We start from the raw sequence: 144,179 nt of genomic DNA, 5'->3' as shown, positions 1-144,179 counted from the left end.
AGAATACCCTGGTAGATCTACTGACATTTCGGAAGACCATGTCCAGGTGGATTGAAAGCTGCTGGATGGAAAGGTACAACATAAAGCACTTAATGAGAGGACAACATGATAACATTTCACCACACCACCACCTTTTACGACATCTACATTCTGTCACTGGAGAGAGGCTTCTATGATCATGGTGGCCTTTTTCTTGCTCTCCCTTAGTACACAATTCATTTTTGCCTGTAGAGGTTAATGCACATTTTTCCCTTTGCACTTTTGATTCAGTTTTTCTCAGGTGCTTCTCTTAATGAAAACTAAGAATTATATTGGGAGGAATCAAGATCGATGAAGTCTCTGCTTGTCATCATTGGCCCTTGATTCATCAAAACTGTAATTTTGTATTATAGCCTTGATCAAGGGGGCGTGGGAGTAAGATGCTCCAAATTCATTCATAGACTTGCACCTCCTAAAAATTTTTGAGCATCTCCCAGTTGTATCCCAACAGTTCCATGGCTTTTGTACATTCTTGCTACGATTTTTGACACTTTTGGGGCTTAAAATACAATCATCACTTCAGCCGTGCTTGACTTTCTCTCTTTCCCACTAACGTCCATCGATTTAAAGAAAAACACTGTCAGGACTAGCGTAATTTGCCACATTTTAAAAAGATTTACTCTGGAATTCTAATAAAATCTGTCTCTTTTATAAAAAGCCATCTATTTATTTGATACCGTTTGATTAGTTTTATGTGAGATCTAATGATAACACTCAGCTTTCAGTGCACTCTGGCAAAATGTGGTCACCAGACAACCGGTAACATCAACCACTGAAAGCTTAATATTTCACATTATTTTACTTTTAAAAAAAATCACCAAGGTTCATTTAGATAAAAAAAATAGTTTATACTGCTTGTACTGATACAGGTCAAGTTCCAAAGCCCATAAAACAATTGCTAGTAATGTAGAGTATCCCAAAACATTAACAATATTACAAAACTAGAAAAACAATACAAAAAAAATGTAAACATAATATAAAAAGAAGATAATTTGTAGTTAAGATAAAATATAACATGCCACTTGAAATAGGATAAAGTGTCAAAAAGATCACATTGCAAAACAGCCATGATCGAAAAAATGTACACATACACCCACCTATGGGAACACATCCGATGCACGTTTCGCTGATGTTTCATCTGGAGTCACGTACAAGTCAAATACAGACAATGGTAAAGGATAAAAGAGCTCCCTTAGCCTAGTTGAGTATTTATAAAAAAGTAAATAAACGTATAAAAAAAAATTAAATATGTTGTATTCACTGTTTAGTCATTTTGATCAGTGGAGGGTCTTTGTCTTTGCACTTAATGATTGCTCAAAGGAAATGTCAGAAGAATTCAGATGATCATTGTAGCAGAGTGCTATAGAGATCTATAGACTTCTATTTAACCGTACATATCTATGATCGCACTCAAGAAGCTGAGCTCTTCGAAACAGTGGCTAAAACATAACAAAAATTTTAAAAAAAGGAAATAACAAGACACATTTATTAATATTTCAACATGCACTCCTCAACATTGAAATTATAAGAAGGAAAAGTTGTGGAATTATGGAAATCACAGGATTGAAAGACATGTTAATAATATACAAATTATGAAAAAATGGAAAAACAATTCAAAAAATCTCATTTATTCAGTGTGGAAAGAGCTGAAATCCACACACTTGCAGCCTTGGCTACTATCATTGAGGTTATTAATGGCCGTCTAATGTTCTGCCATGCCAAATGCACTCTGGCAAATCATCAAGAACCTTGAGCACATCTGGGACATCATTGGTTAGGAATTGCAAAGGTAGCTGCCAGCAGCGGATCTTGATGATTTTCCTAAGTGCATTCAGTGCAGTAGAATATTCCTAAAATGACCATTAATGACCTCACCAGCCAAGGCTGTAAGTGCCGTGATTTTTGCATGATTTATCCAAGTGGTTATAAATTTGGTAAATCTTTAGACTGTCTATTCTAAATTAACACCTATTTATTGCTTCACTATATGCCAGAAATTTGTCAAAATTTTGGAAAAAATGTTTTGGTGCACAGTATCACATTTACGTCATTCTACCTTTCTGCTAGACCATGCTGTCTTTTAAGTGATGCCACGTACCTTATTGGATAAGTCATGGAAGTTAATTTTTCATGCAAATTGCTCCAGAATTCTGGCACATTAAGTGTAATAATTGTCTTCCAGTGTTTTTTTATTTGGGCACAACCGTTCAGCAATACAAACAATACTTGTACAGTACCCACTACAGTCCTTGTTTTCAAGTTACACATGTACAGTGATACTCTCTGAATCTTCCCAACTGGTTGATCTCTTCTAAAGCAAACCATTTGTTATAAGTTCCTTCTAGATTGATCAGGCAGGTTGTTTAGACTCAATAACTAATGCGCTATCTTTTGGTAATTAGGGATGAAAAAGGTACAAGTGAACATGAAATTTTTATAAAAGATTTACAGTCTACTGGTAAGTAAAATTGCAGAGAAAATGTATTTAATTTCTGATTTTTTCATTACTAAATAGCAAAAACTTTACATTTAGAAACCTTAAAGTCTTTAGGTTCCTTGTAAAGACTAAGCATTAGTGATGAGCGAATATACTCGTTACTCGAGATTTCTCGAGCACGCTAGGGTGTCCTCCAAGTATTTTTTAGTGCTCGGAGATTTAGTTTTCATCGCCTCAGCTGAATGATTTACAGCTTTCGGCAAGCATAAGTACATGTGGGGGTTGCCTGGTGGCTAGGGAATCCCCACATGTAATCAAGCTGGCTAGTAGCTGTAAATCATCCAGCTGCAGCGAAAAAAAACGAAATCTCCGAGCACTAAAAAATACTCGGAGGACACCCAACCGTGTTCGGGAAATCTCGAGTAACGAGTATATTCGCTCATCATTACTAAGCATGGTATTGAAAAACTTTAATGCCTTCTCTACCACCCAAAAAAAAGGACTAATTGTTTGATTACATAGTAATTGTATTGGTGTATTGGAACAGGGGAAGACATGGACAGCAAAGGGCCCTAGGACAAGTGTTTGCCCCTCTTCCCCATTCCTTATACCCCACCTATGTATGCAGCTGTAGACAGGGCTGTTAGCAGATATGCAAGATGCAAGTGCTCTGTGATTCTATGCTCATCCTCCCCCTAGAAAGTGTATGCAAAATTCATTCACACCCCATAATCAATTCTAATTAATTCCAAACATCTCTTCACTTCAAGCACCACATCAGCATCAGATTGTTTGGTGAACTTAAAGGGGGTTGTCTGGTCAAAACTGTATTATGCCATTTTCATTAGTAAGTTTATGTGATAAAAATCTCTGACTTATTTTTCTTTGACTGATAATGTACTCATATTTTAAAACATGTCTCTATATACTAGTGCATCATTCCTATGTCAAAGAAGATTGCTACTTAGGTTTTTAGATAGAGTAAATTAGGAAGCCTAAGGCTTCTTTCGCACTTGCGTCGGTACGCGGCCGTCGCTAAGCGTCGGCGCGACGTACCGACGTACGTTGTGAAAATTCGGCACAACGTGGGCAGCTGATGCAGTTTTTCAATGCATCCGCTGCCCATTCTAAAGTGCCGGGGAGGAGGGGGCGGAGTTTCGGCCGCGCATGCGTGGTAGGAAATGGCGGATGCGACGTACGGAAAAAACGTTCCTTTGAACGTTTTTTCTTGATGACGGTCTGCCAAAACACAACGCATCCAGTGCACGATGGACGTGATGTATGGCCATACATCGCGATCTGTCGGAAATAAAAGTCTATGGGCAAAAAAAGCATCCTGCGGGCAACTTTGCAGGATGCGGTTTTTGCACAGAACGACGCATTGCGACAGAGGCCAAACGACGCAAGTGTGAAAGAGGCCTAAGATAGAGGCCTTTAGATAGAAGCCTTTAGATAGAGTAAATTAGGAAGTTCACTGTTAGAGTTTCTGCCTTCCATACCAGAGGTCCTTAATTTATAAAGTCATCCATTGATTACAGTCAGATGCCAGTGGTGACCCTCTTCCCCAGTGTTCTGATGACTATTTTGGGGGGCTTTTCCAGCAGGGTTGATATTATACTTCTCTTTCTGAAAATTGAAAAATTGTATTTTCTAAGAACTGTCTATTTTTCCCTCTGCAAGAAACCCAAGGAACATCACTGCTCAATGAATACGGAGGTGAATGCAATCGAAACACGTAAGTGCACTGGAAATAATTTAATGTTTCAGCTGGTGCATCTAGATGGGATATGCCCCAGATCAATTCTAACTGGCTAATCTCACCACCTGTGGAAACAATATCATTTTTAGACCCTTCAAAGCCTCAGCAGTCTCTCTTTTTCCTGACCATGTGCCTTCCACACTCTGTTCCTACTTTGCAACTCGATTGTCTCCAGGTCGAAAAAAAGAAACAAGGGATTCTAGAAGCTACAATACAACACATCCCAGTAAAAGTAGTAATGCCTACTGTTGTAAGTCCCTGGCGTAACGTGAATTAATAGTGACAGTATTTCCTGTTGTCAATTTTGCTGAGCTCCGATCGCTGCTGTTAACCATTTAGATGCTGCTGTAAATCTCTCTCACTTGCACCCATAACGAGCCCTCAACTTGACCGTGGAGTACCGCTTGGTTACCATAATCATTAGCTTGGCTAAGCTTCATAAGAGAGTATGAATTTCTCTAAATACTGTAATATTGTGGTATTATAGTATATAGTAAAATCAATTAGATGATTCCAGGTTCCAGTAAATGCAAAGTAAGTATTTAAAAATCCAAAAAATTGTTTTACATCTATAAAAATTTGAATCTCACCTTTTTCACCGTTAAAAAATAAAGAACTTATAAAACAAAAAATTATACGCGTATACGACATCCTAACAGTATCCGTAAAAGTGAGGTCTATTAAAATATAAATTAATTTAACCTGTAGCGAAAGCGACATAAAGATAAAAAAAAAATAAAAAAGCCAACATTGCGGGTTTTTGGGGCGTCACCACATCTCCCTAAGAAATAAAAACATTGTAAGAACACAAACATGGTATCACTGTAAACTATAGCTTGCCATGCAAGAAAAAAATGTCCTCTGACAACTCAATCTATCGAGAAAAAAAAACATTATGGGTCTCAGAAAATGGCAACATACACCCCAATTACTTAATTAATTAATTAATTAATTAAATTATTTTAATTCATGCATTTTCTTTCCACCACCTACATAAAAATAACTCTAGGTAAGTCTGTACTGCCAAAATCATACTGACCTGGAGAATCATGTTTTCAGATCATTTTTACCATAGAATGAATACCATAAAAACAAAACCCCAAATGACAATTGCGGAATTGCATTTCTTTTTCAGCATTTTACCGCATTTGGAATTTCTTTCCCCTTTTTTGGTACATTGTAAGGTAAAGTGAATGATGTAATTCAATGTTACTACTCATCCCTCCAAAAACAAGCCCTCATACAGCTATGTCTATAGAAAAATAAGAAAAAGTTCTTGGAATGAGGGGAGGAAAAGACGGAAGCACAAAAAATGTGAAATCATTCAGTCATGAGATGGTTAAAGAGGACCTTTCACCAAATGTTTCTTGCTGATCTGTACACACGATAGAATAGTGCCTGCAGGGCAGATTTTTTTGAAAAAAATTTTATTTTTATTTTCACCTCTCCATTGCGGAGATATTCACAGTAAAAGTAATTTGTATCTAATGAGTTAAGTCCAAAGGGCGTTATCAGAGTGTTTTCACTGGGGGCATGTAATTCCTCCCCCTGCATGACATTGGCAAATCATATGCAGGCAGCATCAAACAGGAGAAAAAGAAAGCACCCCACAATATCTTAGAGCAAGTTTCTCAGATTGTGTAATGTAATGACAGACAACTCTAATTTCCTGGACTAACTTTGTGGATGACTAGAAAGTGCTGTGATTAGAGCAAAGATAATTTACTCCTTTTAGATAAGGCCCAGCAGTCAGTGATGGGGAGGGGCAGCACAGCTGAGTTTAGCTGTGTCACATTACAAACCCATCGAGTAGCTCCCCTTCTCTTATAGACTGTTACCTCTGCTGTACTTCCCCCTCCCTCACACTGCCTGTCCAAAGATGCTACCTCCAACAGGAGTAGCGTGCTCTAAGTTCTGGTGGGGGCATGTTTTTTTCCCGTTTCTGCCTTATTATGATTTTGTAAGGCAGGGATTTGGCCAATTTCACTTTCCTTCTCCCAAAACACCTTGCTACGGTAGCCCTATGTGGGCATGTGCTTTTTGGGGACTTGTGGCTTACCCTTTTCTTGTCCACAAGTGGTATGATGGTATGGATACTTTATGCTTATGCGACTATTCAAGAGAGCAAGAGTCCATTGTAAAAAGTTAAAACATTTTTACTGTGAAGCTTTGAACATAGCAACACCTCTTGTTAGAAAACATGGTAAATCGTCAACATTTCTTTTGCTTTAGGAAGAGGCTCATACTCAGTTGCAGTCACAGGTGGCATATCTTGATGTTATAATATGTGACAGCTGTCCAGCTCTATATAACGTATATCGTGGCACAGCTTGTGTCGACACTCAAATAGGTTCCCGCACCAGAGTAATAATAATGAATACAATTTGGCACTCAACTTCTGAACGTGTGATGATTTGAAATGTATTTATTTGCAGTCAAAGTAAACGTTTCGGTCGTAAATCGACTTTCGTCAATACACAAACTGCTCCTGTATTGTCTGTATTAAGGTTGGAACTGCAGAGAATTGTTCCTGGATTAATATGGGAAAGGTCCTGTGTGTTGTCAGGTCGCCAAGTATATGGGGGTTGCGTCACACTGTTTCAATTGCTCTCATTGGTCGGTGTAAGGTAATGGGTATGAGATCTGTGTCCACAGGTAGGTATATCTTCTGACCAAGAGCCAGAGTATTGGAGTTATTTGTAGTGGCCTGCTAGTACTGTGAGACCATGTTTTTCATACCAGCACATCCCACTATCATCCACCACCGGTGACCATTTTACAGGACCCGGTCTCACAGTACTAGCAGGTCACTACAAATTAAAGATAACTCCAAAACTCTGGCTCTTGGTCAGAAGATATACCTACCTGTGGCTCCAAAACTCTAGCTCTTGGTCAGAAGATATACCTACCTGTGGCTCCAAAACTCTGGCTCTTGGTCAGAAGATATACCTACCTGTGGCTCCAAAACTCTGGCTCTTGGTCAGAAGATATACCTACCTGTGGACACAGGTCTCTTGCCCATAACCTTACACCGACCAATGAAAGCAATTGAAACAGTGTGACGCAACCCCCATATACTTGGCGACCTGACAACACACAGGACCTTACCCATATTAATCCAGGAACAATTCTCAGCTGTCCAGTTCTGACTTTCCACTCTCAGTATCCTCCACTATGGTGCAGTAGCCCGTGCTCCTCTCTGGCCAGAACAAGTTTCCATCTCTTAACCTCCAGAGCTGGTTTCACACATCTGTAGCTCACTCGTTACTAGCTGCCTACAGGAACACACCTCTGTCAGCTCTATTTATTGCCACTACAAGTACTCACTGCCAATGAAGAATTTCCTCTCTATTAGTCACATGGCTCAATGTGATTTCCTTACTTGTCTCTGTGCTCCGGCCATAAAGATGGTAGCAGTTTTCTTTGGCGTTGGTCAGAACGCTGTTCTTGACTCCTACTCCCTGCATACTCCTCACTTGTCATCAGCTGTCCTATAGTAGCTCTTATTTCCTACAAAATCTCTCCATAAACTCACTCACAGGAACTAACGTTCTGTATAAAATGTCCCAGCATCTTCTCCCCACCTGGGCTGACATTGGCTGTTAACCCTGTCACAGCCTACCAATTGTGGCAGAGTACAGTACACATAACAGGGTGTTTGGACGACTCCTCCACCTTTACAATTGGACAACATCATACAGGGTGAAAAAGAACACGCCCCCATTGAAAAATCTGATAATGTCCACTTGGACTTAACTCACTGGGTGACAAATACTTAGACTGCTAATACAAAAAAGCAAACATTTTATTCCGCTGTTCAGCCAATATCACATCATGTGTCCAGTTGGATATGAAAAGTTTAGTAAAAGGTTCTCTTTAATGCTAACACATCAATAACAGATAAATGGGGTATAACTCCCGCACCAGTCACTGGTCTGTGCGTTTGTTAGTGGTGGTGCCTGGTTTGGCAGCTCAGTCCCATTTCAGTCAGTTGTTCGGTTGCAGTGTCACAAATTGGATATGTGGTTAATATAACAGTCCCAGATAACTCCGTTAACATGGTAACCTCGGTACCTTCTTGTTCTAAAGGGGAGAAATTACAGATCTAAGCATCAAAATGGCTGAGCTCTGCTGTTCTAACAAAAAGTTGACTGACCAGAAAACAAAACTACAAAGGAGTCTTGATTTAGCAGAGGAAACCAACACTCTTCTGGCTGAAGAGATATCTGACCTAAAAGGCAAGTTAAAAAGGTGAGTATTCATTTTTGTTGTGACCAGTTATTATATAGTCAGATTTTCATGTGTACGTAAAGAACCAAAACAATTAAAGAAAGGAGGTATTGTTAACTCCTTAAATTGAGCCTGTCAGCACAAAATGACTTTTCAAACTAAGCACAGATGTTCAGTTCACCCTTGGCGTGACCAAACCGTGCAGTGCAGCTTGTGACTTACTCGCGTTACATGAATTTCTGCCCCAAACTTCCTTGATTGACAACTTTGACTTTGCAAGATCCAGAGAAAGGCAGAGAATTGATGGAAAAAAAAGTAGTTGGGTAGGTGCCCTAGACTGTATGGCCACTCGAATGGTGTACCATGCGCCTTTGCTCGGGTTGAAAAGTCACTTTGTGCTTTCAAAGCATCATGTAATGCCTTTAGTCAAGGCACCAAGATCTACTATATAACTGTGATCTCATTGGTTCAGAAGACTGATGGCGATTGGCAGCTGTCTATTTAACCATTTTGATGCCGCATCACTTAGGTAGTTAGGCTGAGGTACGGTGCCTCCCTCCAACACTGCATTAGGCCCATGGTATGTTCACGTGTTGCTATTGCATCCTAAGCCTAACAATGGCCTCCCAACTAACAATGGTGTGCCAGCTATGGAAACCTACTAGGTTCTGCCATTTTTTCCCAAGAAATGAAATTTATAAAATTATCGAATTTATATGTACCAATAAATAGAATTTTTCAAAAATCAAGCCCTCACACAGATCTGTTAATCACAAAAACATTATGGATCTAAGAATATGGTGACACAAAAACATAGTTTTTTTTTTTAAAGTGGAATCATCTAGAGATTGCATAAACTACAAATTAGATCTCTTACACCTGATGAGGCTGTTATATTTACTTTTATCTACGTTAAAACCTCTGTGAAACACCTGGGGGTTCAAGGTGCTCAATACACATCTAGATACATTCCTTGAGGGACCTAGTTTCCAAAATGGCATTACTTTTCGGGTTCCCACTGTTAACACACACCAACAGCTTGGCATCTGCTCACAATTCCAGCGAATTTGCGTTTAACCCCTTAAGCCCCGAGGGTGGTTTGCACGTTAATCACCAGGCCAATTTTTACAATTCTGTCCCTTTATGAGGTTATAACTCCTGATCGCTTCAACAGATCCCGGTGATTCCGGCATTGTTTTCTTGAGAAATATTGTACTTCATGATAGTGGTAACATTTCTTTGATATTACCTGCATTTATTTGTGAATAAAACTGAAATTTGGCGAAAATTTTGAAAATATCACAATTTTCCAACATTGAATTTTTATGCCCTTAAATCACAGAGATATGTCACACAAAATACTTAATAAGTAACATTTCCCACATGTCTACTTTACATCAGCACAATTTTGGAACGAATTTTTTTGTTTTGTTAGGGAGTTATAAGGGTTAAAAGTTGACCAGCAATTTCTCATTTTTACAACACCATTTTTTTTAGGGACCACATCTCATTTGAAGTCATTTTGAGGGGTCTATATGATAGAAAATAACCACGTGTGACACCATTCTAAACCTGCACCCCTCAAGGTGCTCAAAACCACATTCAAGAGGTTTATTAACCCTTCTGGTGCTTCACAGGAATTTTTGGAATGTTTAAAAAAAATGAACATTTAATTTTTTTTCACAAAAAATTTACTTCAGCTCCAATTTGTTCTATTTTACCAAGGGTAACAGGAGAAAATAGACCCCAAAAGTTGTTGTACAATTGGTCTTGAGTACCCCGATACCCCATATGTGGGGGTAAACCACTGTTTGGGCGCATGGCAGAGCTCGGAAGGGAAGGAGCGCCGTTTGACTTTTCAATGCAAAATTGGCTGGAATTGAGATGGGACACCATGTTACGTTTGGAGAGCCACTGATGTGCCTAAACATTGAAACCCCCCACAAGTGACACCATTTTGGAAAGTAGACCCCCTAAGGAACTTATCTAGAGGTGTGGTGAGCACTTTGACCCACCAAGTGCTTCACAGAAGTTTATAATGTAGAGCCGTAAAAATAAAAAATAATATTTTTTCACAAAAATGAACATTTCGCCCCCAATTTATTATTTTCCCAAGGTTACCAGAAGAAATTGTACCCCAAAAGTTGTTGTGCAATATGTTCTGAGTACGCTGATACCCCATATGTGGGGGTAAACCACTGTTTGAGTGCATGGCAGAGCTCAGAAGGGAAGGAACGCCATTTGACTTTTCAATGCAAAATTGGCTGGAATTGAGATGGGACGCCATATTGCGTTGGGGAGCCCCTGATGTGCCTAAACATTGAAACCCCCCAAAAGTGACACAATTTTGGAAAGTAGACTCTCTAAGGAACTTATCTAGATGTGTTGTGAGAGCTTTGAACCCCCAAGTGTTTCACTACAGTTTATAAAGCAGAGCCGTGAAAATAAAAAATAATTTTTTTTTCCACAAAAATGATTTTTTTAGCCCCCAGTTTTGTATTTTCCCAAGGGTAACAGGAGAAATTGGACCCCAAAAGTTTTTTTCCAATTTGTCCTGAGCACGCTGATACCCCACATGTGGGGGGAACCACCGTTTGGGTGCATGGCAGAGCTCGGAAGGGAAGGAGCGCCATTTGAAATGCAGACTTAGATGGATTGGTCTGCAGGCGTCACGTTGCATTTGCAGAGCCTCTGATGTAACTAAACAGTAGAAACCCCCCACAAGTGACCCCATATTGGAAACTAGACCCCCCCAAGGAACGTATCTAGATGTGTTGTGAGAACTTTGAACCCCCAAGTGTTTCACTACAGTTTATAACGCAGAGGCGTGAAAATAAAAATTCATTTTTTTCCCACAAAAATGTTTTTTTAGCCCCCCCCAATTTTTGTTTTCCCAAGGGTAACAAGAGAAGTTGGACTCCAAAAGTTTTACTTTTTCAACGAAGAATTGGCTGGAATTGAGATCGGACGCCATGTCGCGTTTGGAGAGCCCCTGATGTGCCTAACCAGTGGAAACCCCCAATTCAACTGAAACCCTAACCCTAGCCTCAACCATAACCCTAGCCCTAACCCTGGCCCCAACCCTAACCCTAGCCTTAACCCTACCCCTAACCCTAGCCCTAACCCTAGCCCTAACCCTAAACCTAGCCCTAACCCTAGCCTTAACCCTAGCCCTAACCCTAATGGGAAAATGGAAATAAATACATTTTTTTAATTTTATTATTTTTCCCTAACTAAGGGGGTGATGAAGGGGGGTTTGATTTACTTTTACAGCGTTTTTTAGTGGATTTTTATGATTGGCAGCCGTCACACACTGAAAGACGCTTTTTATTGCAAAAAATAGTTTTTGCGTCTCCACATTTTGAGAGCTATAATTTTTCCATATTTTGGTCCAGAGAGTCATGTGAGGTCTTGTTTTTTGCGGGACGAGTTGACGTTTTTATTGGTAATATTTTCGGGCATGTGACATTTTTTGATCGCTTTTTATTCCGATTTTTGTGAGGCAGTATGACCAAAAAACAGCTATTCATGAATTTCTTTTTTTTTGGGGGGGGGGGGCGTTTATACCGTTCCACGTTTGGTAAAATTGATAAAGCAGTTTTATTCTTCAGGTCAGTACGATTACAGTGATACCTCATTTATATCATTTTTCTATGTTTTGGCGCTTTTAAAAACTATTTTATAGAAAAAATAATGATTTTTGCATCGCTTTATTCTGAGGACTATAACTTTTATTTTTTTGCTGATGATGCTGTATGGTGGATCATTGTTTGCGGGACAAGATGACGTTTTCAGCGGTACCATGGTTATTTATATCCATCCTTTTGATCGCGTGTTATTCCACTTTTTGTTCGGCGGTATGATAATAAAGCGTTGTTTTTTGACTCTTTTTTTTTTAACCGCGTTCACTGAAGGGGTTAACTAGCTGGACAGTTTTATAGGTTGAGTCGTTACGGACGCGGCGATACTAAATATGTGTACTTTTATGTTTTTTTTATTATTTAGATAAAGAAATGTATTTATGGGAACAATATTTTTTTTCTTCTTTATTTTGGATTTTTTTTTTAACACGTGAATATTTTATTTTTTACTTTATAATGCTACGTTCACATTTGCGTTGGGCGCAGCGTCGTCGACACAACCTACAACGCATATACACATCGCAGCGTTTTTTGACGCATACGTTGTCATAATATAGGGTAGTACAGGAAATTTGGCACAGGGAAAACGCAACAAGTAGCGTCATTCGCGCCCTGTCTGGTGCGTCAAAATGACGCATGCGTCGTAAAATGCAATACAACGCATAGCGGCGCATGTCCATGTGCCCCCATGTTAAAGATAGGGGCGCATGATGCATGCGTCGGTATCCGTCGACGACACTGCGCCCAACAACGCAAATGTGAACGTACCATAACATTGCCCAAGGGGGGAACATCATGTTATAGGGTCAGATCGCTAATCTGACACTTTGCAGAGCCGTGACTGCTCCTGGCGCATAGTGCCGGATTTCAGCTGTGATAGTCAGCTGACACCCGGCCGCGATCATCCACGCTCCCCACGTGAGCGTGCCCGATCGCATATGACATACTATCCCCTCACTGGAAATTAAGTCCCAGGTCACCTCGACGGGATAGTACGGTATGTCATATGGGATTAAGGGGTTAATTCCTGTGAAGAACCTGAAGGGTTAATAAACTTCTTGAATGTGGTTTTGAGCACCTTTTTAGGGTTGGTTCTTGAATGGTGTCACATTTGGGTATTTTCTGTCATATAGACCTCTTAAAATCACTTCAAATGTGATGTGGTTCCTAAAACAAAATGGTTTTGTGAATTTTGCTGCAAAAAATGAGAAATCGCTGGTCAACTTTTAACCCTTATTACTTCCTAACAAAAAAAAATGATGTTTTAAAAATTGTGCTGATGCAAAGTAGACATGTGGGTAATATTATTTATTAACTATTTTGTGTGACATAACTCTCTGGTTTAGGGGCACAATAATTCTGAGTTTGAAAATTGCAAAATTTTACAAATTTTTCCCAAATTTCTGATTTTTTCACAAATAAACACAAGTCATATTGAACAAAATTAACAACCAATATGAAGTACTATATGTCATGAAAAAAAAGAGTCTCAGAATCAGTGGGATCCGTTGAAGCGTTCCAGAGTTATTACCACATAAAGTGACAGTGGTCAGAATTGTTAAATTTGGCCTGGTCATTAAGGTGAAAACAGGTTGGGTGGTGAAGGAGTGAAAGGAGTTGTCCAGGCTTGAGGTGCTCAAATCTGCAGCTACTCCATGTGAATGCAGACTTGTGAATCCGTACAGCGTCCACTGTCAGGATTCGCCAGTGCTGGTCCAAGCTTGGACAACCCCTTTAACCCCTTAATGACAGCCAATACGTCTTTTAACTGACCTGAGATATAAGAGAATAGCCTCCCCATCCAGGTAACAATCCAGCAGCTGTACACTATAGCTGACAACTTGCTGCATCAGCCACGATCAGTGTTTGCACCGTCCAACTCTGTTTAACCCCTTATGTGCTGCTGTCAATAGTGACTACATCATTATAAATGGTTAACAGAGTGTGGGGGCTTCCTATTTAACCAAATTGGTGCCCTCAGATCTTGATTTTGTGGTCCTGTTGTTTGCCATGGCAATTCATGACCAAATAGCAGCACGGTGGCGCAGTGGTTAGCACTACAGCCTTGCAGCGCTGGGGTCCTGGGTTCTAATCCCACCCAGGACAACATCTGCAAAGAGTTTGTATGTTCTCTCCGTGTTTGCGTGGGTTTCCTCCGGGCGCTCCGGTTTCCTCCCACATTCCAAAGACATACTGATAGGAATTCTAGATTGTGAGCCCAATCGGGGACAGTGATGGTAATGTGTTCAAACTGTAAAGCGCTGCGGAATTTGTTAGCGCTATATAAAAATATAGATTATTATTATTAAATAGCAGCCCTAGAGTCAGACGGCTGTAGTAATCTGTTCAGAAGTTAGAGGCATTTAGGTGGTAATAATACACATTTTCATTCCTATCATGCCACTTTGCATTAATTCCTGAAAAGCACCCGAAGAGTTAATAAACTACCTGACTGCAGTTTTCAATATGTCAGGGGGTGCTGTTTTTAAAATGGTATCACGTTTGGGGGTTTCCCAATATATGAGACCCCTAAAGTCACTTCAAACATGGATAAGTCCCTAAAAAAATAAATTTAGTAAATTTTCTGGAAAAAATGAAAAATTGCTGCTACAATTTAATCCTCCTAAAATGCTAACAAAATAAAATAACATTTTACAAATGGTGCTGATGTAAAGCCGACATGTGAGAAAAGTTATTTATTAATGGTTTGCTGTGGCATGACTATCTGGAGGAAAGGGATAATCATTCAAAGTTTGAAAATTGCTAATTTTTTAACATTTTTCTCAAATTTTTGATGTTTTTTTATAAATAAACTCAATACATATTGACCTAAATTTACCATTATCATAAAGTATAATGTGTCACGAAAAAACAATCTCAAAATCACTGGGATTTGTTGAAGCGTAACAGAGTTATTACCACATAAAGTGACACTGGTCAGATTTCAAAAATGTGGCTCCGACACTAAGGGGTTAAGTTAATTTTGAGGCTGGAAAACGAGTTTTAAGGGGTTAATGTATATAGGATGAAGTATGAAGCAATTAGGATATGATAACCCATACCAGCACTGTTGTACTGTTGTACTACTCGCATGTTTGATGGTGTGTTGTATGTTTAGTTCCCAGCAGGCCGTGCAGCTCGCCCGCTCTGTTTGCAATGAACTTGAAGATACGAAGATATTTGTGACAAATCTAGAAGACAAAATGAGTGTTGTGATTTCTCAGAAAAAGCAGCTGGTTAGTAAACCTCAGTAGCAAATCACATACTTTCATACTGTATTGTTTGTACATACTCTCCTGCTAGGCCTTCATTCTTTAACCTCTTCCCCAATTTTCGTTTTTGCGCTTTTGGCTGTCCTTCAGGAACCATACCTCTTGTATCTCAGTGTCAGCATAGCCATACGAGGGCTTTGTTTTTGGGGAACGAGTCGTAGTTTTGAACGTCACCGTTCATTTTACTGTGTATTGGAAATGGGAAAAATTGAGAGAACCGAGAAATAAAGAAAAAAATTCTGCCTTCCTTTTCAGGGCTTTGTCTTTACTGAGTTCATTGTGCGGTAAAAATGACGTGGCAGCCTGATTACCCCGTTCAGTACAATTACAGCAATATCAAACATACATCATTATTTTTTATTTTAGTGGTGAAAAAAAAAAATTGTTTCTGAGATGCATAACTTCTTAAAAATGTTGCATTGATGGAACTACGGATCTGTGTGAGGGCTTGTATTCTGCGTGGTGAACTGATTTTTATTGATACCATATTAGGGTGCACACAATGTTGTGATTGCTTTTTATTGCTTTTTTGTGAGAGCTGCAGCAAGTGAAAAATTGAAGTCTGGAGTTTCGATTTTGTTTTGTATTACAGCATTTATCAACGGGTTAAATAATTAATCATATTTTACAGGCATGGCGATAATGAATATAATCTTTTTTTTGTAATTTTCTAATATCTTTATTTTTAATGGGAGAAAAATAGGGTTATTCAAATTTTAATGAACATATTTTTGTACAATTTTTTTTTAACAATTTAGTCCACTGAGGGGACTTGATCCTACAATTATCCAATCGCTTGTTGTATATTCTTCAATAAAATGTATTGCAGTGTGTAGGTACAGTCAGGGTCTCCTGTGAAGCCCTGTGTCATGATCCAGTTGTGAGGTTGTGTTCAGCTGTCTTATCTCTCTACTGGTCATGTGGGAGTTAATCCCCTCTGCCTCACTTTGAAGCTGGCTGCGCTATTTAAGTCCTCTGCAGCCATTGGGCCAGTGTCAGCTATAGTTCATGCTGCACGGTTTGAGCACCTGACCTGGATACTTGTACTAGTGTTCCTTTTTGCCTCTGACTGCCTGCACCCGTTTATGACTTGTTCTGACCTCTGGCTTGTACCCCGACTCCGTCTTACGTCTCACGATTTGGTTATCACGTTCTCGGTAGGCTCTGACTTCTTGCTTGTCCCCGACTATTCTCTGCTCGCCCCTTCTGTACAGCGCTGCTATCTCCGTGTATGACCTTGGCTTGTCTCACGTCTCTCTCATATCCTGTGACACCTGTGTTGTTGTTCAGTGTTGCTACGCTGTGTATACAACCTCTTTTCCTTAACCAGGTGGAGGTTGCTCTTTACTGCACTGCAGCAGCACATTACACCCTGTCTATGCCTTGGGGCTTGGCTTCACAGGACTATCAACATTGCAGACATGGGGGCCTTCAGCAGATGCTTGGCTGCTATGGCAAATCATCGGCACCCTAAAATAATGTCTCTGAGGGGGCCACGGGCAACTTTTATTGAACAAAAGGATCGGCCTTCTGATATCTGACTCATCAGATCCTTATCTCCCTCAACATACACATTAGACTGTAGGCCGAATCCATCAATATTGGAGTGGATCAGATGGCACTACTCTAGAATGAATTGGTGCCTGTAGTGTTATGGATCACTTGGTGAGGTGGATTCACTAAGCCGTAGGTCAGGTTGAGCGGCACGGACCAGAAGCCTTGATGCAGTTGACCTGGGTAGGCCGGATGGCACCCGTGGAACAGTGAGGATCAGTACAGCGAGACTGTCTGCCTATATGGCTGCATAGCTCTTCCTTAGACTGTCATTAACAAAGATGTATGGTTTTTTACATATAACTGTCTAAGAAGCCACATGGACATTTGCCCATTACAGTATATGGACATATAAGACTATTTCGATTTCCTGGCCTACCGTATATCAATCATATATTACAAACAGTGTGAATTGATCCTACGTCTGGTGGGCTCACATCACATCTGTGTCGCCATTCATGAGTCCATCTGGGGCTTGCATCAATCCAACCCATCTATCTGCGAGAAATAAGATTCACACATACCCCCAACAAAAGGCAAACAGGGTCCAAAATATGGAACGCCCTTCTGGCAGTGTCAGTCTTTTTAAGCCAACATAATAGACAAGGTCACCTTCTTATCAGAATTAAAATTTATTATATTCTTTTACATACATCTACAGGAAAAAGATGAATTTTTGCTAAATAACCAGAAGAAGAAATTACAGGAGGAGGTAATGTAAAAGAGCATGGAAAGAAACAATTCCAAAATGTTCTGTATAGATGTTAAAAATCTAATCTCCCTCAATGAAAATCCACAGGTGAAAATTGTCTCTTGGTGTTGATTTTAAATAAAGGGGTGAAAACTGAAGAAACTCCAGAGCATTTTCTTGAAAAATTTGGTACCAAAAGCTGCTATTTGGTGCAGATTTTGACAGTATGTCACAACTGATTATTTGCTTTATCTTAGGAGGATACTTAGCGCATAAATTTGATGTGTGTCCAACAGTCATGATAATGTGATTGTCGTTGGCTGCTCGGTAATCATAAATTGTCCAATTTATGCGCTAAGTATCTTTGTATTTTTGTATTTTATAGATCAGTAATGCAATAAAAATGTTCTATATCAACTGTTTGCATGCTATAGCGTTTCAGAGTGCTACTTTATTTGTTAGTTACATATGGAGGTGGCTAATCTTAGTACACACCTGTTCTCTGTTTGGAAGTGACGGTCAGTGTTGTGAAAGGTAATTCAGTACCACAATGGACATAGAGGTCAGCGCACATACAGTGACCTGGCAATAACCCAAAAAACAAGAACGAGCTCTGAGACGTGGGAACTCTGTTGACCGCAATCCCTAATCCTCTCCAACCACACTAAAGGCAGCCGTGGATTACGCCTAACGCTCCCTATGCAACTCGGCACGGCCTGAGAAACTAGCTAGCCTGAAGATAGAAAATAAGCCTACCTTGCCTCAGAGAAATACCCCAAAGGAAAAGGCAGCCCCCACATATAATGACTGTGAGTTAAGATGAAAAGACAAACGTAGAGATGAAATAGATTTAGCAAAGGGAGGCCCAACTTTCTGAACAGAGCGAGGATAGGAAAGGTAACTTTGCGGTCAACACAAAACTCTACAAAAACCACGCAAAGGGGGCAAAAAGACCCTCCGTACCGAACTAACGGCACGGAGGTACACCCTCTGCGTCCCAGAGCTTCCAGCAAGCAGAAAAAAACAAATTGACAAGCTGGACAGAAAAAAACAGCAAACAAATAGCAAAGAGGAACTTAGCTATGCAGAGCAGCAGGCCACAGGAACGATCCAGGAGGAAACAGGTCCAATACTAGAACATTGACTGGAGGCCAGGATCAAAGCACTAGGTGGAGTTAAATAGAGCAGCACCTAACGACTTCACCACATCACCTGAGGAAGGAAACTCAGAAGCCGCAGTACCACTTTCCTCCACCAACGGAAGCTCACAGAGAGAACCAGCCGAAGTACCACTTGTGACCACAGGAGGGAGCTCTGCCACAGAATTCACAACAGTACCCCCCCCCCTTGAGGAGGGGTCACCGAACCCTCACCAGAGCTCCCAGGACGACCAGGATGAGCCATATGAAAGGCACGAACAAGATCGGGAGCATGGACATCGGAGGCAAAGACCCAGGAATTATCTTCCTGAGCATAACCCTTCCACTTAACCAGATACTGGAGTTTCCGCCTTGAAACACGAGAATCCAAAATCTTCTCCACAATATACTCCAACTCCCCCTCCACCAAAACCGGGGCAGGAGGATCAACAGATGGAACCATAGGTGCCACGTATCTCCGCAACAATGACCTATGGAATACGTTATGTATGGAAAAAGAATCTGGAAGGGTCAGACGAAAAGACACAGGATTAAGAACCTCAGAAATCCTATACGGACCAATAAAACGAGGTTTAAACTTAGGAGAGGAAACCTTCATAGGAATATGACGAGAAGATAACCAAACCAAGTCCCCAACCCGAAGTCGGGGACCCACACAGCGTCTGCGATTAGCGAAACATTGAGCCTTCTCCTGGGACAAAGTCAAATTGTCCACTACATGAGTTCAAATCTGCTGCAACCTGTCCACCACAGTATCCACACCAAGACAGTCCGAAGACTCAACCTGCCCTGAAGAGAAACGAGGATGGAACCCAGAGTTGCAGAAAAACGGTGAAACCAAGGTAGCCGAGCTGGCCCGATTATTAAGGGCGAACTCAGCCAAAGGCAAAAAGGACACCCAGTCATCCTGATCAGCAGAAACAAAGCATCTCAGATATGTTTCCAAGGTCTGATTGGTTCGTTCGGTCTGGCCATTAGTCTGAGGATGGAAAGCCGAGGAAAAAGACAAGTCAATGCCCATCCTACCACAAAAGGCTCGCCAAAACCTCGAAACAAACTGGGAACCTCTGTCAGAAACGATATTCTCTGGAATGCCATGTAAACGAACCACATGCTGGAAAAACAATGGCACCAAATCAGAGGAGGAAGGCAATTTAGACAAGGGTACCAAATGGACCATCTTAAAGAAGCGATCACAGACCACCCAAATGACTGACATCTTTTGAGAGACGGGAAGATCTGAAATAAAATCCATAGAGATATGTGTCCAAGGCCTCTTCGGGACCGGCAAGGGCAAAAGCAACCCACTGGCACGAGAACAGCAGGGCTTAGCCCGAGCACAAATCCCACAGGACTGCACAAAAGTACGCACATCCCGCGACAGAGATGGCCACCAAAAGGATCTAGCCACTAACTCTCTGGTACCAAAGATTCCAGGATGACCAGCCAACACCGAACAATGAACCTCAGAGATAACTTTATTCGTCCACCTATCAGGGACAAACAGTTTCTCCGCTGGGCAACGATCAGGTTTATTAGCCTGAAATTTTTGCAGCACCCGCCGCAAATCAGGGGAGATGGCAGACACAATTACTCCCTCTTTGAGGATACCCGCCGGCTCAGATACACCCGGAGAGTCGGGCACAAAACTCCTAGACAGAGCATCCGCCTTCACATTTTTAGAGCCCGGAAGGTATGAAATCACAAAGTCAAAACGGGCAAAAAACAACGACCAACGAGCTTGTCTAGGATTCAGCCGCTTGGCGGACTCGAGATAAGTCAAGTTCTTATGATCAGTCAAGACCACCATGCGATGCTTAGCTCCTTCAAGCCAATGACGCCACTCCTCGAATGCCCACTTCATGGCCAGCAACTCTCGATTGCCCACATCATAATTTCGCTCAGCAGGCGAAAACTTCCTGGAAAAGAAGGCGCATAGTTTCATCACCGAGCAATCAGAACTTCTCTGCGACAAAACAGCCCCTAGTCCAATCTCAGAAGCATCAACCTCGACCTGGAACGGAAGCGAAACATCTGGTTGACACAACACAGGGGCAGAAGAAAAATGATGCTTCAACTCTTGAAAAGCTTCCACCGCAGCAGAAGACCAATTGACCAAATCAGCACCTTTCTTGGTCAAATCGGTCAATGGTTTAGCAATACTAGAAAAATTGCAGATGAAGCGACGATAAAAATTAGCAAAGCCCAGGAACTTTTGCAGACTTTTCAGAGATGTCGGCTGAGTCCAATTATGGATGGCTTGGACCTTAACAGGGTCCATCTCGATAGTAGAAGGGGAAAAGATGAACCCCAAAAATGAAACCTTCTGAACACCAAAGAGACACTTTGATCCCTTCACAAACAAAGAATTAGCACGCAGGACCTGAAACACCGTTCTGACCTGCTTCACATGAGACTCCCAATCATCCGAGAAGATCAAAATGTCATCTAAGTACACAATCAGGAATTTATCCAGGTACTCTCGGAAGATGTCATGCATAAAGGACTGAAACACTGATGGAGCATTGGCAAGTCCGAATGGCATTACCAGATACTCAAAATGGCCCTCGGGCGTATTAAATGCAGTTTTCCACTCATCGCCTCGCTTAATACGCACAAGATTATACGCACCACGAAGATCTATCTTGGTGAACCAACTAGCCCCCTTAATCCGAGCAAACAAATCAGATAACAATGGCAAGGGGTACTGAAATTTAACCGTGATCTTATTTAGAAGGCGGTAATCTATACAAGGTCTCAGCGAACCATCCTTTTTGGCTACAAAAAAGAACCCTGCTCCTAATGGCGACGATGACGGGCGAATATGCCCCTTCTCCAAAGACTCCTTCACATAACTCCGCATAGCGGCGTGCTCAGGCACAGATAAATTAAACAGTCGACCTTTTGGGAATTTACTACTAGGAATCAAATCGATAGCACAATCACAATCCCTATGCGGAGGTAGGGTATCAGACTTGGGCTCATCAAATAAATCCCGGTAATCAGACAAGAACTCAGGAACCTCAGAAGGGGTGGATGACGAAATAGTCAGAAATGGGACATCACCATGTACCCCCTGACAACCCCAACTGGACACAGACATGGATTTCCAATCTAATACTGGATTATGGACTTGTAGCCATGGCAACCCCAACACGACCACATCATGCAGATTATGCAACACCAGGAAGCGAATAACCTCCTGATGTGCAGGAGCCATGCACATGGTCAGCTGGGTCCAGTACTGAGGCTTATTCTTGGCCAAAGGCGTAGCATCAATTCCTCTCAATGGAATAGGACACTGCAAGGGCTCCAAGAAAAACCCACAACGCCTAGCATACTCCAAGTCCATCAAATTCAGAGCAGCGCCTGAGTCCACAAATGCCATGACAGAATACGATGACAAAGAGCAGATCAAGGTAACAGACAGAAGAAATTTTGACTGTACCGTACCAATGGTGGCAGACCTAGCGAACCGCTTAGTGCGCTTAGGACAATCAGAGATAGCATGAGTGGAATCACCACAGTAGAAACACAGCCCATTCAGACGTCTGTGTTCTTGCCGTTCAACTCTGGTCAAAGTCCTATCGCACTGCATAGGCTCAGGTTTAAGCTCAGGTAATACCGCCAAATGGTGCACAGATTTACGCTCGCGCAAGCGTCGACCGATCTGAATGGCCAAAGACATATACTCATTCAGACCAGCAGGCATAGGAAATCCCACCATGACATCCTTAAGGGCTTCAGAGAGACCTTTTCTGAAAATAGCTGCGAGCGCACCTTCATTCCACTGAGTGAGTACGGACCACTTTCTAAATTTCTGACAATATACCTCTATTTCATCCTGACCCTGACACAGAGCCAGCAAATTCTTCTCTGCCTGATCCACAGAATTAGGCTCATCGTACAGCAATCCGAGCGCCAGGAAAAACGCATCGACACTACCTAATGCAGGATCTCCTGACGCAAGAGAAAATGCCCAGTCCTGAGGGTTGCCACGCAAAAAAGAAATAACGATCCTAACTTGTTGAACTGGGTCACCAGAGGAGCGAGGTTTCAAAGCCAGAAATAGTTTACAATTATTTTTGAAACTCAGAAATTTAGTTCTATCTCCAAAAAACAAATCAGGAATAGGAATTCTCGGTTCTAACATAGAATTCTGAACCACAAAGTCTTGAAAACTTTGTACTCTTGCCGTGAGCTGATCCACACATGAAGACAGACCTTTAATGTCCATTGCTACACCTGTGTCCTGAACCACCCAAATGTCTAGGGGAAAAAAAAGGCAAAACACAGTGCAAAGAAAAAAAAATGGTCTCAGAACTTCTTTTTTCCCTCTATTGGGAATCATTAGTACTTTGGTCCTCCAGTACTGTTGTGAAAGGTAATTCAGTACCACAATGGACATAGAGGTCAGCGCACATACAGTGACCTGGCAATAACCCAAAAAACAAGAACGAGCTCTGAGACGTGGGAACTCTGTTGACCGCAATCCCTAATCCTCTCCAACCACACTAAAGGCAGCCGTGGATTGCGCCTAACTCTCCCTATGCAACTCGGCACGGCCTGAGAAACTAGCTAGCCTGAAGATAGAAAATAAGCCTACCTTGCCTCAGAGAAATACCCCAAAGGAAAAGGCAGCCCCCACATATAATGACTGTGAGTTAAGATGAAAAGACAAACGTAGAGATGAAATAGATTTAGCAAAGGGAGGCCCAACTTTCTGAACAGAGCGAGGATAGGAAAGGTAACTTTGCGGTCAACACAAAACCCTACAAAAACCACGCAAAGGGGGCAAAAAGACCCTCTGTACCAAACTAACGGCACGGAGTTACACCCTCTGCGTCCCAGAGCTTCCAGCAAGCAGAAAAAAACAAATTGACAAGCTGGACAGAAAAAAACAGCAAACAAATAGCAAAGAGGAACTTAGCTATGCAGAGCAGCAGGCCACAGGAACGATCCAGGAGGAAACAAGTCCAATACTAGAACATTGATTGGAGGCCAGGATCAAAGCACTAGGTGGAGTTAAATAGAGCAGCACCTAACGACTTCACCACATCACCTGAGGAAGGAAACTCAGAAGCCGCAGTACCACTTTCCTCCACCAACGGAAGCTCACAGAGAGAACCAGCCGAAGTACCACTTGTGACCACAGGAGGGAGCTCTGCCACAGAATTCACAACAGGTCAGTCTTTGGTATTGGTATAAACAGCTGTCCTGAGTAGAGATTAATTAATTGGTGTCAAGCTTGTGCCCTAGACTGGTTGGCGCGGGCGTGCGGGGGTGTGGCCCCACTGTGCCACAGACCAGACTACCCTGGAAGGGGCGTAACTAAGTAGTTTCCTTGGTCTTCGCTGGAGCCTCTGATGGTAAGGTCAGGCTTGTGCGGCAGGAAGCTACCAGGTGCTACTCCATGGTGGTGTCTGGCTGTGGCTGCTGATCCCACCGGGAACGGAACATAGACAGGCAAGCGGGCATGGCGGGCACTCTGGCAGACAGGCGGGCACGGCTGGGACACAGGCAGGCGGACGGGTACTACAGAGACACTGGCAGGCGGGCACGGCTGGCTCTCTGGTAGGCAGGCAGGTACGGCTGGCTCTCTGGCAGGACAGGTGGACAAGGCTGGTACACTGGAAGAACCGGTAGGGACCGGTGTGCAGGCAGGTATGTAAACAACAGGTAAGAACGTGTTCAGACAGGAGGACTTAAGAAAAGGTAGAGAAAGACCACAAGAGCGGATGCAGAGCGAAAGCACAAGAGCTAGAGCCAAGAACAGAAATGCAGGAGGCGGAGCCAAGTGCAGAAATGCAGGAGGCGGAGCCAAGAGCAGGAGCCACGCGCAGAAATGCAGGAGGCAGAGCCAAGAGCAGAAGGCGGAGCCACGTGCAGAAATGCAGGAGGCGGAGCCAAGAGCAAGAGATGTAGAACCGCAAGGAGCGGAGCCAGGTAGAACCACAAGGAGTGGAGCCGCAAAGCAAGAGCTGAGCAGAGCCGTAGAGCAAAGCCACAGAGTGCAGAGCAAGGTCAGAGTGCAGAGCCGAGAGCAAAGCCACAGAGTGTAGAGCTGAGAGCAGAACAAAGTCAGAGGGCAGAGCTGAGTGCAGAGCACGACACAGAGTGCAGAGCTAAGAGCAAAGCCACAGAGTGCAGAGCAAGGTCACAGAATGCAGAGCAAGGAGCAAAGCAAGGTCGTAGAGAGCAGAACCAAAAGCAGAGCAAAGCAGGACACAGAGTACGCACAGCAGAGAAAGGAAACCAAGGCAGGGATATAAACAGACACAGGAACAGGACTAGGCTAAGACAAAGTCAGGAACAGGCAAAGGCACAGAGACATGGACACAAGCCAGGGTACAACACCCCTCTGGGTGGCTACACAAGGACACAAGCCAGGGTACTAAGCCTCACTGGGTGGCTACGCTACACAGGACACAGACCATGGTACAACGCCCCCCCTGGGTGGCAGACACAAGAGTAACAGAGACAGGGCCTGGCACCTCAGCAGCTAAGAACTGACTGAGGGAATAAGTTGCACAGGCCCCCACCAATGGGTGGGGATCTCTTAAATACAGGAAGCCTCATGGCAATTGGCCAGGGACACCTTAGCAAGTGCACACAGACTCAATAAGACACAGGAGTTGCCGGTGCCGCCCCTCTATGCACACAGACAGAGCATGCACAGAGCAAACAGCAGACATGAGGCACACAGCATGGAGCTGGCAGCAGAGAGAAGTCACAACAAGGCCCAGAGAAGTGAGTTTGAGTGTAATGCAGGTGGGGGATGGGAGGCCATGCAGTGATGCCAGCAGGGTTGTTACAATTTGCTTTTAATTTTTTTGGGGATTTGCTTTGCGCCAATCCAACAAAAAGACAAGTAGCTAGCTGGCATTTTGCTGGATTCTAGAGGGGCAGAAAGAGATTGAAAATTTTTTTTTAAATCATACACAACTCTAGTCTGGTCGTCTTGTTCAATCACAATGACATCTTCGGTGCCTCCATCGTAGACTAGTCCCAGGGTCTAAGCCAGTATTCCCCAACTCCGGTCCTCAAGAACCACCAACACGTCATGTTTTCAGTATTTCCTTAGTATTGCACAGGTGATAATTGCATCACCTGGACAGGCAAGCATTCAATCACCTGTGCAATAGTAAGGAAATCCTGAAAACATGACCTGTTGGTGGCTCTTGAGGACCGGAGTTGGGGAACACTGCGCTAAGCAATTCCAGAGTCTCTAAAATTGCCACTGAAGACCAGACTGAAGAAGACTGGATCAGAATGGGACTGTGGAACAAGACAGGGCTTGTCGTGTGTACATTTTTTTGGCTATGTTTGTAACGCTCTGGGGTCTGGAAAGACCTGAGAATATAATAACTTACATTTTATTTGTATTGAATAAATTTGATGCAAATTGAATTTCCTGACCGAATTCAAGCAAATTTGTCGATTTCAAATTTTGGCAAATCCACTCATTTTTAGTCCTGAGTAGCGATGAGCGAATATGCTCGGATAAGGTGCTATCCCACCATGCTTGTGTGCCAAGAGTATCTTGGGCATGCTCGAAAAATATGCTTGAGTCACTGCAGCTGCGTTTCTCGTGGTAGTTAGACAGCCACAACATGCAGGGATCACCTGTTTGCTAGGCAATGCCTGCATGTGTTGTGGTTGCCTAATATCACGAGACATGTAGCCGCGGGGAGTCAAACATATTTTTCGAGCACACTCTTGGCACATGAGCATGGTTGGATAATACCTAATCCGAACACGTTCGCTCATCACTAGTCCTCCTGAGCATTGTTTTTTGGTAAAATATGGGGTGCGCTTTTTTAATAAAAACAAATATGACTTGTAGAATGATAAGCTGCTTTCACAAAATGAGAAGGTCAAAGAGAAACTGGATAGTCTCAGAATGGAAAACGCCAAGTTACTGGTGAGTGTACACTGCAGAAGTGGATGGTGGAGTTTATCTATGGAAGCTCTGCATGCTGTGACTATCTTATTTTTGTCTATTTTATTAATAGCAACAACTAGACGAATATGAAAACCTACTAGTACAGAAAGATGAAATACTGACGCAGGTGAGTTCATCAGGAATCATGTTTATACAGTGTGTGGACTTTAGGAACCATTTTTTTAATTATTATTGGTCTGATGCATCTAATGTACAGTAAAAAGTGAAACAACTTCAGACTCAAGCCATTGTACAACCTTTCATCTGTCACCTTCTTTTGCAGTTTAAATGGAATATTGGTCACCATCAGTGGCCTATCTAAAGTCTGATGGGCTCCAGTGCAAAATTTGGACCTGGGCCCTCACCTCCATGTTGATCAGATATATTGGCTCTTGTAGCGTCCTATATTCTATAAAGACATATATGTTCACTCTCCATGTAATAATGTCCCCATCCTGGCACCTTCCTATAATAATGTCCTCCATCCTGGGCCCATTTCTTTAATAATGACACCCATCCTGTTTTCCTTTCTGTAATGATGTCCCCATCATGGGCTCCTTCCTGGTATAATGTCCCTCTTCCTGATCCACTTCCAGCAATATTGTCTCCTATCATGGGCCCCTTCTTAGTACAATGCCCCCATCCTGAACCCCTTCTAAGAATAATGTCCTCATCCTGGCCCCTTCCTGTAACAATGTCTCCCTTCCTGGTATAATGACCCTCATCCTGGTGTAATGTCCCACATCCTGGACCCCTTCCTGGTATAATGTCCCCATCCTGGACCCCTTTCTGCTGTAATGTCCTCCATCCTGGACCCCTTCTTGGTATAATGACCCCATCCTGGTGTAATGTCCCCCATCCTGGACCCCTTCCTGGTGTAATGTCCCCCATCCTGGACCCCTTCCTGGTGTAATGTCCTCCATCCTGGACCCCTTTCTGGTGTAATGTCCACAATCCTGGACCCCTTTCTGGTGTAATCTCTCCTTCCTGGTGTAATGTCCCCCATCTTGGACCCCTTCCTGGTGTAATGTCCCCATCCTGGACCCCTTCCTGGTGTAATGTCCCCATCCTGGACCCCTTCCTGGTGTAATGTCCCCATTCTGGACCCCTTCCTTGTGTAATGTCCTCCATCCTGGACCCCTTCCTGGTGTAATGTCCCCCATCCTGGACCCTTCCTGATGTAATGTCCCCATCCTTGACTCCTTCCTGGTGTAATGTCCCCCATCCTGGACCCTTCCTGATGTAATGTCCCCATCCTGGACCCCTTCCTGGTGTAATGTCCCCATTCTGGACCCCATCCTTGTGTAATGTCCTCCATCCTGGACTCCTTCCTGGTGTAATGTCCCCCATCCTGGACCCCTTCCTGGTGTAATGTCCCCCATCCTGGACCCCTTCCTGGTGTAATGTCCCCCATCCTGGACCCCTTTCTGGTGTAGTGTCCTCCATCCTGGACACCTTCCTGGTATAATGACCCCATCCTGGTGTAATGTCCCCCATCCTGCACCCCTTCCTGGTGTAATGTCCCCCATCCTGGACTCCTTCCTGGTGTAATGTCCTCCATCCTGGACCCCTTTCTGGTGTAATGTTCTCCATCCTGGACCCCTTTCTGGTGTAATCTCCCCTTCCTGGTGTAATGTCCCCCATCTTGGACTCCTTCCTGGTGTAATGTCCCCATCCTGGACCCCTTCCTGGTGTAATGTCCCCATCCTGGACCCCTTCCTGGTGTAATGTCCCCATCCTGGACCCCTTCCTGGTGTAATGTCCCCATTCTGGACCCCTTTCTGGTGTAGTGTCCCCCATTCTGGACCCCTTTCTGGTGTAGTGTCCTCCATCCTGGACACCTTGCTGGTATAATGACCCCATCCTGGTGTAATGTCTCCCATCCTGGACCCCTTCCTGGTGTAATGTCCCCCATTCTGGACCCCTTTCTGGTGTAATCTCCCCTTCCTGGTGTAATGTCCCCCATCTTGGACCCCTTCCTTGTGTAATGTCCTCCATCCTGGACCCCTTCCTGGTGTAATGTCCCCCATCCTGGACTCCTTCCTGGTATAATGTCCCCCATCCTGGACCCCTTTCTGGTGTAGTGTCCTCCATCCTGGACACCTTGCTGGTATAATGACCACATCCTGGTGTAATGTCTCCCATCCTGGACCCCTTCCTGGTGTAATGTCCCCCATTCTGGACCCCATCCTGGTGTAATGTCCCCATCTTGGACCCCTTCCTGATGTAATGTCCTCCATCTTGGACCCTTCTGGTGTAATGTCCCCTATCCTGGACCCCTTCCTGAAGTTATGTCCCCATCGTGGACCCCTTCCTAATGTAATGTCCTCCATCCTGGACCCCTTTCTGGTGTAATATCCCCATCTTGGACCCCTTCCTGGTGTAATGTCCTCCATCCTGGACCCCTTTCTGGTGTAATATCCCCATCTTGGACCCCTTCCTGGTGTAATGTCCTCCATCCTGGACACCTTCCTGGTGTAATGTCCCCCATCCTGGACCCCTTCCTGGGGTAATGTCCCCATCCTGGACACCTTCCTGGTGTAATGTCCCCCATCCTGGACCCCTTCCTGGTGTAATGTCCTCCATCCTGCACCCCTTTCTGGTGTAATGTCCCCATTCTGGACCCCTTCCTGGTGTAATGTCCCCCTTCCTGGTGTAATGTCCCCCTTCCTGGTGTAATGTCCCCCATCCTGGATCCCTTCCTGGTGTAATGTTTCCATCCTGGACCACTTCCTGGTGTAATGTCCTTTATCTAGGACCCCTTCCTGGTGTAATGTCCTTTATCTAGGACCCCTTCCTGGTGTAATGTCCCCATCCTGCACCCCTTCCTGGTGTAATGTCCCCCATCCTGGACCCCTTCCTGGTATAATGCCCCCATCTTGGACCCCATCCTGGTGTAATGTCTTCCATCCTGGACCCCTTTCTGGTCTAATATCCCCATCTTGGACTTCCTGGACCCCTTTTTGGTGTATTGTCCCCTATCCTGGACCCCTTCCCGATGTAATGTCCGCATCCTGGACCCCTTCCTGGTGTAATATCTGCATCCTGGACCCCTTCCTGGTGTAATGTCCCCATCCTGGACCCCTTCCTGATGTAATGTCCCCATCCTGGACCCCTTCCTGGTGTAATGTCCCCCATCCTAGGCCCTTTCTTAGTATATTGACTCCCATCCCGATATAATCTAGAGGTCTGTTTGAAGGCCAGAACACTATATCATTTTATTTTTCTGTTGGTAAATTAAAATAAGGGAGCCAAACCCTTTTTAAAAATGTCATGAAAACATAAATATGTATGCAAATTCCCCGTTATATAAAACTAAATATATGATTAAAGATTTAAGTCTGCCTTTTAAAGAGTTTTTCAAAATTTCCTCCCCTTTTCCTTAAAAAACTTGTAAAAATTTGCTTATGCTAAGCATGAGCCTCAGTCAACAGAATTCTCTTACAATGAAAAATTATAAAATAATAAAAGTTACAAATGCCACCCATTCTGTCATTGTGCATGGCTCCTTATCCAATAATGGATGGACATTTGTCATTTGTTTTAAAGGTATATTGTTTGTAAAGATCCGGGGACCAAAGCCAGAGACAAAACTAGTCCAGCCCCGCCTCTAGCCAGCACCTCCCAGCACAGCTGCAGGTGATTGACAGGTCTCTCACATAGCAAGAAACCTGTCAAATCACCTATGGCGGTGCTGAGAAAAGCCATCTGGGGCAGCACTGGACTAGTGTAATTTCTACCTATAGTCTTTAAAGTATACACTATCTGAAACACAGGAGCGTTTCACAGAATAATTAGACCTGGGGATCTGACAACCAAAAGTAGGGAAAGTAGGGGTAGTAAAGAGCCTGATAACTGTCAGTTTTATCTATATATATAAGAGGCATCGTGATTAGTCGCTAATCTCACCCCCTGCGCAGTAGCTCCGCCTCCCAGCCCATTACCACACACAATCCCGCCCCCCACATTACCACACACAATCCCACCCCCACCACATTACCACACACAATCCCGCCCCCCACCACATTACCACACACAATCCCGCCCCCCACCACATTACCACACACAATCCCGCCCCCACCACATTACCACACACAATCCCGCCCCCCACCACATTACCACACACAATCCGGCCCCCCACCACATTACCACACACAATCCCGCCCCCCACCACATTACCACACACAATACCGCCACCCCACCACATTACCACACACAATCCCGCCCCCCCACCACATTACCACACACAATCCCGCCCCCCACCACATTACCACACACAATCCCGCCCCCCACCACATTATCACACACAATCCTGCCCCCCCACCACATGACCACACACAATTCCGCCCCCACCACATTACCACACACAATCCTGCCCCACCACATCACCACACATAATCCCGCCCCATTACCACACACAATCCCGCCCCCCACCACATAACCACACATAATTCCGCCCCACCACATATAATCCTGCCCCCACCACATCACCACACATAATTCTGCCCCCCAACACCACACATAATCCTGCCCCCCATTACCACATATAATTTCGCCCACCCACCACATTACCACACATAATCCAGCCCCCACACCACATCACCACACATAATCCCCCCACCACATCATCACACATTATCCCGCCCCCCACATTACCACACATAATCCCGCCCCCCCACCACATTACCACACATAATCCCGCCCCACCCACATTACCACACATAATCCCCCACCACATCACCACACATAATCTCGTCCCCCACCACATCACCACACATAATTCCTCCCCCAACACATCACCACACATAATCCCGCCCCCAACACATCACCACACATAATCCCGCCCCCACCCCATTAACACACATAATCCCCCCACCACATCACCACACATAATCTCGTCCCCCAACACATCACCACAAATAATCCCGCCCCCCACATCACCACACATAATCCCACCCCCCACCACATCACCACACATAATCCCGCCCCCCACCACATCACCACATATAATACCGCTCCCCAACACATCACCACACATAATCCCGCCCCACCACATCACCACACATAATCCCGCCCCCCACCCCATTACCACATAATCCCATTTCCCCACCACATCACCACACATAATCTCGCCCCCAACACATCACCACACATAATCCTGCCCCCCACATCACCACACATAATCCCGCCCCCCCACCACATCACCACACATAATCCCGCCCCCCACCACATCACCACACATAATCCCGCCCCCCACATCACCACATATAATACCGCCCACCAACACATCACCACACATAATCCCGCCCCACTACATCACCACACATAATCCCGCAGCCACCCCATTACCACATAATCCCGTTTCCCCACCACATCACCACACATAATCTCGCCCCCATCACATCACCACACATAATCCTGCCCCCCACGACATTACCACAGGTAATCCCGCCCCCCACCACATTACCACACATAATCCTGCCCCCCACCACATTACCACACATAATTCCGCCCCCCCCCCACATTACCACATGAGGCTCCGTCCCCACTCATTACCACACAAGGCTCCATCCACACACATTACCACTTGAGGCTCCGTCCCCACACATTACCACACGAAGCTCCGTCCCCACACATTACCACACGAGGCTCCGTCCCCACACATTACCACACGAGGCTCCGTCCCCACACATTACTACACGAGGCTCCGTCCCCACACATTACCACACGAGGCTCCGTCCCCACACATTACCACACGAGGCTCCGTCCCCACACATTACCACACGAAGCTCTGTCCCAACACATTACCACACGAGGCTCCGTCCCCACACATTACCACACGAGACTCCGTCCCCACACATTACTACACGAGGCTCCGTCCCCACACATTACCACACGAGGCTCCGTCCCCACACATTACCACACGAGGCTCCGTCCCCACACATTACCACACGAGGCTCCATCCCCACACATTACCACACGAAGCTCCGTCCCCACACATTACCACACGAGGCTCCGTCCCCACACATTACCACACGAGGCTCCGTCCCAACACATTACCACACGAGGCTCCGTCCCCACACATTACCACACGAGGCTCCGTCCCCACACATTACCACACGAGGCTCCGTCCCCACACATTACCACACGAAGCTCCGTCCCCACACATTACCACACGAGGCTCCGTCCCCACACATTACCACACGAGGCTCCATCCCAACACATTACCACACGAGGCTCCGTCCCCACACATTACCACACGAGGCTCTGTCCCAACACATTACCACACGAGGCTCCGTCCCCACACATTACTACACGAGACTCCGTCCCCACACATTACTACACGAGGCTCCGTCCCCACACATTACCACACGAGGCTCCGTCCCCACACATTACCACACGAGGCTCCGTCCCCACACATTACCACACGAAGCTCTGTCCCAACACATTACCACACGAGGCTCCGTCCCCACACATTACTACACGAGACTCCGTCCCCACACATTACTACACGAGGCTCCGTCCCCACACATTACCACACGAGGCTCCGTCCCCACACATTACCACACGAGGCTCCGTCCCCACACATTACCACACGAGGCTCCATCCCCACACATTACCACACGAAGCTCCGTCCCCACACATTACCACACGAGGCTCCGTCCCCACACATTACCACACGAGGCTCCGTCCCAACACATTACCACACGAGGCTCCGTCCCCACACATTACCACACGAGGCTCCGTCCCAACACATTACCACACGAGGCTCCGTCCCCACACATTACCACACGAGGCTCCGTCCCCACACATTACCACACGAGGCTCCGTCCCAACACATTACCACACGAGGCTCCGTCCCCACACATTACCACACGAGGCTCCATCTCCACACTGTTATTAACTTCATTTTAAGTTAATTTACCACCTGCGTAAGCGCTATTGAATGTTGTCATTATTTACTTTACTTTAATCAACCAACCAATTAGATAGCAACGAGCGTGTCGAGCGTTAGCTGGCTGGAAAAAGCTAGTTAGTTTTTATAAACAGTATCATTTAGAAAACCGATTGGTCTGGGGCTAGGTAATAAGGATTGTAGTGATAGGCAGGAGGTAGGCACTCTATAACGCCACAATCACACAGTCAGTATTCGGTCAGTAGTTTACCTCAATATTTGGTCAGTACTTTACCTCAATATTTGTAAGCCAAAACCAGGAGTGGGTGATAAATACAGAAGTGGTGCATATGTTTATTATACTTTACCTCTGATTGTCCCACTCCTGGTTTTGGCTTACAAATACTGATGTAAAATACTGACCAAATACTGAACTCCTGTATGTAAGGAAATCTCAAGATACATAGAATATAACCAGTAGATGTCACTGGAGCCTCAGAAGATTTGCTCTGCACTTCACAATCCACCAGATATAATGATTCTTTTCACAATATGTTCGAGTTAACATAAGATTTAACAACCTGTATTCTTATTATTGAAGAAAAAGAAAATGCCATTGTTAGGTGCTAGGCTTTGTACTGTGTATAAATTAAAGGGGTATTGTCATCTCCAAGATCCTATCCCAATATGAAATAGATGTAATAATTATAAAGACAAAGGTACATTCCAAACAGAGCTCAGACATGGAGGGAGGGAGAAGATACAGTAAGCAGGGTTTTAAACTCAGCGGGAGTATTCTTGTACAACCCCTGGCAAAAATGATGGAATCAACGGCCTTGGAGGATGTTCATTCAGTTGTTTAATTTTGTAGAAAAAAAGCAGATCACAGACATGGCACAAAACTAAAGTCATTTCAAATGGCAACTCTCTGGCTTTAAGAAACACTAAAAGAAATCAAGAACAAAAAATGTGGTAGTAATGGTTACTTTTTTTAACCAAGCATAGGGAAAAAAATATGGAATCACTGAATTCTGAGGAAAAAATTATGGAATCATGAAAAACAAACAAACAAAAAAAACCTCCAACACATCACTAGTATTTTGTTGCCCCACCTCTGGCTTTCTAACAGCTTGCAGTCTCTGAGGCCTGGACTTAATGAGTGTCACACAGGACTCTTCATCAATCTGGCTCCAACTTTCTCTGGTTGCTGTTGCCAGATCAGCTTTGCAGGTTGGATTCTTGTCATGGACCATTTTCTTCAACTTCCACCAAAGATTTTCAATTGGATAGGGATCTGGACTATTTGGAGGCCATGACATTGACCTTATGTGTATTTTTACAAGGAATGTTTTCACAATTTTTGCTCAAAGTCAGGATGCATTGTCATCTTGAAAAATGATGTCATCATCCCCAAACATCCTTTCAATTGATGGGATAAGAAAAGTGTCCAAAATATCAACATAAACTTGTGCATTTATTGAAGATGTAATGACAGCCATCTCCCCAGTGCCTTTACCTGATATGCAGCCCCATATCATCGATGACTGTGGAAATTTGCATGTTCTCGTCAGGCAGTCATCTTTATAAAGCTCTTTGGAACGACACCAAACAAAAGTTCCAGCATCATCACCTTGCCCAATGCAGATTCGCGATTCATCGCTGAATATGACTTTCATCCAGTCATCCACAGTCCACGATTGCTTTTCCTTAGCCCACTATAACCTTGTTTTTTTTCTGTTTAGGTGTTAATGATGGCTTTTGTTTAGCTTTTCTGTATGTAAATCCCATTTCCTTTAGGCGGTTTCTTACAGTTCGGTCACAGACGTTGACTCCAGTTTCCACCCATTCGTTCCTCATTTGTTTTGTTGTGCATTTTCTGTTTTGGAGACATATTGCTTTAAGTTTCCAGTCTTGACGCTTTGATGTCTTCCTTGGTCTACCAGTATGTTTGCCTTTAACAACCTTCCCATGTTGTTTGTATTTGGTCCAGATTTTAGACTCAGCTGACTGTGAACAACCAATATCGTTTGCAACATTGCGTGATGATTTACCCTCTTTTAAGAGTTTGATAATCCTCTCCTTTGTTTCAATTGACATCTCTCCTGTTGGAGCCATGATTCATGTCAGTCCACTTGGTGCAACAGCTCTCCAAGGTGCGATCGCTCCTTTTTAGCTGCAGACTAATTTGATGCAGGTGTTATTTTTGGGTATGAAAATTTACAGGGTATTTCCATGATTTTTTTCCTCAAAATTGAGTGATTCCGTATTTTTTTCCCTATGCTTGGTTAAAAAAAGTAACCATTACGGACTACTACATTTTTTGTTCTTAATTTCTTTTACTTTTTCTTAAAGCCAGAAAGTTGCCTTTTGAAATAACTTTAGTTTTGTACCATGTCTGTGATCGGCTTTTTTTCAACAAAATTAAACAACTGAATGAGCATCCTCCAAGGCCGATGATTCCATAATTTTTGCCAGGGGTTGTATACTCACCGCAAATCCCTACAGGAGGACATATCTTCTCACTTTTTTTCTTTTTCCCCCATTTCTCAGCGCTGTTTAGAATATACCTTTGTATTTTTTCTACTTTATCTGACAGCAGGTGGTTACTGTCACCCAAACTTAGCAGCTAGAAACTCAGGAGTTTGTCAAAGCGCCAGTGGGCTTTGTATATAATTGTAAAATTTGCAAATATCTTAAATTACAAATGCAGTATAGTTTTTCTGATTCACTATGTCTTTCCTCATGTGCAGGCATTGCAGGACCTTATTACACCAATAGATTTCTCATTATATATTAGGGATCCCTTCAACTATGTATAGACAACAAAAAATGGGAGAACAAAGAAGGACCACTGATCCAATGTATAAAAATATATAAACAGCACGTTTTATTAATAAGTATAATACATATAACAAATACAAAAAAATATGGATACTTGACAGATGGGATAGTACATAGACCAATATGTGCACGGAACACCGATGCCACAATGTACCGTAAGTAGAAGGAGGACAGCAGTATATAATACTAACAATGATGACTCCCTATAGAGCATGGGAGATATACCTATATCATAATAGAATATCCAAAAAACATCCACCCACAGCTCAAAATAATACACCTAACCTGCTATCCACCGAATACATAATACCAAAGGTATAGCGGGCTGCATATATGGCTGTTACTATATAATACTCATATAACACTCAATAAACCGAAAAAGCGGCCAGCCCCAATACAGGAAATAACCCCAGTAAATGTCACTATAATAGAACCACGCGCACCTTTGCCACCATGTCTACAGGTATGGTTCTATGATAGTGACATTTACTGGGGTTATTTCCTGTATTGGGGCTGGCCGCTTTTTCGGTATTATGTATTCGGTGGATAACAGGTTAGGTGTATTATTTTGAGCTGTGGGTGGATGTTTTTTGGATATTCTATCATGATATAGGTATATCTCCCATGCTCTATAGGGAGTCATCATTGTTAGTATTATATACTGCTGTCCTCCTTCTACTTACATTGTGGCATCGGTGTTCCGTGCACATATTGGTCTATGTACTATCCCATCTGTCAAGTATCCATATTTTTTTGTATTTGTTATATGTATTATACTTATTAATAAAACGTGCTGTTTATATATTTTTATACATTGGATCAGTGGTCCTTCTTTGTTCTCCCATTTTTTATTGCAGGACCTTATGTATACAAGTTACGACCACTGATGTAGTGACAGTTAGTTTGCCAGTTGGTTATGGTCATAACCATAGATGCCTGTCACACTGTGACGGTCTTTGGTAAAGAAAGGGAGCCTCAAACTGTCTCTGGAATTGGAACTGTAACTATCCCTGTCCTGGGGTACACTTGAAGGTAGAGAAGCCTGAGACTCTGACTTTACTATGCTCCTGTTAAACCCTGATCTGTCCCCTCCCCAACCCCAGAAATGTAAGGTAAATAAGACACAAAGAGAAAACAGGGATAACAGAAAACCTCTATCATAGAAAAGCACTAACCAACAATAGGGAGGAGCATAGGGACAGGGAGGAATAAACTAAATGGGAACAGGGACCAGGAAATAAACACACACGTACTACAGCAAAACACAGAAAAGTACTACAACAGCTCTACTTCAATCACTTAGCTTTAGCACACCGCACAGGAAGACAAATATTTCACCGACAGGGACAAAAAGGTCTGGCCAATTTTTATAGGAAGAGGTAATGACCAGATCAGAAGCAGCGTAAATGGAGCTGCATGTTTCTGACCAGCACAGAAGGGTTTTTAACCTCTTCAGCACCAGAGGAAACTAAAGCCATTTAAAATCACACCATCTCTATAGAAGACCTCCAGTTCATTACTCAACGTGACCGTCTAACTCCAGGTCTTCCAGGGGCATGTTACACCCTCGTGACAATACCTAAGCTACTGAAATGCCTGCACATGAGAAAAGAGACATAGCAAATTAGAAAAACTATACTATATTTCTAACTGGAGGTATTTGCTAATATTATTATTATTCCACCTACTACATATTGGGATAGGATCTTGGAGATGGGAATACCCCTTTAACTCAGGGGCCTAGGTGGGGCAGGGGGAAATAAGGGCATTTGCCCCAGGTGCTGGGTTTCAGGGTGGGTGATAATGAGTCACTTTGCCTGGTTCAAGATATTTAGATACAGCGTGGGGGCAGCATATTGACCCTTGCCCGAGGTGACGGACAGCGTAGCCACGGCTCAGGATTACAAAATATGCATGTGAAAACTATTAATTTCAACTATGTAAATATTTCTAGAAAATTATCCAATTAGAAGAACTAATGGGACTAGTGGAAGAACAAAAAACATTGTTACAGGTAGGTCAGCTCATTTTTTGCAAATATTTACGTCTGTCTGTTTAGTTACAATGGTTTCAAGTAGTGATGAGCGAATATGCTCGTTACTTGAGTTTTCCGAGCATGCTCGGGTGTTCTCTGAGTATTTTGGGCGTGTTCGTAGATGACGTTTTTCTCTTCTCAGCTGCATGATTTGCGGCTGTTAGACAACCTGAACACATGCAGGGATTGCCTATTTGCTAGGGAATCCCCACATGTATTCAGGCTGTCTAGCAGCTGCAAATCATGCAGCTGCGGGGACTCAAACATAATCTCCGAGCACGCCCAAAATACTCGGAGAGCACCCGAGCATGCTCGGAAAACCTGAATAACGAGCATATTCGCTCATCACTATTTTCAAGTTATCATCATTTCTGCATAAACACACATATTGTCTGTCTAGTGTTGCCCATCGACAGCCCAGGCGATTTCACATGTTCTGCACTGTTTACCTGTGACAAGATGAGTTGCTCCAACGGACGTCAAGTTAATAACATTTTCACTTAGTCTTCTTCTGTAAAGCTAAATGAAATGTGTGTAGTTTCTATCCTGTACTTGGACAATATTAAAGACAAATCACATCACTCTGGACATGTTGACCCACTTTTGTTGGACAATTAATCACCACAAACTCACTTTCTTCCACTCTTTCATCTTTTTTTCAGCATGGCAGAGCTTCAGGCTTATATCTGAGATACCTCAAAGGACAGATCCCTCAACGGACTGATCCCTCTATTTGGTTCTATCATCATTTGGCCTCTAAATCAGCTGCGTGCACCTTACAAGGATTGCCTCATGTAGCTCATCTTTATTATCACCCCACACCACCATGAGACATCAGTTTGGTCCTTGAAGTACTGCAGTCAACTCCTTTCGAGCTCCTTCGCTGTATCTCTTTACGCCTGCTTTACTAGAAAGTTTCCTTTTGGTGGTCATTACTTCCATTACTCCCCTTTCATGGTTTTCACCAGTAGAAGGTAGTTCTCCATGACACGATCCCATCTATTTTGCCCAAGGTTGTATTGACATTCCATCTCAATGAGGATATCATTCTGCCCTCCTTTTGGCCTTCTCTATTCTATCCCTCATAATTTGGATACAGTCTGAACATTGCACATCTACCTCTCCCAAACCACCTCTTTCGCTTGGGCGGATTTCCTTCGTTTATTCTTCCAGATGGTCCCAGGAATGGGTCCACCAGAATTTAAAGTCAGAGTGGACTGTTGGTGCTGATCAACCATAAACGAGGCTAACCAATTGGAGGGCAAAGATGGGCATCTTCCCATCCTGGCAGAAGGAGCATCATAGAAAACCTGTGCCTTACAGGTGTGCAAAGCCGTCATGTTCTGTTGCATCAAATTTTATAGCATGCATACACTATTTCTCTATTGTTGTCTCATTCCTAAGGACTTCTCTGGATCCTCCTAAAGTCCTCTGTCCTCCAATGCCTTGGATGAAAAACATTGGCTTTTTGTTATTTACAAAAGCCATTTCTGGAATCGTAAATTGGGAGACAAAACACCTATCAATAAATATTCTTTCTTTCTACAGTTTTGCTCTTTCTTTACAAGAGGTTTCACATTTCTCAGGCTCATTTATGGTTATTGTTCATTATGTTTATTACATATGCATTTTAATGAGATATAGCTTCTCAATAGGTTCTACACAATTTTCTAAAGTTTGTGCTTTTCTAATGTTTATTATTGGTCTTGATGGAATTATAGTTTTTTAATATACAATCCGATTTCAAGGTATCCTAACGTTTATTAAGAAAATAGTTATTATCTGTCTTTATTTACTTTGTATCCTTTTTCTCTATTACGAAGTCCGATTTCGTTCATATGCTGAACAAATTATAGATAGGGGATGCTCTTTTTTTGTTTTTTTTTTGTCTGTACTTTACATTTTTTCTTTTAACCTTTTACCCAAGTAGGAGCCTGCCTTTGTAGTGAAAAAATAGCTAACAGTAGCTAACAATAAAAAGAACGTTTACATCATATATAAAAATATTTAGAATTGAGAGTCCTCAGTGGTTGATACCTTTTAATGGCTAACTGAAAAGATGGTAACGAATTACAAGCTTTTGAGATTACACAGGTCTCTTCATCAGGCAAAGACTAAAACAAATTCTGAAGAATCACATATTTATGCATAACATGGCATTTTTTTTCTTTTTTCTATGCCATCTTGTGCATAAATATGTGATTCTTCAGAATTTGTTTTAGTCTTTGCCTGATGAAGAGACCTGTGTAGTCTCGAAAGCTTGCAATTTGTTACCATCTTTTCAGTTAGCCATTAAAAGGTATCAACCACTGAGGACTCTCAATTCTAAATATTTTTCTATCCACTGGCTAACATGACACCAAGATATATTTCTTTCCTGTATCATACATCATATATAGCACCAAGAATGCTTACAGATTAATTTGTTTCTTAATTGTTCCACGTTCGTTGTCTATTTGATAGAGTGTGGGTGTGAGCTACAATATATTGGCAGAACAACTCAAATTCTCAGTAAAAGATTGAACAACCATTCTTTTAGAATTTTTAAATCACAGGCTATCTTCTCAATTTGGAAAGTCTGTGATTAAAGGGGTTATCCTGAACTATTACATTTTTTCACTATAAGTGTAAGAAGTCAGTTGGCCGCTCCTTCTTCTCCACTCTGTGCCCCTGGAGGACTCTGACCCGGAAGGTATGCCGCCGCTCTCCTTATCAGGCCACCTCTTCCACCTGGTGGTGCCTGATTGTCATTTGTGTTTCGCATTTGATTCTGGCTCCACGTCCTTCTGACATCTCGTCCTCCAGTCTGCCCTTTTAGCCTGTAGTCCTTTGTTTGCTCCCTTGCCTATTTCCTCACCTGCCCTCTCTCCTTCGTTTCTTTATAGTGCAAGTCTCCCAGTGTCTCCTGATTGTCCGTGATGCCGTGTCTTCATCATACCAGTCAGTCTGTGTCTCTATCCTGTGTGTTTTGTATCCCTGCCGTCCCCTCCATTAATACCTTCGTCTCTGTTCTTCCCGTCTACCCTGTGTTCTTTCCGAGTCTACCTGCATCTCTGACCTGTCCATATTCCTGTGCTCCAGCCGTGTTACTTTCACTCCTGTACCTCTCCTCTAGGTACTAGCTGCCACGGCAGTAGTCTCTCTTGGGCCTGCCCCTTACACCCCCTGTATAGAGGATTGTCAGCCGGGTCTACTCGCCCTAGGAAGGTTCGCTGTTGCGGTCCAGGGTGTCCACCTTTGGAGTTCCTCAAGCCTTCTCACAGCATGATTGCCAACATTATACTGATTTTATCCGGCTCTCCGCTGTCTAACTGCGGGGAGCCAGCTGTCAATCACCATGACATTAGCAGGCACATCCCATCAACTGAGCAGCCTGAAAGAAGAGCTGATTTGTTGACGTGGAGTAGTTGAATTGCCAGCAGGAATAGTGAGAGACTGCTCTGCGCCGGTACTGGGTAGAACAGGCTGAAAACCTAAACTAAATAATATACGGTAAGTACAATTGGTGAGGGGCTGACCATTGGAACCCTCACTATTGCAGAACCATGATCCTTGGTTCCAGAACACTGCACTACTGCTATATATGAATGCCGTCAAGAGATACAACAAGTGTCATTCATCTACGACAGGCAATGTTCGGTTCAGGACCCATTATAGTAGAGTACAATATTCTACAAATAAATACAATCCAAAGCACTAGAATTTTATAAGCCTATAAGTTTATATAAAAACTTTATATCACCAAAAAAGCTCTTACCCATTGAGTCATGTAATCCACAAGACCCCTGGGAGTGTCCTGTGGTTGTTTAGTTGTGCCTCCATGGATTGGAGACATATCAAAGATTCTTCAAGGGTCTAGAACCTGTTACTGTCCCGGACTTGTCCCACCTTGGACCAGTTTTGGTAGGAATTAATCACTGTACAACAGGAAGCGTTCACAAGACCTGCCGTGTTGGGGATGTTCTAACACATTTCATTTGGGACATCGTCTTAGTTGCTCAGATTTTTACGTTTGCCCTTTTGTCCTACACCTTTTTTCATCTTCTTTCCTGAAATATTTCTGTAATAGATCTTTTCTATTTAACTGGACCGTCTACTAACATAGCTATATTCTGTCACCTTGTGCCATTCGCAGTAGGAGGATGAGTTTTGCAAAGACTCTTCTAGTTCATTTTCGATGCTGACCATGGTGTTCTTAAAAGTCAAAGTTAAAAGGCATGGATACTCTTCTCATACGTTTTATCTAGTTTAGCCTTCATGTGCCTTAAAAACATGGATCACAATTGGCATTGCTGGATTCTTTTTTGTTTCTTTACATCATTACTTCTGAAGATCTTTTCTATTTTTTCATCTTTACTCGACCAAGTGTCAGTCTGTGTCACTTTTCTGGTTAATCACTAAGCCAAATAGTCAAGTATCTTCTTATTCGCGCTTCATTAGTATTCTCAAAGCCACCTAAGTCTTCTATTATCATAATCTTTGTTTTATTCAGAACTAAAGAGGTTTTCTGCTTCAGACGATTCTTCTTTTGTTAGAAGGGTCTATCTTTGATAAGTCGATGACATGGTAGATGGGGACAGGTGTACAGTTGTCATCCGCAGTACAAGTGTTAGGTTTCCATAGAGCACCATGACATGAAAAATAGAGAACCACATACAGTAGTTCCTATTGAAATTAATTTGTTGTATTGTGTTTCCATGTACCTTAACAATTCTCTTGTATTAGCTCTACATATTTCCTCTTTAGTCTCTATGGCCAGAAACCTCACCGAGCCTGGAAAATATTCCGCACTCACAAATCGGAGAAATGGAGGCATTTTGTTCTCCATCTTCTCGTGACAGTGTGCTCTGTTTGACTAAGATCACACTATATTGACATTTGGGACAAACTCTGACCAGCGTTTCATTCATTCATCAGAGTTTAGTTTGTATAATTGGCCTGATTCTCTCGGATGACCATAGTCTGGCTGTGGCCAATACTCACTTTCCCGCAGCTGGCCAAAGGCTGCAGGTTAAGACATCAAGATCATGCGGCCTTTAGCAACCAAGCGTGAGCAAGGCTTTGGCCACAGCCACGGCCGAACTGTCACTATAGCTAGAACCCAGGCCACACGCAGTTGCACCAGTAGGTAAACCATTTTATGTACATGCCACAAAGAGAAACATGAGCCACTTGACAGCTGAGCCAACAATTGTTAACGTCTACCTTTGGTCTAAACATTTCCACAGAAAGATAATAAATCTGGGTAATTTTTAGATTCTTCAAAGCCAAACCCTCTTTTTTAGGTCCTTTCGAAATTGATTTGGATCAAACATAAAGTGAAAATTATGTGAGATGAATTTATGGAGATGTTTGTACATTTTTCTACAAACCGATGTTCCTTTATTTCTCTTTTCTTTCTTTCTAAGGAACTTAAAAATGAAAAGAATGATCTACATGAAGAACTTTTACAGACCCATGCTGACATTGCCACGTAAGTTACCAGAATGCTATTGATGAAAGTTGTAAGGAACACAGTGATAACATAACAGTACGGTAAACCTTGGAAATGGCCCAGGGAAGCATTGATGAGGATGCAGAGAAAAATCTGACAACAGTGTGTCTAAATGGACTTTCATAAGTTCACTTACAACATTTTATATTGCTGTATAGCCCCCTTAAAGGTAATTTGACAAAAGGTTTTTGCTACCTCATCTGAGAGCAGCCAACAAAGAGACCCTGAATCCAATGATGTATCATTTAGTTTACTAGGTGCAGCTGTTCTGACACAATCAGAGTTCTTATATTTAGCAATATAGCAGAGCTAAGAAATAGTCTATAGACAGTGAGCTTCTTATAATAGGAGGGGGTGAAGTCAGACTAGCATGCATGGGCTGCTGTAGTCCAGGCAATGATAATCAACAGGTGATAAAACTTTCAGTGTAAATAAACTACATCACACAGCCTGACATGTGACACATCATTGAAATCTGTTTAAACCCCTACCTCATGCTGTCCTCGGATTACATAGCAAAAACCTTCTGAGAGACTCCCTTTAACCCCTTTCCGACATCGGGCGTAGTAGTATGCCAATGTCGAACTCCCCCCTCAGTGCCGGAGCCCAGCCCTTTCTGGGCACATGTCAGCTAATATATAAAGCTGACATGTGCCCACAACAGCCGCAGGTGGAATCGCGATCCACCCACAGCTGTTAACCAGTTAAATGCAACTGTCAATTTCTGACAGCAGCATTTAACCCGCTCTTCCCAGAAGCGTGTCGTAAATCCCGCCCATAGGTGACCCCATCACATGATCACGGGTCACCAATTGGTCCACATGGCAACCAGAGGTCTCCACTCAGACCTCTATGGTTGTCATTGCCAGATTGCTATGAGCGCCGACCACCGGCAAGTGAACATTTCTGCTGCACACAGGCGATCTGATCATCTCCTGTGTGTAGCAGAGGCAATTAAAGTATTGCAGCCTCTAGTCTCCCAGAGACTACTGAAACATGCAAAAAGTAAAAAAAAATGTTTTTAAAAATATTTTAAAAAGGTGCACTCAACTATTTTGTGCTATTTTCTGAACTCTTCATTTACAGCCGCACAAGACAGTCCCTGTTTAATAGGTAGCAGGTCTTGAAGATGTCTCAGAGATATTCAGTGCATATACCATAAATGTCTGAGACGGAAGAACCCCATTAAATATTTAATTTTTACATGCATCACACACAATAGATATTTTTTTCCCGAAGAACTTAGCTTTTTCTACTAAAATGACCATGTTGCTTTGTTTTGACGGAAAAACACAGGATCTGGTTCTATTCTGCAACCTTATCATTGAGTCAAGAGGATACCTGTAACATGGCACAGGGTGGTAGCCAGTGGCTTAACTAGAGTCCGATGGGCCCCAGTGCCAGATTTGGACTACCCACCCCATCTTGGTATATATAAATGTCCTCCATCCTGGTATATATGTCACTCATGCTGGCCCTATCCCGGTATACAGTATATACAGTAGGGAAAATGAGTATTTGATTCACTGCTGATTTTGCAGGTTTTCCCACCTACTAAGAATGGAGAGGGCTGTAATTTTTATCGTAGATACAATTCAACTGAGAGAGACAGAATCTAAAAGTAAAATCCAGAAAATCACATTGTATTGCATTGCATTAAATAAGTATTTGATACAATAGTAAAACAGAACTTAATATTTGGTACAGAAACCTTTGTTTGCAATTACAGAGGTCAGACGTTTCTTGTAGTTCTTGGCCAAGTTTGCACACACTGCAGCAGGGATTTTGGACGACTCCTCCATACAGATCTTCTAGCTTTTCAGGTCCTTCTAAAGATTTTTTTATTGGGTTCAGATCTGGAAACTGGCTAGGCCACTCCAGGACTCATGTGGCCACATAACCTTCTCCCATGCGTCCTCCGGATCATCCAGATGCTCACTGGCGAACTTCAAATGGCCTGGACATGTGCTGGCGTAAGCAGGAGGACCTTGCGTGCCCTGCAAAACTTTAATCCATGACCACGTAGTGTGTTACTAACGGTAACGTTTGACACTGTGGTCCCAGCTCTCTTCAGGTCATTCACCAGGTCCTTCCGTGTAGTTCTGGGTGGAATCTTCCTGACCTTTCTCAAAATCATCATTACCCTGCAAGGCGAGACCTTTCTTGTAGCCCCAGATCATGGAAGATTGACAGTCATCTTGTGTTTCTTCCATTTTCTAATAATTGTGCCAACAGTTGTTGCCTTCTCACCAAGTTGCTTGCCTATTGTTCTGTAGACCATTTCAGCTTTGTGCAGGTCTACAGTTTTGTTCCTGGTGTCCTTGGACAGCTCTTTGGTATTGGCCATGGTCAAGAGGTTGGATTGTGGTTGACTGAGTGTGTGGCCAGGTGTCTTTTATGCAGGTAATGCATTGAAACAGGTGCAATTACTACAGATAATGAGTTCAGTGTAGGAGGCTTCTTAAAGAAAAACTAGCAGGTCTGTGAGAGCCAGAATTCTTGCTTTTTATTTATAGGTTCTATCTCTCACAGTTGTAGTGTACCTAAAATAATAATTACAGACCTCTCCATTCTTCGTAAGTGGGAAAACTTGCAAAATTGTCAGTGTATCAAATACTTATTTTCCTCACTGTACATATGTACTCTATCCTGGTATACAGTATATGTTCGCTTTCCTGACCCCATTCTGGTATTTATATCCCCCATCCTGGTATATATGTCTCTTATCCTAGGTCCCATCCTGGTATATACAGTATATCCCCCATCCTGGTATATATGTCCTTTATCCTGGGTCACATCCTAGTAGATATATCCCCCATCCAGGAGTATTTGTCCCTCATCCAGGGCCCCGTCCTGATATATTTATCCCCCAGCCATAAATATATGTCTCTTATCCTTGGCCCCATACTGGTATATGTCCCCATTCTTCTCTGTTCTTTAATGCATAGAAATAAATAAACCATTTTACTCTCCTCTCATCCGCTCCCATGCCATGCGGCGTCCACTTCTGAAGCCGGCAGTTGACTTCAGCATGCAAGTGACGGGAGCGCATGATGTCACTGCTATAGGCCCCAGTCATGTGCACGTCAGCGTCAGCTGCTAGCCTATGAGCCAGCAGTGTACATTGATGCACACAGACCCGACGGGTCTCTGCACCACATACACTTCAGCTGAATGTGCATCTGAGGATGCACATCCGGTTGAAAATCGTGTTGTTATCGCGTAGAAGGCCGTTGCTCCCCTGCCTTGTCTATGCAACCATTGTAATTTTTATAAGTTTTAACGGATTTAAAATAAAGAAAGAACTAATTTTACAAGATGCTAGAACAACAACCCTTTTTTTTTCCTTTGAGAAGGCCCTAGGGGGTAGCCATGGGTGAGGCACTTGTCTGCGACAGTCTTGGCTGGGTGTGTGAACTTGTGATGTGAGGGCACTACAACCATGCAGACTGCATGTAACCAACGTTTCTGGTTGTTTCACAGTTCAGTGAGGGAGAACACCATTCAAAAATAAACTTTTTACTGAATGGGAACTTGGTAGGGAATACATACAAAAGATAGCAGGTACACACAGTGTTATGAACGTTTCCTTTTCAACTTCAAGCACTTTCCACACAGTTTCCTTCCTTCGTTTCTCTACTGCTCTCTATGTCCACTGTTTCTCACTACTCTACCACAACCCAGCTTTAACGTTACAGTGATGCTTAGAAAGTGTCCTTTACTCACCCCGCGGTTTGGCATCTTCTTTCCCTTAAGGGTGCTAGTATGGCAGGACTTAGCTTCAACCTCCCTGTTGCTCTGGAACTCCCACCTGAGACAAACTATTTGTCTCTTGTACTCAGTCCTGTCCAGGCCCGTTACCTTGAGAGCTGTATACTGTAGGCCTTTCTTCTAGGCGTCCTCTCCAATGACCTGTCTCCAGAAAGTCAGTCTGTCTCTTAGTCATTTCTGCTCTGGATCTCGCTATCTCTTTTCTTCGGTCTCCTCTCATTTAGGGTCACCCCAGCATGCGGCAACTTTAGGTCCAGTTGCTATGTACTCCAGGCCTTATCTGACTCTCGGACAGGAAATTGGGCTAGTCCGAAACATTAACTTGAACTGTCACTACGGTCAAACTACTGTCAAACTACACATACTATCAGCATTGCCAACGCCATTGACGCACATCACAAGTCATACTGAGCATCACTGTTAGTTAGTTAGTAAGTAAGGCCGAAAAAAGACATTTGTCCATCCAGTTCAGCCTATATTCCATCATAATAAATCCCCAGATTTATCATAATAAATCCCCTGTTAGCATCGCTTTGTATAACATTTTATAACAATAAACATGTTTCTTCAAGAAGGAAACGTGGGCAGCATGTCCATCTCCTTACATACACATGAAATAAATGTGTCCTGAATGTGACTGAAGGCCGTGTCTTTATACAAGGAATTCAAAAGGAGTTATGCATGGTGGGCAGCTCAGAACAACGAGGGAACACATTTGTCCTTTTCTGTGTCTTTACAGACATTCAAGTCTCTCCCACAAGCATCCTTCCAGCTTTCTATCCGTATGGTCTGTGCGTAATGAAATAGAGGAGATTCAAGAGGTAATGCAATATCATTTACTATAGCTTTAGAAACATCTATACTTTAACCTTGAAAGCCATATTGAAAAAGAAAATCCGATATGGAAAATAATTCACGTAAAGAGATGTGTGTGAACGGTCTCCAAGGCAACTCCAAAGGCAGTAATGTAAAGTCCAGACACAAAAAACGGAGCCGGAAGTATTGATTGGAAAAGGCTAACGAGGTTACAGTAATTTAGTCTGAATGTATTGTGCTTTCGTTTTATGCGGTATTGTCTGTACGGAGGCAGCATCTCATCACGTCTTTAGGTCTAACGCAAACAGTCTCTTGAGAGTGGAAGAGGGCAGGAATACTAGTGCCAACTATTAGGTATTAAAGGTACTAAAAGTCCAAATACGCCCTTGTCACATGACTTTGGATGAGAAGCCAAACCAGAAACTCCATTACCAGACACATGTTTTGTGGTGTTTGCCCCTCATTAGTGCAAAGCAGGAGAACTGGTGTGGCTGGGTGAGAGCCTTCTGGCAGGGCTTCTAAGACATAACGTTACGCCTTGTGCACAGGTCCAGGTTGCTACAGGGAGACTTATAGGCAAAGCAGTGCTTCCTCCCTTCATCCATCTGTCAGAGGCCTCTCACCCAGCCAAGTTAATTCTCATGCTTTGTACCTCAAAACATATGTCTGAAACTTGAGTTTCAGATTATTCTAAGACATGTGGCAAGGCCCTTAAAAGGGTGTAGAATACAGAATGGGCAGAATACAGCGTGTCACTTCAAAGCATTTATTCAAACTTTCATATAAAACAAGGCTATGTATTGTGGCACTGAACTAGTGTCTGTCTTCCTGATGGCCTGAGGAAGGGACAGATTCATTGCTGAAACGTAGACCTATTTTATACAGATGTTTGACTTAATGCTTTGAAGTGCACTCTGGCTTCTTCCGATTCTTCAACAGCACCAAGTTACTCCCGAGCGTCTTCCTTCTCAATTATTATTGGAATCAACAGCAACATCTTCTAACTGACTGGTGTGGACAGGAAGAGCTGCTGCTGATTCTTACATATCTCAAGGTGTCGAAACAGAGTTGTGTCTGGTAGAGATGAGCACCACACTTCTAGCACACTGTTTGTACGCATGTTTGTAACACATCCTTTTAGTTACGGTTCTGCAGTATGCAGCACCCTGAGTTTTTTCTATTTCTTTTTTCGGAAATATTGACTTTTACGATTGCTTCATAAATAAGTGGCACAAAAGTTACTGTTTTCTTCGTCTCTGATGAATCTATTTGCACATTTACTGTATATTCCCAGGGGAACTTTGAATGGCTTATAAGTCTCCCTATGCCAACTTGGCTCTCTCTACAATCTTTCCCTATAATGTCTATATACAACTTTTCGTACCAAGCCAAGAAACAAGCAGGGGTATCACTCGGGAGGAGAGGGGGGGATCACTCTAAATAAAACCAAGTCCAGGTTTCTACTTCAATAATATTAAAACGTGTATTCCAACAAGAGCAGACAACACAATTCAAGCTCAAGAGCTGAGCCCGCACCATCCCGAGCAGACACGGACACCATTATACAGCCAGCATCTGCCTTTAAGCTAGCTCCAATCGCTGCTGCTTAACCACTTAACTGCTGCAGTCAATTGGTCTGTATACACCAGCATCACATCCTGTCTGCCCGTCTATATATGCCAGCATCTCATCCTGTCTGCCCGTCTATATACACCAGTATCTTATCCTATCTCCTGGTCCACATACACCGGCATCTCATCCTATCTCTTGGTCTATATACACCGACATCTCATCATATCTCCTGGTCTATAGACACCAACATCTCATCTTATCTTCTGGTCTATATACAACGGCATCTCATCCTGTCTGCCCGTCTATATATGCCAGCATCTTATCTTATCTCCTGGTCTATATACACACCGACATCTCATCGTATCTCCTGGTCTATACACACCGACATCTCATCCTATCTCCTGGTCTATATACACATCGACATCTCATCCTATCTCCTGGTCTATATACACTGGCATCTCATCTTATCTCCTGGTCTATATACACACCGACATCTCATCCTATCTCCTGGTCTATATACACTGGCATCTCATCTTATCTCCTGGTCTGTATACACATCGGCATCTCATCCTATCTCCTGGTCTATGTACACATCGGCATCTCATCCTATCTCCTGGTCTATATACACTGGCATCTCATCCTATCTCCTGGTCTATAGACACCAGCATCTCATCCCATCTCCTGGTCTATATACACACTGACATCTCATCATGTCTGCCGGTCTATATACACCAACATCTCATCCTATCTCCTGGTCTATAGACACCGACATCTCATCCTATCTCCTGGTCTATATACACACCGACATCTAATCCTATCTCCTGGTGGTCTATAGACACTGGCATCTAATCCTATCTCCTGGTCTATAGACACTGGCATCTCATCTTATCTCCTGGTCTACAGACACCGGCATCTCATCCTATCTCCTGGTCTATATACACCAGCATCTCATCATATCTACTGTTCTATATACACTGGCATCTCATCCTATCTCCTGGTCTATACAAACCGACATCTCATCTTATCTCCTGGTCTATATACACCGGCATCTCATCATATCTCCTGGTCTAAAGACACCGGCATCTCATCTTATCTTCTGGTCTATATACACCGGCATCTCATCATGTCTGCCGGTCCATATACACCAGCATCTCATCATGTCTGCCGGTCTATATACACCGCCATCTCATCATATCTCCTGATCTATATACACCAGCATCTCATCATATCTCCTGATCTATATACACCAGCATCTCATCATGTCTCCTGGTCTATATACAGTGGCATCTCATCATATCTCCTGGTCTATATACACCAGCATCTCATCCTATCTCCTGGTCTATAGACACTGGCATCTCATCTTATCTCCTGGTCTACAGACATCGGCATCTCATCATGTCTGCCGGTCTATATACACCAACATCTCATCATATCTGCTGTTCTATATACACTGGCATCTCATCCTATCTCCTGGTCTATATACACCAGCATCTCTTCATGTCTCCTGGTCTATAGACACCAGCATCTCATCATGTCTACCGGTCTATATACACCAGCATCTCATCATGTCTCCTGGTCTATATACACCAGCATCTCATCATGTCTACCGGTCTATATACACCAGCATCTCATCATGTCTACCGGTCTATATACACCAGCATCTCATCATGTCTCCTGGTCTATATACAGTGGCATCTCATCATGTCTGCTGGTCTATATACACCAGCATCTCATCCTATCTCCTGGTCTATATACACCAGCATCTCATCCTATCTCCTGGTCTATATACACCAGCATCTCTTCATGTCTCCTGGTCTATAGACACCAGCATCTCATCATGTCTACCGGTCTATATACACCAGCATCTCATCATGTCTCCTGGTCTATATACACCAGCATCTCTTCATGTCTCCTGGTCTATAGACACCAGCATCTCATCATGTCTCCTGGTCTATATACACCGGCATCTCATCATGTCTGCCGGTCAAATTACACATTCGGGAGACCTCTAGCAGACGGCTCTTTGGATGGATTTATGGGGATCAAACAATGTAATGTTTAAATAAATTGATTCTCTGATTGTTTATTTATCATATTATCAAATAAAGTCAAGTTGTCATAAAGTCCAGATATTTAACAATGATTTATTTGCATTATTGTATCATGTACATCATGATATGTGGGTTTTAGAGGAGTTGGTGTTCAGGTGATTCCACCATTAAATCCCTTTCGATGCATTACTGTAGCTGAAATCCCATATAGTCTAAATGTATGACTGTATTAGGAATTAACAAATTCTGTACAACTAATAGCTGTAATAAAAAAGAACAAAGGACATTTCATTGATTTTTGAGTTTTTCCAGTCTAGCTCCAATCCAGACTTTTTACAGCTGCCTGATCCTGTGTATCATACATCTGATTGTTCTGTTGAGATGGACAAAATTGACGAGGATATCTGGACAGACACCGAAACAGAGGTAAAGGAATTATTTTTTTCTTACTATCTACAAGAATTTAAAGCAGTACTGGCAAGGATATGTTCCAATAGAGAAGGCAGCACTTCAAAGCTTCTTAGTTAAAAAAAAAACATTTTTCTTTTATTGTATGCCCATTGTCAAATCTCTATCCGGACCTGCACAATGAGCATCTACTTCCATCACCAGATTCATTTTGGAGGTGTCATGGCCTGGGAGGTGAAGGTGCTGACTAGCTTGGAATACTGGTGTGGTTGGGATTTATCGTGCAGATATGCCAGGCAGAAGGGAAGGGGATGGGTTGCTGTCCAGCAACTAAGCAGGAATAATCAGCTGGCCAGAAGGGGTGTACCACACTCTACTTAACCTCCCACCTTACTGCTGGGAAGTCTAGATATGGTGCTTGGCTTACTCATTGTACTCTATTCTACCGTTGTGTAAGTCTGACCTTGCCCCGGCTTGTGATCCTGACTACATCTGACTTCATGATCTCCCAATAGTGGATTTCCCTTGAGGAAAGACGAAGAAAAAATAGCACTTTATGAGAGTAGTATAATAAAAAATGTTAAAACTAAAGATAGGGTCATTTCCCACCTGATGAAATTTTGCATATTAGGGCGCAACTACAAAAATACATAAGCTAGATTCAATAGGTGTAGCCGACCTGGTGTGGTGCTGGAAAATCCTCAAGCACAAATAGCGGATGAAAATTGTACCAAAAAATAAAATGTATTGAAAAACACAACACAATTTAGCTTTATGGAGCCTACCTCAGTTGTTTTAAGCTTTAGGCACCGAGGGAAGGTAGGGTACAGCCAGAACGTGTTGTTTTTTTTTTAAAATAAATTATTTTATTTAATTTGATAGTTTTACACTTTTTTCATCTGCTATATCCGCTCCACAGGAGCGCCGTTCACCTGGTATCTGCACCATATTCATGACCTCCCTTGTGCTTAAAGTGAACCTGTCACCAGGTGTGACCAATATGAGATAAGGCCGCCACGTTTCAGGCCTGATATACAGCAATCTAATATGCTATGTACCGTATATGCCCCGACCTCCAAGATAAGAAAAAGATCTTTTATTATATTCACCAGCGGGATGGTCCGGTCTGAGGGGTGGCAATGGTCTTGGTCTGGCACCTCCCTCCTTCTTGCTTTGTGCGGATGACACGTCCTTACTAGTGATGAGCAAGTATACTCGTTGGTCGGGTTTTCACGAGCACGCTCGGGTGACCTCTGAGTATTTGTGACTGCTCGGAGATTTAGTTTTCCTTGCCGCAGCTGGATGATTTGCGGCTGCTACAGGCAACCCCCACATGTACTCAGGCTGGCTAGCAGCTGTAAATCATGCAGTTGAGATGACAAAAACTAAATCTCCGAGCATTCATAAATACTCGGAGACCACCCGAGCAACGAGTACACTGGCTCATCACTAGTCCTTACGTCATCTACCCAATTTCCCCAGCATTGTGCTACTGGGCAGGCGTACTTCTCTGCCCTGACTAGCGCAAAATAAAGCACTGCAGTGCGCATGCACCGGGACAGGTCGAAGAGCGCCTTCACATGTGCACTATCTATTCTATCTTTATCTATGTGTTATCTATTTATTATCTATTTATTATAAATCTATCTCATATCTATTATCTATCTATCTAAAGTATGATTTAACCCTGAAGATATTAATGAAGCATTATCATTTACAAATAGAAACATTTAGATGTATTTTGATAATTTCTTATAGCTTATTCAACTAAAGCAAGAAGTTGATCTGTTACTGACCAACTTGCACCAAATCACTTCCTCTGGTCAGCAAGCTACATACGTAAGTTCATATAAAAAGAAAAAGCTGCCGCAAGTAAGGGCTGGAGGAAATGTTCTAGGTTAGATAGAAAACAAAAACTTTCAACAATTAACAGCACCCCATGTTTGTTAACCCTCAGTAGGGATGTATGCAAATGTTATGGGGTCAACACAACAAGCCCTTCTTCTACATCTTAGTCATTGTTGGATAAGTAAGAGAAAATAATAAGGCAGTGTAACCAAAACTCCGTCCGTGAACACAACAGTGACTGTCTTTATTTCTAATCTGTGGCGTGACTTTAGTCTAGGCCTTAATTTATAAACTGCCATCTACGGAGATCATGGCACAATGACATACTCCTTCCATTTTAACTCCACACCCTTTTGTTGGTGAGGCGGTTATAAAAACCGCTAAAGTTGCATCGTTTTTGTGTTACTACAAGATTCAGAACAGTTGAAACAGTTTTAGGGTCTTTTAAACCCAAGTGAACCCGATGAGTTTCTCTAGCAGGACACGCTTTAGGAAACTTTGTTTTTTCCCTGAAGAATCTTTTGTGTCTTTTTTAGTCGTTTCCCAGGCATTTTTCTGTTAATTTTACCAATCTTTGCGGTAGTTTGTTTTATTCCTATAAATGAAAAAGAAACCGCTAGAGTCTTTTAGAGCGTTTTTGCTTTAAAAAAAAAAAAATCTAGGCATCCATTGAACTTTCCCGTTGACTAGTATTGTGTTTTGAGCAGAAAATGCTTCTTTTACACGCTTGGTGTTTTTAGAAACCTGAAGTGGTTAAAAGACGCTCAAAAGCCTGAACATGTGCAAATGAATAGAAATGCATATGTTCATTCTTTTGAGTGTTTTCTGATCTTTCATGGTTTTTCATGGCTGTTTCTGTAGTGGAATTTGTCTCCAGAAGATGCCATGTTCACATTCCATAATGCCAGATTTTTTTATGCAAACTGATGACTCTGTTTGTCACGGTGGACGCAGCAACCTCATATATACCTATGAAGCTGCTGCCATAATAACGATTGTGGCTATTTCTAGCCTGTAAAAAGAACATTTTGCACTAGAAACTGGCAAAAAAATAAGTTAATGACAAAAATAAAGAGCAATTTTGAACCAGGTGCTATTTCGAAGAAGTGAACGAATACCACAAGACAAACAAAAAAAGTGACTTGGAAAAAAAAACCCCGCGAATGATGATTCAGGCCCTTTGTCTTTATTACCAGACTATGTGTTATGTGATGATATCATAGCAGTGCGAACAGTATACCGTACTTATTTCTAGGCTGTGTTTTACTGTGTTTGTCATCAGTTATAGGCTGTGTTTTTTTTTATGGTGTCACTATACACTGCGTCTTTTTTGATTGATTGTTTGGAGTCGACTTCGGGGTCCGTGAAAAGCTTTAAAGGTCCATTTACACGGCACAATTATTGCGAAAGAGAAAAACTTGTTTCACAAAAATAAATAATGCACTGATGTTTGGTGCTGAACAAAAGATTCATTCTCAACAGTGCATCGTCCCGTGTAAACAGGATGACAGCGTATCGTATAAACCGTTCAGCACCCTACAGATGCACGGTCGGGCCTGTGTAAACAGGTTATAAAATGATCACCGACCAGAAGGCATGTTGCCAGATGACGGTCGTTTAACAGTGCGCGTTGTGCGGTGTAAACGCTCTTTGGGCCCGTGCAGACATGTTTGCCCACGGGTCTCTACAATCCTGTTAGAGAACTTAACCTGGATTGTTTTGTAAGTTTAGGGTCAAGATCTTGCAAATAAGAAAGAATTGTCCATACGGAATATAGAGATTTTGTGGGTTGCATGATAAATGATCTGTGGAATAATGTACGTACAAGTGACTATTGTGCTGGCTGAGTATTTATGGAGAATATATCAGTATAATATGGTCAGTAGCTCAATGAATTGTTCATGTTTCTGCCTCTTTTTCTGAAAGTGCAGCTGGAAGAGGAGAGCGCTATCTTACTAAAAGGCCTCAGCTGCTTGACCCATCTTAAGTGTGCGTGGGAAACCTACGTAAGCAAGATAAATGGAGCAAAGAAGATCAACACTGAAAACAAGCCGTCCCTCCCGCAGAACACAAGGTATCATCTCCAACGTTCTTCATTCGGGTTCATTAGGTTCTTTAAAAGGAAATGTAGTGGCTAGATTTGTTTCTTTACTAATTAAATATGCAAATTGTCTCTTCAGAGAGGAAGAGGACTAGAACTCTAGTGTCGCCTATTGGAAGTAGCGATCCTAAAAGTCAATACTGACTCTATAACAAGCCTCGCGATATGTGTTAGGAAAAAAGCCAAACCAAAAACTCAATTTGCAGACACGGTGTTTCGGGGTATTGCCCCTCATCAGTTCAAAGTATGAGATTTGATTTGGCTGGGCGAGAACCTCTGGACTGGGACTAAGGAGTAATGTTTTTCCTTGTGGAGAGTGACAAGCCGAGCCTGGCATGGTAGAGTAAGGAGACTTATACGCCATGCATGCTCCTCTAAGAAATTAAATATGCAAATTGTATCTTTAGAGAGGAAAAGGACTAGAAATGTAGCGCCACCTATTGGAAGCAGCAATCCTAATAGTCAATATTGACTATATAACAAGTCTTACAACACCAAGAAGAAAAAGCTATGGTATGATGGAAATCACAGGATGGAGACATTACTGATCTGCAATTAATGAAAAAACTAAAACAAAATTTACCAAACATTTCAATTTATTCATTAAGGAGTATGAGCACCACCAAGTTCCCACAGTTACAGTCTTGTCACTATCAACAAGGTTATTAATCATTGTCAGAGAAATGTTTAGCCACACTGAATGCAATTGGGCAAATTATTAATATTTGCTGCTGGCAGCTCCTCTGCACTTGCTGACCAATGATGTCTCATATGTACTTGAAGGGAGACAAGTTCGGATCCATGGGAGCAGGTTTAGGCCACGCAGGCTGCTCACAGTAACACGAGCAACGTGGGCCTGGCATTGTTGTGTTGAAAAACAGCTCCTGGGACACTTTGGAGAAACGACCGCACCACTGGTTCCACAACCAAACCAATGTAACGCTGAGCTGTTAAAGTACCTGGAATGAAGACTAGAGGGGTTTGGTTACCGTACATTATGCCACCTTACTCCATAATCCCGGGAGTAGGACCTTTGTGATGCTCCCTTATGAAAGTCTCTTCACGATGTCCTGCTACTGCTCTCAAAGGCTCTGCCACATCTCTGCACCTGCTCGTGCGATGTATGCTTCTGTCACCAGGTGCTACTATGTTCATTCTGTGGACGGAGAAGGTAATGGAGATGATGTCAAGACTCGGGGTGTTAAAGGGAACCTGTCACCTGAATTTGGCGGGACACGTTTGCGGTCATATGGGCGGGGTTTTTGGGTGTTTGATTCACCCTTTCCTTACCCGCTGGCTGCATGCTGGCTGCAATATTAGGTTGAAGTTCATGCTATGTCCTCCGTAGTACATGCCTGCACAAGGTAATGTTGCGCCTTGCGCAGGTGTGTACTTCGGAGGACACTGCATGACCTTCAACCCAATATTGCGGCCAGCATGCAGCCAGCGGGTAAGGAAAGGGTGAATCAAACACCCGAAAACCCCGCCCATATGACCGCAAACCTGTCCCGCCAAATTCAGGTGACAGGTTCCCTTTAAGTCTTGGTCCAGCCTCATAGACTAGTGGTACAAGCCAGTCTGGTAGTATGGGTGTGTGTGCGTAACAGTTGGGGTAATAATCTCCCAACTGTTGCTAATGGGACAGCCCCACACCCTACTAAAACTCCCAGCTTACTGCAAAGAGTTTCCAGATATACTCTACACTACCTCTGGTTCACTATTGTTGCTCATCGCTATAGATTACGTGTCAATTTGCAACTCAGAACTGATAAAGGTCTTGCTTTTACAGGTGCTGAAGTGGTGTGAGGGTTGATAGTGGACCCAGTGGTATACAGAGCAGTCATCAAGTTCCTTTACTTGAAAGGCTGCACACCAAAGGAGAATTCGATGAGATGAAAGAGGTTTATGGGATGATTCCCCATCATATGATGTAGTCAAGAACTGGCATCATCAATTCAAGTGTGGTCGGACTTCGGTGCAAACAGCTACAATTCCAGGGCGACCCCACTCTGCTATTGATGAACACACCATCCAGCAAGTGGAGGTCGCCATTTTGGAAAATTGCCACGTAACCATTCACCACCTAGCCCAAAATGTCAAGATTAGTGTGGGGTACGTGGAAAAAATCATCCAGGACCATCTTCACATGCATAAGGTATCAGCTCGCTGGGTTCCCCGGCTGCTCACACCTTTCCAGAAACAGGAACGAGTCGAATGCTCTCAGGCTCTATTGACGATGTGCCATGGAAACCGGGAGGATTTTTTCAACAGACTGATCACACAGGAGGAAAGCTGGGTCCATCACTATGATCCTGGGACTAAAGTCCAGTCGATGCAATGGAAGCATCATGACTCACCAGCTCCAAAAAAGGCACGTGCCCAACCCTTGCAGGCAAGGTCATGCTCACAGTATTTTGGTACCAGCACGGAGTAGTATTGATGGATTTTCTAGCAAAGGATACCATGATCACTGGGGCATACTATACTTCAGAAATTATGGGAGGCCATCAAAACCAAGAGACGTGGCATGCTCACCAAAGGTGTCAACTTTCTGCAAGACAATGCATCAGTTCACAACTCACATGTTGCCCAAATGGAAGCACGCCCCTGTGGTTCTGAAATTATACCGCATCCCCCTTATTCACCTGACCTCGCTCCATCAGACTTCCACCTCTTTACAACATTGAAGTTATTTTTGAAGGGCAAGCATTTTCCAGATGATGAGACTCTGATTTCCGTAGTTACAACGTGGCTTTTGGAGCAACCTGTTGACTTCTACAAGCGAGGTGTTTACAGTTGCTTTAAGAGATGGGAGAAGTGTGTTCCTAGGAGGCACCTATGTAGAGAAGGTCTAATAACTGTGCCAAGTTTCATTGGTCTCAGTCCACAGGAAGTGGGAAATCTATAATGAACGCCCCTTGTATGTGGCAGGCAACACGTCCAATATTTGTTGGAATCCAGAAACTGATTATTGTGAAATCTGTTTGCATTTCATCTACTGTGTCCGCTTCTATACTTTCTGGTGCCTCAGTAACAACCGACAACTACTGGTATTGTCTACATGCATCATTAACGGAAAAGTGTATGACATGCAGTTAACCATTCTATTAACAAACAGGTTGTCTACCGAGTGGTCATTGCTGCCCGTGAACAGCCAACTTGCTGTGCCCCAGAGACAACGGCAGAGAACACAAGATGGCGTATTATCTGGAGACTGTATCGCCTGGTAAGTGAACGTTTACATTCAGAGTTGTGATACGTCAGCTTCCATGTAAGGATTTAATTTTTTTTTGTTCATTTTTAACTTACTGGGTGTTTTTTGGAAAACACTTTACAGTCTTAGTTGCAGTTTTCCAGCAAGCAATGTTCAAGAAGGAGTTACCCCATGACAAACCTTCCACAGGATGTCAAAGTTTGGGCACCCCCGATCAAAATTACTGTTATTGTGAACAGTTAAACAAGTAGAAGATGAAATGATCTCGGAAATGCTTAAAGTTAAAGATGACACATTTCCTTTGATCTTATGCTAAAAGTAAAAAATATGCATAGAGTGGCGAAAATAAGTATTTGATACACTGTCAATTTTGCAAGTTTTGCCACCTACAAAAGAATGGAGAGGGCTGTAATTTTTATTGTAGATACACTTCACCTGTGAGAGACACAATCTAAAAATAAAAACAGAAAATCACATTGTAGGATTATTACATAACGAATTTGCATTTTTGATACAATAGAAAAATAGAACTTAATATTTGGTACAGAAAACTTTGCTTGTAATTACAGAGGTCAGACGTTTCCTGTAGTTCTTGGCCAAGTTTGCACACACTGCAGCAGGGATTTTGGTCCAGTCCTCCATACCGATCTTCTCCAGATCTTTCAGGTTTTCGGACAGTCACTGGGCAACATTGAGTTTCAGCTCCCTGCAAAGATTTTCTATTGGGTTTAGGTCTGGAGACTGGCTATGCCACTCCAGGACCTGGAAATGTTTCTTACAGAGCCACTCCTTAGATGTCCTGGCTGTGTTTTGGGTCATTGTCTTGTGGAAGACCCAGCCATGACCCATCTTCAATGCTCTTACTCTCAAAACATGACTGCATCCATCCTCCCTTCAATACAGTGAAGTCATTCCTGTCCCTTTTGCAGAAAAGCTCCCCCAAAGTATGATGTTTCCCCCACCATGCTTCATGTTTGGGACCGTGTTGTTGAGGTTGTACTCATTCTTCCTCCAAACACGGCGAGTGGTGTTAATACCGAAAAGTTTTATTTGGGTCTCATCTGATCTCATGACTTTCTCCCATGCCTCGTCTAGATCATCCAGATGGTCACTGGTGAACTTCAAACTTGACTGGACATGTGCTGGCATGAGCAGGGGGACCTTGCGGGATTTTAATCCATGACGGCGTAGTGTGTTACGAATGGTAATGTTTGAGACTGTGGTCCCAGCTCTCTTCAGGTCATTCACCAGGTCCTCCTGTGTAGTTCTGGAATCCTGACCTTTTTCAGAATCATCCTTACCCCACGAGATGAGAACTTACATGGAGCCCCAGACCAAGAACGATTGACAGTCATCTTGTGTTTCTTCCTTTTTTCTAATAAATGTGCCTCAAACTCAATGTGGACAAATCTGAACTCATCATCTTTCCTCCATCCCACAAATCTTCCCTACTTGACCTATCTATCGCAGTCAATAATATCATGCTTTCCCCTGTACCCGAAGTCCGCTGCCTCGGAGTAACCTTCGACTCTGCCCTGTCCTTCAAACCACACATCCAAGCTCTTTCCACCTCCTGTCGCCTCCAGCTCAAAAATATCTCCAGGATCCGTCCTTTCCTCACCCCCCAATCTACTAAAATGCTTGTGCACGCCCTCATCATTTCCCGCCTTGACTACTGCAACATCCTTTTCTGTGGCATCCCTGCTAACACCCTTGCACCTCTCCAGTCCATCCTTAACTCTGCTGCCCGACTAATCCATCTCTCTCCTCGCTACTCCTCCGCTTCCCCCCTCTGCAAATCTCTTCACTGGCTCCCATTCCCTCACCGTATCCAGTTCAAATTGCTAACACTGACCTACAAAGCCATCCACAACCTGTCTCCTCCATATATCTCTGAACTAATCTCTCGATATCTTCCCTCACGTGACCTCCGGTCCTCCCAAGACCTCCTTCTCTCCTCCACACTTATTCGCTCCTCATCCAATTGCCTCCAAGACTTCTCCCGAATATCCTCCATCCTCTGGAACTCTCTGCCCCAACACGTCCGACTATCAACCACAGTCGGATCCTTCAGACGGAACCTGAAAACTCATCTCTTCAGGAAAGCCTACAGCCTGCACTGACACCACTGCTGCCTCATCACTATCGAAGCTACCGCCTCACCAACACCGGAGCTACCGCCTCACCAACACCGGAGCTCCTGCAACCCTCAACCTACTGTCTCCTTCCCCATATTCCTGTAGAATGTAAGCCCGCAAGGGCAGGGTCCTCGCCCCTCTGTATCAGTCTGTCATTGTTAGTTTGTTTACTGTATGTGATATTTGTAACTTGTATGTAACCCCTTCTCATGTACAGCACCATGGAATCAATGGTGCTATATAAATAAATAATAATAATTGTTGCCTTCTCACCAAGCTGCTTGCACATTGTTCTGTAGCCCATCCCAGCCTTGTGGGGGTCTTCAATTTTGTCCCTGGTGTCCTTAAGACAGCTCTTTGGTGTTGCCCATGGTGGAGAGGCTGGAGTGTGATTGATTGAGCGTGTGGACAGGTGTCTTTTATACAGGCAATGAGTGCAGAGTAGGAGGCTTCTTAACTACTTAGCGACCGCCGATACGCCTTTTAACAGTGGCCGCTAAGGGTACTTAAACCACAGCGCCGTTAATTAACGGCGCTGTGGAAAAAGTAAATAGCGCCCCCCAGAGTCGGATTTTCTCCGGGGTCTCAGCTGCCAGGGGTAGCCGAGACCCCAGAGAACATGATTCGGGGTTTTTTTTTTCCCGACCCCGCATTTGCGATCGCCGGTAATTAACCGTTTACCGGCGATCTAAAAAAAACCCGCGATCTCTTTTTAATTCCTCTGTCCTCCGATGTGATCGCACATCAGAGGACAGAGAAAAGGGGTCCCAGATAGGTGAGCATCGGGGGGCTATCTCCCCCGGTGCTCCTTGTGGCTCCCGGTGGGCGCCGCCATCTTCAAAATGGCGGGCGCATGCGCAGTGCGCCCGCCGGCCAGCACCGGGAGAATCTTTGGGGTCTCGGCTGCCGGGGGTAGCCGAGACCCCAAAGAACATGATCGGGGTTGGTTTTACCGACCCCTGTTTTGCGATCGCCGGTAATTAACTGTTTACCGGCGACCGCAAAAAAAAAATCAAAGTGTGATTCTCTGTCCTCTGATGTGATCGCACATCAGAGGACAGAGAAATAGGGGGATTCGGGGACCCTATTATACTTACCGGTGTCCCTGGATCCTCCTGCTGCTCCTCCTGGCTGCCGGGGAAAAGAAAATGGCGGGCACATGCGCAGTGCCCCCGCCATCTGCCGGCCGACAGGAGAAGAGCAGTTGGGGCTAAAATTAGGGTTAGGGTTGGGGCTAAATTCAGGGTTAGGGTTCTTTCACACTTATGTCGGTACGGGGCCGTCGCAATGCGTCGGCCCGACATACCGACGCACGTTGTATAAATTGTGCACAACGTGGGCAGCGGATGTAGTTTTTCAACGCATCCGCTGCCCAATCTATGTCCTGGGGAGGAGGGGGTGGAGTTACGGCCACGCATGCGCGGTCAGAAATGGCAGACGCGACGTACAAAAAAAACGTTACATTGAACGTTTTTTGTGCCGAAGGTCCGCCAAAACACAACTGATCCAGTGCACGACGGATGCGACGTGTGGCCATCCGTCACGATACGTCGGCAATACAAGTCTATGGGCAAAAAAACGCATCCTGCGGGCACATTTGGAGGATCCGTTTTTTGTCCAAAACGACGGATTGCGACAGATGCCAAACGACGCAAGTGTGAAAGTAGCCTTAGGGCTAGGGTTAGGGTTGGGGCTAAAGTTAGGGCTAGGGTTGGGGCTAAAGTTAGGGTTAGAGCTGGGATTAGGGTTGGTATTAGGGTTAGGGTTGGCATTAGGGTTACGCTTGGGATTAGGGTTAGGGTTGTGATTAGGGGTGTATTGGGATTAGGGTTAGGTTTGAGGTTAGGGTTGAGATTAGGATTAAGGGTGTGTTGGATTTAGGGTTTTGATTAGGGTTATGGTTAGGGTTGACATTAGGGTTGTTTTGGGGTAAGGGTTGTGATTATGGTTAGGGTTAGTGATTAGGATTATGGATCAGGTTGGGATTAGGGTTAGGGGTGTGTTGGGGTTAGGGTTGGAGCTAGAATTGGGGGGTTTCCACTGTTTAGTTACATCAGGGGATCTCCAAACACGACAGCCAATTTTGCGCTCAAAAAGTCAAATGGTGCTTCCTCCCTTCTGAGCTCTGCCGTGCGCCCAAACAGTGGGTTACCCCCACATATGGGGCATGAGCGTACTCGGGATAAATTGGACAACAACTTTTGGGGTCCAATTTCTCCTGTTACCCTTGTGAAAATAAAAACTTGGGGGCTACAAAATCTTTTTTGTGGAAAAAAAATATTTTTTATTTTCACGACTCTGCATTCTAAACTTCTGTGAAGCACTTGGGCATTCAAAGTTCTCACCACACATCTAGATAAGTTCCTTGGGGGGTCTAGTTTCCAAAATGGGGTCACTTGTGGGAGGTTACTACTGTTTAGGTACATCAGGGGCTCTGCAAACGCAACATAACGTCCGCAGACCATTCTATCAAAGTCTGCATTCCAAAACAGCGCTCCTTCCTTCCGAGCTCTGCCGTGCGCCCAAACAGTGGTTTACCCCCACATATGGGGTACCAGCATACTCAGGACAAATTGGACAACAACTTTTGGGGTCCGATTTCTCTTGTTACCCTTGTGAAAATAAAAACTTGGGGGCTAAAAAAAATCTTTTTTGTGGAAAAAAAAATATTTTTTTATTTTCACGACTCTGCATTCTAAACTTCTGTGAAGCACTTGGGCATTCAAAGTTCTCACCACACATCTAGATAAGTTCCATGGGGGGTATAGTTTCCAAAATGGGGTCACTTGTGGGGAGTTTCCACTGTTTAGGCACATCAGGGGCTCTCCAAACGCGACATGGCGTCCGATCTCAATTCCAGCCAATTCTTCATTGAAAAAGTCAAAAGGCACTCCTTCACTTCCAAGCTCTGCGGTGCGCCCAAAAAGTGGTTTACCCCCACATATTGGGTATCGACGTACTCAGGAGAAATCGCACAACAACTTTTGTGGTCTAATTTCTCCTGTTACCCTTGTGAAAATAAGAATTTGTGGGCGAAAATATCATTTTTGTGTAAACAAATGCGATTTTTTATTTTCACGGCTCTACGTTATAAACTTCTGTGAAGCACTTGGGAGTTCAAAGTGCTCACCACACATCTAGATAAGTTCCTTAAGGGGTCTAGTTTCCAAAATGGTGTCACTTGTGGGGAGTTTCCACTGTTTAGGCACATCAGGGGCTCTCTAAATGTGACATGGCGTCCGATCTCAATTCCAGCCAATTCTGCATTGAAAAAGTCAAACGGCGCTCCTTCTCTTCCAAGTTCTGCGGTTCGCCCAAACAGTGGTTTACCCCCACATATGGGGTATTGGCGTATTCAGGAGAAACTGCATAACAAAATTTATGGTTACATTTCTGTTTTTACACTTGTGAAAATAAAAAAAATGGTTCTGAATTAAAATGTTTGCAAAAAAAAGTTAAATGTTAATTTTTTCCTTCCACATTGTTTCAGTTCCTGTGAAGCACGTAAAGGGTTAATAAACTTCTTGAATGTGGTTTTGAGAACCTTGAGGGGTGTAGTTTTTAGAATGGTGTCACACTTCATTATTTTCTATCATGTAGACCCCTCAAAATGACTTCAAATGTGATGTGGTCCCTAAAAAAAAAAAGTGTTGTAAAAATGAGAAATTGCTGGTCAACTTTTAACCCTTATAACTCCCTAACAAAAAAAATGTTTGTTTCCAAAATTGTGCTGATGTAAAGTAGACATGTGGGAAATGTTATTTATTAACTATTTTTTGTGATATATCTCTCTGATTTAAGGGCATAAAAATACAAAGTTTGAAAATTGCAAAATTTTAAAAATTTTCGCCATATTTCCGTTTTTTTTTCATAAATAATCGCAAGTAATATCGAAGAAATGTTACCACTAACATGAAGTACAGTATGTCACGAAAAAACAATCTCAGAATCAGCGGGATCCGTTGAAGCGTTCCAGAGTTATAACCTCATAAAGTGACAGTGGTCAGAATTGCAAAAATTGGCCTGGTCATTAAGTACCAAATTGGCTCTGTCACTAAGGGGTCAAAGAAAAACTAACAGGTCTGTGAGGGCCATACGTCTTGCTGGTTGGTAGGTAATCAAATACTTATTTCATGCAATAAAATGCAAATTCATTATGTAAACCTCATACAATGTGATTTTCTGTTTTTTCTTTTTAAATTCTGTCTCTCACAGTTAAAGTGTTCCTACGATAAAAATTACAGACCTCTCCATTCTTTGTAGTTAGGAAAACTTGCAAAATCGGCAGTGTATGAAATACTTATTCTCCCTCTGTATCACTAAGGGTAAATGGAAGGTGCTGCTTCTTCATTGCTGTGCTGTCACACACGATCTGTAATATTTATTCAGTATTTTATAGCTTTCTCTCCATATCTCTGTTATAAGCTTTATGAACAATAATTTAGTATCCAATTAGAGACTTCCCCACATGGAGCTTGATGGGAAGTTTAACACTCCAAAAGACTTCAATGGTAAATTACCATGCAACATAATCAACTGTGTTCCAGAAATGGTGGTCCGGGCTACATGGGTAGGTAGCCTAGTGGCTAGTCATTTCCCAATCATTTATCACACATAGAATTGCATGTGTATTCACTTAAAATCCTGTGTCAAGATATCAGCTAATAGAGATAGCATTATGCTGTGTACACACAGAGCTCACATCCAGCCTATATTACTGGGAGACACATAGAGCTCACATCCAGCCTATATTACTGAGAGAGACACACACAGAGCTCACATCCAGCCTATATTACTGAGAGAGACACACAGACCTCACGTCCAGCCTATATTACTGAGAGAGAGACACACAGAGCTCACATTCAGCCTATATTACTGGGAGACACACAGAGCTCACATCCAGCCTATATTACTGGGAGACACACAGAGCTCACGTCCACTCTATATTATTGGGAGACACACAGACCTCACATCCAGCCTATATTACTGAGACACACAGAGCTCACATCCAGCCTATATTACTGGGAGACACACAGAGCTCACATCCAGCCTATATTACTGGGAGACACACAGAGCTCATGTCCACTCTATATTATTGGGAGACACACAGACCTCACATCCAGCCTATATTACTGAGAGAGACACACAGAGCTCACATCCAGCCTATATTACTGGAAGAGACACAGAGCTCACATCCAGCCTATATTACTGAGAGAGACACACAGAGCTCACATCCAGCCTATATTACTGAGACACACAGAGCTCACATCCAGCCTATATTACTGAGAGACAATCCCGCAAGAGAAAAGATTGAAGCTTAGATCAGACTGCAAACTGCATAAAAAAAGAAAACAATGAAGATTGCAGTCTGAAACCTAATAAAATTGCATTTTTAGCAAATTTACCCCACTGTTCTCATATGGCAGCATAAACACATTAACAATACATTCTGTGATGTGTCCTGTGACAGCACGCGGCTCTCCAATACACTCTGAGGGGGCGGTCAGACGGCTGTACAAATTGGGCCGAGATCGGAACAATGCTTGGACGTGCCGACAGCTCTCCAGACCAGAGCGTGACAGCTGTATAGAAATACAGGTGCTTCTCACAAAATTAGAATATCATCAAGAAGTTAATTTACTTCAGTTCTTCAATACAAAAAGTGAAACTCATATTATAGAGTCATTACAGAGTGATCTATTTCTTGTGTGTACTTCTGTTAGTGTTGATGATTACGGCTTACAGCCAATGAAAACCGAAAAGTCATTATCTCAGTAAAATAGAATACTTTATAACACCAGCTTGAAAAATGATTTTAAAATCCGAAATGTTGGCCTACTGAAATGTGTGATCAGTAAATGCACTCACTACTTGGTCGGGGGTCCTTTTGCATCAATGCGGCGTGGCATGGAGGTGATCAGCCTGTGGCACTGCTGAGGGGTTATGGAAGCCCAGGTTGCTTTGATAGCAGCCTTCAGCTCGTCTGCATTGTTGGGTCTGGTGTCTCTTATGTTCCTCGTGACAATACTCCTTAGATTCTCTATGGGGTTAAGGTCAGGCGAGTTTGCTGCCAATCAAGCACAGTGATACTGTTGTTTGTAAACCAGGTATTGGTACTTTTGGCAGTGTGGACGGTGCCAAGTCCTGCTGGAGAATGAAATTTCCATCCCCAAATAGCTTGTCGGCAGAGGGAAGCATGAAGTGCTCTAAAATGTCCTGGTAGACGCCTGCGCTGACTTTGGTCTTGATAAAACACAGTGGACCTACACTAGCAGATGGAAACTTCACACTAGACCTCCGGCAGCTTGGATTGTGGCCTCTCCACTCTTCCTCCACACTCTGGGAGCGTGATTTCCAAAGTAAATGCAACATTTACTTTCCTTGTGGAGTGTGTCGATGGCTGTCTACTGGACATCTGTCGAGTCAGCAGTCTTCTCCATGATTGTGGAGCTACTGAAACAGACTAAGGGACCTTTTTAAACGCTTAGGAAGCCTTTACAGGTGTTTTTTGTTAATTGTTCTGATTTACTGAGATTACTTTTGGGTTTTCATTGGCTGTAAGCCATAATCATCAACATTAACAGAAATAAACACTTGAAATAGATCACTCTGTTTGTCATGACTCTATATAATATACGAGTTTCACTTTTTGTATTGAAGAACTGAAATAAATTAACTTTTTGATGATATTCTAATTTTAATGGTCGGGAGAGCTGCCAGCCAGTCTGCACCGTGTTATGATCTCGAACTGATTTATACGGCTAACTCTGCCCTTACTCATAGCTATGCCGTCAGTTATTATAGTGGATTGCTTTACCCTGGATCTCATCTCATTTCTCTTATACCATTACATTTAGGTTATTTCCAGAGATAGGCTGCTTGTTGGCTACACTCTTGAGAAAGCTAAGCCCTTACTTCTCCACTCGGAAACTTCTCCTGACGATTTTTCTCAACATCTTGATCGTTTTCGTGTGGTCTGGAGGAAACATCGGCCCTATCGTACCAACGACTCTACGGCTTCACTTCAAACTGCTACATCTGGAGCCTCCACCAATGTAGAGTTTTGATCTAGATTGTATGAAGAGGGATAACAAATACTATAAAAGGGTTTCGTCCAGGCCTCAACACACCCAACAGTAGGATAGGTCATCAATATGAGATCGGTGGGGATCTGACACCCAGCACCACCACCGATGAACTGAAATCTACCCCACCACTCCGTACATTGTTTGGAGTCTGTTTATCTCCTATTACTTATATCCGGCCACTACAAGAGCAGATATCAGCTTATCAGTGCCAACGATCTTATACCAATGGCCGATCATCATTCGCGGACAACCTCTCTACCTAATGTACGGCACTTAGATCCTAAATGGTAGAAACTAAACTAAAATAAATGTTGTATTTGATGTTTAAATACATTCCTGTTCCATAGCCTTTCATGTGTAATCTCCGGTATTTTCTTAAGTTCCTCTTTCACATTACCTGGATTTGACGTTTTCCCAATATTAACAGATTGGAGATTTCAACAAATACCTTTCAGGTTATGTGCACGTGGGAGTCATAGAGAAGCCGCAGCTCTCACTTCATTCGGTTGCTGGAGAGTGAAGCTGTCACCGACTGGCTGCAGGGCTCACGTGGCATAATGTTATGCAAGCCCCGGGGGAACAGGCGCCAACAATGCTGAAATGGCGCCGGCAGTGGAGGGGAGTATAGGCTCTTTGTTTTGTTTTTTAAAGGGGGAACATAGCAAGTGAGAAGGGGTTGTCCAAGTAGTGGACAACCCCTTTAGTGGTCGTTCCAGAGGGTATAGTGTCTACCGTAAAACATTTTAACTAAAAGGGTGCAATAATATGGAAAAAAACAACAACTTTTACTCGCCTTCGTAAGGAGCTCCACTCTAAGTGCGGACTTCCAGCACCATGATCTTGTGGCAGGCATCACACGGCAGCTGTAGTCACTGTCTGTACAGTTTTTTGAGGTGATAAAAAATGTTGAGTTTTCTAGTGGAAACTCCTTCAGAAACCAGTTCTTTTATGGTGTTGTACGAGTTTTTACAGTTCTTCAGGTGCTTTTGGAGAGTTTCCCCCCCCCCCCCCCTAGAGCATTTTCTTAAGCCTTTTGATTAGACACTAGTTAGAATCCGCTCCTATCAGGATCTATTTCAAAGAAGTGACATGCACGTTCTTTATTCCCAGCCGTAATTTTTCAAAACTTTGGAAACAGAGAGAAGAAAATAAAAAAAAAAACAATGCTCAAAAGATTTAATTTATGAGCAGCAAAGCGGTTTAAAAAGCATTTTTAAGCTATTTTTGAGGCTTTTCCTTTTGGAGAACCCAAAAATTCGGTCCACATACCCTCAAGAACTTTGAATCATGAACGTATGAGAAGGCTGTGGCTGCATCAGTCACGTGATGCCTCCTGCCAGATTTTGGCAGTGACAGTGCACTTCTCAGAAAGTAGAGTACAGGATTTTTTTTTTTCTTCCCAATCAGGCCAGACAAGCTTCTACATGCAGTGAAAAAAATCACTTTAAGGCTATGTGCACACGTTCAGGATTTCTTGCAGAAAATTCCTGAGAAAAACCTGAGATTTTCTGTAAGAAATCTGCATGCGTTTTTTGCGCATTTTCGATGCGTTTTTTTCCCGGACATTTCCCAATGCATTTTATAGTGTAAAATCTGCAACAAAAAAAAACAACCCGCAAAATTAATGAACATGCTGCGTTTTTAACCGCGATGTTTTTTTCGCGGAAAAAAACGCATCATGTGCACAAAACATGCAGAATTTATTCTAAATGATGGGATGCTTATTGTATGCTTTTTTTTTGCAATCCCACACCAATCTTACAGTCTGTGTTTCAAGAGAGTGATGGCCCACAATCGTGATACACCTCAACCAGAGTTTGGCTGAGTGGGGATTTCATTTCTGGACCTGGAAAGCATCAGAAAGGGAGCTGCGGGGGCATCATCGCTGAGGACAGTCCCAGTCCTGCGCGCTCATTCCTTACCCATGCACGTCCATCAGCACAATGTATGGAACCTACTACGAAGCTCCAGTGCAGCCACAGAGGTGGCACAGTATATTGTCAGGGACTACGTTTTCAAAAGTAAAATAAGTCCTATCCAACTCCGAAAACTCATCAGAAAGCTGAAATATAAGTGCAGCAAAGAGCGCTGTGCAGAAAGGGAAGGGGCGACAAAGGGGTGCATTCATAATCAGATTGAATGATGACGAGCCCTAGTGATACATTTAGGAGGCTCAGTGCTCCGAAGAACATACAAGCTTGTTTGGGGATTGACAAATTATTTTTTTTTCTCTTTAACATTAAGTTTAAAATCTCTTCGGGAGTTTCCAATGATTTTTATTACACCAGTGATATCAATTTACGGTACCTTTTATTTTTACTTATGGCAAATGACACATTCCGCAATGTATGGGCATTGTCAGTCCGCTGGGGATCTCTATGGGAATCTTTATGGGAATGTCCAGTCTTGAGTGCACAACTTTTCAGCTTAGGAAAGTAGGAAAAACTTGTATATTACAAGTTATACGTGGAATATTCTGCAAAATGATTAATGATTTCGGTGATTTACCGCTAGAGTAGTCCGCTTCTAAAATAATCCCCGAAATTATGTGAAATATATTTGGTCTCTGAATTTTTCGTTCAATGAGAGAGAAACTTTGGGTGAAGAAGCCAGGTCCTCAAAGTGAAGGGTAAACATAAGACCAGAACATGATAAAAATTACTTTTCTTTTTTTTTTTTTTTTAACCACTTCCTTCATTTGTATCTGTCAAATTCCTTTTATGACGGTGTACAAGACTACAGTTAGGCTACGTTCACACAAATATGTACGGTCTGTCGGTGGTCAGTGGCCCAAGTATCCTCCCAACAAAATATTTTGGGGTTTTTTTTTTGCGCTTTCATTATTTTCCTCCAAGGGCCATATTTTTTTTTTTTAATTTTTCCCCTCGACATAGCTATGTGAGGGCTTGCTTTTTTTTTTTTTTTTTTTTGTGGGGCAAGTTGTAGCTTTGAATTACATTTATTTTATCATGTGATGTACTGGAAAAAGGGGAAAAGAAAATCCAAATGTGCAGAAATTAGGAAAAAAAAATAAAAAATCCACAATTGTGTTTTGATTTTACAGCATTCATTACACAATAATAATTACGATTCTCCTGGTCAGTGCGACTAGGGCGATTCCAAACAGGCATAGTTTGGCTTTTAAGTAGTGGGAAAAAAAAAAAATGAAAAGAAAATTAAGAAAAAACAAAAAGTTGTCATTTTCCAAGACTTGGAGCTGTGTGACGGATTGTTTTTTTTTTTTTTAACTCCTTGAGATGACATTTTCATTGATACCATTTTGTGATACGTAAGTTTTGATTGCTTCCCGTATTTTCATTTGTGGTGTTGCAGATGCTGAAAAATCGAAATTCTGGTATTTTGATGTGTGTGTGTGTGTGTGTGTGTGTGTGTGTGTGTGTGTGTGTGTGTGTGTGTGTGTGTGTATATATATATGTATATATATGTATGTATATATATATATATATATATATATATATATATATATATATATATATATATATATATATATATTTTTTTTTTTTTTTTTTTTTTTTATGGGGGGGGGGGGGAGAAGGGTGATAAAACATTTTTTTTTTTTTACTGCATTCTATAGTTTCCCGATATATAGAAATACCAAAGTATGGCTATGAATGGCAAAAATCCCATCTTAAAAGTCTACTATGAATGCCAGCCAAAGGCATGACACACACTGGGGTCTTCAGCAGACCTCCAGCTGTCATTGTACTCATCAGCGCCCCGCAAAGGTGTTGCCGTCAACACGTACTTAGAAAGGCACAACCCACCCCGGGAAACACGCGTAAATGCCACTGTTAAAAGCAGCATTTAACAGGTTAACAGTAGCAGGTGGTGATGAACTCCACTCACAGCTTTTAGAGGCAGATGATGGCTGAATAACACATCAATCATCTGCCGGGAAAACCGTAGGCTCAGCTGTTGAGGAGGACACCAGACATATGATGTTGGGAAGTGGTTAAACTGTCAGAAGTTTTCCAAAACTGGAGAACCCCTTTAACATGACAAGGTGTAGAAAGCTCATTAAATCCAACGCTATTCTCAGAACTAAAGTAAAAAAGGCAAAATAAAGACGTACACCTCAATTTTGAAAGACGTTCTTCCTTTATTTCATTCTAGCACGTTTCCCCATGGTCAGACTATGTTCACCACTAAGGCTTCACTCCTCACAGTAAATTTCTAGGTTTTCCTCCGTTTAGATGAGTCTTACATTACTGCTGAGCAGATTACGGACTTGGTTTACTCTCAAAGCCAAGGCAGATCCAACACACTAACTTCTCCCAGGGGGGTAAAAACAAAAAAAAAAGAAAAATGAGAATCTGGTGGCAGAGGTCCTTGGTGGTGGAGATTCCCGTGGGTGCCGCAATAGTCTTCATGAAAAGTTTAAGGCTTTTTTTTCATTTAATTACTATACAAGAGAGCGGGCTTCGAAAAGTAGTATCTTTGAAGATAGCCGTCCCAACATTTTGTGTGTATGTGCTTCCTATAATAAAAAGGCAAAAACGTACGAAGGGAATTTGGAATATTCCTGGCAATCGGTTCCCATCCACTGCAATACTAAAGTCCACGCAATCTGCTGGGTTTGAGTTGGCACACAGGCTGCGGCTCCGCTGGCGTTCCTCGGGAAGGATGGCACTTGTCTTAAAGAATCACGCACTTCCTTTTGGAGGATTTCTTCTTTTTCCCGTTGTTGATCTTCTCTTTGTGCTTGCGGATTTCACGGACGAGGGTGTAGAACGCGTCTTCAACTCCCTTGGGGTGTTAAAATAAATAAATAAAATCATGAAAAATTGGGAGGAAAGAAGCAGAATGAAGAGTAGGTTAACCATGGATAGGAAGTCCCCCCCAGACTATTAAAAACAGGATGGGAAAGTCATGTCTGCTTACAGAATCCTTTGCCTTTCTATAAACACTTGAAGCCACCAAACAATGCAGAGCCGCTCGTCACACCTTGTGGCGTTCTTGCACAGTACAAACGTGAGCCTTGCATGATGGAAATCGATCAGGGGGGCAATATAGCTGTGCTTATAGGTTACACCATTAATACAAATTATACAGCAAAGTGTGAATGTACAGTTTATATACTGGACAGTTTCCGCTGCCCCCACCTGTGGCCTCTATGATCTTCTGATGGGGCTGCTGCTGCATTGCGGCAAAGTGCAAGTCAATGGGGTTCAACGATATGGAAAAATCCAAGCAATTCTGATATTTTGCAACTTGATTGTCAAGGACCTTTCCAAGTATCATTGTGACCACATTCACTAGAATTTACGCTGCAATGTAGCGGCCCTTTGGGCAGGAGCGTAATGATTGCGTTCAAAGAGGGTGCGACCGTGACCGGGCCAGTGTAGGAGACCGTCCAGTGACTATTTCACCTGGATGTGCTTCCTCGGACGCACATTCAGCTGAAATATATTGCGACGCAGAAACCTACTGCTGGCCAATCAGAAGCCAGCAGCAAACTGCTTTCCCGTGATGTCATGCGCCGCCCATGCCGGCGAGCCGAAGTCAGCTGCCGGCTATGGAGGAGAACAACGCGTGTCGTGGGAGCAAGGTAAGGTAAAAATAAATGGTTTGTTTCTTTTTAAAATGTGCTGGAGAAGAACAGAAGGGGCCCCGGAATAAGACTTCTAATGCCAGGAAGGGGCCCAGGAAGTAAGGGCATTAGGCTTGGAAGGGGGCATTATACTAAGCAGGGGCACATTACATGATGGGGAACATTATGCCAGGAAGGGGCCTAGCATGGAGGACATTGTTGTACCAGATTGGGAGGCATTATTACTGGAAGGGCCCAGGATGCGGATATTATTACATAGGGGGGGGGGGGGGGGGGGAAGGTGAACAAGCATGTCTTCATAGGATCTAGAATGCTACAAGGGCCCATACATCTGATCAATATGTAGGAGAAGCATCAAAAGAGCATACAACCGTGCGAGAAATGCGGATCGCCATCAGCTTCTTTATTCATCAAAGAAAAAAACGGTTACAAATCAGGTAAGGTTGGTGACGACCTATAACTCGCAATGGACAAAACTCTGGGAGTGTGTAGCCAAACACTGGCCCATTTTACTAGCAGATCCGGTACTTAAACAGTACTTGCCGGAGAAACCATCTCTCACTGCAAGGAGATCTAAAAACCTGAGGGACACGTTGGTTAGGAGCTTGTATGTCCCGGAAGTACGGCCAATATTTGGGTCACAGAGACAAACTAGGCCCCCATGGGGTTGTAAACCATGCGGGAAATGTGTGGCGTGCCCGAATGTGGACACTGCAACCGAATTCGTGTCTTCAGATGGACGGAAATTTAACATCACACATACAATAACGTGTACTACCACTGCTGTGGTGTACTATGCGTATTGTACATGTAGTAAAATCTATGTAGGATTGACCACCAGGGCTCTGAAGATACGAATTAGGGAGCATGTAAGGGACATTCTTGCTGGAAAACAGGAAGAGAACCTGGATCTTTTGAAAAGTGTCCCCAGGCACTTTAAACTATTTCATGATAGTGATCCTTCAGGTTTGAGGGTGAAGGGGATAGATTGTATTCCCGTGAATCCACGGGGGGGGTAACGTCAGCAGAGCCCTGGCCCAAAAAGAATCCCGTTGGATTTGGGAACTTCGGACATTGAAACCAGATGGTTTAAATGAAACATTAAGCTTTGCGCCTTTTCTTTAGTATGGCTACTTTTTAATATGTGTGTTGTGGTTCATCTGATTTTAATGTTGTGTTTTTTTTAAGGTTTTTAATATGTTATGTTATTTTCTAGCCTCCGCTTTGTACGCTTATTGCTGGCCTACTTGGAAAGGGATTCAATTTGGAGAAAAAAAAAAAAAAGGGGAAGATATTCTCACTATATGCACTTCACTTATGTATATTCATATGCATGTCCATGCTGGCTCACCTCGAAAGGAATTCAAGTTGGACGAGTATTGGATGATATGTTCATTAAATGCACCTTGTATTATGTCTATGTAGATTGTATAGTATGGAGATATATGTATATCTATTATGGTTGTATTGAATGCACATGGATGTTCACGGTGTTTATCTGTGTATTTCAGTGATTACTGTGTACTCATTTTATGTATTTATATTTGATATATTCACCATTGGATGCATTGGTATTAACTGGTGCTGTATATGTTTACTTATTTGTGTTGAGTGACTGGGTTTTGGTTGCTCCTTATGAATAGTGTCCTTCGTACCGTTGTGGTCTATGGGAGTTTCGGGTTTTAGCCAGTAATGAAGGGTTAATGGATTATTCATGCAAGCGGGGGGATTGTCTGTGTCCGCTCCTGTGCGCATGCGCGTTCCGCGTCGCTGGCCTTGCGTTGTCCGCGGGTGTCTATATCGGGCTTGGCGTGCACATGATCGCCTGTTTGGCGTTTATGTGGGCGTGCTTGCCTGATGACGCCGCGGGGGACTCGGGCTGTGGGACGGCGGTACGGAGCATGCGCCGCTCTATGGTAGGCGGACACATGACGTCTAGTATATGTATGTTGATTGGGTGGGATCCACTATTTAATTGGTCGGGTATCTGATGTTGCCACTCCCCCGGAAGAAGGCGGACGCAGCCGAAACGCGTGTAGGGGACGTGGCACCATTAGACCTGAGGTAAGGGAGGTACTGTTTTGTTTTGTTTTATTATGCCATCTTTTTTGTCTCACTATCAGCGTGTACTGTTAGGGCAGACCTTATTGGCACCACAGACTATGGCACGATCGGTGTAGACTATATAGGAGGCTTTAAAAATTATGTATGATACATACCTCAGGTCTATGGTGTCTTTTATGACTGGTTTTTGTGCACCATCAATGGTGGTCTCTTTTAAATATATGTCTCAATAAAATTTGATATTTTTGTTCATATCTTGAGGTCTGTTTCAGTACTTTTTCTGTAGGTTTATATAATTGTGTGTACGGGACCGTTATGGTGGTGATATCTCCTAACGGACACAGGGGTTGATGTTGTGAACACCTGTGTTTTTTGTTTGCCTGTGTTTGGTAAATAGCAAAGTGTGAATGTACAGTTTATATACTGGACAGTTTCCGCTGCCCCCACCTGTGGCCTCTATGATCTTCTGATGGGGCTGCTGCTGCATTGCGGCAAAGTGCAAGTCAATGGGGTTCAACGATATGGAAAAATCCAAGCAATTCTGATATTTTGCAACTTGATTGTCAAGGACCTTTCCAAGTATCATGGTGACCACATTCACTAGAATTTACGCTGCAATGTAGCGGCCCTTTGGGCAGGAGCGTAATGATTGCGTTCAAAGAGGGTGCGACCGTGACCGGGCCAGTGTAGGAGACCGTCCAGTGACTATTTCACCTGGATGTGCTTCCTCGGACGCACATTCAGCTGAAATATATTGCGACGCAGAAACCTACTGCTGGCCAATCAGAAGCCAGCAGCAAACTGCTTTCCCGTGATGTCATGCGCCGCCCATGCCGGCGAGCCGAAGTCAGCTGCCGGCTATGGAGGAGAACAACGCGCGTCGTGGGAGCAAGGTAAGGTAAAAATAAATGGTTTGTTTCTTTTTAAAATGTGCTGGAGAAGAACAGAAGGGGCCCCGGAATAAGACTTCTAATGCCAGGAAGGGGCCCAGGAAGTAAGGGCATTAGGCTTGGAAGGGGGCATTAAACTAAGCAGGGGCACATTACATGATGGGGAACATTATGCCAGGAAGGGGCCTAGCATGGAGGACATTGTTGTACCAGATTGGGAGGCATCATTACTGGAAGGGCCCAGGATGCGGATATTATTACATGGGGGGGGGGGGGGGGGGGGGGGGAAGGTGAACAAGCATGTCTTCATAGGATCTAGAATGCTACAAGGGCCCATACATCTGATCAATATGTAGGAGGGGGCCCACGTCCAAATTTTGCACCAGGGCCTATCATACAACAGTTAAGGTACCTTCACACATAACGATATTGTTAACGATATCGTTGCTATTTGTGACGTAGCAACGATATAGTTAATGAAATCGTTATGTGTGACAGCGACCAACGATCAGGCCCCTGCTGGGAGATCGTTGGTCGCTGAATAAAGTCCAGAACTTTATTTCGTCGCTGGACTCCCTGGAGACATCGCTGGATCGGCGTGTGTGACACCGATCCAGCGATGTCTTCACTGGTAACCAGGGTAAACATCGGGTAACTAAGCGCAGGGCCGCGCTTAGTAACCCGATGTTTACCCTGGTTACCATGCTAAAAGTAAAAAAAAACAAACAGTACATACTTACCTACAGCTGTCTGTCCTCCAGCACTGTGCTCTGCTCTCCTCCTGTACTGGCTGTGAGCGTCGGTAAGCAGAGCGGTGACGTCACCGCTCTGCTTTCCGGCTCCCAGACAGTACAGGAGGAGAGCAGAGAAGCAGAGCGCAGCGCTGGAGGACAGACGGCTGTAGGTAAGTATGTACTGTTTGTTTTTTTTACTTTTAGCATGGTAACCAGGGTAAACATCGGGTTACTAAGCGCGGCCCTGCGCTTAGTTACCCGATGTTTACCCTGGTTACCGGCATCGTTGGTCGCTGGAGAGCGGTCTGTGTGACAGCTCTCCAGCGACCAAACAGCGACGCTGCAGCGATTCGGATCGTTGTCGGTATCGCTGCAGCGTCGCTAAATGTGAAGGGGCCTTTACACCACTGAAAGTGGCTGTGAAGCCCCAGCCAAATTCCCGTCTCAGCCATAAAAGTCAGAGGTGGGAATAACCCTGTAAGTAATGGCACAGAAACACACACCGACTCATATGAGCAAGCAATAAAATAGAAATGTGTGGCTATCGGACGGCAAAAATTAAAAAATTATTTTAGGATCAGATCAGAATGGGGTTTACTGGCCAATTTATAGGCTTTCTAAACATTTGGGCCCTGGGCTAAATTAGTAAAAAAGATTTACTAATGCCCCAAGGACAAATATCTACGAATGTTCTAAAACCTCCAGAAAACTGATGAGAAAATGTGCTGGGATAAGGTGTTATCTGACATTGGGATAAGGTGTTATCTGACATTCTCGGATGCCAAGAGGGTCTTCAGCGTGCTGGAATAATATGTTCCAGTCGCCGCGGCTGTATGTCTCGTGGCTGTATGTCTCGTGGCTGTATGTCTCGTGGCTGTTCGACAGACGCAACACTTGCAAGGATTGCCTAACAAACAGGAAATCCCGGCATGTATTGCAGATGTCGAACAGCCATGGGGACTCGTACACATTACGAACACGCCGACACTCGATAGCATCTTATCCCAGCATGGTCACTCATCACTAGTAATAATCAAAGTTGCTGATCCACAATCCACAAGCTATGCAGCCAGATCCTCCTAGTCCAGAAAAAGTAATATAATATGGCAGCACATTACAGATAACATGTGTACAGGAGGACGGTAAGCGTAAATCCGAGCAGTTCCTCCAAGTACAAACTATTACTTCCACACTACACGTCTGCACGCAGGCTTACCTGTCTTGTTTTGGCAGACGTTTCTATGAAGGGAATCCCATAGCTCTTTGCTAGATCCTGCGCCTGCTTTGTGTCCACTGTCCGTGACGGGAGGTCACATTTGTTACCAACTAAAACCATGGGGACATCATCCGAATCTTTTACCCTGTTAATCTGTTCTCTAGAGAAATAGAAAAGGAGACATGCAATTTTTGATACATATTAAGATATAAAAATAATGTAAAGAGGTGAAAAATATAAAATATATAATATACAGTACAGACCAAAAGTTTGGACACACCTTCTCATTTAAAGATTTTTCTATATTTTCATGACTATGAAAATTGTAAATTCACACTGAAGGCATCAAAACTATGAATTAACACATGTGGAATTATATACTTAACAAAAAAAGTGTGAAACAACTGAAATTATGTCTTATATTCTAAGTTCTTCAAAGTAGCCACCTTTTGCTTTGATGACTGCTTTGCACACTCTTGGCATTCTCTTGATGAGCTTCAAGAGGTAGTCACCGGGAATGGTCTTCCAACAATCTTGATGGAGTTCCCAGAGATGCTTAGCACTTGTTGGCCCTTTTGCCTTCACTCTGCGGTCCAGCTCACCCCAAACCATCTCGATTGGGTTCAGGTCTGGTGACTGGAGGCCAGGTCATCTGGCGTAGCACCCCGTCACTCTCCTTCTTGGTCAAATAGCCCTTACACAGCCTGGAGGTGTGTTTGGGGTCATTGTCCTGTTGAAAAATAAATGATGGTCCAACTTAACGCTAACCGGATGTAATAGCATGCCGCTGCAAGATGCTGTGGTAGCCATGCTGGTTCAGTATGCCTTCAATTTTGAATAAATTCCCAACAGTGTCACCAGCAAAGCCCCCCCACACCATCACACCTCCTCCTCCATGCTTCACGGTGGGAACCAGGCATGTAGAGTCCATCCGTTCACCTTTTCTGCGTCGCACAAAGACACGGTGGTTGGAACCAAAGATCTCAAATTTGGACTCATCAGACCAAAGCACAGATTTCCACTGGTCTAATGTCCATTTCTTGTGTTCTTTATCCCAAACAAGTCTCTTCTGCTTGTTGCCTGTCCTTAGAAGTGGTTTCCTAGCAGCTATTTTACCATGGAGGCCTGCTGCACAAAGTCTCCTCTTAACAGTTGTTGTAGAGATGTGTCTGCTGCTAGACCTCTGTGTGGCATTGACCTGGTCTCTAATCTGAGCTGCTGTTAACCTGCGATTTCTGAGGCTGGTGACTCGGATAAACTTATCCTCAGAAGCAGAGGTGACTCTTGGTCTTCCTTTCCTGGGGCGGTCCTCATGTGAGCCAGTTTCTTTGTAGCGTTTGATGGTTTTTTCCACTGCACTTGGGGACACTTTCAAAGTTTTCACAATTTTTCAGACTGACTGACCTTCATTTCTTTAAGTAATGATGGCCACTCGTTTTTCTTTACTTCGCTGCTTTTTTCTTGCCATAACACAAATTCTAACAGTCTATTCAGTAGGAGTATCAGCTGTGTATCCACCAGACTTCTGCTCAACACAACTGATGGTCCCAAACCCATTTATAAGGCAAGAAATCCCACTTAATAAACCTGACAGGGCAAACCTGTGAAGTGAAAACCATTCCCGGTGACTACCTCTTGAAGCTCATCAAGAGAATGCCAAGAGTGTGCAAAGCAGCCATCAAAGCAAAAGGTGGCTTATAAGACATAATTTCAGTTTCACACTTTTTTGTATATAATTCCACATGTGTTAATTCATAGTTTTGATGCCTTCAGTGTGAATGTACAATTTTCTTAGTCATGAAAACACAGAAAAATCTATAAATGAGAAGGTGTGTCCAAACTTTTCCATAATTTCACAACTTTTCCTTCTTGTTGGTGCTGCAATAAATTTAACACCGACTCTCTACAATCAACGCCACGTGCAATGGAAATCAGATTACCAACCGACGGGAAGAAATTTGCGGACTGGAATCGGTGCAGGAATCTGAAACATGAGCAACAATTCTTTTTTGATCCTTTGATCCTCAAAATCAAAGAGCTATACCTTTATCCCATGGTGGATGTAGCTATAAGAGGGCTTGCTTTTTTAAAGGGTCAAGTTTTTTTCTAATTAAATTTGTACCACTTTGGCGCAGGATCACTGTAATCTTTTTATTGGGTGATGACAAAAAAAAAAAAAATCCAATTTTTTTAAGCCACTTAGACTAAGGTCTAAATAACATTTATAGGTTTTCGCTTTAGCAAGCATTTATTTATTGTGAAAGAAAAAAAAAGGCACCAGAGGCATAGATTTATTTTATTTTTTTGACCACATAGCTCGCTGCTATACTTTCGAACCAGAACCATTTTGGGGTACGCATATCCTTCTTTTTTTTTTTGATAATTTTTTGCTATAAATAACAATTTTTAAAGATGTTGGGATTTTAATAGAGGGAAAAAAAAATACAAACTACCGTACATAGCACCGGCTCCAGTAAATGTGAATGTGACCAAAGGGGATTAAAGGAAAAGATGTCCCAAAATAGCGCCGCTTTGGTCCACAGGCTTTGTCTGGCAGCTCAGCCCCATTTAAGAAATGCATAATTAACCTCGTTAGACACGGGCTTGCATTAATAAGGCCTCTGACCTGTAATGGTGGACATCCTCAAAGGATTTTGTATTATTAATAGCAAAAACACACAGAAAGCCTTCTCCGGTCCGCATGTACTGATCCCTCATGGCACTATACTCCTCTTGACCTGCAGTGTCGAGAATGTCCAAGAGACATGTTTCACCATCTATGACAACCTGCTTCCTGTACGAGTCCTGTAGTAACGGGAGAGATCAACACAAAGTACACGGTGAGATAGTGAGATACTCAGGCGTGCCCTGGCCACAATTCCTATAGGACACGTGCCATACTGATCTAAAGGGCACAGACTTAGGGCTCATTCACACGTCCAATTTTCTTGTACGAGTGCAATCCATAGTATTCGCAGATAGTACTCGTATCTATGATATTTTATGACCAATTTCTTCCTCGGACTGAGTGGTCCACAGATAACATCAGAGACATGTCGGATCAAAATTGACAGTGGAAGTCTATGGGTGCGTGAAAATACCAGCCTGCACATTGATGACATCCGAGAACGGTCCGATTTCCACTGACTGTCAAAAAGAAGGTGGTAGAGAAACTTTTTTTTTTTTTTTTTTAATTTTCCAGGTATGAGAAAAACGGACAAACCACACTCCCCAAACCAATCCACCCTCCCCAGACCAAACCACCCTCCCCAGACCAATCCACACTCCCCAGACCAAACCACACTCCCCAGACCAAACCACACTCCCCAGACCAAACCACACTCCCCAGACCAAACCACACTCCCCAGACCAAACCACACTCCCCAGACCAAACCACACTCCCCAGACCAAACCACACTCCCCAGACCAAACCACACTCCCCAGACCAAACCACACTCCCCAGACCAAACCACACTCCCCAGACCAAACCACCCTCCCCAGACCAAACCACACTCCCCAGACCAAACCACACTCCCCAGACCAAACCACACTCCCCAGACCAAACCACACTCCCCAGACCAAACCACACTCCCCAGACCAAACCACAATCCCCAGACCAAACCACACTCCCCAGACCAAACCACACTCCCCAGACCAAACCACACTCCCCAGACCAAACCACACTCCCCAGACCAAACCACACTCCCCAGACCAAACCACACTCCCCAGACCAAACCACACTCCCCAGACCAAACCACACTCCCCAGACCAAACCACACTCCCCAGACCAAACCACACTCCCCAGACCAAACCAAACCACACTCCCCAGACCAAACCAAACCACACTCCCCCGACTAATCCAAACTCCCCCGACCAATCCAAACCACACTCCCCCAACCACAATGATCTAACTAAAATAATTGTCTCATACGTTGACAAATCGGATGTGTGAATGAGCCATCAGATGTGTATAATCTGTCTGTGTATAATATGTCTGTGTGCTGTACTCATGCAAACCAGAGATTATACGAAGAACAAAAAAAAAAAACAAGTGGCATGTGCTGCTTTGATCCATTTTTCCTCAATGGGTGCATTAAAGACTACTAATGGCATATTGACACCATCAGTACGGCAGTTTTTTATGGATCAATCACGATTAACGTAGAAGTTTGTATTTGGATTATTAGTTTTAAAATTGCTGATGTATAAAACGTATGCCATGGATGTAAAACAAAGCAAAAAAAAAATAGAAATAAGGATGACAAAAAAAAAAAAATAAAATCATCTGTTGGAATCAAATGTCGAGGAAGTGGCGGACACAGCCCTATGCCATGATCCATAGGCAGCAGGGGTCTTTGAAATGCAGCGCAGAGTTAAGCTGTGGCGGTAACGTGGTACATGCACACTGCACTTTTTTTTGTGTGTTTTTAACAGGTCACAGAAAACACTTGGAAGAATCTTCCAATTACGGTAATTTCAATTAAAAATTAGCTTTTTGTTGTTTTTTTAAGCCACCTCAGGCTTCCATAGATGTAAAGCCTTTAAAACAAGAGATGTGACCATTCTTCAGGAGATTTCCCCTATGAAGACACTCCACACTTTATAATACAAATCAATGGGAAGAAAAAATAAATTAATTAAATCAGAAGATGATCTTTTCAGCATTTTCACCTATATAAAAAAAAAAATCTAGCATTTTATTCATTGTATAATGCAGACCTGGGCAAGATGCGGCCCGCATCCGGCCCGCCTGATGATTTTGAACGGCTCGCCAGCTAGCTGTCACTTCTGACAGCCGTCCCTGGCACCACTCGGCCAGCCGCCAGACGCCATTGGCGGTTCCTCAGACACTGTGCAGCTCCTGGCCCCGCCCTTCGGCTGCATTGTGCTCTACACCATTGGCTGGGCCGCCCCGGCTCTCGCTCCATCACTACTTGTGATTGGCTGGCCTGTCAGTCCATCACTGACCTCGGTAAGGGGGAGCGGCCGGTCTCTGGAGGCTTCTGCGGGCTCTAAAGGTGGCGGCCGGGTGTGAGGAGCCGAGATTTATCCTGGAGATTGTCCGTGCGGACGAGACCGGCGCCAAGGTCACTGGTAAGTGTCCGAGAGAGGCTGTATCCGCCCTCCCTGCACCCACCGTCCATGCTTCACCCTGACCGGCCTGCATTCTGGCTGACTGCTGAGGTTGTGTGACTGGTGGCCTCCCCCTCTATACTGGTCCTGGGGGGCTGTGACTGGCGGCCTCCCCCTCTATACTGGTCCTGGGGGGCTGTGACTGGCGGCCTCCCCCTCTATACTGGTCCTGGGGGGCTGTGACTGGCGGCCTCCCTCTCTATACTGGTCCTGGGGGGCTGTGACTGGCGGCCTCCCCCTCTATACTGATCCTGGGGGGCTGTGACTGGCGGCCTCCCCATCTATACTGGTAATTGGGGGCTGTGACTGGCGGTCTCCCCATCTATACTGGTCCTGGGGGGCTGTGACTGGCGGCCTCCCCCTCTATACTGATCCTGGGGGGCTGTGACTGGCGGCCTCCCCATCTATACTGGTAATGGGGGGCTGTGACTGGCGGCCTCCCCCTCTATACTGGTCCTGGGGGTCCATGTTTGTGCAGCACTATATGGGGGCCATAATGTTTGTGCAGCACTATATGGGGCCACTACAGTATAGGGTTAAAATTAGTTAATTATATTAGTCCGGCCCTCTAAAACCATCCCAATTTCTCATGCGGCCCCATGGCTAAATTAATTGCCCACCCCTGGTATAATGGGTTTAAAAAAGATAAAAAGTGGCAAAAAAGCTTAAGAAAATTGGTGTGTGTGTGTATGTGTGTGTGTGTGTGTGTGTGTGTGTGTGTATATGTGTGTGTGTGTGTGTGTGTGTGTGTGTGTGTGTGTGTGTGTGTGTGTGTGTGTATGTGTGTGTGTGTATATGTGTGTGTATATGTGTGTGTGTGTGTGTGTGTGTGTGTGTGTGTGTGTGTGTATGTGTGTGTGTGTGTGTGTGTGTGTATGTGTGTGTGTGTGTATGTGTGTGTGTGTATGTGTGTGTGTGTGTGTGTATGTGTGTGTGTGTGTGTGTGTGTGTGTGTATGTGTGTGTATGTATGTGTGTGTGTGTATGTGTGTGTATGTGTGTGTATATGTGTGTGTGTGTGTATGTGTGTGTATGTGTGTGTGTGTGTGTGTGTGTGTGTGTGTGTGTGTGTGTGTGTGTGTGTGTGTGTGTGTGTGTGTGTGTGTGTGTGTGTGTGTGTGTGTGTGTGTGTGTGTGTGTGTAGTTTTTTTTTTTTTTTTTTAGAGATGACCAAGAAATTAACGAAATGCTTTCTGCAGAAAACAAAACCTATAAACTAAAAAAAAAAAAAAAAAAAAGTATAAAACATGGTGGCTACAAGACTCACCCCTCCGTTGCTTCCTAACATAAGTGGTGAACGGTGTTTTTCAGCTTATTAATCTCTTCTAAAAATTACCTAAAAGCCCGGTGCCCACAATCTGGAAATAGCAGCGCATGTTCGCAGCACCGAAACCACTGCCGTCTATTGAATGCAGGTAAATCCAAACCCGTCAGCAGGATTCTGCTAAGTACAGACATTGTCATGTTGCCTCTGTTACACTGATTAAAATGATACCTGGGGTGAATAAATCTGTCTTGTGGTTCTTGTGTAGTCAGTGTTAATGAGATGCTCGTGCTCCGAGGCCGGACTGTAGGCAGAGTCTTACCTTACTACTCTCTGCTCACAGGACGCCCCGAAGCACAAACACGTTCCTCATCACAGACAGAGGGAGAGAGACTGTTTGTGCTTTTCCTTTAAATAAATGATGCCAAGAATAAAGGTGTAATACAAACGCCCCCCGTGACATATTTTGAATTGCAATCCATCCTCGTCACATGGCAGGATGGGTTGCAGACTGGAGAAACATACTGTAGCTTGAGAACTCTGTCTCAACTGACAGAAGCAGTATCCTAAATCACACACAAACTCTCTCAGCCTTCAGAGCAGGGCTGTGACACGAGAAGAAATAAATCTCCTCGCTGACTGAGCACAACAGAGGTTTTTCTTTTCTCCAGCTTCCTTTTTCTCCTCCATGCTTATTTCTGTACATGCTCTGCTCTGTCAGACTGCTTTATAGCAGGGTAGAGAGACTGACTTAGTGGAATGAGTACAGAGAAGATTTATTTCTTCTCATGTCACAGCCCTGCTCCACAGGCTGAGTGAGATATGTGTACGATGCTGCTCCTCTGTTAGGTGAGACTCATCTCAAGCGGTTTCTTCAGTCCGCAACCTGTAAAACATGGGCTTCAGTTGGAAATATGTCATGAAGGCCAATTTTATCACGTTCTTAGAGAACCCTCTCTAAGCCACATTGTTATATAAAATATTTTATCAAGACTGACATCTGTCAAACAATCAGCTGTTATGGCCAGGGACGCCTGCCTGCCCTCCCACTTGTCCGGACGCCTGCTGGGTAACTCCGTTTTGGCTCAGAGGGACCTGAAAGGACATCTTGAAGAGACAACCCTGTTAAGATCCTAGAGTGACTGGCGGGAGGCGAGGTCAGGCACTACTCTGCAGACACCATATAATCTAATGTAACCAATGTAACCTCCACTACTGATCGGACAGCAGAGAGCAAGCGATGGCACCCAGTGTCAAAAGAGGAGTTGTTGCTTCCAAAAGATAGTGAGGTTTTCTGACAAAAGCCAGAAGGATCCCAACTATTTACAAGGCTGAGAAATAATGAGGGCATTATGGGGAGGCCGAGGTGTCCTTCTAATAAGCCCTGATGTAACAGCCACATAACACGCCGCGTACCTCAATGGTGGGATCGTATTCGTCTACAAAGTGGTTCTGGATGAGTTGGATGGTCAGAGCGCTCTTGCCCACGCCTCCAGCACCGACCACGACAAGCTTATATTCAGTCATTTCACTTGCACAGATCCTGCCTGGAAAAACAAGTAAGGAAAAAGATGAGCCACGAAAAATGGAGACCAATCTAAGCCCCACGATCAGGGGCGAACGCACCATTGGTGCCACCAGTGCAGCCAAACAGGGGTCCAAGTGCTAAAGGAGGAGCTGTGCAATCTAGGCCTTGTTCACATCACACGTATATCCTGCTGAAGATCACCGGACTGTAGCGTCCATCAACCATACATTTCCATGGTAAAGGAAAATGGCAGTGTAGGTTTTACCTTTACTTTTCCATATTTTGCAGTACACGGTGTAGATGGAGGTTGTCCAGTGAAAACAAGTCATGACATGTCCGTGGGATAGATAACCTAATCGATGAGGGTCCGATAAACGGAACGCTTGCCGATAAGCAAAACTGGGAATTTTTATCCCCTTTAGAATGAGGTGGCATATTGGATGCCCGGCCGCCACTCCACTCATTCTCTATGGGTCTGCCGAAAAAAAGCCGACCGCAGAACTCGGCAGCCCTGTAGAGAGTGAACAGAGCGGCAGTCGAGCTTCCAACCTACCACATGACAACCCAGCACCCTCACTGATCAGCCGTTACTAGTGCCGCCAAGAGACCGCCAGAGGCCCCCCGCCAAGAGACCGCCAGAGGCCCCCCGCCAAGAGACCGCCAGAGGCCCCCCGCCAAGAGACCGCCAGAGGCCCCCCGCCAAGAGACCGCCAGAGGCCCCCCGCCAAGAGACCGCCAGAGGCCCCCCGCCAAGAGACCGCCAGAGGCCCCCCGCCAAGAGACCGCCAGAGGCAGAGCCTGCCAGAGGCCCCCGCCAAGAGCCTAGAGCATAAAACATATCCTTACCGGGATCTCGCACCGGAGCCGTTTCAGCGAGCAGCGTCAGAACCAGCGCCCATATTGCTGAAACACCATCAAAGTGAGAGGTAAGGATGCATTAATTTTTTTTTATTTTTTTTTTTAATGGGGGAGTAGAAATCCCTTTAACAAAAGTGGTCGCCCTCTCTGGAGGATTTGATATTACCATGTAATATAACCATTAGTGATGAGTGAAAGTGCTGGGATAAGGTGTTATCTGAGCATGCTCGGCTGCAGGTCTCATGGCTGTCCGAGAGCTGCAACACATACAGGGATTTCCTGTTAGACAATCCCTGCATGTGTCGCGCCTGTCGAACAGCCTGGAGACCTGCAGCTGCTGAAACTCGTACATATTATTCGAGCACGCCGAAGACACTCTGTTAGCACCCGAGCATGCTCAGATAACACCTTATCCGAGCAGATTCGCTCATCACTAATAACCATGTAATATTCACACTGAGTTAAAGGGATTGTGGCAGCCTAAGCACATAACTAAATGTATGTTTTTTTCTCTCTAAATCACTGCCTCCATCCTGCCAACTGAGGTGTAGTCAAATATGTTAATTAGGCTCTCAGTGCACCCTGGGCGTGACCAAGAGAGAGTAGAAAGTTCCACCCACTGGCTTACAAGCTCCGTCTCCCTCATTGGTGCTTCCCTGAAATTTCCCTGTAAACAGTGGTCGCTCCAAACGAACTGATCTTGACAATCAACAGCGAGGAAGTAAAGCCAGTGGGCAGACAGGTGCACCGAGCCGTTCGGCCACACCCGGGGTGCACCGGGCTTCCTAATTATCAGATCGACTGCAGCCTTCAGATTAGTCCATGAAGAAGAAACGCTATGGACGCTGCAGCCGATCAGTGGCCGCCGATTGGCTGCAGCCATCACGTGACATGGTTTACGTCAGGGTCTGGGAGGCAACTATACTTTTTTTTTTTTATATACACGCACGCAGCGGTCAGGCGGGTATATACACGCACGCAGCGGTCAGGCGGGTATATACACGCACGCAGCGGTCAGGCGGGTATATACACGCACGCAGCGGTCAGGCGGGTATATACACGCACGCAGCGGTCAGGCGGGTATATACACGCACGCAGCGGTCAGGCGGGTATATACACGCACGCAGCGGTCAGGCGGGTATATACACGCACGCAGCGGTGAGGCGGGTATATACACGCACACAGCGGTCAGGCGGGTATATACACGCACACAGCGGTCAGGCGGGTATATACACGCACACAGCGGTCAGGCGGGTATATACACGCACACAGCGGTCAGGCGGGTATATACACGCACACAGCGGTCAGGCGGGTATATACACGCACACAGCGGTCAGGCGGGTATATACACGCACACAGCGGTCAGGCGGGTATATACACGCACACAGCGGTCAGGCGGGTATATACACGCACACAGCGGTCAGGCGGGTATATACACGCACACAGCGGTCAGGCGGGTATATACACGCACACAGCGGTCAGGCGGGTATATACACGCACACAGCGGTCAGGCGGGTATATACACGCACACAGCGGTCAGGCGGGTATATACACGCACACAGCGGTCAGGCGGGTATATACACGCACACAGCGGTCAGGCGGGTATATACACGCACACAGCGGTCAGGCGGGTATATACACGCACACAGCGGTCAGGCGGGTATATACACGCACACAGCGGTCAGGCGGGTATATACACGCACACAGCGGTCAGGCGGGTATATACACGCACACAGCGGTCAGGCGGGTATATACACGCACACAGCGGTCAGGCGGGTATATACACGCACACAGCGGTCAGGCGGGTATATACACGCACACAGCGGTCAGGCGGGTATATACACGCACACAGCGGTCAGGCGGGTATATACACGCACACAGCGGTCAGGCGGGTATATACACGCACACAGCGGTCAGGCGGGTATATACACGCACACAGCGGTCAGGCGGGTATATACACGCACACAGCGGTCAGGCGGGTATATACACGCACACAGCGGTCAGGCGGGTATATACACGCACACAGCGGTCAGGCGGGTATATACACGCACACAGCGGTCAGGCGGGTATATACACGCACACAGCGGTCAGGCGGGTATATACACGCACACAGCGGTCAGGCGGGTATATACACGCACACAGCGGTCAGGCGGGTATATACACGCACACAGCGGTCAGGCGGGTATATACACGCACACAGCGGTCAGGCGGGTATATACACGCACACAGCGGTCAGGCGGGTATATACACGCACACAGCGGTCAGGCGGGTATATACACGCACACAGCGGTCAGGCGGGTATATACACGCACACAGCGGTCAGGCGGGTATATACACGCACACAGCGGTCAGGCGGGTATATACACGCACACAGCGGTCAGGCGGGTATATACACGCACACAGCGGTCAGGCGGGTATATACACGCACACAGCGGTCAGGCGGGTATATACACGCACACAGCGGTCAGGCGGGTATATACACGCACACAGCGGTCAGGCGGGTATATACACGCACACAGCGGTCAGGCGGGTATATACACGCACACAGCGGTCAGGCGGGTATATACACGCACACAGCGGTCAGGCGGGTATATACACGCACACAGCGGTCAGGCGGGTATATACACGCACACAGCGGTCAGGCGGGTATATACACGCACACAGCGGTCAGGCGGGTATATACACGCACACAGCGGTCAGGCGGGTATATACACGCACACAGCGGTCAGGCGGGTATATACACGCACACAGCGGTCAGGCGGGTATATACACGCACACAGCGGTCAGGCGGGTATATACACGCACACAGCGGTCAGGCGGGTATATACACGCACACAGCGGTCAGGCGGGTATATACACGCACACAGCGGTCAGGCGGGTATATACACGCACACAGCGGTCAGGTATACCCGCGCACACAGCGGTCAGGCGGGTATACACACGCACACAGCGGTCAGGCAGGTATATACACGCACACAGCGGTCAGGCAGGTGTACTTGTAGAGGGATCACCCAGCTAATTCCCAGCAGGCACTGCGGTCCTCCCCTGTCTCTCTCCCACAATGGTACGTCCCAGGAGATGATGATCCAGGGAACAGCTGATGGTCAGGTGACTGGGTTAGGACTATGGAGACTGGAGTGGGGGAGTCCTCCCGGGCAGAGAGGGCGGCTCTTACCGGACTGCTGCCGTCCCGGGGTCCTCTGTCCGTCCGCTGCCGCTTCTGCTCCGCTCAGTCGCCGCACTCCCAGCGCCTGTCCTCCCGGGGTCAGAGGGTCTCAGGAACTCCCTCTCCCATCATTGTACCTCTCCTCCCGCAGAGCTGACACCCAGGGATCCGGAAGTGCCCACAGCCCCGACTGCAGGGACGCGCCCAATCACAGGCTGACGCTGGCGGCCACTTCCTGTTAGTGGCTGCAACCAATCAGCGGCGGTATATCTGTTGATTGACATCCCTTAGCCCCGCCCCTGTTAGAGAGTCGGCAGCGCACAGTCACCTACGGGGCAGAGCCGCAGAGCGGAGGGGGAGGATGGAAGCTGTTGTCTGCTGTTATCAGCCAGTGCAGGAAAACTGGAACTTTAACCCCTTCTCTTCTGATGCATTTGTCATTTTTGCACTTTCTTTTTTTTTTTTTTTCATCTCCTTTTTCCTGAAGCCATAACTGTTTTTTAGTATTTTTTCGTCAATATTTTTTACGCCATTTTTTTTATATTATGAGACAAGTTGTAGTTTTGAACCATTCAGGTTACCTTAAAAAAAGCCTAGTGCTGCGAATGTTCGACGTCTCGCTCAGTGTATTGCACGCGCCACCCCAAGTCTATGGTAACCAGTGTATTGCACGCGTCACACCAAGTCTATGGTAACCGTGCATTGCACGCGCCACCCCAAGTCTATGGTAACCGTGTATTGCACGCGTCACTCCAAGTCTATGGTAACCAGTGTATTGCACGCGCCACCCCAAGTCTATGGTAACCGTGTATTGCACGCGTCACTCCAAGTCTATGGTAACCAGTGTATTGCACGCACCACACCAAGTCTATGGTAACCAGTGTATTGCACGCGCCACACCAAGTCTATGGTAACCAGTGTATTGCACGTGTCACACCAAGTCTATGGTAACCAGTGTATTGCACGCGCCACAACAAGTCTATGGTAACCAGTGTATTGCACGCGCCACTCCAAGTCTATGGTAACCAGTGTATTGCACGCGCCACACCAAGTCTATGGTAATCAGTGTATTGCACGCGCCACACCAAGTCTATGGTAACCGTGCATTGCACGCGCCACCCCAAGTCTATGGTAACCGTGTATTGCACGCGTCACTCCAAGTCTATGGTAACCAGTGTATTGCACGCGCCACCCCAAGTCTATGGTAACCGTGTATTGCACGCGTCACTCCAAGTCTATGGTAACCAGTGTATTGCACGCACCACACCAAGTCTATGGTAACCAGTGTATTGCACGCGCCACACCAAGTCTATGGTAACCAGTGTATTGCACGCGTCACACCAAGTCTATGGTAACCAGTGTATTGCACGCGCCACAACAAGTCTATGGTAACCAGTGTATTGCACGCGCCACTCCAAGTCTATGGTAACCAGTGTATTGCACGCGCCACACCAAGTCTATGGTAATCAGTGTATTGCACGCGCCACACCAAGTCTATGGTAGCCAGTGTATTGCACGCACCACACCAAGTCTATGGTAACCAGTGTATTGCACGAGCCACACCAAGTCTATGGTAACCAGTGTATTGCACGCGCCACACCAAGTCTATGGTAATCAGTGTATTGCACGCACCACACCAAGTCTATGGTAACCAGTGTATTGCACGCGCCACACCAAGTCTATGGTAACCAGTGTATTGCACGCGCCACACCAAGTCTATGGTAATCAGTGTATTGCACGCGCCACACCAAGTCTATGGTAACCAGTGTATTGCACGCACCACACCAAGTCTATGGTAACCAGTGTATTGCACGCGCCACACCAAGTCTATGGTAACCAGTGTATTGCACGCGCCACACCAAGTCTATGGTAGCCAGTGTATTGCACGCACCACACCAAGTCTATGGTAACCAGTGTATTGCACGCGCCACACCAAGTCTATGGTAACCGTGTATTGCACGCGTCACACCAAGTCTATGGTAACCAGTGTATTGCACGCGCCACACCAAGTCTATGGTAACCAGTGTATTGCACGCGCCACTCCAAGTCTATGGTAGCCAGTGTATTGCACGCGCCACTCCAAGTCTGTGGTAACCAGTGTATTGCACGCGCCACTCCAAGTCTATGGTAACCAGTGTATTGCACGCACCGCACCAAGTCTATGGTAACCAGTGTATTGCACGCGCCGCACCAAGTCTGTGGTAACCAGTGTATTGCACACGCCGCACCAAGTCTGTGGTAACCAGTGTATTGCACGCGCCGCTCCAAGTCTATGGTAGCCAGTGTATTGCACGCGCCGACCAAGTCTATGGTAACCAGTGTATTGCACGCGCCACAACAAGTCTATGGTAACCATTGTATTGCACGCGCCGCTCCAAGTCTGTGGTAACCAGTGTATTGCACGCGCCGCACCAAGTCTAGGGTAACCAGTGTATTGCACGCACCGCATTGCGGATTGGAGTCTAAGTCCGTGATATGGTGCCTTCTCATTGGTGCTCAGACGTCAGCTGCTCTGGTGATGTGGCAGCTCTGGATTGGCCCGCGGGCTATTTCAGCGTGAGCATTTGGGGTGGAGCTTTGGTATAAAAGGCTCCCAGCAATGCCCGCAGGTGTCAGGGTATTAAGCTCAGAGCATCTCTTTTGTTTCTTTGTGCAAGTGACACAGCTCAGTTGCAGAGCATCTCTTTCGTTTCATTGTGCGAGTGACACAGCTCAGTTGCAGAGCATCTCTTTCGTTTCTTTGTGCGAGTGACACAGCTCAGTTGCAGAGCCACTCTTTCGTTTCTTTGTGAGAGTGACACAGTTCATTTGCAGAGCATCTCTTTCGTTTCTTTGTGCGAGTGACACAGTTCATTGCAGAGCATCTCTTTCGTTTCATTGTGCGAGTGACACAGCTCAGTTGCAGAGCATCTCTTTCGTTTCATTGTGCGAGTGACACAGCTCAGTTGCAGAGCATCTCTTTCATTTCTTTGTGCGAGTGACACAGTTCATTTGCAGAGCATCTCTTTTGTTTCTTTGTGCGAGTGACACAGCTCAGTTGCAGAGCATCTCTTTTGTTTCTTTGTGCAAGTGACACAGCTCAGTTGCAGAGCATCTCTTTCATTTCATTGTGCGAGTGACACAGCTCAGTTGCAGAGCATCTCTTTAGTTTCATTGTGCGAGTGACACAGCTCAGTTGCAGAGCATCTCTTTCGTTTCTTTGTGCGAGTGACACAGCTCCGTTGCAGAGCATCTCTTTCGTTTCTTTGTGCGAGTGACATAGCTCAGTTGCAGAGCATCTCTTTCGTTTCTTTGTGCGAGTGACACAGCTCAGTTGCAGAGCATCTCTTTTGTTTCTTTGTGCAAGTGACACAGCTCAGTTGCAGAGCATCTCTTTCGTTTCATTGTGCGAGTGACACAGCTCAGTTGCAGAGCATCTCTTTAGTTTCATTGTGCGAGTGACACAGCTCAGTTGCAGAGCATCTCTTTCATTTCTTTGTGCGAGTGACACAGTTCATTTGCAGAGCATCTCTTTCGTTTCATTGTGCGAGTGACATAGCTCAGTTGCAGAGCATCTCTTTCGTTTCTTTGTGCGAGTGACACAGCTCAGTTGCAGAGCATCTCTTTTGTTTCTTTGTGCAAGTGACACAGCTCAGTTGCAGAGCATCTCTTTCATTTCATTGTGCGAGTGACACAGCTCAGTTGCAGAGCATCTCTTTAGTTTCATTGTGCGAGTGACACAGCTCAGTTGCAGAGCATCTCTTTCATTTCTTTGTGCGAGTGACACAGCTCCGTTGCAGAGCATCTCTTTCGTTTCTTTGTGCGAGTGACATAGCTCAGTTGCAGAGCATCTCTTTCGTTTCTTTGTGCGAGTGACACAGCTCAGTTGCAGAGCATCTCTTTTGTTTCTTTGTGCAAGTGACACAGCTCAGTTGCAGAGCATCTCTTTCGTTTCATTGTGCGAGTGACACAGCTCAGTTGCAGAGCATCTCTTTAGTTTCATTGTGCGAGTGACACAGCTCAGTTGCAGAGCATCTCTTTCGTTTCTTTGTGCGAGTGACACAGCTCCGTTGCAGAGCATCTCTTTCGTTTCTTTGTGCGAGTGACACAGCTCAGTTGCAGAGCATCTCTTTCGTTTCTTTGTGCGAGTGACACAGTTCATTTGCAGAGCATCTCTTTCGTTTCTTTGTGCGAGTGACACAGTTCATTTGCAGAGCATCTCTTTCGTTTCATTGTGCGAGTGACACAGCTCAGTTGCAGAGCATCTCTTTCGTTTTATTGTGCGAGTGACACAGTTCATTTGCAGAGCATCTCTTTCGTTTCTTTGTGCGAGTGACACAGCTCAGTTGCAGAGCATCTCTTTCGTTTCTTTGTGCGAGTGACACAGTTCATTTGCAGAGCATCTCTTTCGTTTCTTTGTGCGAGTGACACAGCTCAGTTGCAGAGCATCTCTTTCGTTTTATTGTGCGAGTGACACAGCTCAGTTGCAGAGCATCTCTTTCGTTTCTTTGTGCGAGTGACACAGTTCATTTGCAGAGCATCTCTTTCGTTTCATTGTGCGAGTGACACAGCTCAGTTGCAGAGCATCTCTTTCCTTTCTTTGTGCGAGTGACACAGCTCAGTTGCAGAGCATCTCTTTCGTTTCTTTGTGCGAGTGACACAGCTCAGTTGCAGAGCATCTCTTTTGTTTCTTTGTGCGAGTGACCCAGCTCAGTTGCAGAGCATCTCTTTCGTTTCTTTGTGCGAGTGACCCAGCTCAGTTGCAGAGCATCTCTTTCGTTTCATTGTGCGAGTGACACAGGGGAAAACCAAAAAGTTACAAAAATAAGACCTAAAAAATATTCTTTAATAGCAATAATTAAAATAAAGGACTGGAAACCTGCTCAACGTAGACTGACCCTAAAAACCCTAAAAGGTATCCCTATCCAAAGCCACCACCCCAAAAAACACCACACACAAAAAAAGAGAATAATTAAATACACTAATGTGCTGTAGCTGCTGTTGGCTGTCGATACAAAAAGTAATGGTGATAGTGAGCCTTACTCAATGCCTTCTGAGAAATATCAAAACTCCAAGTGACATTAGCTCTAGGAGAATAAATGATATAAAGAGATGTATGTATAAAACAATAGACAATATTCCCCTTTTAATATTGTTTTTATTAATAAATACAGCAGTGACTAATTGAAGAAAGAAACGAGTATGTCCGTCCTTGGCTGATTGTCTGAGATGGTAGAAAAAATAATCACTTCAATAAGAAACACATCTCATATAGTGCTGTTAGACTTTCTACTAGAAGAGTATGTAAATGAAGAGTATGTTGGTAACCATGATAATGTACACTCATCATGGTACAATTATCGGCATCACCGCCAGACTAATATAGGCATCATCACCAAAATAAAGCCATAATTACCATATTCAATAGTTAAGTGCAAGTGGTGGCTTCACCGCCAGATAGTTGTGGGCATCATCGTCAGAGATATAGTAATCCGTCAGTATAAATAGATGACGGCATCACCGCCAGAAAAGTAATTCATTCAGATATATATGAAGTCCTAAACAAAGAAAAAGGTTTGACCGCACAGCTGCTATCAGATAAGACCGCTGACAGCAATGCCTCCGATGAACAGTCTGACGTCCCAGTTGAGGTGCTCGTGCAGAAAAAAAGTATCGACCAGCAAGAAATCTGAAGAATAGTACGGCAACACTCACCGGTCCAGTTGTGGTGCAAAAATCTTTATTCAAGCCATAAAAACGCCTTCACATAGACGGCCCGGGACAGTGGAAGGAGGTGAGCAGGATGTGACGACGGCCGTTTCGCGCTTGCGTCAGCGCTTCAACGGCCGTTTCGCGCTTGCGTCAGCGCTTCAACTGGACCGGTGAGTGTTGCCGTACTATTCTTCAGATTTCTTGCAGATATATATGAAGGCATCATCGCCAGACAGTAACATATAAATCAGATTAGTATAAAGATCCTATGGCCATCTTAATGGCTGACATGGTGCAGCACAGACATAATGGCAAGCAGCCAACTGAACAGCACACGTGTATGGTTACGGTCCACTTATCTTAGGGAGACAGTGTCCCATCCCGACGCGTTTCTCCCCAAAGGAGATCCAAAGGGGTTCATCAGGGGAATGCCAGTAGTAGGCACGGGCAGCGGGAGATGAAGACGCCATGGATCTGAGCTAATACAAAATTCGGCGATAAATACATGAGTCCCGGAAGTATCTGTATTACTTCCGGTGCAGACTGGGGCACTGTTTGCACCCAGATGGATCTAGTGCGCATGTACCGGCGTCTATGTGCGCAGAAATGTACTGCGCAGGTAGCAGTGGCGACGGTGGAACGCTGTATGCTGTATGAATTGATTCAGGCCCTATTATTGCATCGATTGACTCCAAGTTGGGTCTCCATCAGGTGGGTTACCTGTAGTAGAAGGGGAGTCGGAGGCATATTATACTTTTTCTACTCTGTGGAAATTGAAGCCGCTTAAGTGGTGCGTGACAATATATTTTTAAATGTGGAGAATTCAAGTTGGGTCTCCATCTGGCGGGTTGCCTGTGTAAGTAGGGCTTCCTGACCGGCAGGCCTGCACTTACTTTCACTCAAATACCTGAAATACTATTCTTACATTTTTCTACCAATAGTAGTCTTTGAAACTGAAGCTTGCGCCATCTGACTGTTAGCTGGAAAAAAAAAACAGTTGCATGAGACATCAGCGCTCCCAGCAAAGAAGGCTGATACACCGCTCCCTTAATTTGTCAATACATTGACAACTGTGTGCTACCATTACATTTGTCAAAGGAGTGTGTCCCTAAACGTTCAAACATTGATAATACTGGCTGGACAGTGTCTGACTAGAAGGACGTGCCACCAATGGATAACACCCAGTATACAATGTATTCATACACTTTTAGGAGGAATACGAGAATAATAGCATGACAAAGAGGTCTAAGAACAAATTCTCCAAGTTCCATACGAGGACATGTACCTGTAGTCATCTGATCGCTTATAATGTAACACAATATCGCAGTACATACTAAAAATTATGTTGAAGTGGAGGGGCAACCTGTGCAATGACTGGAACATAGTGGAGGCATCAGTGTTGTGGCTGGACAGAAAAAACATGCTGTTGCATTCAGGATTAATTGGGGAGGAGAGTTTTGTGGGGACAAGGCAGATTAGTAGTGACTTGCCCCGATGAAGAAGACAAGAATGAATTAGGCTAACAATAAGAGTTTTGGCAAATTTACAGGTTATTTATATCTGTGATTCAATATTAGGAGCAAACGGTAGATCGGAGTCAAATATAATCCAAAAATAATGGGTTTGCTAACTAGAAGATATAGCAGTTACACACACTGAAATGAAAATATCAGGTTTAGTTAGGAAGGTAAAAGATGGAAATACAAGTTCAGTATTTGAAAAATTCAGTTTCTGATAAGTAAAGGACAAGGTTACAGACAGTGCATTGCATGCGCCGCACCAAGTCAATGGTAACCAGTGTATTGAACGCGCCACACCAAGTCTATGGTAACCAGTGTATTGCATGCGCCGCACCAAGTCTATGGTAACCAGTGTATTGCACGTGCCACACCAAGTCTATGGTAACCAGTGCATTGCACGAGCCGCACCAAGTCTATGGTAACCAGTGTATTGCACGCGCCACACCAAGTCTATGGTAACCAGTGCATTGCACGAGACGCACCAAGTCTATGGTAACCAGTGTATTGCACGCGCCACACCAAGTCCATGGTAACCAGTGTATTGCATGCACTGCATTGCAGATTGGAGTCTAAGTCCGTGATATGGTGCCTTCTCATTGGTGCTCAGACGTCAGCTGCTCTGGTGATGTGGCAGCTCTGGATTGGCCCGCGGGCTATTTCAGTGTGAGCATTTGGGGTGGAGCTTTGGTGTAAAAGGCTCCCAGCGATGCCCGCAGGTGTCAGGGTATTAAGCTCAGAGCATCTCTTTTGTTTCTTTGTGCGAGTGACACAGCTCAGTTGCAGAGCATCTCTTTTGTTTCTTTGTGCAAGTGACAGAGCTCAGTTGCAGAGCATCTATTTTGTTTCTTTGTGCAAGTGACATAGCTCAGTTGCAGAGCATCTCTTTCGTTTCATTGTGCGAGTGACACAGTTCATTTGCAGAGCATCTCTTTCGTTTCATTGTGCGAGTGACACAGCTCAGTTGCAGAGCATCTCTTTCGTTTCTTTGTGCGAGTGACACAGTTCAGTTGCAGAGCAGCTCTTTCGTTTCATTGTGCGAGTGACACAGTTAATTTGCAGAGCATCTCTGTCGTTTCATTGTGCGAGTGACACAGGGGAAAACCAAAAAGTTACAAAAATAAGACCTAAAAAATATTCTTTAATTGCAATAATTAAAATAAAGGACTGGAAACCCGCTCAACGTAGACTGACCCTAAAAACCCTAAAAGGTATCCCTACCAAAAGCCACCACCCAAAAAAACACCACACACAAAAAAAAGTGAATAATTAAATACACTAATGTGCTGTAGCTGCTGTTGGCAAGGCAGATTAGTAGTGACTTGCCCTGATGAAGAAGACAAGAATGAATTAGGCTAACAATAAGAGTTTTGGCAAATTTACAGGTTACTTATATCTGTGATTCTATATTAGGAGCAAACGGTAGATCGGAGTCAAATATAATCCAAAAATAATGGGTTTGCTAACTAGAAGATATAGCAGTAACACACACTGAAATGAAAATATCAGGTTTAGTTAGGAAGGTAAAAGATGGAAATACAAGTTCAGGATTTGAAAAATTCAGTTTCTGATAAGTAAAGGACAAGGTTACAGACAGCGCCGAGACAATCATTAAGACTAAAAGTTATAAATGATCCTTCTTGGTCTCCAACATAAATATTTGTGTTGGAGCGTTTTACATATGCTGGTTCTAATGTAGGATCTATTTAATTGCCTACATTATTACCGGCCATTGAGTTTTGAAGTTCTTTTATACATTTTTCTTTCTCTCCGAATAATGTAAGTTCTTTTCTCATATTGTTCCACTTTTCCTTACTAACGACTCTTCATCTTCTCTTCTCAGTGGCTAAAGAAATATAATGTTCTATCAAATTAACTGAATTAGTGCAGATAGAATAAATGGCCTACTCTTAATACATAAGTGCTCTCGGGGCTGAGAATTGCCTATTTGTAGTGCAGATACATATTCATAGCTTGATGTAAACGACTGGAATAGAAATTTCTGTTCTTCTTCAAAATGGTTTTACAATTATGTTCAAAATTGATCTTTACTAAAGCCCCTAAATAACCTTGGAACTACAACTGCTTACAAATCTGATTTTTCAGATACTTATTAAGATTATTTCCAACAAATGTGTTTGCAAATTCTGTCATCTCTTTAATTTGCGAATTGTCTATCCAGAAAAATATTTGCCTTGTGTGTCTTTCCATTTGTATCGTAGATCACGTGGCCAAAACTGAGCAATTGTAGTTGTGGCATAAAATAGTACCGCTTGACTTTCTTTTTCCAAATGAAAATTTCAATTAGTTCTTATGAGAAGCCTGAAGTAGAAAAATACTTAACAATGAACAGGTTAGATGTAAAGGACCCAAATCTGTAATAAAACAGGAAGCTGGGGAGATGTGTGCAAAACTAAACCCCAATATTAAAGAGGTTGCCTGTGACTTTAGCACTGATGGCCTACCATTAGTATAGGTCGTTAATGTCTGATGGGTAAGGGTCTGTCACCCAGCACTCCCTCAAATCAGCTGTTCCCAGTGTTGGGAACTGTTCAGTTGTACAGCTTTGTTGATTGTATATTGGTCGCGGCTGGGTACTGAACATCTACTCTGTCATGATCCCAATGGCAGGGGATCACAAAAGGACAAGCACAAAAAACAAAACAAGCTCTAGGGTGATGGAAACTGAGCTGACCGCGATCCTGAACCTCAACACACAACTAGCTGTAGCCGGGGAACGTGCCTACGATGATTCCTAGACGTCTCGCGCCAGCCGAAGAACTAACTTTCCCTATTAGAAGAAACACAGACCCCTCTTGCCTCCAGAGAAACACCCCACAGAAATAGCAGCCCCCCACATGTAATGACGGTGAAATGAGAGGAAAGCACATACGTAGTTATGAAAACAGATTCAGCAAAATGAGGCCCGCTAAAGCTAGATAGCAGAGGATACAAAAGTGAACTGCGCGGTCCGCGAAAAACCCTACAAAAAACCATCCTGAAATTACTTGAACTCATGTTCCAACTTATGGAACATGAGGAGTAATATCAGCCCACTAGAGCAACCAGCAAAAAGGAATCACATATCTGCAAGCTGGACTAAGACAAAAATTAAGCAAAACGTGGAACAGAAAAATCAAAAACTTAGCTTGTCCTGAAGAATACATAAGCGGGAAGCAGAGGTAACAAGACACACTGATTACATTGATAGCCAGCGAGGAAATGACAAGAAAGCCAGGTTAAATAGGAAACTCCCAAATCCTGATAGAACAGGTGGACACCAGAGACCGCAGAGAACACAAGTCACCCAGTACCATCTGTAACCACCAGAGGGAGCCCAAAAACAGAATCCACAACAGTACCCCCCCCTTGAGGAGGGGTCACCGAACCCTCACGAGAACCACCAGGGCGACCAGGATGAGCCCTATGAAATGCACGGACCAAATCAGCAGCATGAACATCAGAGGCAGCCACCCAAGAATTATCCTCCTGACCATAACCCTTCCACTTGACCAAATATTGGAGTTTCCGTCTGGAAACACGAGAATCCAAGATCTTCTCCACAACATACTCCAATTCTCCCTCCACCAGCACCGGAGCAGGAGGCTCAAGCGAAGGAACAACAGGTACCTCATACTTCCGCAACAACGACCGATGGAACACATTATGAATAGCAAACGAAGCCGGGAGATCCAAACGAAACGACACAGGGTTAAGAATTTCCAAGATCCTATAGGGACCGATGAACCGAGGCTTGAACTTAGGAGAAGAGACCTTCATAGGAACAAAACGAGAAGACAACCACACCAAGTCCCCAACACGAAGTCGAGGACCCACGCGGCGACGGCGATTAGCAAACTGCTGAGCCCTCTCCTGGGACAACTTCAAATTGTCCACCACATGACTCCAAATCTGATGCAACCTATCCACCACCATGTCCACTCCAGGACAATCAGAAGGCTCCACCTGACCAGAGGAAAAACGAGGATGAAACCCCGAATTACAAAAGAAAGGAGAAACCAAGGTAGCAGAACTAGCCCGATTATTAAGGGCAAATTCGGCAAGCGGCAAAAAGGTAACTCAGTCATCTTGATCAGCAGAAACAAAACACCTTAAATAAGTTTCCAAGGTCTGATTAGTTCGTTCCGTCTGGCCATTCGTCTGAGGATGGAATGCAGATGAAAAGGACAAATCAATGCCCATCTTAGCACAGAACGTCCGCCAAAATCTAGACACAAACTGGGATCCCCTGTCAGAAACGATGTTCTCCGGAATCCCATGCAAACGAACCACGTTCTGAAAAAACAGAGGGACCAACTCAGAGGAGGAAGGCAACTTAGGCAAGGGTACCAGATGAACCATCTTAGAAAAGCGGTCACACACAACCCAGATGACGGACATTTTTTGAGAGACAGGGAGATCCGAAATAAAGTCCATGGAAATGTGCGTCCAAGGCCTCTTCGGGATAGGCAAAGGTGACAACAATCCACTGGCCCGAGAACAGCAAGGCTTAGCCCGAGCGCAAACTTCACAAGACTGCACAAAAGAACGCACATCCCTCGACAAGGAAGGCCACCAAAAAGACCTGGCCACCAAGTCTCTAGTACCAAATATTCCAGGATGACCTGCCAACGCAGAAGAATGGACCTCGGAGATGACTCTACTGGTCCAATTATCCGGAACAAACAGTCTTTCAGGCGGACAACGATCAGGTTTATCCGCCTGAAACTCCTGCAAAGCACGTTGCAAGTCTGGGGAGACAGCCGACAAAATCACCCCATCCCTAAGGATACCAGTGGGCTCAGAATTTCCAGGGGAGTCAGGCACAAAACTCCTAGAAAGAGCATCCGCCTTCACATTCTTTGAACCTGGCAGGTATGAAACCACAAAATCGAAACGGGAGAAAAACAGTGACCAACGAGCCTGTCTAGGATTCAGACGCTTGGCAGACTCAAGGTAAATCAGATTTTTGTGATCAGTCAAGACCACCACACGATTTCTAGCACCCTCAAGCCAATGACGCCACTCCTCAAATGCCCACTTCATGGCCAAAAGCTCCCGATTACCAACATCATAATTCCGCTCAGTGGGCGAAAACTTTCTAGAAAAGAACGCACATGGCTTCATCACTGAGCAATCGGAGCTTCTCTGTGACAAAACCGCCCCCGCTCCAATCTCGGAAGCAGCAACCTCAACCTGAAAAGGAAGCGAAACATCTGGCTGACGCAACACAGGAGCAGAAGAAAACCGGCGCTTAAGTTCCTGAAAGGCCTCCACAGCCGCAGGAGACCAATCAGCAACATCAGCACCCTTCTTAGTCAAATCCGTCAAAGGCTTAACAACACTAGAAAAATTAGTTATGAAACGACGATAAAAATTAGCAAAGCCCAAGAACTTCTGTAGACTCTTAAGAGATGTAGGCTGCGTCCAGTCACAAATAGCCTGAACCTTGACGGGATCCATCTCAATAGTAGAAGGGGAAAAAATATACCCCAAAAAAGAAATCTTCTGGACTCCAAAGAGACACTTTGAACCTTTTACAAACAAAGAATTGGCCCGCAGGACCTGAAACACCTTCCTGACCTGCTGAACATGGGACTCCCAGTCATCCGAAAAAAACAAAACATCATCCAAATACACAATCATAAATTTATCCAGATATTCACGGAAAATATCGTGCATAAAGGACTGGAAGACAGAAGGAGCATTAGAAAGTCCAAAAGGCATCACCAAATACTCAAAATGGCCCTTAGGCGTATTAAATGCGGTTTTCCACTCATCACCCTGCTTTATCCACACAAGATTATACGCACCCCGAAGATCAATCTTAGTGAACCATTTAGCCCCCTTAAAGCGAGCGAACAAATCAGTCAACAATGGCAAAGGATACTGATATTTAACTGTAATCTTATTCAAAAGACGGTAATCTATACAAGGCCTCGAACCATCTTTTTTGGCCACAAAAAAAAAACCTGCTCCCAAAGGGGACGAAGATGGACGGATATGTCCCTTTTCCAAGGACTCCTTAACATAATCCCGCATAGCAGTATGCTCTGGCACTGACAGATTGAACAAACGACCTTTAGGAAATTTACTGCCAGGAATCAAATCTATAGCAGAATCGCAATCCCTGTGAGGAGGAAGCGAATTGAGCTTAGGCTCCTCAAAAACATCCCGATAATCAGACAAAAATACCGGAACCTCAGAAGGAGTAGATGAAGCGATAGAAATCGGAGGTGCATCATCATGAACCCCCTGACATCCCCAGCTTAACACAGACATCGTTTTCCAGTCCAAGACTGGGTTATGAGTTTGTAACCATGGCAGACCAAGCACTAAGACATCATGTAAATTATACAGTACCAGGAAGCGAATCACCTCCTGATGAACGGGAGTCATACGCATGGTCACTTGTGTCCAGTACTGAGGTTTATTCATAGCCAAAGGTGTAGAGTCAATTCCTTTCAAAGGAATAGGGACTTCCAGAGGTTCCAGACTAAACCCACAGCGGTTGGCAAATGACCAATCCATAAGACTCAGGGCAGCGACTGAATCCACATAGGCATCGACGGAAATGGCTGATAATGAACAAATCAGAGTCACAGACAGAATGAACTTAGACTGTTAAGTACTAATGGCAACAGACTTATCAACCTTTTTTGTGCGTTTAGAGCATGCTGATATAACATGAGCTGAATCACCACAATAAAAACACAACCCATTTTTCCGCCTATAGTTTTGCCGTTCACTTCTGGACTGAATTCTATCACATTGCATTGTCTCAGGTGCCTGTTCAGAAGACACCGCCAAATGGTGCACAGGTTTGCGCTCCCGTAAACGCCAATCAATCTGAATAGCCATAGTCATAGACTCATTCAGACCTGTAGGCGCAGGGAACCCCACCATGACATCTTTAATGGCCTCAGAAAGGCCATCTCTGAATCTTGCAGCCAGGGCGCACTCATTCCACTGAGTAAGCACCGACCATTTCCGAAATTTCTGACAATATATTTCTGCTTCATCTTGCCCCTGAGAGAGAGCCAATAAAGCTTTTTCAGCCTGAATCTCTAGGTTAGGTTCCTCATAGAGCAAACCCAATGCCAGAAAAAACGCATCCACATTGAGCAACGCAGGATCCCCTGGTGCCAATGCAAATGCCCAATTCTGAGGGTCACCCCGCAGGAAAGATATAACAATCTTGACTTGCTGAGCAGGGTCTCCAGAAGAGCGAGATTTCAAAGAAAGAAACAACTTGCAATTGTTCCTAAAATTCAGAAAACTAGATCTATCTCCAGAAAAAAACTCTGGGATAGGAATTCTAGGTTCAGACATAGGAGCATGTACAACAAAATCTTGTATATTTTGAACCTTAGCAGCAAGATTATTCAGGCTGGAAGCCAAACTCTGGACGTCCATGATAAACAGCTGAGGTCAGAGCCATTCAAGGATTAAGAGGAGGTAAGACGCAGCAAGGCTGCAATTAAGGCTATGCAGCAAACTCTGAGGGGAAAAAAAAAAAAACTTCCTTAGACTACTTTTCCTCCTACTTCAGCCAATACGATTACCACTTTTTGGCCGGCTATACTGTCATGATCCCAATGGCAGGGGATCACAAAAGGACAAGCACAAAAAACAAAACAAGCTCTATGGTGATGGAAACTGAGCTGACCGCGATCCTGAACCTCAACACACAACTAGCTGTAGCCGGGGAACGTGCCTACGATGATTCCTAGATGTCTCGCGCCAGCCGAAGAACTAACTTTCCCTATTAGAAGAAACACAGATCTCTCTTGCCTCCAGAGAAACACCCCACAGAAATAGCAGCCCTCCACATGTAATGACGGTGAAATGAGAGGAAAGCACATACGTAGTTATGAAAACAGATTCAGCAAAATGAGGCCCGCTAAAGCTAGATAGCAGAGGATACAAAAGTGAACTGCGCGGTCAGCGAAAAACCCTACAAAAAACCATCCTGAAATTACTTGAACTCATGTTCCAACTCATGGAACATGAGGAGTAATATCAGCCCACTAGAGCAACCAGCAAAAAGGAATCACATATCTGCAAGCTGGACTAAGACAAAAATTAAGCAAAACGTGGAACAGGAAAATCAAAAACTTAGCTTGTCCTGAAGAATACATAAGCGGGAAGCAGAGGTAACAAGACATACTGATTACATTGATAGCCGGCGAGGAAATGACAAGAAAGCCAGGTTAAATAGGAAACTCCCAAATCCTGATAGAACAGGTGGACACCAGAGACCGCAGAGAACACAAGTCACCCAGTACCATCTGTAACCACCAGAGGGAGCCCAAAAACAGAATCCACAACACTACTCCCTCTTCAAATCAATTGGTGGAGGAACCCGACAGAAGCCACCATTTCGTCAACGGAGTTGTGCAGCTAGGCAACTGAGTAGTTCAGGACAACACCCGGAACAACTGATCGGCAAAGGTGCCAGGTGTAAACCCCCCCACCGGTCGAACTTTTCAGTTGTATAGCTATGTTGACTGTATATTGGTCACGGCTGGGTACTGAACATCTACTCCCTCTTCAAATCAATTGGTGGAGGAACCCGACCGAAGCCACCATTCCGTCAACGGAGCTGTGCAGCTAGGCAACTGAGTAGTTCAGGACAACACCCGGAACAACTGATCGGCAAAGGTGCCAGGTGTAAACCCCCCCACCAGTCGAACTTTTCAGTTGTACAGCTTTGTTGACTGTATATTGTTCATGGCCGGGTACTGAACATCCACTCCCTCTTCAAATCATTTTGTGGCGGAACCCGACCGAAGCCACCATTCCGTCAACGGAGTTGTGCAGCTGAGCTAGGCAACTGAGTAGTTCAGGACAACACCGGGAACTACTGATCGGCAAAGGTGCCAGGTGTCAACCCCCCCACCGGTCGAACTTTTCAGTTGTACAGCTATGTTGACTGTATATTGTTCACGGTTGGGTACTGAACATCTACTCCCTCTTCAAATCAGTTTGTGGCGGAACCCGACCGAAGCCACAATTCCGTCAACGGAGCTGTGCAGCTAGGCAACTATCCAAAGGATAGGCCATCACTGTCAATGTCCCGGACAATGCCTTAAAGAAGAAACTCCAGTCCATATTAAATATGTATAATTTTTGCTAATAGCTTGTAATGCAATAAAAGATAGACAAAGTAGCAGTGCATGCACCCAGGAACAGGTAGCCATGGAAGAGGACCAACTTGGTAAATTATATAGCCAATACTATTTAGAGAAGCAAGGATGGAATCTAATCTGATCTGAGGGTAACAAGAGGCCTTAAAAATGCAGCTCAGTAAATTAAGTACTCAGGTATGACAGCCATAGTGGCAGTTATGGGGGTTAATCAAATGAAGAACACCATCCAGAATGGCATGAGTGGGACTGTCCACTCATTACAAACCTGATCCAAAAAGGTGTCGTAAAAATGTCAGTCCACCAACGTAGTTTCTTCTTGGAGGCTTGAAGCTGAGTTGACCAATGCCCTTCAAAGGAATGACTAAGATCCTTAGCCAGAGTTCACTATTTGCAAATTCTGGGGCAGAAGGGTAAGTAAAAATACAGTCCAACAAACTAGGTATCCGTGAATGTGCTGAAGAGCAGATCGACATGGTGGCAGTCATGTACGTAAATCAAATGACCAACACCATCGAGAATGGCTGTCCATTGTATACAAATCTGATCAACGGGCCTTAAAATAACAGTGCAACAAATCAAGTACTGTGCAACAACACCATTCAGAGATGTGGATGAGATCCAAGACACTGTCCACTGATTGCAGATATGATCCAGGTGCAACAGGAAGGGGAACATTTCAGTGCGGCAACCTAAGAATCATCGCGTGCCCTCACGAGTAGACAGTTTTGGAGGTGGTCATGCCGATGAATAACCCAGCCACCTCCTTTAATGCCATGTTGCACATGCTCCAGGAGGTATCATTGACACCATGTTCCTACATACAAATCACTATAATGAAAGTATTTGAGCACGTTAGTCAACATGTTCATCAAACTGGTGGTGATAGGAGCTGCTGGACCCACCCGAATGATATCTCCTGACATTGAAAAGAGATTTCATTAAATAACTTCAACTGTGTATCTTCCTTAAATTATAGCTGAAATGAGAAAAAGAAAAATGCGAATTACGACCAGAGCAAAAAGATTATCAAAAATTGCATCCAAATGACAAATAACATCAGTGAATGCTCCATCTTTCTTCTTTCTAAGAAACCTTCTATATTTAACAAAAAAGAACATAGTTTCCATAAGAAAAGACCTGTTAATGATAGATCTGTGATTTACCACTAGAGAAAATAACATACTATCAGATGTATGTCATCCAAACTTACCTTCGATTCCTCCTGCTACAGTGGGTACGGAAAGTATTCAGACCCCTTTACATTTTTCACTCTTTGTTTCATTGCAGCAATTTGGTAAATTCAAAAAAGTTCATTTTTTTCACATTAATGTACACTCTGCACCCCATCTTCACTGAAAAAAACTGAAATGTAGAAATTTTTGCAAATTTAATAAAAAAATAAAGACAGAAATATCCCATGATCATAACTATTCAGACCCTTTGCTCTGACACTCGTATTTAAGTCACATGCTGTCCATTTCCTTGTGATCCTCCTTGAGATGGTTCTACTCCTTCATTGGAGTCCAGCTGTGTTTACTAAAACTGATAGGACTTGATTTGGAAAGGCACACACCTGTCTATATAAGACCTCACAGCTCACAGTGTATGTCATACCAAATGAGAATCATGAGGTCAAAGGAACTGGCCAAGGAGCTCAGAGACAGAATTGTGGCAAGGCACAGATCTGGCCAAGGTTACAACAGAATTTCTGCAGTACTCAAGGTTTCTAAGAGCACAGTGGCCTCCATAATCCTTAAATGGAAGAAGTTTGGGACCACCAGAAGTCTTCCTAGACTGGGCTGTCCAGCCAAACTGAGCAATCGTGGGAGAAGAGCCTTGGTGAGAGAGGTAAAGAAGAACCCCAAGATCATTGTGGCTGAGCTCCAGAGATGCAGTAGGGAGATAGGAGAAAGTTCCACAAAGTCAACTATCACTGCAGCCTCCACCAGTCAGGCCTTTATGGCAGGGTGGCCCCACGGAAGCCTCTCCTCAGTGCAAGACATATGAACGCCCGCATAGAGTTTGCTAAAAAAAACAAATGAAGGACTCGCAGACTATGAGAAATAAGATTCTCTGGTCTGATGAGAAGAAGATAGACCGTTTTTGGTGATAATTCTAAGTGGTATATGTAGAGAAAACCAGGCACTGCTCATCACCTGCCCAATACAATCCCAACAGTGAAACATGGTGGTGGCAGCATCATAGTATGCGGGTATTTTTAAGCTGTAGGGACAGGACAACTGGTTGGAAACATGAATGCGGCCAAGTGCAGAGATATCCTGAATGAAAACCTCTTCCAGAGGGCTCTGGACCTCAGACTTGGCCGATGGTTCACCTTCCACAAGACAATGACCCTAAGCACACAGCTAAAATAACAAAGGAGCAGCTTCAGAACAACTCTGTGACCATTCTTGACTGGCCTGTTGTGAATTCTGTGGCAGAGCTCCCTCCTGTGGTCACAAGTGGTACTTCGGCTGATTCTCTCTGTGAGCTTCTGTTGGTGGAGGGAAGTGGTACTGTGGCTTCTGAGTTTCCTCCCTCAGGTGATCTGGTGAGGTCGTTAGGTGCTTCTCTACTTAACTCCACCTAATGCTTTGATCCTGGCTTCCTGTCAATGTTCCAGTGTTGGACTTGCTTTTCCCTGGATCATTCCTGTGGCCTGCTGCTCTGTATAGCTAAGTTCTTCTTTGCTATTTGTTTGCTATTTTTTCTGTCCAGCTTGTCTAATTTTTTGCTGGAAGCTCTGGGACGCAAAGGGTGTACCTCCGTGCCGTTAGTTCGGTACGGAGGGTCTTTTTGCCCCCTTTGCGTGGTTTTCTTTAGGGTTTTGTGTAGACCGCAGTTGCCTTTTCTATCCTCGCTCTGTTAAGAAAGTCGGGCCTCACTTTGCTGAATCTATTTCATCTCTACGTTTGTCTTTTCATCTTAACTCACAGTCATTATATGTGGGGGGCTGCCTTTTCCTTTGGGGTATTTCTCTGAGGCAAGGTAGGCTTATTTTCTATCTTCAGGCTAGTTAGTTTCTCAGGCTGTGCCGAGTTGCATAGGCAGAGTTAGGCGCAATCCACGGCTGCCTCTAGTGTTGTTTGGAGAGGATTAGGGATTGCGGTCTGCAGAGTTCCCACGTCTCAGAGCTCGTTCTATGATTTTGGGTTATTGTCAGATCACTGTATGTGCTCTGACCGCTATGTCCATTGTGGTACTGAATTGCCTTTCATAACAGTACAGGAAGCCAAAAGTACTAATGATTCTCAATAGAGGGAAAAAAGAAGTTCTGAGACCATTTTTTTTTCTTTGCACTGTGTTTTGCCTTTTTTTCCCCCTAGACATTTGGGTGGTTCAGTACACAGGTGTAGCGATGGACATTAGAAGTCTGTCTTCATGTGTGGATCAGCTCTCGGCAAGTGTACAAAAGATTCAAGACACTATTGATCAGAAAGCTATGTTGGAACCAAGAATTCGTATTCCTGATTTGTTTTTTGGAGATAGAACTAAGTTTCTGAGTTTCAAAAATAATTGTAAATTATTTCTGGCCTTGAAACCTCGCTCCTCTGGTGATCCAGTTCAACAGGTTTTGATTGTTATTTCTTTTTTGCGCGGCGACCCTCAGGACTGGGCATTTTCTCTTGCGCCAGGAGATCCTGCATTGAGTAATATCGATGCGTTTTTCCTGGCGCTCGGATTGCTGTACGATGAACCTAATTCAGTGGATCAGGCAGAGAAAAATTTGCTGGCTCTTTGTCAGGGTCAGGATGAGATAGAGGTATATTGTCAGAAATTTAGAAAGTGGTCCGTGCTCACTCAATGGAATGAATCTGCGCTGGCAGCTATGTTCAGAAAGGGTCTCTCTGAAGCCCTTAAGGATGTCATGGTGGGATTTCCTATGCCTGCTGGTTTGAATGAGTCTATGTCTTTGGCCATTCAGATCGGTCGACGCTTGCGTGAGCGTAAATCTGTGCACCATTTGGCGGTATTACCTGAGCTTAAACCTGAGCCTATGCAGTGCGATAGGACTTTGACCAGAGTTGAACGGCAAGAACACAGACGTCTGAATGGGCTGTGTTTCTACTGTGGTGATTCCACTCATGCTATCTCTGATTGTCCTAAGCGCACTAAGCGGTTCGCTAGGTCTGCCACCATTGGTACGGTACAGTCAAAATTTCTTCTGTCTGTTACCTTGATCTGCTCTTTGTCATCGTATTCTGTCATGGCATTTGTGGATTCAGGCGCTGCCCTGAATTTGATGGACTTGGAGTATGCTAAGCGTTGTGGGTTTCTCTTAGAGCCCTTGCAGTGTCCTATTCCATTGAGAGGAATTGATGCTACGCCTTTGGCCAAGAATAAGCCTCAATACTGGACCCAGCTGACCATGTGCATGGCTCCTGCACATCAGGAGGATATTCGCTTTCTGGTGTTGCATAATCTGCATGATGTGGTCGTGTTGGGGTTGCCATGGCTACAAGTCCATAATCCAGTATTAGATTGGAAATCCATGTCGGTGTCCAGCTGGGGTTCTCAGGGGGTACATGGTGATGTTCCATTTCTGTCAATTTCGTCATCCACCCCTTCTGAGCTTCCAGAGTTCTTGTCTGATTACCGGGATGTATTTGATGAGCCCAAGTCCGATGCCCTACCTCCGCATAGGGATTGTGATTGTGCTATCAATTTGATTCCTGGTAGTAAATTCCCAAAAGGTCGACTGTTTAATTTATCCGTGCCTGAGCACGCCGCTATGCGCAGTTATGTGAAGGAATCCCTGGAGAAGGGGCATATTCGCCCGTCGTCGTCATCATTAGGAGCAGGGTTCTTTTTTGTAGCCAAAAAGGATGGTTCGCTGAGACCTTGTATAGATTACCGCCTTCTAAATAAGATCACGGTTAAATTTCAGTACCCCTTGCCATTGTTATCTGATTTGTTTGCTCGGATTAAGGGGGCTAGTTGGTTCACCAAGATAGATCTTCGTGGTGCGTATAATCTGGTGCGAATCAGGCGAGGAGATGAATGGAAAACTGCATTTAATACGCCCGAGGGTCATTTTGAGTATCTAGTGATGCCATTCGGACTTGCCAATGCTCCATCAGTGTTTCAGTCCTTTATGCATGACATCTTCCGAGAGTACCTGGATAAATTCCTGATTGTGTACTTGGATGACATTTTGATCTTCTCGGATGATTGGGAGTCTCATGTGAAGCAGGTCAGAACAGTTTTTCAGGTCCTGCGTGCTAATTCTTTGTTTGTGAAGGGATCAAAGTGTCTCTTTGGTGTGCAGAAGGTTTCATTTTTGGGGTTCATCTTTTCCCCTTCTACTATCGAGATGGATCCTGTTAAGGTCCAAGCCATCCATGATTGGACTCAGCCGACATCTCTGAAAAGTCTGCAAAAGTTCCTGGGCTTTGCTAATTTTTATCGTCGCTTTATCTGCAATTTTTCTAGTATTGCCAAACCATTGACCGATTTGACCAAGAAGGGTGCTGATTTGGTCAATTGGTCTTCTGCTGTTGTGGAGGCTTTTCAAGAGTTGAAGCGTCGTTTTTCTTCTGCCCCTGTGTTGTGTCAACCAGATGTTTCTCTTCCGTTCCAGGTCGAGGTTGATGCTTCTGAGATTGGAGCAGGGGCTGTTTTGTCGCAGAGAGGTTCTGATTGCTCAGTGATGAAACCATGCGCTTTTTTTTCCAGGAAGTTTTCGCCTGCTGAGCGAAATTATGATGTGGGCAACCGAGAGTTGCTGGCCATGAAGTGGGCATTCGAGGAGTGGCGTCATTGGCTTGAAGGAGCTAAGCATCGCGTGGTGGTATTGACTGATCATAAGAACTTGACTTATCTTGAGTCTGCTAAGCGGTTGAATCCTAGACAGGCTCGTTGGTCGCTGTTTTTTGCCCGTTTTGACTTTGTGATTTCGTACCTTCCGGGCTCTAAAAATGTGAAGGCGGATGCTCTGTCTAAGAGTTTTGTGCCCGACTCTCCGGGTTTGTCTGAGCCGGCGGGTATCATCAAGGAAGGAGTAATTGTGTCTGCCATCTCCCCTGATTTGCGGCGGGTGCTGCAAAAATTTCAGGCTAATAAACCTGATCGTTGTCCAGCGGAGAGACTGTTTGTCCCTGATAAGTGGACCAATAAAGTTATCTCTGAGGTTCATTGTTCGGTGTTGGCTGGTCATCCTGGAATCTTTGGTACCAGAGAGTTAGTGGCTAGATCCTTTTGGTGGCCGTCTCTGTCGCGGGATGTGCGTACTTTTGTGCAGTCCTGTGGGATTTGTGCTCGGGCTAAGCCCTGCTGTTCTCGTGCCAGTGGGTTGCTTTTGCCCTTGCCGGTCCCGAAGAGGCCTTGGACACATATCTCTATGGATTTTATTTCTGATCTTCCCGTCTCTCAAAAGATGTCAGTCATTTGGGTGGTCTGTGATCGCTTTTCTAAGATGGTCCATTTAGTACCCTTGTCTAAATTGCCTTCCTCCTCTGATTTGGTGCCATTGTTCTTCCAGCATGTGGTTCGTTTACATGGCATTCCAGAGAATATCGTTTCTGACAGAGGTTCCCAGTTTGTTTCAAGGTTTTGGCGAGCCTTTTGTGGTAGGATGGGCATTGACTTGTCTTTTTCCTCGGCTTTCCATCCTCAGACTAATGGCCAGACCGAACGAACCAATCAGACCTTGGAAACATATCTGAGATGCTTTGTTTCTGCTGATCAGGATGATTGGGTGTCCTTTTTGCCTTTGGCTGAGTTCGCCCTTAATAATCGGGCCAGCTCGGCTACCTTGGTTTCGCCATTTTTCTGCAATTCTGGGTTCCATCCTCGTTTCTCTTCAGGACAGGTTGAGTCTTCAGACTGTCCTGGTGTGGATACTGTGGTGGACAGGTTGCAGCAGATTTGGACTCATGTAGTGGACAATTTGACCTTGTCCCAGGAGAAGGCTCAATGTTTCGCTAATCGCAGACGCCGTGTGGGTCCCCGACTTCGTGTTACATAGTAACATAGTAACATAGTTAGTAAGGCCGAAAAAAGACATTTGTCCATCCAGTTCAGCCTATATTCCATCATAATAAATCCCCAGATCTACGTCCTTCTACAGAACCTAATAATTGTATGATACAATATTGTTCTGCTCCAGGAAGACATCCAGGCCTCTCTGTTTTGGGGATCTGGTTTGGTTATCTTCTCGTCATATTCCTATGAAGGTTTCCTCTCCTATGTTTAAACCTCGTTTCATTGGTCCGTATAGGATTTCTGAGGTTCTTAATCCTGTGTCTTTTCGTCTGACCCTTCCAGATTCTTTTTCCATACATAACGTATTCCATAGGTCATTGTTGCGGAGATACGTGGCACCTATGGTTCCATCTGTTGATCCTCCTGCCCCGGTTTTGGTGGAGGGGGAATTGGAGTATATTGTGGAGAAGATTTTGGATTCTCGTGTTTCTAGACGGAAACTCCAGTATCTGGTTAAATGGAAGGGTTATGCTCAGGAAGATAATTCCTGGGTTTTTGCCTCTGATGTCCATGCTCCCGATCTTGTTCGTGCCTTTCATGTGGCTCATCCTGGTCGGCCTGGGGGCTCTGGTGAGGGTTCGGTGACCCCTCCTCAAGGGGGGGGTACTGTTGTGAATTCTGTGGCAGAGCTCCCTCCTGTGGTCACAAGTGGTACTTCGGCTGATTCTCTCTGTGAGCTTCTGTTGGTGGAGGGAAGTGGTACTGCGGCTTCTGAGTTTCCTCCCTCAGGTGATCTGGTGAGGTCGTTAGGTGCTTCTCTACTTAACTCCACCTAATGCTTTGATCCTGGCTTCCTGTCAATGTTCCAGTGTTGGACTTGTGTTTCCCTGGATCATTCCTGTGGCCTGCTGCTCTGTATAGCTAAGTTCTTCTTTGCTATTTGTTTGCTATTTTTTCTGTCCAGCTTGTCTAATTTTTTGCTGGAAGCTCTGGGACGCAAAGGGTGTACCTCCGTGCCGTTAGTTCGGTACGGAGGGTCTTTTTGCCCCCTTTGCGTGGTTTTCTTTAGGGTTTTGTGTAGACCGCAAAGTTGCCTTTTCTATCCTCGCTCTGTTAAGAAAGTCGGGCCTCACTTTGCTGAATCTATTTCATCTGTACGTTTGTCTTTTCATCTTACTCACAGTCATTATATGTGGGGGGCTGCCTTTTCCTTTGGGGTATTTCTCTGAGACAAGGTAGGCTTATTTTCTATCTTCAGGCTAGTTAGTTTCTCAGGCTGTGCCGAGTTGCATAGGCAGAGTTAGGCGCAATCCACGGCTGCCTCTAGTGTTGTTTGGAGAGGATTAGGGATTGCGGTCTGCAGAGTTCCCACGTCTCAGAGCTCGTTCTATGATTTTGGGTTATTGTCAGATCACTGTATGTGCTCTGACCGCTATGTCCATTGTGGTACTGAATTGCCTTTCATAACACCGGCCCAGCCAGAGCCCTGACCTAAACCCAACTGAGCATCTCTGGAGAGACCTGAAAATGGCGTCCACCAACGTTCACCATCCAACCTGACGGAACTGGAGAGGATCTGCAAGGAAGAATGGCCGAGGATCCCTAAATCCAGGTGTGAAAAACTTGTTGCATCATTCCCAAAAAGACTCATGGCTGTACTAGCTCAGAAGGTGCTTCTACTCAATACTGAGCAAAGGGTGTGAAGACTTATGACCATGTGAGATTTCAGTTTTTCTTCTTTAATAAATTTGCAAAAATTGCTACATTTCAGTTTTTTTCAGTCCAGATGGGGTGCAGAGTGCACATTAATGAGAAAAAAAATAAACTTTTTTGAATTTACCAAATGGCTGCAATGAAACAAAGAGTGAAAAATGTAAAGGGGTCTGAATACTTTCCGTACCCACTGTACATCAGATTCCTGAAGCTGAATTTACCTTTTTCCTCTATCGATTAATCTTCCTGCTGGATTTTCCTTGCTCTGGACTCTGCTATGGGTGAGCTGACATAATCCCTTTTTATTGTCTTTATCAATACATCCGACACTGGAGCGATATCGCAAAATGCATGACTACAAAAACATGGGGTAGAGAAACTACTGCTGGTTTTCGCACAAGTATTTAATTACTCCTCCATTGCCTCTTCAACCTATACCACCACTTCCATCTCTTCCTCCACTTGGAGGATCTCCTGGTTTTAGATGGCAAGTTTGAGTTTTGTTCATTGTAGGCTGTTTAAAAAAATACCCCCCTCCCAAAAAAAACAATGAAAAATAGAAAATCAAAATACAAACCGTACAAGAAAAAAACAAAAAACAGTGTTGGATTACTCCTCCTTTGCCTCTTCCACCTTTATCGCCATTTCTACCTTTTTCTCCTCTTGGATGTACGCCTGCTGGATCTAGATTGCTAGTTTTATTTTTGTTATTCCTAGGTTGTTTTAAGTCAGTTCCGTGAAAAAATATATAAAAACTATGAAAAAAACACAAAAAGTACCCCTCCAAAAAAAAAATCAAGAAAAAAAATGTAATTACTCCTCCCTTGCCTCTTCCACCTATACCGCCATGTCCACCACCACCTCCACTTGGACCTGTTCCTCCTTGTTAAAAATTATTATATTTTATTTCTGCTCTGCTTAGCGTAGGGATGGGATGCAGCTGTAGTGAGGGACAATATTAGGTTTTTCTTGTGTGCAGTTTTACAAAAACACTCTCTGTGTGTACTCTAAATCTGTGTCTGTGATAGTATTCCGTGTACCCAAAAGATTGTATAATCTTCAACCATATCGGTGGAAATGATGTGCGTCTAAACAAATTTGTCTACCGTTATGCAACCATGTCTGTGATACTACTGTGCTGAAAGCCTTTGTGTGAATTCTGCAACCATGTCTGTGATAGTACTGTGCCAAAAGCTGCTGTGTGCACTCTGCAACCCACATCTGTGGGATTACTGTGCCAAGAGCTGCTGTGTGTACTCTGCAACCCACATCTGTGGGATTACTGTACCAAGAGCCGCTGTGTGTACTCTGCAACCCACATCTGTGGGATTACTGTGCCAAGAGCCGCTGTGTGTACTCTGCAACCCACATCTGTGGGATTACTGTGCCAAGAGCCGCTGTGTGTACTCTGCAACCCACATCTGTGGGATTACTGTGCCAAGAGCCGCTGTGTGTACTCTGCAACCCACATCTGTGGGATTACTGTGCCAAGAGCCGCTGTGTGTACTCTGCAACCCACATCTGTCGGATTACTGTACCAAGAGCCGCTGTGTGTACTCTGCAACCCACATCTGTGGGATTACTGTGCCAAGAGCCGCTGTGTGTACTCTGCAACCCATATCTGTGGGATTACTGTGCCAAGAGCCGCTGACTGTACCCTGCAACCCACATCTGTGGGATTACTGTGCCAAGAGCCGCTGTGTGTACTCTGCAACCCATATCTGTGGGATTACTGTGCCAAGAGCTGCTGACTGTACCCTGCAACCCACATCTGTGGGATTACTGTGCCAAGAGCCGCTGTGTGTACTCTGCAACCCACATCTGTGGGATTACTGTGCCAAGAGCTGCGGATTGTACTCTGCAGACGTGTCTGTATGAACAGTGTGCATAAGAAATACTACTACTGAGCAGCCTTCTCTTTGCCATTTGTAGGCCAAACAAATAATTTTATTGTACTGCTATGTCTATACGAGCAGTGTGTGTAAAAAATTATTGTATTCTGCAGCATTTTTTTCCGAGTAGTATATGTACAAAATTATTGTTCTCTGCAGCACTTTTTTGCGAGTAGTGTGTCTTAAAAATAAAGGTACTTTGCAGCATTTTTTTAAGCACGGTAAGTTTTTCTACTCTCCTGCTGTCCCTGTGTGAGTAGTGTGTTTAAAAAAATGTTTGACTCTGCAGCTGTCTCTTTACCATTTGTGGAAACAAATAATTATTTTATTCCACCGCTGTGTCTAGATAAGTAATATGTTTAAAATATTTTTCTACTCTTCAACTGTCTATTTCCCATTTGTGGGTCAAAAAGACTCTGGTTCTACTGTGCTAAAAAGCCTCTGGGAGTACTGTGCCAAATAGCCTCTATGTGTAATGTGCCAAAAAGTCTGTTTCGATGTTACCAAAAAGCCTCTGTGTGTAATGTGCTAAAAAGGTTCTGTTTTGATTTTACCAAAAAGCCTGTGTGTGTATACAGTGCCCAAAAGTCTGTGGGAGTACTGTGCCAAAAAGCCTCTGTACTGTGCCAAAAAGCCTCTGGGAGTACTGTGCCAAAAAGCCTCTGTACTGTGCCAAAAAGCCTCTGTTTCTACTTGACCAGAAAGCCTGTGGGAGTACTGTGTCAAAAAGGCTCTGTGTGTAATATGCCAAAAAAGCTCTGATTCAACTTTACCAAAAAGCCTCTGGTAGTATTGTGCCAAAAAGCTTTTGTTTGTACTGTACCAAAAAAAATCTGCTTGTACTGTATCAAAAAAGGGACTGTATCACATTGTGGAGCTGGATTTTGCAACGTGCTGAGTAAGGCTTTACACGTTTTTTGTCATGCTAACCATCCTTTCCAAGGTGGTGCCAGTGCCCCAGCGACCCTGGTGACTTCATTCTCTTCTGTCTTGTGCTTCCACTGTGCCCCCGCTGTCAGGTGAGGGCGCCGTCAATAGTGCGTCTATCAGCATGCGCTTCTACTCCTGCATTTTCCAAGCTCATTCTAGTCACGGAAGTAAGTATGGCACATTATGCTTGTATCAGGGATCCAGCAGGATGGACACCCGGTAATCAGCACTTGTATCAATCTGGGACACTCGGCGGTCGTTTCGTAGGCACCGCCACAGTTATTGTTTTATGTGTGCCAGGCTGCTCAGAGACAATGGCAGTCTGTCCTTGGTGGGAGATTTATCATCTAGATCCTCTGTATCATCTGTATCCTGTGTATTCCCCCAGCCACGCTCCATTGATGCCCATGAGCTGATTTGATTGCCACTCTGCCGTGAACACAGTTGTTTCTCATACTCCTACTCCTCCTACTCATACAAAACTGTCCCCTGGCTAAATATTTGTGGACCTGGACGCTTTTGGTATCGGAAACAATCCTCCAAGTAGAGGCACATATAGGTGAGGTCAGTAAGGGCATTTGTCCCGGCAAAGCTGACAGGGGGCGCAGTCGGGCCGCAAAATGTGGCAGTCCGAAGTGTCTGCCCCTGTGGCTGCATTTGGCCACCCCCTGGACTGGGAGTCGGCATTCTCTGAGACGGTTGTCAAGCAGACAGCCAGCACACAGAACGTGCAGAAAGTTGGCTCCTAGTGAACGCGAGTAGAATTGAAGCTCTGACTGCCGGGTCAGAGTGACGACAGCAGCGTGATCAGATCATATGATAAAAACAGTGTTGGCTACCACCTCTTCCTCCATGACTTCCACCTATACCGAAACCTCCACCTCCTCCTCAACCTGATGTGCTCCATTTGGATCTCCACCTCCTGGTTCAAGATTATCATTTTATCATTTTTTATTCTATATTATTTTAAGTAATTTTCCTATCCACATTTGTTTCCTGGGCAATTTTCCTGCTCTTACCCCACTTGGCTTCCTTTTATAGCCCCCAGCCCTTACTATGACCATTTTACAGCCATTTTTACATATCAAAGTTAGGGTCCGCATTGACTTTTATTGGATTTGGGTTCGGGATCAAGTTCGGTCTCAAACCAAACTTTTCACTGTAGCTTCATCGAATTTGCCAAGCCCGAACATCCATGGGTCCTCTCATCCCTATCCTTAAGCAGCATTGTCCTCAACATAAATTAAAGTCCTAACCACCTAGATTCCAATGATATTTTGTCCTGTCGCAGCTAATTGATGAAGATCTTGACCAAAAGCCTCCTTTTTCCAAAGGTTGTTTTTGCACAGAGTTCTTTTTGACGTGTATATTGGTTCACATGCAGATAACTGCTTCAAGTCACACCAAAAAATGATCCCAAAAACTTTTTTGGGATATTGATTTTTCAACTAGAAAAATACGTGTAAAAAACTTTGTGTGTGTATATCCCATTTATAATTCAAAATTGTCAAGAAAAAGATTAATCATTATTCTGATCATCACATTTGCCTTATAGGATACCCAACATTGAGTCCTGTTTTTTCGTGATCCTGGATCCATGTTACAACCCACCAATAATCGTTAGGACTATCAGGATTCAAGCTTTTCTTGAACAAGGAGCGGAAGAAAAGTGACAACAATTGTGTCTACCCCATAATGTCACCCAGAAAATTCGAATGTACAGTATAAATATATAGGGTATTTGTGGACCTACAGTACAATGAACTTTAGAGAGGGAAGAAGAGCAATAATTATATACACTTAACTTCTGATCTTAAATAAATATTTATAAGAATGTTATATTTGGGGTGGGGGGTATATGGAAAATTGTATCCTCGTCCATGGTTATTTTAACCTGGATCGAGGAATATACAGTACTGTGCAAAAGTTTTAGTCGGGTGTGAAAACAATGCTGCAAAGTAAGAATAGTTTCAACAAAAAAAGTGTTAAAGAGTTTATTTTTATCAGTTAACAAAATGCAAAGTGAATTAATGCATGTCACAAGTAATATATCATGGCAAGACAAAAGGTAGTTATACTGCATCAGCAACGTCTCTCCCAGGCAAATAGTTCAAGGCAGACAGGGGCATCAGGTATCAAGATGTCAGGTATCAAGATGCTCTTCTGATGAAGCACCAAGAAAATGACAACATTGAGGACCGTAGTGGTCGTCCATGGTAAAATAGTGCAGCAGATAAAACATCTACAAAATCAGTAGTTGTCCAGCAGTGCCATCAACTCAGAACTGGCAGCAACCAGTGGGACTCAGCTACGCCCATCTACCTTTTGAGAAGTCTGAGCAGAAGTGGTCTTCATGGAGGAACTGCGGCCAAAAGCCTTACATTTTACATGGAAACAATGTCACGTCTCACAACTATGCACAAAGACATAGGAACTGGGGTGCAGAAAGTGGCAGTAGGTGCTTTGGACTGATTAGTCAAAATGTGAAATTGATCGTAACAGAAGGAAGTTTGTTCTTCGAATGGCTGGAAAGCGGCACAAGTATGAATGTCTGCAGGAACAATGAAGCATGGTGGAGGGTCCTGCACATTTAGGGTTCCATTTCAGCAAATTGAATTGGGGGGGGAAGATCAAGGGATCCTGAAAGTGATGATCCGCCCCCCACAGAGCCCCTCATCCAGTCTGTCTGGAATTATATGAAGAGACGGAAGGATTTGCACTAGAGACATCTACAGAAGATCTGTGGTTAGTTCTCCAAGATGTCAGGAATAACCTCACTGCTGAGTTCCTTCAAAAAATATGTGCCCACAAATTTTTATGACAAAGGGCGGTCACACCAAAAATTTATGTAATTTAGATTTTTCTTTTGTTCATTTGCTTTGCATTTTGTTGACTGATAAAAATAAACTATTAACACTTCATATTTTAAAGCTTATTTTAAGCTTTTTTCTCATCTGCCCAAACTTTTGCACAGTTACCTAGAATCTGCCTGATTCTTTGCTTTACTTTGTACCTTGTGCACTTATGGATTGTACCTTGCATCCTCTTTCATAACAGTCGATGTAGGGTTTTCTGTCCTTACATGTTTTTAAACAGATTTATCTACGTAGTTAATCATCATTACTAGCCATTGGGGAAATTACCTGGATAATTATGTCCTTCATTTGTGTTTGTTCCTTTTTCTAGGCTTACAAGATGCCTTTAATTGAACAGAGTGGCCACTTACTGAAAAAGCAGCATTACGATAAAAGATCTTAGTGAAGAATGGACCCAATTAATTCATTCTATGGGTCTCCTTCTTACTCTCTTCAGTAGCCTCTAATAAAAGGCCAATGATGGATTGAGGAACCGTTGACCGTTTGCTCAAAGACCATCATGAATCAAACTTCTACTAACTTTGCTCTTAAACATCCAGACGTGAATTGTCATCGGTCCTTCATTTCGATAATCCTCTAATGGTCCATCATTTATCTCTCCATCTTCTAATAGCTTTAGAGGAATTGTATTTTTCGCTGAATGTTCTAAGTTCTCCATTTTGACAACTCCAATACCAACTTTGTTGTATAATGTTCTCGTTTTATTGCAAACATTTATAGACCGACCCCCGTTCCCAACATTGATTATCGGTTTCAGGAATAGAAAATTATCTAAACTCAACATTTTAGACAACATGCAGCCCACAAGCACTGTAGACCCCTTGGCGATCCCTGCCTGGTCCAGGGGGGCGCCGACGGCAGCGCTTTATTCCAACTGAATGTGCGTCCTTAAATGCACAATCAATTGAAATGTATTGCTGCACAGAGACTCTCTGCAGAGCAATACTTATACCAGCCAACAGCCAATCAGAGGCCAGCAGCTGACACAGGCGTTCCTGGATGGGGACATATCAAAATATTAGGACATGGATGGGAACATATCTAAATATGAGGACCTGTATGGGGCCATATGTCACGACACAGCTGTCGGGTGACCCGGGACCAGAGGCTCCATCCCTGTCCCTAACACTTGGGGGCGCCCTAGCTCACCCTACTCCCCGGGATACTTCTGAAGGTGAAGATGCCAGGGCCTCCGCCCTTGCCTTTTCTCCTGAGATAGCCCTCCGTCTGTTCTCTTCCCTCACCCAAGTAAGAGGGGGCTCTACTGTGCACCATGGTACACCAACCGGACAAGGCAACACAAATAAGGGTTAACAGAAAACTCCAGGCATACAAATTCTTCACTCACATATAACAGAGGAATGCATTGGGGCGTGAAGGTAGGGGAATAAACCAAAATAGAGAAGAATAAGGAATTACCACTCATATAAACCAAGCAACAGTCAATAATAACTCCTTCAACTCTCCTTCTCATAAGAACTTCTCTCCCTCCATTAGCCATGCAGCAATAAAGCTAGTTCTGACAAGGATTAGTATCAGCCCAGATTATAAAGGGAAAACCGGTAACCCCATGACACCATATCTACAATATGGAAACCTGGATGGGGACATAACCACAATATGGGGACCTGGATTTTGGAACACAACTACAATATGGGGACCTAGATGAGGACATAACTGCAATATGGGGACCTGGATATGGGGACACGACTACAATATGGGGACCTAGATGGGGACATAGCTGCAATATGGGGACCTGGATGGGGAAATATATATACAATATGGGGACCTGGATATGGGGACATGACTACAATATGAGAACCTGGATGGGGACATAACTACAATATGGGGACCTGGATGGGGACATAACTACAATATGGGGACCTAGATGTGGACATAACTACAATATGGGGACCTAGATAGGGACATAACTACAATATGGGGACCTAGATGGGGACATAACTACAATATGGGGACCTAGATGTGGACATAACTACAATATGGGGACCTAGATAGGGACATAACTACAATATGGGGACCTAGATGGGGTCATAACTACAATATGGGGACCTAGATGGGGAAATATATATACAATATGGGGACCTGGATATGGGGACATGACTACAATATGGAAACCTGGATGGGGACATAACTGCAATATGGGGACCTGGATATGGGGACACAACTACAATATGGGGACCTAGATGGGGACATAACTGCAATATGGGGACCTACATGGGGAAATATATACAATATGGGGACCTGGATATGGGGACATGACTACAATATGGAGAACTGGATATGGGGACATAAATACAGTATGAGTGCACATTTGTTATCACCAAATCCATAACGACCCAAGTTCTGAAAAAAAAAAATAAAATAAACATGGCAAAAATGTTCAAAAGGTGTATAAAAATTGTAATCATTAAAAATTTCACTTTGTCTTTGTCGGATACAGTCTAGTTGGAATGTGGCCGTAAGTATGCAAATTGCATATTCACAGTCACATGGCGCTGGCACCGGAGAATCCTCACAGTGTGCATAATGTGAGGATTCACGAGTGCGCATTCACATAAGTGACTGCAGACTTGTAGCTTAACCCCATTCTTGACCTTTTTTGCTCCCCTTCTTCCCAGAGCCATAACTTTTTTATTTTTCCATCAATAAGGCCGTTGTTTTTCGCGAGACGAGTTGTACTTTTGAACTGCACCATTTCTTTTCCCATATACTGTGCTGTAAAACAGGAACCAAAATTCTAACTGTGGTGAAATGGCAAAAGACACGATAGTTTTTAGAGTGTTTTTTTTTTTGCAATGGTCACAATGCTATATGTGACCTGCCACTATGATTCTCCAGGTCATCACGAGTTCGTAGATACCAAAAACATGTAGGTTCTTTTTTATTTAAGTGGTGAAAAAAAATTAAAGTTCATGGGGAAAAAAACAACAAATGGCACCTTTTTCCGAGACCCGTAGCAACTCCATTTTTCAGCATATGGGGATGGGTGAGGACTTATTTTTTGCGTGCCGAGCTAACGTTTTTATTGATATAACTGTGTGGTAGATATGAAGTTTTCATTGCAATATTGCAATGTTGCGACAACAACGGTAATTCTGGCTTTTTGATGTTGCGCTTTTATACAACCAGAGATAATGGTTGACTCGTAAATGCGCAACAGCGCGAAACGGCCGTTTTCACTCGCATACTCCGTCTCCCATTGAAGATGTTTTAATGGTTTTTTTTTCTTCAATAAAGCATGGATTTTCAAGACTGGTGAGTGCCACCTCTGTTTTCTACATATTGGGTCAGATATGTATCTATGATGACTGGCCAGTTAGGGTACGAAAGGATCCAGAAGTCTCAGGTTCTGGGACAATAATGGGTCCCAAATAGGCATCAGAAGATAACCACTGTTAATGCTGATTTTTGGTTTATATATTGTGATGCAGCGGTAGGACCATATAGAGTGAAACGGCAGTGACACAAGCAAGTTCAAGCAAAACGTTCTTTATTGTGTTACTTCACACAGTCAATATAGTATACAGCTTCTTCATACAGTCCATTAATAATGCATGGCTATATGACGCAGTCAATACACAGGCCGAACTTCCCTCTGTCCAGTTTCCCTGGGTGACCGCACGCTGGTAACAAGTCTCTGTACTCACTCAGCGCACTGCACTCTTTATCTTCTGGAGTGCAGCCGGGTACACATAAGACAGCCCAAGACGCAGAATGTCAGTCTCTCTGGTTCCTTTAGCCTCTGTGTTTCTCCACACAGAGAGAGCTCTGCAGACAACTGCCCTGTCTGCTTCCAAGAACACACTGACACCCCTCCCCCAGTACTACAGGGCTTTTTAATCTTTTAATCAGTCACTGCTTCACTATTCTAATTACAGCCACACCTGTGTCTGTAGTATGCCCTCATGGCCTCACTACGCTTCCATGCACATTCTGGAGAGCACATACAGCGCCCCTTAGCTGTAACAAATTTGGACTCATCAGACCAAAGCACAGATTTCCACTGGTCTAATGATACATATATGCTAGCCACCTTAGGGAGAGGCCCAATTATGCTGCTTGCAAGTACTTTCCATTTCAGGAAAGCATCCACTATGTATTTCCTTTAAGTAGAGGGCTTTTCGGTCTCTTTCGTCCCGCTACATTTAGCCCAACTTGGGTCTCTCCCTAAGGTGGCTAGCATATATGTATCGCTTGCTCACCGAGCCCCACTCCATACAGCCAACCAATTCCAGCCCTGTGCTGATGAGGGCCTAAAGCCCGAAACACGTGTCCACAGGTAGGAATTGGTTGGCTGTGTAAATTTAGAAACTAATCCGCAGCATTGCACGCTTGGCGGTTCCAAGCGCTGTGGATTAGACAGCGGTGGAAAGAGATGATTTACATAGCTCCGCCTACTGCAAAGGATTCTGGGTAAACCTGCTATTCTTTGTATTATGCTGCTTGCAAGTACTTTCCGTTTCAGGAAAGCATCCACTATGCACTGGTCTAATGTTCGTTCCTTGTGTTCTTTAGCCTAAACAAGTCTCTTCTGCTTGTTGCCTGTCCTTAGCAGTGGTTTCTTAGCAGCTATTTTACCATGAAGGCCTGCTGCACAAAGTCTCCTCTTAACAGTTGTTGTAGAGATGTGTCTGCTGCCAGAACTCTGTGTGGCATTGACCTGGTCTCTAATCTGAGCTGCTGTTAACCTGCGATTTCGGAGGCTGGTGACTTGGATAAACTTATCCTCAGAAGCAGAGGTGACTCTTGGTCTTCCTTTCCTGGGGCGGTCCTCATGTGAGCCAGTTTCTTTGTAGCGCCTGATGGTTTTTGCAACTGCACTTGGGGACACTTTCAAAGTTTGCCCAATTTTTCGGACTGACTAACTTTAATTTCTTAAAGTAATGATGGCCACTCGTTTTTCTTTACTTAGCTGCTTTTTTCTTTCCATAATGCAAATTCTAACTGTCTATTCAGTAGGACTATCAGCTGTGTATCCACCAGACTTCTGATCAACACAACTGATGGTCCCAACCCCATTTATAAGGCAAGAAATCCCACTTATTAAACCTGACAGGGCACACCTGTGAAGTGAAAACCATTCCCGGTGACTACCTCTTGAAGCTCATCAAGAGAATGCCAAGAGTGTGCAAAGCAGTCATCAAAGCAAAAGGTGGCTACTTTGAAGAACCTAGAATATAAGACATATTTTCAGTTGTTTCACACTTTTTTGTTAAGTATATAATTCCACATGTGTTAATTCATAGTTTTGATGCCTTCAGTGTGAATGTACAATTGTCATAGTCATGAAAATACAGAGAAACCTTTAAATGAGAAGGTGTGTCCAAACTTTCGGTCTGTACTGTATATATATATATATATATATATATATATACTGTATATACATGTATATATTGAGAGTGTCCTCTAGCAATTATGTCCTCTGGTCGACTCTATTAACATTGTACAATAGTAGCCCTCAATTATATCAGTTGCAAAGTTGGATTTCCGCACAATGGTAGTGCATTAATGATAGATCTCATGGAAGGCACTTCTTATAATTAGGTTCTTGACTAATGATAACAGCCACAATGCTATGGAACTGCAGTAAAATGATAGTAATTTAGTAGATTGACTAAGCAGGATGTAATGTGTATAATCAATTAGGGCTATCCTCCCCCAAAATGATTCATAGTGTGACTAGGATAGCTCAAGTATTGTTGGCCAACAGCCATTTGCTTTGGTCGGTTGTACACGTGGAGCTCATGGTTACCGAAAGTGCAAAAAGTTGACTTGGGAATTTTGTGTCACCAGATGGATTAAAGGTTAGCATGACTTATAACGCCACATCCTCATAACTTGTGATGGAAGAGTATCTCTCTTAAGAGGAATAATATATCATAACCATTGCCTGATGTCAAGGTAAGTGTCAAATTAAGCTTTTCTGTGCTGTTTTATCCCAATGCTGTTTTCTTTGAGTCAGGTCAAGTTTTCCTAGATCTGCTCAGTTTCGGAGCCGTACAGCTACATTGTGGCCGCCACCGGGTACTACACGTCCTCCCCAATTCAGATCAATTGGGGTCGGATTTAGCATACATGGTTGAGACCACTATTCCATCAACGGACCCGTGCAACTAAGCAGTTCTGGCCGACATTGGAAAAAACTGATCGGCGGGGTACTGGGTGTCGCACCCCCACCGATCAGAAATTAATGACCTATCATAAGGATAGGCCATTAACGTTAACCCCTTTAATTCTTTAGGGATTGCCGAAGACCAGCCGAGCAGAGAGCTCAGCTATTTTCCCATAAAGAATCAAAGGTGTGTCGGAGAGTATGATCAACCACTACTGCATTCACATGGGGCCACTCAAAGCCCTGGTTCTTGGGATCGGTGGTGGTTCTAGCGGTTGTATCCCTTCGATCGAGACGTTATACCTTATCCCATGAATAGTGGATAACTTCCAAACTTGAGACTACAGCCTTAACCAACATACAATAGTTACAAGGAGCATTTAGGTTTCAACCCCTTAGATAAACAAAAGTCATCTCCAATATTAGCTAAATGGACTCCATTAACCATAAGAAGTGGGCTAGAAGTTCTCAGGAACGCGGCCAACAGCTGGTATCTGACTATGCGTCATGTTTGTAGCAGGTCATAACAGCCAGAGAAGCTCTACTCTACTACGCCTGTCATGAAAGGGGTGAATAATCCTGACGTCATGTTTGTAGCAGGTCACAACAGCCAGAGAAGTTCTACTTTACTACGCCTGTCATGAAAGGGGTAAATAATCCTGACGTCATGTTTGTAGCAGGTCACATCAGCCAGAGAAGCTCTACTCTGCTACGCCTGTCATGAAAGGGGTGAATCATCCTGACTAGTGATGAGCGAGTGTACTCGTTGCTTGGGTTTTCCTGAGCATGCTCAGGTGGTCTCCGAGTATTTGTGACTGCTCGGAGATTTAGTTTTTGTTGACGCAGCTGCATGATTTACAGCTGCTAGCCAGCCTGAGTACATGTGGGGGTTGCCTGGTTGCTAGAGAATCCCCACATGTAATCAACCTGTCAAGTAGCCGCAAATCATGCAGCTGCGGCAAGGAAAACTAAATCTCCGAGCAATCACAAATACTCGGAGATCACCCGAGTGTGCTCAGGAAAACCCAAGCAAGGAGTATACTCGCTCATCACCAATCCTGACGTCATGTTTGTAGCAGGTCACAACAGCCAGAGAAGCTCTACTCTACTACTCTTGTCATAAAAGTGGCATTTTGTGCTGGATTCGGTGAAGACACTTGTTATATTCGTTATGTGATTTCATCGTACTATTGCAAACTGCAAAAAGTTTCTGAATGTTGAAAATCGATCTAATTCGTAACGGGGATTGAATAATTTTCGATTGCAGCTTTATCTGTCCTTGCTGGCGGCAGGTCACTGGAGAAAAGTAAAGAAGAGCATTTGCAATAGTAAAAATCATTTTATGTTCATTGGTAAAAAGTAGAAAATGGATTCAGAATATTCTTTCTCCTTGTAATAAAAAAATAATTATTAGCGTTATTCTGTCTATAGGAACTATTAATATATTAACTCGTAAAAAAAAAAAAACACTGCTGAATTTAGAATTCAGGTAAATAATTATATTAAATAATAAATAATAATAAATAATAATAATAAATAATAATAATAAATTCAGGTAAATAATTATATTAAATAATAAATAATAATAATAATAATAAATAATAATAAATAATAATTAATAAATAATAATAAATAATAATAGATAATAATAATAATAGATAATAATAATAATAATAATAATAATAATAATAATAATAATAATAATAAATAATAATAAATAAAATAATTCAGGTAAATTCAGGTAAATTCAAGAAAAAAAAGTGTCCTTGGTGCAGGCGGGAGAAAAAGACAAACTGCATGAACCCTCGACTGAACTGTATCCACATAGGCGGAAGTCAATTATAGGCAATTATGGCTATCAAACTAATTTTCCTGTTGAAAAGGCAAATAATAGCATTCAGAAACCTTTTTGCGTCTTTGCATTTTTTTTTTCTTTTTTTTCTTTTTTTTATCCCCTCCTTTACTCCCTCCTGGATAATGATCAAAAATTATCCTCCCTTCATAAATACCCACAAAGTAGCTCGGATTTTACCACAGTCAGCGGGTGGCTGAGTAAGATCGGGGCTTGCGAGATTTCAGCCAATAAGATATATATATATATATATATATATAAAAAATCCCACCCACCCAAGAAAAAAAAAGAAGAGAATCTCATTTTCTATCTGCTACGAAAAAAGCCACAATTTTCCTAGAAAAGGTAAGAACTTCGGCATTTAATGTCATATCATTGCCGGTATGATTGTCGCATTTACATATCATCTGTTCTTCTATTATATCTGTCTGCAGTGAATGGTGGCATAGAGTAATCTCCAGCCTATGACTCTCCAGCTATTGGGGAACTATAACTCCCAGCATGCTCCAAAACCTCAGAGTATGATACACACATCAGTTGCTGCAAAACATCTTTTTTTTTTAAACATTAGGGAGAAGATACTTATGCATTCATGAAACATCCTAATACTTCTAGGTATACGCAGAACTGTACCATACACTGCAGCTGCTGCAGAACCTCATTTTGAAGTGCACTGTTGAATGATATAAAACTCCCTCCATAAGTATTGTGATCAGCTGTCATGAAATGATGTCCTGTAGTATTGGGAGTTGTGTCTTAGAACTTTATAACGCATGCTATAGCTGCTGCCGAACCTCTTTTTTAACTTTTATTTGAGAGCTCCTGTCGTGGGAGCAGAATATGAGCTCTTGATTTCGAATTGGTTGTCCATCCTTGAGAACAATCTCTCCAATTCGCTTCCACACAAAACTTCAAAACTTGATTTCTCACGACTACACAAGTGCTTTAGGGGCATAAATGGATCACATGGCTTATCTTTTAACCCTGTTGTTGTCTTCGGTCAAAAATGACCGACCTTGAACTTCAATATTCTTTAAAATATTCAAGATACGGCTCTGAAACCTGTGGCCGACTGACCCATCCTCATTTAAGCCAATCAAGCACAAGTTTCAGAACCGCATCTTGATCACCCCAAAAATACCAAAGTTCAAAATCGGTCTCCCCAGACCGAAGACAACAGCTGGGTTAAAGGGCTTCACAATTACAGAATGGTTTAGGAAGTTGGTAAAAGTTTCTGGCCGGTTCCCTTTAATGACCCATGATAGTTTAGGGACTCATTGGATATTTCACATTGAAGTTCACATAACGATTTTTCTAACCATCATCCTGACTTATTCCATACCTAAAACCATTTTTGGGGCTACCACTTACAACTAGTAAACACATACAGTGTTTCCAATAAAAGTCCTGCGATTTGTTTGGGGTAATTTTTCTTATGGAATATCTCCAAATTGTGATGAATATTTGATAGTTTTAAGCTATTAAATTCCACCCGATGACCCATCATTTTAAGGGAAATCATCGTTTTTGTACAACCTTGGTTTTAAGGTGGCCATGTACATTAGAGAGAAGTAGGTTGTGTCATGGTCCAGTCCGGAGTTTGTTTTCATCTTTCCTCTTTTGAGACTGGTCATGCGGGGGTTAATCTCCTCAGCCTCGTTCTTCAGCTAGCTGGGATATTTCAGTCCCTCACAGCCTGCCTACCGCTGTTGGTGATAGTTCATGCTTCCCAGCTTGAGTCCCTGACCTGACTCCTGATTTTGGTGATCCTTGCGTCTCTGACTGCCTGTACCCGTGTATGACTCCATCTGATCTCTGGACTTCGGCTCTTGTTTTCTGTCTCTGATACCACGCTCCCCTCCTGGTTCTGACTTTGGCTTGTACCCCAACTATGTCTTACGTCTCACATTTTGGTTACCACGTTCCCGGTAGGCTCTGATTCCTTGCGTGTCTCTGACTATTCTCCTGACTGCCCCTGTGAACAGTGCTGATATCTCTGTGTATGACCTTGGCTTGTCTGACTTCTCTCATTACCTGTGACACCTGTGCCTGAGCTCTGTGTTACTTCGCTTAGTTTCTAACCTCTCTTCCCTCACCAGCGCCCCCTTGGTGGAGGTTTCACTACTGGTTGGAGGCTGAACCAACATTGACCTTGTGAACCATGATTTAGTCCATATTGGCTATTACAGTGGTTCAAACCGGACATACACGTTCTCTTACTTCAAGGAAAGTTTTGGGAACATCCTCCCGGTAAGATCTTTTCGGGAACGTTCAGAAAATGTTCTTTACGGAAAGATCTTTTGTGGACTAATGACTGTTGATCGATATTTTTAATTAAAGCCATCGTCTTTCCAGGCCATTAGGGTTAGTCATAAACCAGATGTTTATTGTTGCATTTCACCCAATAAATGATTATTTCGGCTGAAATAATCTTTTTCGTTCAACTTTAGGTGGTCTAAACTTAATCAAAACTGACAATTTCAACCAAAATGATCATTCATTTGGTGAAATTTAACAAAGGTTGATATTTTTAGCTGGTTGGTGACACACTACCCATTCTGGAAAGAAGTTAGGTGTGTTTTTTTTAATTTTAGACATTTAGTCACTAGACAATCCAAGATTGGTCCCTAGAGTATTGTTTGAAGTCATTGAGTATTGATCACCAGTTTGAACAACTGTCATGGCCAATGTGGCCAAAAATTGATATGAGTACAACCATGAAACCAAAATTCTGCTGCCGAACATTCATTCATCGGTTGTTCAATGATCAACTTACTTCTTTTTTAGTTGGAATAGCTACTTTAAGGTTCTACTGCACAATCTCTAGTTTTTTTTTTCAAGAGATCGCTCAACCTTTGTGGTGTCTTAGAGAAATTTTTAACTGCTTTGAACAATTGTGGACTAAAATTTATAGGACTGCATTACCAAAATAAGGATTCTGTAGGCGATCAATTGTTCAATCAACGGGTGTTTAATGAGCAACCTACTTCTACGTAAGTGGTCACCTAAAGGTCCTACCGAATAGTCTCTAGTTTTGGTAGATGTTCACATCCATAATTATCTTTCTTGGGGCTGCCAATGCCCTCAGTTTAACCCATATTTTATCCAACCAATCTAAAGGATTTATAATTTGATCCTTGACTTAGAGTCATCATGATATACTGTAGTCACATGCCGCAGATTGGATGCCAAAATTTTGGCTAATCGCAATTACAACCACTCACCTAAACGGGGCAAAAATTTCGGTATTCATGCTTAGACATCAAATGTTGTTCATCATTATCAGAATATTTGGACACAGTCACTTTATATTCACTTATATTTGTGTTAATAAGTCATCAAACGTTTTCTATATGTTATTATTTTTGTACTTTCCAGATGCGCACTTCTCAGGCTCTCCTGTGTGTTTCTTTCATTCTTTGTGGCTCGGCAGCTCAATGCTTTGGCTACAGTATAATGGTAAGAAAGTAGAAATTACCATTTCTATTAGACCCTTCAAAGACACCTATAGAAAGACTCAGACTCAGTTTGCCTCACTGGTAGTGATTTATGCCAAAAAACCCTTCAACCTAGGAACACGCATTACTAGTCCTACCGCAATGGTGGAATTAACTGTCTGGCTCTTCTGTCTGTATGGGCTGCGTCTATGGTACGTGCCCTTGGGGCCCAATAAAGGGCACCATGGCCCATATTCACTAAGATTGATGATTTAAGTTGTGATAATAAAAGAACAATTTTCTAGCTATCAACTTAATAAATCTGACCACGACAACTTTTCCATCTTGTTTTCAGCTTTTATGCAATTTTTCGAAAACATTTTGGCCTACACAATAATTTGCATCAGTTTTTGTCAATGCTAAAGACCGATGCAAATAAGTTGCTAAATGTGGGTCTATAACGCCAGAATGATCAAGTTTAATTATTGGAGGGGGTCTCACTGTTTACAAAAATGAGGGTCCTCATTCTCCATTAACTCGATTCATAGGAGCTACGAAACCTCCATTTTCCTAAACCCCCACTAGTCTTTCATTTATCACCCTTTCGGTGAGTAGCAATTTTTTTTTCACCTCCTTAACTCATAAATATGATCTTGTCTAGTGGTGGACAACTTCTTTAAGTACGTCAATGCATTTTCAACTGGTGGTAAAATAAAGATACCACAGACCTCATCAATACTTTATGCTGGATTTTTTGGGCAAAATTACGGCCACCACTAGTGTTGATACATTCTCATTCATTGGTAGGATAGATAAGGGGTGAAAATACACTCTGGCACTACTAATTTTGGGGTCAAACAGACGGATTGGATAGAATGAAACTCGGTCTACTGAAACTTTGTAGATGAGGGTCCCATGGTCTCTGTAGAGTTGAGATTGTTAGAGTATACCCTGAGAAATTTCTAGATAAAGTATCTCACGTCAACGGCCATTTTTTGTAAGGTCAAGAAGACATATTGTCTCTCTTGACAATTCTGGAGATTCTTTTCCTACAAGTCTGCTTTGGTCAGGCTGGAAATGTATGGATAAGTTGTCAACTGGATTTTACCAATCCTCTTATCAATGGAGCGTTTTGCTAAACAGTCTGACACTGTCCAATCAGTGCTGCTATTTTAAGTCTGTGAAGAGACACACCCAAAGAAAATGGTAACACCCAGTTGTCAATTTATTTAAACATTTCGATTGGGAATAATAGAGAAACGTCACATTGAACAGTTTTAAGAAAAGATGGTCCGACATTCTTATTTCATGAAAATTTACTAAACCGGACAAGTCAGCAGAACTGAGATGGCCCTTTAAATATTTTAATTTATTTTTAATTACCATATATCTTGTTTTTCCTATGTTAATATTGTTTTTGTTTTTCTTCATTTTTGTCTTTAATTTATTTAATCAATGTGTTTTATTAGCCAAAAGATAAGAGAGGATGGACTCTGAACAGCGCTGGTTACCTGCTTGGGCCACGTAAGTATTATTCTGGCAGTGTTATTATCTTTTTAGCTTTGCTCTAAAATAACACAGAAATGATGCCCTGAAAAACAGGAGTAGAAAGCAAACTAAATACTGAAAAAGCCAATAAACTAAAGGGGTTGCCCACTAGTAGACGTGCCCAGCTTAATCAGTGTATACTCACCATCATTCCATCGATGTCGGCGCTGCTGTTCCTGGCGGGTGACATGATGTTGTTGTGTCATATACCGCTGAAGCAAATCGGCTGCGGTGGTCACGCGACACAATAGTGGTGACAATTCATAATTTGATTAAGCAGTGATTGTCAAGTAGTGGACGACCCCTTTCTAAAGTCATCAACACCATGAATGGCAAGAAGAACAAATAAATCAATTTAGGAACAAATCAAGCCAGACATGTCACTCGAAGCAAAGATGTCCAAGCTATGACTTGCCTACTTTGGACACATCATATGAAGAAGACAATCACTGGAGAAGAACAAACATCATGGTTGGAAGGTCAAGAGGAAGACCAGAAAGCTGATGGCTGAATGCAATCAAAATAGTGGTGGAGAAGACCCTGGTGGACCTATCTAGGCTTTCACAAGAACGATCTTCCTACAGATCGTTCATCCATCAAGTACCCATGGCTTGAGATCGAGCCAAAGGCTGTTATATAGTAATAATTAACAAAATAGCAGATTGTTCTGGACACTCAAAATTAGTGATGTCACCATTCCAGCCATGATTAATTCAGTTAAAGGGTTATTTCCATGATAGGCAGTGATGGAGTAGAGTATCACCAGATTATGCCATCACTTCCTGCCGGTTGTGAGTTCCCCACCGCTCCTCCTCTGATGCTTCTTCATGGTATTTGCCTGCTCAGGAATACTCCTACCCTTTATGGGCTATTAACTTCTAAGAAAATAACTATGCAAACTAGAGTATCTCATTTATGGAAACTCGATGAAAAATCTCAGGGAAATCAAAGGTTAGATGTGTTGGCCTTTAAAGAGAACTTGTCACCTGGTCAATTGTGGTCGGTTCTTGCTCTTGTTTTATTCGCTGTGATGAATTAGAACAATGGGTTTCCTTCAACTCTTGACGATCAGATCAGATCACTGTCAGGTGACAAAGCAAAATATTATGTACCTATCATAACAAGAGCCGTAATTACTGATTGTCTTTTGCTTCGTCAGATGCTCATCGAACACTGAACGACAAAGGTGGAATGGCCGGAAAAAGGGATGTAGTGGACGATCTCTTCAAGTCTGGAAGAGATATATTCGGTAAGAGCCATGTGGGGTGGATGAGCACCGATAGAGATATACAAGCGTGTGTTATAGTGATTATTGGAGGAGCAACCATCAGACTCTGAATTCATGGCAAGAAACACTGACTTTTTCTAGATAATTCTGAATTAGGGATTGGCCACCTATTTGTCCTATGGGGAGCCCAATTTCAGCCAAAAACCTCAACAACTCAATAATAGGCAATTTAATATACGGTATAGGAGCAGTCTTTGTGTGATATGGTGTATGTGGTATATTTCTATGCAGGCATACAGCAGCATCCACTGGATGATAACACCGTTCAGACCGTCCTTGAGTTTCTTGCATTTCTACGTCTCAAAGGTAATAAGAAAAATGTCATCCTAGAATTACAGTCAGTGAATGCATCAGTCTTAGATGCAGTGGTTGTTTTTCATCATTCCTAATCTATTATTCAATAATATGTTTTCTTCTGTAGAAATCGGAGCCTTGGACCATTTGCCTTTGCTCGTCTCAGAAGAGACCACACAGACCTAAGGACATCCCGCATCGCCAGGCTACTAACCTTCTTACGGATATCATTGTTGCAATATTTCGATTTCAGTCCAAATTTAGGATCAATAAAAAAAAATTTAAATAAAGAGAAATTTAAAATGATTTTATATTTTTTTATTAAAACATTACCTCCAACACTTACATGACTACCAGGGGTAGACGTCAGTCTAATAATGGCATTGTGGTAAGATACCGAAAACATAGCGAATGAAATAGTAAGACCAATCCAGGTTTTAGCTAAAAATTATCTCCAGAAATTGCTTTTTTTCACATTCTGTGCTTCAGTTTTGTATTTTATGATGTTACATTATATTACAAGTGTTATCATGATCACTCAACCCCAAAAAAGGAATTACATTTTCATCTAACTGGGTGGACTGGACTGCTGGGTGATCCGGACGGTTGAGTGGTCTGCACAGTTGGGATGTCTAGACAGTTGGGTGGTCTGAACAGTTGGGTGGTCTGAACAGTTGGGTGGTTTGGACAGTTGAGTGGTCTGCACATTTGGGTGGTCTGCACAGTTGGGTGGTTTGGACAGTTGAGTGGGGGAAATATATTTATTTCTTACTGGTAACTGTGCTTTTGGTATGGTGGCCAGGCAGCATTTTAATGATACTTACTTGAAGATTAATCATATATCTTCAGGATAGCATTTTTGTACATGATAGGTTCCATTTATAGGTCATTTTAAAAAATGTAAGGATGGACGCCTAACAAGTTCCCTTGAGTAATGGTGGTAGGAAAAGAGACCCTGAATCTAACAATAGTAACATAGTAACATAGTTAGTAAGGCCGAAAAAAGACATTTGTCCATCCAGTTCAGCCTATATTCCGTCATAATAAATCCCCAGATCTACGTCCTTTTACAGAACCTAATAATTGTATGATACAATATTGTTCTGCTCCAGGAAGACATCCAGGCCTCTCTTGAACCCCTCGACTGAGTTCGCCATCACCACCTCCTCAGGCAAGCAATTCCAGATTCTCACTGCCCTAACAGTAAAGAATCCTCTTCTATGTTGGTGGAAAAACCTTCTCTCCTCCAGACGCAAAGAATGCCCCCTTGTGCCCGTCACCTTCCTTGGTATAAACAGATCCTCAGCGAGATATTTGTATTGTCCCCTTATATACTTATACATGGTTATTAGATCGCCCCTCAGTCGTCTTTTTTCTAGACTAAATAATCCTAATTTCGCTAATCTATCTGGGTATTGTAGTTCTCCCATCCCCTTTATTAATTTTGTTGCCCTCCTTTGTACTCTCTCTAGTTCCATTATATCCTTCCTGAGCACCGGTGCCCAAAACTGGACACAGTACTCCATGTGCGGTCTAACTAGGGATTTGTACAGAGGCAGTATAATGCTCTCATCATGTGTATCCAGACCTCTTTTAATGCACCCCATGATCCTGTTTGCCTTGGCAGCTACTGCCTGGCACTGGCTGCTCCAGGTAAGTTTATCATTAACTAGGATCCCCAAGTCCTTCTCCCTGTCAGATTTACCCAGTGGTTTCCCGTTCAGTGTGTAATGGTGATATTGATTCCTTCTTCCCATGTGTATAACCTTACATTTATCATTGTTAAACCTCATCTGCCACCTTTCAGCCCAAGTTTCCAACTTATCCAGATCCATCTGTAGCAGAATACTATCTTCTCTTGTATTAACTGCTTTACATAGTTTTGTATCATCTGCAAATATCGATATTTTACTGTGTAAACCTTCTACCAGATCATTAATGAATATGTTGAAGAGAACAGGTCCCAATACTGACCCCTGCGGTACCCCACTGGTCACAGCGACCCAGTTAGAGACTATACCATTTATAACCACCCTCTGCTTTCTATCACTAAGCCAGTTACTAACCCATTTACACACATTTTCCCCCAGACCAAGCATTCTCATTTTGTGTACCAACCTCTTGTGCGGCACGGTATCAAACGCTTTGGAAAAATCGAGATATACCACGTCCAATGACTCACCGTGGTCCAGCCTATAGCTTACCTCTTCATAAAAATTGATTAGATTGGTTTGACAGGAGCGATTTCTCATAAACCCATGCTGATATGGAGTTAAACAGTTATTCTCATTGAGATAATCCAGAATAACATCCCTCAGAAACCCTTCAAATATTTTACCAACAATAGAGGTTAGACTTACTGGCCTATAATTTCCAGGTTCACTTTTAGAGCCCTTTTTGAATATTGGCACCACATTTGCTATGCGCCAATCCTGCGGAACAGACCCTGTCGCTATAGAGTCCCTAAAAATAAGAAATAATGGTTTATCTATTACATTACTTAGTTCCCTTAGTACTCGTGGGTGTATGCCATCCGGACCCGGAGATTTATCTATTTTAATCTTATTTAGCCGGTTTCGCACCTCTTCTTGGGTTAGATTGGTGACCCTTAATATAGGGTTTTCATTGTTTCTTGGGATTTCACCTAGCATTTCATTTTCCACCGTGAATACCGTGGAGAAGAAGGTGTTTAATATGTTAGCTTTTTCCTCGTCATCTACAACCATTCTTTCCTCACTATTTTTTAAGGGGCCTACATTTTCAGTTTTTATTCTTTTACTATTGATATAGTTGAAGAACAGTTTGGGATTAGTTTTACTCTCCTTAGCAATGTGCTTCTCTGTTTCCTTTTTGGCAGCTTTAATTAGTTTTTTAGATAAAGTATTTTTCTCCCTATAGTTTTTTAGAGCTTCAATGGTGCCATCCTGCTTTAGTAGTGCAAATGCTTTTTTTTTTACTGTTAATTGCCTGTCTTACTTCTTTGTTTAGCCACATTGGGTTTTTCCTATTTCTAGTCCTTTTATTCCCACAAGGTATAAACCGCTTACACTGCCTATTTAGGATGTTCTTAAACATTTCCCATTTATTATCTGTATTCTCATTTCTGAGGATATTGTCCCAGTCTACCAGATTAAGGGCATCTCTAAGCTGTTCAAACTTTGCCTTCCTAAAGTTCAATGTTTTTGTGACTCCCTGACAAGTCCCCCTAGTGAAAGACAGGTGAAACTGCACAATATTGTGGTCGCTATTTCCTAAATGCCCAACCACCTGCAGATTTGTTATTCTGTCAGGTCTATTAGATAGTATTAGGTCTAAAAGTGCTGCTCCTCTGGTTGAATTCTGCACCAATTGTGAAAGATAATTTTTCTTGGTTATTAGCAGAAACCTGTTGCCTTTATGGGTTTCACAGGTTTCTGTTTCCCAGTTAATATCCGGGTAGTTAAAGTCCCCCATAACCAGGACCTCATTATGGGTTGCAGCTTCATCTATCTGCTTTAGAAGTAGACTTTCCATGCTTTCTGTTATATTTGGGGGTTTGTAACAGACCCCAATGAGAATTTTGTTACCATTTTTCCCTCCATGAATTTCAACCCATATGGACTCGACATCTTCATTCCCTTCGCTAATATCCTCCCTTAAAGTGGACTTTAGACAAGACTTTACATAGAGACAAACCCCTCCTCCTCTCCGATTTTTACGATCCTTTCTAAACAGACTGTAACCCTGTAAGTTAACTGCCCAGTCATAGCTTTCATCTAACCATGTCTCGGTTATTCCCACTATGTCAAAGTTACCTGTAGATATTTCTGCTTCTAGTTCTTCCATCTTGTTTGTCAGGCTTCTGGCGTTTGCGAGCATGCAGTTTAGAGGATTTTGTTTTGTTCCAATCTCCTCACTGTGGATTGTTTTAGAAATGTTCTTACCTCCCTTCTGAGTATGTTTTCCTGGGTCGTCTTTGTACGAGTCTAATGTTTTTCTTCCCGTCCCCTCTTCTTCTAGTTTAACGCCCTCCTGATGAGTGTAGCGAGTCTTCTGGCGAATGTGTGTTTCCCAGGTTTGTTGAGGTGTAGTCCGTCTCTGGCGAGGAGTCCATCATACCAGTAATTCACACCGTGGTCCAGGAATCCAAATCCTTGTTGTCTGCACCATCGTCTTAGCCAGTTGTTTGCATCAAGGATCCTGTTCCATCTCCTGGTGCCATGCCCATCTACTGGAAGGATAGAAGAAAAAACTACCTGTGCATCCAGTTCCTTTACTTTCTTCCCCAACTCTTCAAAGTCTTTGCAGATTGTCGGTAGGTCCTTCCTTGCCGTGTCATTGGTGCCAACATGTATCAGAAGAAATGGGTGGACGTCCTTGGAGCTGAAGAGCTTTGGTATCCTATCGGTCACATCCTTGATCATCGCACCTGGAAGGCAGCATACTTCTCTTGCAGTTATGTCCGGTCTGCAGATGGCTGCTTCTGTGCCTCTCAGTAGTGAGTCTCCCACCACCACCACTCTTCGTTGCTTCTTGGCTGTACTTTTTGCTGTCACTTGTTGCTGTGTGCCCTTTTCTTTTTTGCTTGCTGGTATTGCTTCATTCTTAGGTGTGCCATCTTCATCCTCTACAAAGATTTGATATCGGTTCTTCAGTTGTGTGGTTGGTGATTTCTCCATGGTCTTCTTGCTTCTTTTGGTCACATGCTTCCACTCATCTGCTTTTGGAGGTTCTCTGACACTTTTTGCACCTTCTGTGACCAGTAGAGATGCTTCTGTTCTGTCTAGAAAGTCTTCATTCTCTTTGATGAGTTTCAAAGTTGCTATTCTTTCTTCCAGACCCCGCACCTTTTCTTCTAAAAGGGCCACTAGTCTACACTTCTGACAGGTGAAATTGGATTCTTCTTCTGGTCGATCTGTGAACATGTAGCACATGCTGCAGCTCACCATGTAGGTTGTCACATCTGCCATGTTGCTCCTAGATCCTGCTGACTTGCTGTGTGTTATCCTTCTTGTGTAATCTACTCAGCCAAGCTCTCTTGCAATAATGTCCTACAGGCAAAAAGCAGCTGGTGCCGGCTGTACACAACGATCTTCTAGCTTAGGGAGACTTCGCTTCTCCCAGAAGGCACCTGGAATATGCAAATTAGCCTCCTGAAGCTTGAATCCCTGGTTTGGTGATGCTTTCGAAGCAGCTGGTCCCGGCTGTACCCAACGATCTTCTAGCTTAGGGAGACTTCGCTTCTCCCAGAAGGCACCTGGAATATGCAAATTAGCCTCCTGAAGCTTGAATCCCTGGTTTGGTGATGCTTTCGAAGCAGCTGGTCCCGGCTGTACCCAACGATCTTCTAGCTTAGGGAGACTTCGCTTCTCCCAGAAGGCACCTGGAATATGCAAATTAGCCTCCTGAAGCTTGAATCCCTGGTTTGTATCACTTAGTTTCCTGGTTTCAGTAGTTGTGATACAATTAGCGTTTTTACATTAAGGATGAAGCAGAGGTGACAAAACTAACCCTGCCCCCACTACAGTTGACCCTGCCCACACCAGACTCTGTATGTACATAGTCTATTGACAGTGAGCTGCTTATCACATGAAGGGGACAGTTTCTATACTGCATCACCTCATCAAATTCTCCCTCCTTGGTATAACGTCCCCTACTAGCTGTGCCCTTACACTGCCCACCCCGTTACCGCACTCCTCACGCTACTCTATTCTGTGAACAACTCACACTTTTCTACATCCATTTCTCCTCATACTATTCCTCTCAATAGTCTCCTCACATGTTTTCCCCTCCCTCCTCATACTGTCTCCTCTCATATCCCCCTCTCAATCATACTGTCTCTTCATATATTTACCCCTTGCTCTCCTTACTGCCTCCTCACACATCTATCTGACTCCCCATACTGTGTCCGCACATATCCCACATCACCCTCGCTCCCCATACTGTGTCTGCATACATTCTTCCTATCACTCACCATACCATAGCTGCATATATTCTTCCCCACGCTCCTCATAGTGTGTGTCTGCATCCATCCCCCACTCACCATACTGTTACTGCACCCATCCCTTTCCTCACTTCCCATACTGTGTCTGCACCCAATCCCTCCCACACTTCCCATACAGTATCTGCGTACTTTACCCTCCTTAGCTCCCCATACTGGGTCCACATCTATTCTCCCCTTTCTGTGTTCGCACCCATCCCCCCACTCACCATACTGTCTGCACCCATCCCCTCCCTCACTTCCCATACAGTGTCCGAATACATTATCCCTTTTAGCTCCCCATAGTGCATCCGTACCCATTCTCTCCATTCTGTGTTCGCACCAATCTCCCCATTCACCATACTGTATCTGCACTTATCCCCCTTATACTGTTTACTCATACATTCCTCCCTCTAGCTCCTCATACTGTGTCCGCACCCATCCCCCCATTCACCATACTGTGTCTGCACCAATCACCTCACTCACCATACTGTGTCCACACCCATCCCACCACTCACCATACTGTGTCTGCATCCATCCCTCCACTCACCATACTATGTCTGTACTGATCCCCCACTCACCATACTGTGTCTGCACTCATTCCCCAATACTGTTTTGTAGTATATGCCCCATCTCCACCCTTGCTCTCCCGCTCCTGTCACATAACCTGATCACATTGCTGACGTCGCCCTGACCAATCTCCCCATCTCTTTCTTTAATTAACCAAGGCGAGGTTCCATCAAAGTAAGAGGATAGGGTTGAGTAAGTTTGAGTGATGGGGTGAATTGGCATGTGTTCACGAAGAAAAGTGATTCAAAGGTAGTTAGATCAGATCTGAGCTCTGTGACCAGCTGGAGTGTTGAAATAAAGGATTGCAACTGTAGACACGAGAACCATGATAATGGTATGTTTCGGTAAAGGTTTTTGAGTTCATATAGATTTGGTAGAGTAAATGCTGTTAATAGAACATGTTTAAGTCTATTTTTATTGCTAAATACCCAGATCATGGATCTCTTAACTCCCATCCCGGCAGGGAATTCTGGGTTATCAAGTAGAGGGGTCTGAAAGACGTAAGTACAATTGATCACTGGGAGCATGCAAGCTGCACCTTCTCTGAGCCTTCTGTCAGTTTAACAGCCGGCTCACAGAACAGCTGACTCCCAATCCAGGAGGCGGCAGAATGCAGCCACTGGGGAGACACCTCAGACTGTTGCATCACAGGGCTCCATGGCACCCCTCATGCTGGCTGCACCTGAGGCACATGCCCAGTCATATACATGCCTATTAGGGAATGGTTGGAAAACTGCTCAAATGCCAGATAGTCACAGCAATGATAATGTGCTGGTAATAAAACCTTCACTGTAAGTAAACAAAAGCACACAGCCTGAGCCACACATCACTGAATTCAGTGTTTTAACCCTTATCTTATGCTGTCCTCAGATTACATAACTAAAACCTGCTGACAGATTTCCTTTAATGGCCTCTTTTCAACTGGCATACTAGATTTCTATGCACGCAGAATGTTCATTTATATAATTGTTCTGTGATT

The 144,179-nt window shown here is 43.7% G+C and overlaps 3 protein-coding genes across 7 annotated transcripts; 2 read left to right on the top strand and 1 right to left on the bottom strand.

Annotated features, from left to right (window-relative positions):
* The first annotated feature begins 25,448 nt into the window (after positions 1-25,448).
* On the top strand, positions 25,449-69,349 carry LOC138652092 (protein KASH5-like). 5 transcript variants are annotated; one of them, XM_069742819.1, is made up of 11 exons: positions 25,449-25,533; positions 26,630-26,707; positions 26,799-26,855; positions 38,419-38,478; positions 43,908-43,972; positions 48,504-48,585; positions 52,516-52,629; positions 54,370-54,450; positions 56,391-56,533; positions 59,679-59,786; positions 68,770-69,326. In XM_069742819.1, the coding sequence occupies exons 1-11, from the start codon at positions 25,477-25,479 to the stop codon at positions 68,969-68,971; spliced, it is 1,047 nt and encodes a 348-aa protein (XP_069598920.1). In that variant the 5' UTR covers positions 25,449-25,476; the 3' UTR covers positions 68,972-69,326. The 5 variants fall into 5 exon arrangements, with proteins under 5 accessions (XP_069598920.1, XP_069598922.1, XP_069598921.1 ...); XM_069742821.1 differs by lacking the exon at positions 26,630-26,707 and having other exon boundaries at positions 68,770-69,349; XM_069742820.1 differs by lacking the exon at positions 38,419-38,478 and having other exon boundaries at positions 68,770-69,058.
* A 3,751-nt stretch (positions 69,350-73,100) lies between these two features.
* LOC138651712 (GTPase KRas-like) lies at positions 73,101-91,612 on the bottom strand. Its single transcript, XM_069742128.1, has 5 exons — positions 91,434-91,612; positions 87,289-87,419; positions 82,103-82,281; positions 79,477-79,636; positions 73,101-73,767 (listed from the first exon to the last, which is right to left on the bottom strand). The coding sequence occupies exons 2-5, from the start codon at positions 87,397-87,399 to the stop codon at positions 73,657-73,659; spliced, it is 561 nt and encodes a 186-aa protein (XP_069598229.1). The 5' UTR covers positions 87,400-87,419; positions 91,434-91,612; the 3' UTR covers positions 73,101-73,656.
* A 38,670-nt stretch (positions 91,613-130,282) lies between these two features.
* LOC138651295 (galanin peptides-like) lies at positions 130,283-136,941 on the top strand. The gene is made up of 6 exons (XM_069741384.1): positions 130,283-130,449; positions 133,483-133,563; positions 135,011-135,065; positions 136,249-136,338; positions 136,609-136,683; positions 136,799-136,941. Exons 2-6 carry the CDS (start codon positions 133,483-133,485, stop codon positions 136,855-136,857), a joined length of 360 nt encoding a protein of 119 aa, XP_069597485.1. The 5' UTR covers positions 130,283-130,449; the 3' UTR covers positions 136,858-136,941.
* Positions 136,942-144,179: the final 7,238 nt, after the last annotated feature.

This window comes from Ranitomeya imitator, chromosome 10 (genome assembly GCF_032444005.1).
Source record: "Ranitomeya imitator isolate aRanImi1 chromosome 10, aRanImi1.pri, whole genome shotgun sequence".
Taxonomy (NCBI): Eukaryota; Metazoa; Chordata; class Amphibia; order Anura; family Dendrobatidae; genus Ranitomeya; species Ranitomeya imitator.
This window is presented reverse-complemented; position numbering and strand designations above follow the sequence as displayed.

Excerpts from the sequence above, each read along its gene's own strand:
- LOC138651712 (XM_069742128.1), bottom strand. The coding sequence starts at position 87,399 with ATGACTGAATATAAGCTTGTCGTGGTCGGTGCTGGAGGCGTGGGCAAG. Across the intron at positions 79,637-82,102 it reads GAGGATGTCCACCATTACAG|AGAACAGATTAACAGGGTAA; the intron begins GTCAGAGGCCTT and ends CTATTTCTCTAG. Across the intron at positions 73,768-79,476 it reads CGTCTGCCAAAACAAGACAG|GGAGTTGAAGACGCGTTCTA; the intron begins GTAAGCCTGCGT and ends TAACACCCCAAG.
- LOC138652092 (XM_069742819.1), top strand. The coding sequence starts at position 25,477 with ATGAGGCACACAGCATGGAGCTGGCAGCAGAGAGAAGTCACAACAAGG. Across the intron at positions 26,708-26,798 it reads TGGAAAACGCCAAGTTACTG|CAACAACTAGACGAATATGA; the intron begins GTGAGTGTACAC and ends TTTTATTAATAG. Across the intron at positions 59,787-68,769 it reads TCTGGAGACTGTATCGCCTG|GTTATTTCCAGAGATAGGCT; the intron begins GTAAGTGAACGT and ends CATTACATTTAG.
- LOC138651295 (XM_069741384.1), top strand. The coding sequence starts at position 133,483 with ATGCGCACTTCTCAGGCTCTCCTGTGTGTTTCTTTCATTCTTTGTGGC. Across the intron at positions 133,564-135,010 it reads GCTTTGGCTACAGTATAATG|CCAAAAGATAAGAGAGGATG; the intron begins GTAAGAAAGTAG and ends GTGTTTTATTAG. Across the intron at positions 136,684-136,798 it reads TGCATTTCTACGTCTCAAAG|AAATCGGAGCCTTGGACCAT; the intron begins GTAATAAGAAAA and ends TTTCTTCTGTAG.